We start from the raw sequence: 144,179 nt of genomic DNA, 5'->3' as shown, positions 1-144,179 counted from the left end.
CTATGATTACCTAGTTTTATTTAACAAATAAATATTGAACATCAATTTTGGTTAGTGCATACAACTGTATCTTACCATTACTTTTTGTTGTTTGTTTTCTAACATTGTGGCTGGTGATTTAGTTAACCATCCTCTTTTTCCCCCTTATGATATGTATTTTAGGCTCTCTCTGCCTCTCTCAGTCTGTCTCTGCTATTAAGGTCTTAATAAAGATGTTTTAAAATTTTAAATGGAAATATAATACACAGAGAAGTACACAAATCATAAGCATATTACACAATGAACATACCTGTATAACCACTCCTTAGACCTCAGAAAGATGAAGCTCATGCTGAAAACAAGTAAACAAAAATCAAATCCCCATGAAACATGGGGCTAAATTTGGAGGCATAAAATGGAGTAGAACAGAAATATCTTCCTAGAACTCCAGAACCTTCAGGAGGGCTGAAGGTGTTATGTGTTAGATGGCTGTATAGAAAAGATCATGTAAAGAAAAGCTGCAAATGATAAAATCAAGGCTTTCAAGGCATCCAGGGCAAGTACCCAGGAGCAGTTCCCAATGAACACCAACACATGGCCATGGACACCCCCTCTTGCATTGGTCTCAGGAGACTAGAGACCAGAATTTGAGTAGCTCTCATGAACCTGGCCAGTCTGGAAGGTCTAGAAATGACTTTTACATCTGATTTTCATTCACCATCTCATAAATAGTTATTGGACATCAGTTTTGTTTCAGGCACCATCTCTACTATGTAGAGGTTTGCAACAGAGAGAAAGAATAAGCAATCAAAAATCCAATAAATAAATGAAAAGATGCACAGCTGTGAAGAAGGAGGGCCAGGGGTCCTGTCAGCACATATAATATGCAGATTTTACTTGGTCAGGGTGATCAGAAAAGATTTCTCTAAGAAAGTCAGCTTGATCTCAAGGTTGAGTAGAGTTAATTATAGAGCAGTGAGGGAAGACTCCGCAGATGGTGACTGCAGCCATGAAATTAAAAGACGCTTACTCCTTGGAAGAAAAGTTATGACCAACCTAGATAGCATATTCAAAAGCAGAGACATTACTTTGCCAACAAAGGTCTGTCTAATCAAGGCTATGGTTTTTCCTGTGGTCATGTATGGATGTGAGAGTTGGACTGTGAAGAAAGCTGAGCGCTGAAGAATTGATGCTTTTGAACTGTGGTGTTGGAGAAGCCTCTTGAGAGTCCCTTGGACTGCAAGGAGATCCAACCAGTCCATTCTGAAGGAGATCGGCCCTGGGATTTCTTTGGAAGGAATGATGCTAAAGCTGAAACTCCAGTACTTTGGCCACCTCATGCGAAGAGTTGACTCATTGGAAAAGACTGATGCTGGGAGGGATTGGGGGCAGGAGGAGAAGGGGACGACAGAGGATGAGATGGCTGGATGGCATCACCGACTCGATGGACGTGAGTCTGAGTGAACTCCGGGAGCTGGTGATGGACAGGGAGGCCTAGCGTGCTGCGATTCATGGGGTCGCAAAGAGTCGAACACGACTGAGAGACCGAACTGAACTGAGCTAACTGAGGGAAGACTTCACCAGGAAGAGGTAAAAGCCTGAACAAGGCTTCTGCAGGAGGAAGAAGAGTAACCAGAGTAAGGAGCTAATGGGAGAGGGTGAAAAATGAGGCAGAAGGGGCTGGAGGGCCTGGTGAGTCCTGCCATGTATGGTGTCAGTGGAGCAATCAAAAGGAGCTATTGGGAGATTTTAAGTGGTATGATTTGGTTCTATTAAAGTTTATTTCTTTCTGCAGAAGGAAATTCATATTTTTAAAGCATACAAAAGATAATCTCTAACAATTGCCTAGTAGCATCAATTGACCTGGATGTGGCCAAACTCTGCCCTGTGTAGCTACCCATCTCCAGGTCTAGTTTGCACAGCTATCAGACAACAACTTGAGCGGTACCTTGAGTGAGATGCCTTCAAGTGTCAACATCAGGTGGCCTTCGCTTCCCAGCACAGGGACTTTCTCACTGCATGATTCTCACACTCTCATCTCTAAAACTGATGGGTTAGAAAGGTTCAGACTAGGGACTTCCTTGGTGGTCTAGTAGTTACGACTCAGCACTTCCAATGCAAAGGGCATGGGTTTAATTCCTGGTTGGGGAACTAGGATCCCACATGCACCAGGGCACAGCCAAAAAATAAAATAAAAAGTTCAGAATATTCAGTTTCAGGATATTTTCAGGTTAATCTAAAATTTTGCCATGACCTACTTTTTATAACTTAAAAAGTCTTGATGTGCCATGACTCCTGGTCCCTTAAATATATTTACAAAGGACTCATTGTGAGTGATTTAAAGAGAACAGCAAGTTCAGAACATGGAATCAAACCCCTGGAAAAACTGGGAAGAGGTCCTCTCCTGTACTCAGTGTTTGACAAGAAGGGAGAACATTGGCCAGGTCTTCAGTTGGAAGCTGGATGGCAAAAATGTCACAATCAGATGTCATTCCTCATCAATGGTATAAGCATCTCCACCCAGCTAATGGTTGCTGGTGACCTGATTAGCAAGTAGACTGTGAGACGAGTAGGTGCTGGAGTGGGCTAGGCCAAAGAGGAAAAGAGAGGGGGCAGGAAAGTGTGTTTAGCTCCAAAGGGCTGAGAAAGGCAGGCAATAATTCATAATCTCAGAGACCCCAGTGGTCAAACCTTGTGTTCAAGCCACAGGGATTCTCTATTGGGAAGTCTGATTATCTTAACTTCCTAGACTGGGGACTGTACAGGACCTGGGAACTAACCCCTATTTGACTTGATCTCCCCAGAGCCTAGCATAGGGTGGGACTAAATATATTCTTGTCAATGAATTAATGAACCTTCTTCATGCATGCATCTGTCCTATGGGAATGTCTTTTATTATTTGAATCTATTCTGATTACCCAGGGAATGGGAGAGAAGACTCAGAGGCATAGCATCTATGGATTTCAGACGGAAAAATGTCAAGCTCAATGTGGGCTAGTGTCCAATGAACCTGTCTCAGTGCTAAGTACTCCATACACCACGTATCTGATCACCAGACTCAGGGAGCATCCTGCCCCATCTCTTCATTCCTACTCTGCTTCATTTTTCCTCCTACACCATTTTACTATTACTACTGTATCACATTAAAAGAAACCAACCCTGAATACTCTTTGGAAGGACTCATGCTGAAGCTGAAGCCCCAATACTTTGGCCACTTGATGAGAAGAGCTGACTCATTGGAAAAGACCCTGGTGCTGGGAAAGATTGAAGGCAGAAGGAGAAAAGGGTGACAGAAGGTGAGAAGTTTGGATGGCATCACCAATTCAATGGAAAGAACTTGGGCAAACTCTGGAAGTTGGTGAGAGACAGGGAAACCTGGTGTGCTACATACAGTCCATGGGGTCGTGAAGAGTCGGACACCACTTGGTGACTGAACAACAAACTGTATCACATATTTATTTGTTTATCATGCTGCCTTCCTGATGGATTGGAGGCAACCTGAAGGCAGAATATATCTTAGTCACCATTGTATCACCAGTGCCAGGGACAATGTCTGGCATGTGACAAATAGTTAATACATATTTATTGGAAGAATGATTGAAGCTCATTTAATCCTCATTATTACCTAAGAGGTAGATACAGTCTTTATCTTCATTTTCTAGCAGAGCGGTAGAGAGCCTCCTAGGGTGAAATAACTTGCCAAAGTCACACTAACAGTAACTCAGATTTTAACCCCGCCTGACTTCACAGTCCTTGTTCTCAACCAGTGGGGGCTTCTGCTCTCTACTCTAGAACTATATTGAAAATCTACTTCCTATCAAAGAGCATCTTTAATCTTCAACCTCTATTCTCTCTGTACTTCCTTTACCCTCTGGGTTGCCTTTAAATATTACTTGTAATGATAAAACTGCAACACGAAATCTAGTGTACTGGCTCTTTTTAAATTACAAAACAACTTCAAACTCATTTAAAAACACCGTTTTAAAAATAGTAGTGATGTCTGATCTCAGGTGGGCTCTGCCTGCTGTGGCTTGAAGCAGGATCTCAGTTTTTCAACCAGAGTGTGAAGTCAGGCTATGAGAGAGAGTCATTTCCTAGGCAGGTTGATAAGAAGTCTAGGGGTCCCCAAGGAGAGAGGGGTCTGGAATTCTCAAGGAGGAGGAAAGGACAAACTTTTTTGTCTCTCTACATTCCTTAGGATTATATAACAATCATGTTTCTGCTTGAGGATAGCCTCTGGAAAAAACCTTCTGGCTAATCCTGTTATCTTAAGGTGTAAATTATGGGAGTAGGTCTAGTGAGGTCTTTACAACCTCCAGACATTCTTTTGATTCACTGTAATAACTAATTAGAGAGTATATAACACCATGACTAACACTAGCAAGGGGGTGCTCTTTCTATCCGCTTCTGATGCCTATGTCAGAAGCTTTCTCTATCTCCTTTATACTTTAATAAAATTTTATTACACAAAAGCTCTGAGCGATCAAGGCTCGTCTCTGGCCCCAGATTGAATTCTTCTCCTCCAGAGACCAAGAATCCTGGCATCTTTGTTTCATTCAGCAGCAACGTTTCAGCTATGGCAGTATGAGTATGGAATCCTCACCACTAAACCACTAGGGACCAGTGGCCAATGACAAGACCTTGGCCCATCAGCTTTGTAGAAATGAATTTCCACATAAAGAAAAATAGTGAAACAAACCAGTGTTTAATAGGAGGAAAAAGGGTAGACACACGTGTGGGCTCAGAGAGAGTTGCCCACTTGTGGTCATTTGAATTTCTTATGGGGCATTTCTTCTGGGTTCCCTTTGGCCAATCATGCTGCTTTGTGTGGTTCTGAATCCATATTTGGTATATCTCAGGGTCCTCCCCTGTGTGCACACACATCTCTTAGCCAAGATGGATTCTAGTGAAGAAGTCTATGGGTAGGTTGGCATCACTTACTATGGGGTGGTGTCCCTTCTCTTTTTGACCTCAAAGGTACCTTCTGCACATACATAGTTGGGAAGGTCTCCTTGACTTCAAGAATGAGGACTATGTGGGCTTTTATCTCTTATCTAGGCAGGGTTCAGCTTCTCCCTCCTGCTATTTTAGAGTATCTGTCGGAAAGGGATGGACTCCAGCTCCTCAGCCTGGGGCCTATCTATTATCTATCTCCTGCCTCAATATCATTACTGGTCAGATGAAGTAGGTGAGGTTAAGGGAGGTTAAGGGACTTAATCAAGATGACTAGTATGTGGTAAGGCAGACTTCCAAACAGGTATTTTGCACAGAGATCTCATTCTTGTCTTCATGACAGCTGTTGTCCCCTTGAAAGCAAAGTGTTAGTCACTCGGTCATGTCCAACTCTTTGCCACTCCATGGACTGCAGTCCACCAGGCTCCTCTGTCCATGGAATCCTCCGGGCAAGAATACTTTTTGCAAGGAATAATTTCCTTCTCCAGTAGATCTTCCCAACCTAGGGATCAAACCTGGGTCTCTTGCATTACAGGCAGACTCTTTACCATCTGAGTCACCAGGGAAGCCTGTTGTCTTCTTGGGTCCCTCCATTTTCTGTGTCATTCTCTTTCCTCATCCTTCTGTTCCTTGATCCCCTTGATTCTCATGTTCTGTTCATATTGCAGAAGACATTTGGAATAAACCTCCCTCCCAACATGACTCTTCTAAAGGTCTGCGTTTGCATCATCCCCACAACTGGGGACTTATAGCCCAGGAGGAAACCAAGGTAGTTCTGAAAAGCCAAGGCAGAGGTGGTGGCCTTATATGTCAGGAGTTACTTAACTTACTCACACAATGGAACTCTTCTCTTCAGTTTCCATACCCTCAGGAAGGGTTTATTCACTCCATGAATAAACACTGTTGGATACAGTCTCTGTTGTTGGTGCTGGGTACAGGGAACGTGCTAAGTGCTGGGACACTGAGATGGAGAAGGCACGGTCTCTGCCTTTGAGAGGTTTACAGACTTTCGACTGAGCTAGCATTTTAAACAACCAAAGTAAAATGATAAATGTGGCAAAGGAGGTACAAGACAAAGGAAAAATGCTTAAATTACCTTGGAGAAGGAGGTTAAGGTCAAAACAAACTATGAAATCTTATTATGAAAACTAGGCCAGAGATTGACAACACTTTGGCCAAGGAAGGTATAGTATAGCATCACTTATCTGTAAATGTAGTTGTTGGAACAACTGAAAACTTACTATGTAAGTGTCTCCCTCCAGAGATGATTTGCGTTTGCTTTTTCCAGGGCTCCAGAGAAGTCCTGTTTTAGGACCATCCTTAACAAAGTTCCTGAGGGGAGGTGCCTGGAGCACAGCAGCAAGTCCTTGCAGCTGGTTTTCTTCTTGCTCAGCCTTACCCTGAGGGAGCCCAGCAACTCCAGGAGGGTCCTCTGTGAGACCTCCCACCCTGGCAGGAGAGGTTCTGGGCTCTAATTTTTCTCACAAAGCTGGGTCACCAAAAGAAAATGTTGAATATGTTAATTTTATCCTTAGGGTGAAAGTAGCTTTATTACTCTGCTAATCTCTTTGGTTCCTATTTTCTTTCACTTTCTCTTTAGTTTTTCTGGTAATTCATATTCCTAAATCGTGTGTGTGTGCATGCACTCATATACACAAATGTGATTAAGGAATATAGAGTAAGTCCCCTACATACAATTGAGTTCCCTTTGAAGAGCATGTTCGTAAGTTCAATTTGTTCATAAATCTTACAAAGTTAGCCTAGGTACCTAACTAACACAATCAGCTATGTAGTACTGAACTGTAATAAGTTTATAATACTTTTCCCACAAATAATATGTACATAGAAAACAAACACAAAAAGTAAAACATTTTTAATCTTACAGTACAGTATCTTGAAAAGTACTGTAAGTAAAGTAGTAAAGTACAGCTGACATGCAGGGGCTGACACAAATATTGGCATCTTTGAAAGTTTGCAAATTGAAGGTTCATACGTAGGGGACTGGCGCTTCCCTGGTGGCTCAGATGGTAAAGAATCCACCTGCAATACAGGAGACCTGGGTTTGATCCCTTGGTCAGGATCCCTTGGAGAAGGGAATGGTTACTCACTCCAGTATTCTTGCCTGGAGAATTCCATGGACAGAGGAGCCTGGCAGGCTACAGCCCATGCAGTTACAGAGAGTCAGACAGGACTGAGTGACTACGCATGCACATGTAGGGGACTTACTGTATATGTACATATGTATATATTATATTATATATATATACATATGTGAACATAAGTATATAGATTGTGTTACATCATTTTTGTTGTTTGTTTTTGAGTAATATAGCTCACCATTATTGAAACTCAAAGGTTAGATCCAGGTCTTTTATTAATGAATTCTGTTCCTCAGAACACAATTACCATAAAATTCAATGTAAATAAAGATTTCCAGAACTTAAATATACCAGGAAACAGCATTTTATGAAATATAGCATTGTAATGGTCCTCATGACCATTGTGTTTACATAAAGTATCTGAAAAGTCTTGCTACAGAAGCAGTTTTACTTTATAAAACTTCATTATTCTAAACTAATTTGATTATAAAATTTCACCCAATGAGTATGTGTATATCATTTTTAACTGTTTGATGTGCATGAAATTAAAAGATGCTTGCTCCTTGGAAACAAAGTTATGACCAACCTAGACAGCATATTAAAAAGCAGAGACATTACTTTGCCAACAAAGGTCCGTCTAGTCAAAGGTATGGTTTTTCCAGTGGTCATATATGGATGTGAAAGTTGGACTATAAAGAAAGCTGAGCATCAAAGAATTAATGCTTTTGAACTGTGGTGTTGGAGAAGACTCTTGAGAGTCCCTTGGACTGCAAGGAGGTCCAACCAGCCCTTCCTAAAGGAAATGAATCCTGAATATTCATTGGAAGGACTGATGCTGAAGCTGAAAACCCAATCCTTTGGCCACCTGATGTGAAGAACTGACTCATTGGAAAAGACCCTGATGCTGGGAAAGATTGAAGGCAGAAGGAGAACGGGACGACAGAGGATGAGGTGGCTGGATGGCATCACCGACTCAATGGACATGAGTTTGAGTAAACTCCAGGAGTTGGTGAAGGACAGGGAAGCCTGGAGTACTGCAGTCCATGGGGTCACAAATAGTTGGACATGACTGAAAGACTGAACTAAACTGATGTGCATTTACAGAAATGCTGCATTAAACACGTGGATTATCACGTAGTTTCCCAAAGAGGATATTTGTTTCCACAAGTTCCATCCTTCACATCATTAAGTGATATGGAATCAGAAATCACTGTATCTTTAAAGATCTGAGCTACTTTCCCAGTTGAGGTAAGACAAAGGATCCACATTTATTTCCAACCCTTTTAACCTTCAAATGATCACAAAGTTTCACACACTTGGGTTATTTTTATATGCTTGGGCCACCTTATGACACAGCTATGAAAATATTTGTTGATGTTAATCACAGATGCAGGAAAAAAAAAAACATTGAGTATCTACTGTGTGCTGGGCATTGATGAGATATTTTTCCATTATTTAATTCAATAATCAGTAATAAAAAATCCCTACAATAGTCAAGTGATGACTATCCTCCCAATTCCAACAATCTGAATACAAAGCCCTTTATAGGATAAAGTATATCAGATAAAGCTTACACAGAAGATTCCTCTAGTGTGGTAGAGTAGAAAGAACACAAATGCTCCTAGAGTACAACGTTTTCTTTACTCTATGCTGTTAAGTGAACATCAACAAGATATTGAACTTTTTAAAGTCTTAATTTTCTTTGCTTGTGAAATAGAAAGAATATTACCAATCTTGTAGTGTTATTGTGAGAATTAAATTAAATAGTACATATAAACTATCTGAGCCACTGTGGACATTCAACAGTTGGGTTCCCTCCCTCTCTATCTGCTCTCTTCGATGGTTATTTTGTGTCTTTCATCTAATTCATGACATCTTCTTTCCCTTTCCTATCATATCTCCCATGTGGCAAAGAGTGTCCTGAATTCCGGTCAAGAGGGTTTCTTTAAGACCAAAGGCACTTATAGCCAAGCTCTGTAATAAAATGAGTCCCCTGCCTCTGTAATGGCAATGGGAAATGGCAGATTGAGCTGTACTGATGTGGCTGTCTGATGGCGGGAGGGGTATGGGGGGGGGGGAGTGAGGGGGAAGGAGGTTGTCCTACAAAGGGCTAAAAAATTAGGCATATAAGGAAGGTATTAGAAAACCAAGCTGAACTTCAGTTCTAATTCAGAAAAGGCCAGGAAAAAGAATTCTTCTTGGTGATCTCTGAAGATTCCAGAAATATAGTAAATTGCACAATGTGTATAACTCATGCTTCATTATCAGCCTCAGAGTGGTGTAGGAGAATGTCATAAGTCATTTCAGTCATAATCACTGAAAAATGAAAATGGGTCATGAGTCAGAAAAGAAGTATAGGATTCTCCTAAGATTCAGGGTAAGAGACCCGTCAAGACCTTCACCATGTCATCCCAGGTTCTCAGCATAACAGGACAGCTGGAGAGGAGCACTCCAGAAGTGGTTAGTGTCTGAGGCAGCCTTCCTGTCCTGTGGGGAGGAGGGTGATGTCCCCTGATCTCATACTTATGCTTCACCTGTCATCCTCTATGACCATTACAAGTCAGGACATCTGCTCAGCACATAGGGACTCAGTTGTGGCATTTCTACTGGTGTGTATGTGTGTATGCCTCTGTGCATGCATACTTTGTGTATGGGGCATACTTCACTCTATAGCCTGAATCACTGTGTTGTGCTTCAGATATATATCTATATCTATATCTATCTATCTATATATACATACATACATACATACATACATACACATCCCCATGACATATTTGTTTTACAAATGGAAGTTTGTATCTTTTGAACCCCTTCAGCCATTTTGCCCACTTCCAAACCCAATGCTTCTGGCAATCATGTTAAATGCAAAGAGTTGTTCATCTCTTACCCCAAATCACTTCATATTGCCACCTCTTCTCCATTGTTTTCATAATACTATTACTCTAATTCTATAGAAGATTTTCACTCCCAGATACACCCTATTTGCAAATCTTTGTGTCTCACTTACACACTGTACTTATCAATAGAGATCTCTACATTTTTATACCTACCTTTTCTGTCTCCACCTCTGTTCATTTGCATTGCTTGGACTCTGCCTCCAGATAGTCACACCTTAGTTTCAGAGAGAATATAGCCTTGCCTATAATCATCTCTGTTTGCCTCACATTAAAGTTTGTGGAGTGCTTGTCTGTTGGGCCTTCTAGATAAAGTCCAGCTCTGAAGATAAGGGTGGTTTCCAAATCTCACTGAATCCTCCCTGTTACCTAGTACACCACTTTGCACAGAGAATGGGTTTCCTGAATGGTGTAGAATGAGACACACCTAATCCTCATTCTTCTTCCTTCTTTGTCTTCAGACATCTCCAGCTACTGCCTTTGTTGAGTCCAACAAGGAAAATAGGACAATAAGCCAAGGAAATCATGTTAGGAAGACTAATACCTATTTTTAAAAATACCAAAATATTGAACTAATCATATTAGCTAGAATAGTAGTAGTAGTTATTATAGGCTTCCCAAGTGGCAAGAATCCTCTTGCCAGGGCGCGACTGAGTTGGACACGACTGAGCAACTGAGCACACAGTAGTTGTAGAAGTTGTTGTTGTTGTTTAGTTACAAAGTCATATCCCACCCTTTTGCAACCCCATGGACTATAGCCCACCGGGCTCCTCTGTCCATGGGATTTCCCAGGCAAGAATACTGGAGTGAGTTGCATTTCCTTCTCCAGGGGATCTTCCTGACCCAGAGATTGAACCTGCATCTCCCGCACCGGCAGGCATATTCTCTACCCCCGAGCCACTATGTACGCCGAGTTATAGCAGTAGCTACCACTTTTTGAGCTCCCACCGTGTGTGGTACTATGCTCCGTGCTTCGCAGGCAAGATTTCACTTTATTTATACAGATGAGCAGAACTATGATGCTCTTTTGTGGACAACACAACTGTAGCTTAAAAAGTATAACTCATTTAAGATGGCACGGAGAAGTATGGATTCCAGCTTAAGCCTGACTCTAAGACTGTCTTTTTAAACTAATATTCTGAAACACCTCCAAGTTGTCTTAATCAGGACACTCATTTTTGTCAATCCTCTGTTCTTGCAGTGTCAGCTCTAGCGTCCTGTGACCGGAGGTATGCTTCGAGTCAGTATTACCATCACTTTTACTAATTAACATTAGCTTTTCAACAACTCTTTCTTAAAAATCCCAGTGTGAATTAAGGCCACCTCCTTTTGAATAGCTATAGTTCTTTGAATCAGCACCACATATCTCATAGCCCATTTGGCTTCATGACCTTATCTCAACTGCTATGTATAAAATTAAAATAGTCGCTTCTTCACTCTATTTTTTCTACTTCATTACTCATTTGTCTTTTTAAGTTTCTTGACATAATGACCTCTGCTTTTTCTATGGTGTTTCTTTCCAAAACTTCTATAAAATCATTCCAATCCTCACCATTAAACTGTTCCAAAGCACCGTTACCTTTGTTGTTGTTTAGTCATAGTGGCCTCTCCTGTTGCTGAGCATGGTCTCTAGGCATTTGGGCTGAGTAGTTGTGGCTCTCAAGCTTTAGAGCTCGGATTCAGTAGTTGTGGTGCATGGGTTTAGTTGCTGTCTGGCATGTGGGATATTCCTGCACCAGGGATCAAATCTGTGCCCCCTGCATTGGCAGGTGGACTCCCAACCACTGGACCACCAGGGAAGTCCCTGGTATATCTATTTTAAATATTGTAGTGTGTACATGTCAGTCTCAAACACCCAATCTATTCCAGGACTCGATTTCTTAATTAGTTTCATGACCCACTATTACCTATTGAGCTGGTGAGAGACAAAGGGATGGAGTTATAGCCAGTCCTCTAGAAATAGTCCCAGCTTAGTTAAAGCAAGCCACACCTACTAAAACATCTGGGCCCAGGCAGTAGAGTGGGTCTCACATGCACGCGTGCCTGCTCAGTCGCTCAGTTGTGTCCAACTCTTTGCAACCCCATGGACTGTAGCCTGCCAGGTTCCTCTGTCCATGGGATTTCCCAAGCAAGAATATTGGAGTGAGTTGCCATTTCCTTCTCTAGGGGAACTTACTGACCCAGGGATTGAACCCATGTCACCTGCATTGCAGGCAGATTCTTTACCACTGAGCCACCAGGGAAGACCTATATTCCACCAATACCCTTAAACTTGCCAATCTCAGGATTCTGTCTATAGCAGTTCACAAAGTGGGCAGCATCTTCTGTTTCAAAAATTCTTTCCCTGTTTTTTCCAAAGTGCCATGACTTTCTCGTGATTCTTCCAACTAGATACCTCAATTTTCTTTCTCAGACTCCTAAATGTTTACATTTTCTTTGCCTATCAAAAGTTGGAATACTCCCGAAGTTCTGTGCCTAGCCTTTTTTGTGCACGTGTGCTTTCCTGTAATGACCTTATCTCCTTGCCCATCTTCATGTGGTCTAATTATCCAGGAACCAGTCCAGTTTGTATTAGGCCGTGCTCCTTTACATATGCCTATTAAACCTGGCAAACTCATATCACAGGATTTCTTCTGTTTTCTTAAACTGCCCTGACTACAGTGTGGGCTCATCAAAGTTTAGATAGAGATGTTTCCCTATCCACAGCAGTTTTCTAGATAGTAGATGCTCACATAATGTCAACTTAAAGGAATCTACATATGTCTTATTTTATTTGTCTTCCTTATAAGTATCACATAAAGAATGCAATGCTTCAATGGTAAAATGAGCTATTCTAGTTCCCAAGCACGTTCAGGCCTCACCTTCAACCCTGAAGCAAAAAACCTATTCGAAATCCCAGGCTCCTTCACATCTCAAGTCTCCTCTCCCCTGAGATGGCATCACTATCCCCTCTGTGCGTCCACTTCCTTCCAGGAGACATCAGACTCTTCAAGGACAATATTTTCATGCTTACTCTAGATTCCCCCTGGTCCTCATTCTTCCTACTTGATTTTATTGTCACAGATACTTCTTCCCATTATACTCTCAAATAATATATTTCTCAGGAACTAATATCCAGGATTAGTGGAAATAATGCTACATCTCCCTGGGAATCTATCTTGCTACAAGGAATCCTGGAAGCCAACAGGCTGCCATGCTGACTGCTTGAGTCTGCCTCAGGGTCTCATAAACATCTACCTTCTTTTTTCCTGATGTTTAATTTTCATCCAAAGTTTATTGTTCCAGATACTGTACCACACACATACTACAGAGACGGATGGCTTTTAAAGGGTTCTGAGTTTAGATAGACGTGTAGAAAGACTGCAGGCTAACACTGAGCCCAGAGCTATGAGGAACATGAACAAAAGATCAAGGTCGTATGACACACAACTCACAGTTCACTCCTTACAAACTCATCCTCCAAGACTACCAGCTCCTGAAGGCAATCTGCATCATCACCGTGTCATTGATATCTTGCAAAATTCTGGACCCAAGATAGACAATGCATGATTATTGGCCTAATTATGAATGAATGCATGGAGGGGGAATGGCTGGCTGGGAGCAGACCTGGGAAGCACATGGCTAGCAGTCTCTGGCTTCTGGGATTCCTCTAAGTCCTATGTGAGGAGATTCTGTATCTCAGGCACTGGGAATGTGAGGAGTCACTCACCCCAGGTTGTGAAAGTGACTGCTCTGCATCCCTAGGCTGGGTCTCACCCTTGGTAAGCCACCAGGCCCAGGATAAAAGGGCTCCAGTGTTGGGCTCTTCAGTGCTCAGCTCTGTTGGTGACAGTTCCCACCCCTCCACTGACCAGGTGAGTGCTTTGAAAAGGAGACTCTGGGGACAGGACTGCAAAGGAGTGAGCAGAAAAAGGAGGGGGAGGGGAAGGGTCTCTGGGGAGTGGGAACAAAGTGAGGGATTCAGCAACCTGCAGAGATGCTGTGGTCCAGGCCTCTTTAAAGAGCCTGTCAAGCCATCCTCAAGTAAATATCTGGTGACAAGCAGACTGTAGAGCTGAGAATATTCAAGGTTGGTGGGGAGGGCAACAAAAAGCCCACCACTGTGGGCTGCCAGGCAGAAGAAGAGAAGAAGGAAGGAGAAGAAGCAGGAACATGGGGTTAAACTGCCAAGACTTGAACTGTAAATATCTTTTTTCCTCCTTGTTCTCATCCAATAAGGGTTTTCAGAGATGACAAGCATCCACTGGAAATGCTTAGGAATGATGGATCCATTGTGGGAAGGATTCTGAACTATGGCCAGCAGTGCTTCCAAGGGGCTGGGAAGCCTAATATGGGGTTGACTTTGGGCCCCATGTAGGGAGATGGTTCCGAGTCTTTCGGAAAGAACAGAAAGAAAGAGAGAGAGAGCTTTACTGCTGTTGTTTCACTTCCTGTCAGTTTTCAGATTCTGTTTGTAGCTCCTGCTCACAAAGTAGCTTGTCTTGGCTGAGGAGTCAATGAACTCCAGGGTATAGGGTGTATCTGCTTGTCACTTGTGTGCTGATGGCTTTTTGCATTTCTCCCTAGGTTTACTGACTTCCTCTGCAAGATGTCCTGCCAGCAAAGCCAGCAGCAGTGCCAGCCCCCTCCCAAGTGCCCCACCCCTAAGTTTCCTCTTCCCAAATGTCCTGCCAAGTGTCCCCCCAAGTGCCCACCCCCATGTCTGACCCCATGTCCTCCCCCAGTCTCCTCCTGCTGCGGCCCCAGCTCCGGGGACTGCTGCAGCTCAGGGTGTGGGGGCTGCTGCCTGAGCCACCACAGGCGCCGCAGGTCCCATCGCCACAGACCCCAAAGCTCCAGCTTCTGTGGTGGTGGCGGTGGCCAGCACTCTGGGGGCTCCAGCTGCTGCCACGAGTCTGAGGGCTCTGGCTGCTGCTCTGGGGGTTGCTGCTGATCTCGCCCATAAGGACTTGTGACAAGCAGAGTTGGAACCAAAGTGCTGAATGCCCGCTCCAGTCTGCTGCTCACTATCCTCTCCCTCTGTGCCCTGCAGACTGAGCTGCTGAGATCTTCCCATGGAAACATCTGCATTTTCCCTAAATATTTCTGGCCTCCTCATCTGAGTTACAAAATAAAAAAAACCTTCCCCACTGAGCCCACCTGACCTCTTATTTATTTTTGTCAGCAGCACTCAACAGGTCAGAGTTAGCAACATGTGGCTCAGTCCTGCCCTGCCTGGGGAAAGCCTGGTTCAGGAGTTGTGGGAGGTCACCTGGTCTACACTCACAGGGTGTCCCTGGAAGGACCTCTGTTGACCTTTCCTGTACAGAGAGGCCCACTCTAACCTTACAGATGCCATTTGAGGATATCCACCTTCTGTGGGTATGCTTTGTGCATTCATGGGTGCTAAGTGACTTCAGTTGTGTCTGACCCTTTGCAAACTTTTGGACTGTAGCCCACCAGGTTCCTCTGTCTGTGGGATTCTCCAGGCAAGAATACTGGAGTGGGTTTCCATTCCCTTCTCCAGGGGATCTTCCCAACCCAGGGACCAAACCCAGGTCTCTTACATCTCCTGCATTGGCAGGCAGGTTCTTTTTTTTTTTTTTTTTTTTTTTTTTTTTTTTTAATTTTATTTTATTTTTAAACTTTACATAACTGTATTAGATTTGCCAAATATCAAAATGAATCCGCCACAGGTATACATGTGTTCCCCATCCTGAACCCTCCTCCCTCCTCCCTCCCCATTCCATCCCTCTGGGTCGTCCCAGTGCACCAGCCCCAAGCATCCAGTATCGTGCATCGAACCTGGACTGGCAACTCATTTCATACATGATATTTACATGTTTCAATGCCATTCTCCCAAATCTTCCCACCCTCTCCCTCTCCCACAGAGTCCATAAGACTGTTCTATACATCAGTGTCTCTTTTGCTGTCTCGTACACAGGGTTATTGTTACCATCTTTCTAAATTCCATATATATGTGTTAGTATACTGTATTGGTGTTTTTCTTTCTGGCTTACTTCACTCTGTATAATAGGCTCCAGTTTCATCCACCTCATTAGAACTGATTCAAATGTATTCTTTTTAATGGCTGAATAATACTCCATTGTGTATATGTACCACAGCTTTCTTATCCATTCATCTGCTGATGGACATCTAGGTTGCTTCCATGTCCTGGCTATTATAAACAGTGCTGCGATGAACATTGGGGTACTCGTGTCTCTTTCCCTTCTGGTTTTCTCAGTGTGTATGCCCAGCAGTGGGATTGCTGGATCATAAGGCATGTCTATTTCCAGTTTTTTAAGGAATCTCCACACTGTTCTCCATAGTGGCTGCACTAGTTTGCATTCCCACCAACAGTGTAAGAGGGTTCCCTTTTCTCCACACCCTCTCCAGCATTTATTACTTGTAGACTTTTGGATTGCAGCCATTCTGACTGGCGTGAAATGGTACCTCATAGTGGTTTTGATTTGCATTTCTCTGATAATGAGTGATGTTGAGCATCTTTTCATGTGTTTGTTAGCCATCTTTATGTCTTCTTTGGAGAAATGTCTATTTAGTTCTTTGGCCCATTTTTTGATTGGGTCATTTATTTTTCTGGAGTTGAGCTGTAGGAGTTGCTTGTATATTCTCGAGATTAGTTGTTTGTCAGTTGCTTCATTTGCTATTATCTTCTCCCATTCTGAAGGCTGTCTTTTCACCTTGCTAATAGTTTCCTTTGATGTGCAGAAGCTCTTAAGTTTAATTAGGTCCCATTTGTTTATTTTTGCTTTTATTTCCAATATTCTGGGAGGTGGGTCATAGAGGATCCTGCTGTGATGTATGTCAGAGAGTGTTTTGCCTATGTTCTCCTCTAGGAGTTTTATAGTTTCTGGTCTTACGTTTAGATCTTTAATCCATTTTGAGTTTATTTTTGTGTATGGTGTTAGAAAGTGTTCTAGTTTCATTCTTTTACAAGTGGTTGACCAGAGTTCCCAGCACCACTTGTTAAAGAGATTGTCTTTAATCCATTGTATATTCTTGCCTCCTTTGTCGAAGATAAGGTGTCCATATGTGCGTGGATTTATCTCTGGGCTTTCTATTTTGTTCCATTGATCTATATTTCTGTCTTTGTGCCAGTACCATACTGTCTTGATAACTGTGGCTTTGTAGTAGAGCCTGAAGTCAGGTAGGTTGATTCCTCCAGTTCCATTCTTCTTTCTCAAGATCGCTTTGGCTATTCGAGGTTTTTTGTTTTTCCATACAAATTGTGAAATTATTTGTTCTAGCTCTGTGAAGAATGCTGTTGGTAGCTTGATAGGGATTGCATTGAATCTATAGATTGCTTTGGGTAGTATACTCATTTTCACTACATTGATTCTTCCAATCCATGAACATGGTATATTTCTCCATCTGTTAGTGTCCTCTTTGATTTCTTTCACCAGTGTTTTATAGTTTTCTATATATAGGTCTTTAGATTCTTTAGGTAGATATATTCCTAAGTATTTTATTCTTTCCATTGCAATGGTGAATGGAATTGTTTCCTTAATTTCTCTTTCTGTTTTCTCATTATTAGTGTATAGGAATGCAAGGGATTTCTGGGTGTTGATTTTATATCCTGCAACTTTACTATAGTCATTGATTAGTTCTAGTAATTTTCTGGTGGAGTCTTTAGGGTTTTCTATGTAGAGGATCATGTCATCTGCAAACAGTGAGAGCTTTACTTCTTCTTTTCCAATTTGGATTCCTTTTATTTCTTTTTCTGCTCTGATTGCTGTGGCCAAAACTTCCAAAACTATGTTGAATAGTAATGGTGAAAGTGGGCACCCTTGTCTTGTTCCTGACTTTAGAGGAAATGCTTTCAATTTTTCACCATTGAGGATAATGTTTGCTGTGGGTTTGTCATATATAGCTTTGATTATGTTGAGGTAGGTTCCTTCTATTCCTGCTTTCTGGAGAGTTTTGATCATAAATGGATGTTGAATTTTGTCAAAGGCTTTCTCTGCATCTATTGAGATAATCATATGGTTTTTATTTTTCAATTTGTTAATGTGGTGTATTACATTGATTGATTTGCGGATATTGAAGAATCCTTGCATCCCTGGGATAAAGCCCACTTGGTCAAGGTGTATGATCTTTTTAATGTGTTGTTGGATTCTGATTGCTAGAATTTTGTTAAGGATTTTTGCATCTATGTTCATCAGTGATATTGGCCTGTAGTTTTCTTTTTTTGTGGGATCTTTGTCAGGTTTTGGTATTAGGGTGATGGTGGCCTCATAGAATGAGTTTGGAAGTTTACCATCCTCTGCAATTTTCTGGAAGAGTTTGAGCAGGATAGGTGTTAGCTCTTCTCTAAATTTTTGGTAGAATTCAGCTGTGAAGCCGTCTGGACCTGGGCTTTTGTTTGCTGGAAGATTTTTGATTACAGTTTCAATTTCCGTGCTTGTGATGGGTCTGTTAAGATTTTGTATTTCTTCCTGATCGAGTTTTGGAAAGTTGTACTTTTCTAAGAATTTGTCCATTTCTTCCATGTTGTCCATTTTATTGGCATATAATTGTTGATAGTAGTCTCTTATGATCCTTTGTATTTCTGTGTTGTCTGTTGTGATCTCTCCATTTTCATTTCTAATTTTATTGATTTGATTTTTCTCCCTTTGTTTCTTGATGAGTCTGGCTAATGGTTTGTCAATTTTATTTATCCTTTCAAAGAACCAGCTTTTGGTTTTGTTGATTTTTGCTATGGTCTCTTTTGTTTCTTTTGCATTTATTTCTGCTCTAATTTTTAAGATTTCTTTCCTTCTACTAACCCTGGGGTTCTTCATTTCTTCCTTTTCTAGTTGCTTTAGGTGTAGAGTTAGGTTGTTTATTTGACTTTTTTCTTGTTTCTTGAGGTGTGCCTGTATTGCTATGAACTTTCCCCTTAGGACTGCTTTTACCGTGTCCCACAGGTTTTGGGTTGTTGTGTTTTCATTTTCATTCGTTTCTATGCAAATTTTGATTTCTTTTTTGATTTCTTCTGTGATTTGTTGGTTATTCAGCAGCGTGTTGTTCAGCCTCCATATGTTGGATTTTTTAATAGTTTTTCTCCTGTAATTGAGATCTAATCTTACTGCATTGTGGTCAGAAAAGATGCTTGGAATGATTTCTATTTTTTTGAATTTACCAAGGCTAGCTTTATGGCCCAGGATGTGATCTATCCTGGAGAAGGTTCCATGTGCACTTGAGAAGAAGGTGAAATTCATTGTTTTGGGATGAAATGTCCTATAGATATCAATTAGGTCTAACTGGTCTATTGTATCGTTTAAAGTTTGTGTTTCCTTGTTAATTTTCTGTTTAGTTGATCTATCCATAGGTGTGAGTGGGGTATTAAAGTCTCCCACTATTATTGTGTTATTGTTAATTTCTTCTTTCATACTTGTTAGCATTTGTCTTACATAGCAGGTTCTTTATGACTACTGCCACCTGGAAGTCCCCTGAGTACACTTAAACTTTCTCCAATGTTATTTCTATTACTCCATTAAGTTTTAAATTAATAGATACAATGATTATGTCTCTAACTGTTCATATTAAGTGATTAAACTGCTAGTAATACACCCAACTGTAAAAACCTGGAAGCAAGCCAAATGCTCATCAAACGGAAGGTAGATGAGTCATTGTGAGATATCCATACATGAATGAGCTGAAGCAACACACAATGAAGTGACAAAAGCGATTCCTAAAAGATTACATGCAGCATGATACCCTATTTTAAAATTTAAATACATCCTTTTAGGTTGTTGTACATATATGGCTGAAAATTATACAAAAAGGAAAATGAGGTTTGGATGAAAACTTTTTTCTTTTGGACTAATATGTACTTTGGGTGGGGAGGAGCATGGTGAGGAGTGCTGGGAAGAAATGTGTGGTCAGAGGTAACATAACTGTCAACATCTTAGCTCTCTTTTTGGTGGGCTCCCCATTTCTTATATTATTAAAATGAATGAATGATTGAACAGACAGACAGATCAGTGAACTAAATAAAGTGAGCATGTGCAGAGCAATGATGATAGTAAGCCTTGGTTCAAGGATTCTGATTTCTCTAATTCTATACATTTAAGGTCCTGTTTTTCCAAAAATGTATTATATTCATTAACTTATATACTGTTATCATTTGATTCTCATGACTCTTTAAAATATATTGATTCTCTGTTAATTTTATAAGTAAGGAAATTGAAGTTCAGAAATGTTAAATAATTTGCCCTAGTTCACGCAGTAAGAATACAGCCAGATCCCTCTCAATCTGTGAGCCTTCCCTTCCTGCTCTCTCCTATCTCCCTACCTCTCCTGAGCAACATTATCTACTCCTGTAACATCAGTTAACATTATCACAGTGATAGCAAAGAAGCCACTTCTCAGAGAGCCCTTCATTGACCCCTGAACCTAAAATAGCTGCCTTGTCACTCAAGCACATTACTCGGCTTGATTTTCTTCATATCACTTATCACCAATCCATAGTTTCTTATTTATTTACTTTTTTTATGCCTCTCTCTTCTCACCTTAATGTAAACTTCACCAAGGTACAAACCTTGTTATCTTGCCCAATGGCATCTTTCCAGTATCAAAAGTGGAATATTGTGGAAGTGTCAAAAATATTTTTTGGTTATGTAGCTCCTAGGCTCAGTGGTAAAGAATCTGCCTGCAGTGCAGAAGTTGCAAGAAATGAGGGTTTGATTTCTGGATCAGGAAGATCCCCTGGAGGAGGGCCTGGCAACCTGCTTCAGTATTCTTGCCTAGAGAATCCCATGGACAGAGGAGCCTGGCGGGTTATAGTCCAGAGGGTCACAAAGAGCCAGACACGACTCAGGTGACCTAGCACACAGCACGCAGCTCCTAGGTCAATGTATAAGGTCCATGCCTGTTTCCTGGGGGTTTCCCAGGTGGCCCTAGAGGTAAAGAACCCATCTATTAACACAGGAGACTGAAGCGACAGAGCATGCACATACTTGTTTCCTGAGCTATAGATTTGTTCATTTGGCAACCTTTTAGATTTCACCAATGAAGCGTTTCATTGTCATCCCAAATTCAAAGTTTACAGTAGAAAATCCATTCCTAGCCCTCCATTCATCAGACTTGTTCTACATGGACTTTAACTCAATGAATAGTATCATTATCTGCCCAGTTCAGAACCTGAAGACATCCTGGATTTTTGTATTTCTTATGACCCAGTGTCTCTTAGGTGGTCACTGGCAAATGAATGGTAGAAATATTATTAAATTAAATGACACCCATCAAAAGTCAAAGAATGGTTTTTATAAAATGATTATTTCCATTTAAGTAGATAATACCACTAAGTAGAAATACTTAAGTAAAACATTAAAAATACATTAGGTAGAAATACCATTAAGTAGAAAATACCACCATTTAGGTATTTTATTACATTATTGGAACCCATGGACTGTATCCTCACCAGCCTCCTCTGTCCATGGAATTCTCCAGGCAAGAATGCTGGAGTGGGTAGCCATTCCCTTCTCTAGGGGATCTTCCCAACTTGGGGATTGATCCTTAGTCTCTGGCATTGCAGGCAGACTGTTTACTGTCTGAGCCACCAGGGATACCCTTCATGGGTAACACTGATGAATTAAAGAGTATGTATTATCTCAATAAAATTTGGGTTGTATGATCTTGAAGTTAGTCATTGACTTCTCTGTGTTTAATGTACTCTTCTGTCAAAGAGGCTAACATAGTTAGGGTTAAAGGAGGGCTGTAAGGGTTAAGTGAGTTAATACATGTAAATAAACGGCATAGGGTAGGACAGTAACTTTTGCTCTCCTGTGACACAAAACCCTCAGAAACACATTTATTTCATGGAGTGCAGTTCTTTTGTCAGAACCATCATGATCAAGCTCATCTATATCACTAATGTCAGCCTCATCATCATGAAATGGCCACTCCCATCAATGACGCTGGTCCTCTGACCCAACGTTCACAACTAAGCCTACATTATTCACTTCCTTTCTGAATATCTAAAGCTCCTGTAATCAGTTCCACACTCAACTGGATACTGTCTTAATACAATTTGAAGGTATTTTTAGCTTTTGGTTTTGGGGGGCAAGCCCCAAGAAACGGTCATTTTCTTGCCTTTATCCTTCCTATTTTCTTATAAAGTTGTTCTTCACTTTTCAATTATTAGCAACTTTAAGCTGATTCACCAATAGAAAGATTAAATAATGACTTCTGTCCTCACATATCCAGTGAAATCAGCTACTCTGAAGTCACTGTTGATGTTCTAACAGAACATCTAACAGACAGACAGAACATCTAACAGAACATCAAATGGAGCAGACACTCACTGGGGCAATTATCACGTTTTCCTTAGAATTCTCTTTCTTTGAATAATGATTGACAATGTTTATGCTGGGTCCATTCTCTTTCCTTATCTGCCATCCATCAGTGAAGTCTTGGATCCTAGTTCTGATGACCACCAAGACCTCATCCTTATCATATAATCCACTAGGTATCAAGGCAAACCATTCAATATCACAGTAATCCAAGTCTATCCCCAAACCAGTAATGGTGAAGAAGCTGAAGTTGAACGGTTCTATGAAGACCTACAAGACCTTTTAGAAATAACACCCCCAAAAGATGTCCTTTTAATTATAGGGGACTGGAATGCAAAAGTAGGAAGTCAAGAAACACTTGGGGTAACAGGCAAATTTTGCCCTGGAACACAGAATGAAGCAGGGCAAAGGCTAATAGAGTTTTGCAAAGAGAACGCACTGGTCATAGCAAACACCCTCTTCCAACAACACAAGAGAAGACTCTACACATGGACATCACCAGATGGCCAACACAGAAATCAGATTGATTATATTCTTTGCAGCCAAAGATGGAGAAGCTCTATACAGTCAGCAAAAACAAGATCAGGAGCTGACTGTGGCTCAGATCATGAACTCCTTATTGCCAAATTCAGACTGAAATTGAAGAAAGTAGGGAAAACCACTAGACCATTCAGGTATGACCTAAATCAAAGTCCTTATGATTATACAGTGGAAGTGAGAAATACATTTAAGGGATTAGATCTGATAGATAGAGTGCCTGATGAACTATGGATGGAGGTTCGAAGACATTGTACAGGAGACAGGGATCAAGACCATCCCCATGGAAAAGAAATGCAAGAAAAACAAAATGGCTGTCTGGGGAGGCCTTACAAATAGCTGTGAAAGGAAGAGAAGAGAAAAGCAAAGGAGAAAAGAAAAGATATAAGCATCTGAATGCAGAGTTCCAAAGAATAGCAAGGAGAGATAAGAAATCCTTCCTCAGCAATCAATGGAAAGAGAGGAGAACAATAGAATGGGAAAGACTAGATATCTCCTAAAGAAAATTAGAGATACCAAGGGAACATTTCATGCAAAGATGGGCTCAATAAAGGACAGAAATGGTATGGACCTAACAGAAGCAGAAGATATCAAGAAGAGGTGGCAAGAATACACAGAAGAACTGTTCAAAAAAGATTTTCACCACCAAGATAATCATGATGGTGTGATCACTCACCTAGAGCCAGACATCCTGGAATGTGAAGTCAAGTGGGCCTTAGAAAGCAACACTACAAACAAAGCTAGTGGAGGTGATGGAATTCCAGTGGAGCTATTTCAAATCCTGAAAGATGATGCTGTGAAAGTGCTGCACTCAATATGACAGCAAATTTGGAAAACTCAGCAGTGGCCACAGGACTGGAAAAGGTCAGTTTTCATTCCAATCCCAAAGAAAGGCAATGCCAAAGAATGCTCAAACTACTGCACAATTGCACTCATCTCACATGCTGGTAAAGTAATGCTCAAAATTCTCCAAGCCAGGCTTCAGCAATATGTGAACCGTGAACTTCCTGATGTTTGAGCTGGTTTTATAAAAGGCAGAGGAACCAGAAATCAAATTGCCAACATCTGCTGGATCATGTAAAAAGCAAGAGAGTTCCAGAAAAACATCTATTTCTGCTTTATTGACTATGCCAAAGCCTTTGACTGTGTGGATCACAATAAACTGTGGAAAATTCTTCAAGAGATGGGAATACCAGACCACCTGATCTGCCTCTTGAGAAACCTGTATGCAGGTCAGGAAGTAACAGTTAGAACTGGACATGGAACAACAGACTGGTTCCAAATAGGAAAAGGAGTATGTCAAGGCTGTATATTGTCACCCTGCTTATTTAACTTATATGCAGAGTACATCATGAGAAACACTGGACTGGAAGAAACACAAGATGGAATCAAGATTGCTGGAAGAAATATCAATAACATCAGATATGCAGATGACACCACCCTTATGGCAGAAAGTGAAGAGGAACTAAAAAGCCTCTTGATGAAAGTGAAAGTGGAGAGTGAAAAAGTTGGCTTAAAGCTCAACATTCAGAAAACGAAGATCATGGCACCTGGTCCCATCACTTCATGGGAAGTAGGTGGGGAAACAGTGGAAACAGTGTCAGACTTTATTTTTCTGGGCTCAAAAATCACTGCAGATGGTGATTTCAGCCATGAAATTAAAAGACAGTTACTCCTTGAAAGGCAAGTTATGACCAACTTAGATAGCATATTCAAAAGCAGAGATATTACTTTGCCAACAAAGGTCCGTCTAGTCAAGGGTATGCTTTTTCCAGTGGTCATGTATGGATGTGAGAGTTGGACTGTGAAGAAAGCTAAGGGCTGAAGAATTGATGGTTTTGAACTGTGGTATTGGAGAAGACTCTTGAGAGTCCCTTGGTCTGCAAGGAGATCCAACCAGTCCATTCTAAAGAGATCAGTCCTGAGTGTTCTTTGGAAGGGATGATGCTAAAGCTGAAACTCCAATACACTGGCCAACTCATGCGAAGAGCTGACTCATTGGAAAAGACTCTGATGCTTGGAGGGATTGGGGGCAGGAGGAGAAGGGGATGACAGAGGATGAGATGGTTGGATGGCATCACCAACTCGATGGACGTGAGTTTGGGTGAATTACAGGAGTTGGTGATGGACAGGGAGGCCTGGCATGCTGCAATTCATGGGGTCGCAAAGAGTCGGACACAAATGAGGGACTGAACTGAACTGAGGTATCAAGTTCCTCTCCAGTCTGAGTTGCATACCCTCCCCTAAGCCCCAGTCGCATCCAGGGCTTGTCTAACAGAGGAGTCGTGTTTTACTTATCTGTCTTCAAATTGGCTTGTGATAGCCTTCAAGGCAGGGATGATTATCTTTCATTTTGAGTAGTAGAATGCTTGTTTCAATGTAGAACACATCACATTTCATTAATTAGGTCTACTTGTATCTCATTTCAGATTTGTCAATGGCAAAATATGGATTTTCACACTTGAGTATTGCCTATCTTCAAATATGGTCTTAAACCAAAGCCCAGTGGAATAACCCATGACTGAGTGGCAGAGCTTGTCACTTGCCTGTCACCAACCCCTTCTGATCTCCGATGGCCTCTCATATCACTGTCTCTATCCTATTCCTCAATCCCTCATGCTGTTTCCTGACCATTGATTAGCTGCTCTTTGAATCCTCTTCTCTGGCTAGTGACCTGAGCTTTATTCCCTTGGCTGGCTTGCTGACACATACTCAAGTCTCATCTGATTGTTATTCCCTTAGGCATATGTACCCAGGCCTAATAAATGTACTATTTCTGAAACATTGATAGGTGATGACATCCATGGTCATGTACATTTGACTCAGTGTGTGTCCTGCTTTAAAGGACTTCTCCAGCCCAACAAATGGATCCCGAGACCCAAGCCTCTTCACATGTGTGTCGAAAGACAGACATCATTCATCCTTTCAGACAGTAATCAGTAACTTACTGCTTTGCCTCTACCCATCCTGTGAGCATTCAGTGGGGCTTCTGGGCATATGCAGATGAATAAAAACCAGTACAGTTTCTGCCCTAAATGTGATGTCCCTCTGGAAGAGCACAGACAGATGCAAGGACTCGGCACTGTAGGAGCCTACCCATGAGTTATGGGGCCACCGCTGTAGCACGCCACAAATTGGTTTACGGGGCACTGTTTACTCGTATGTCCTCCAGGCACCTGTCTCATCTTTGTGGAAACAGAGTTTTGTAAAATTCCTGTCTCAAGACAGAAAATACACGAGTATTCAATTAATGAATGAGCTATTATTAGATGATGACAAGTAAAACATTTCACATGTGACCAGCGCGTGGTTTCCTTCAGGGGATGTCTGAAGCCTGAAGAATGGTACCCTGAGCCACAAGTCTCTGCCCACTGGTACTAAAACACAGTTCTTCATTCCTCTCTTAATCAACTAAGCATCGAAATTCATCTTTTCATCACATCTACCCATTCTGTCTGTGAAACTACAGAGGGAATGGAACTGAATAAAGTCCAGATTTATTCATAAATAAAGATTCTGTCCTCAACAGATTCTCCATCTGGAAGAGCAGGAAGACAAGCAAATGTACATGATACTGTTCTGAGTTAAGAGCTGTTAGAGGCTGTAGTAAATTAATACAAAGTGTGTCCTCAAGGAAACTCAGTGGCTCTTGAAGACAGCAGCATCTCATAAAATTCTGGGCCCAAGATAGACAGTGTATGATTATAGACCAAATGAATGAATGCATGGGTGAGCTAGTGGGAATGGGGAAAGGCTTGCTGGTGGCAGGCCTGGGGAGAGGATGTCTGACAGGCTCTGGCTTTCTGATCCCTCTAGTTCATATGCAAGGATATCCTGGTGCAAAAAGAATCTTATCATCCCAGGTTGTGAAAATGACCACTCTGCATACATGGGCAGTGCTTCATCCCTGGGAAAATATCAGGGCCTGGATAAAGGGGCTCCAGGGAGAGAGGAAGGAGTCACTTTACAGGAGTGGTGGTGGGAGTTGGGGTGGGCTTAAGGATCCTGCAACTTGCAGAAGTCTTTGTTCCCAGTATCATAATTTTCTAGTTTATTCATTTAAAAAAATACCATTTTGGGGGGGATACATCCTACTCCCATTTGATATCTTTGAGATTAAGGATCAGAAAATGAGTGCACTACTTTGTGTCCTTTGGGGATAAGAAGGCTTATGTCAGTGGGTTTGGAGGCCATATGGGGAGTTGGCCATCATACCTCAGGGGAAGCAAAACAGGCTGAGGAGACAGAGTATTCATTAAGGTTTGCTTACCTTCACATCAGTTTCCATGCGCCATTGTGGTACTTGATTCATGAACCTGCTATTTGTAGGGGAGAGATTTCTATGAAATCCAGGGGAAAGAAAACAATGAGAATGAATCTTTGAAATGGTGCATTGATTTCTTTTTTGTGTCTCTCAGGTTGGCTGAACTCCTGAAATATATTCCAGTAAAATAAGCAGCAGTGCCAGCCCCTCCTGAGTGTTCCCCAAAATGTCCCACCCAACTTCCTGCCCCATGTCCCTCTTCAGTCTCTTCCTGCTGTGGCCCCAGCTCTGGGGCTGGGGGCTGGGGGTGGGGGCTGCTGCCTGAGCCACCACAGGTTCCATCCCTTTTGCTGGGGCTGTAGTATGACTGCTGTGAGTGTGAGCTCTCTGGGGGCTTTGGGGGCTCCAGGTTCTATGATGGGTGACTACTGTTAACCTGGATCTTGCCCACAGGAGAGCAGCAATGGGAGGATCCAAGTAACACAGATCCACCAACCTCCTCCTTCCCCTCACCATCTTTCTTTCATTCTGGAGTTTGAGTTAAAATGCAGTCTTTGCACAGGGCTCATCCTTGTGCTCCCCACAAATTCCCTCTCTCCTCACCCTACACACCCTACCATCAAGCCCCAAGTCCCACTAAGAGAAAAATTAAGTTTCTTCTTCTGCACCCTACTCCTTGTCCTTGATGTCTCACACAAAACCTCCCCTCCCTGCAGCTCTGCCTCACCAATGTGGGTCAGTGTTTCTCCAGATGACTTTGCCCAATTTAGGTACCAGCCATCCTAAGGAACAGCCAGCTTTGTCCAGACCACCTCCCAAAACAAAGACCCCAGTGACTTTGTCTTTTAATGTGGAAAAAGGACCTTCTTCCCTTCTGTCAGTCCTGGTCTTGGGAATTAGAAATGCCATGTGTCTACAGGGGCAGTGACTCTTATGCTTACTGTGATTTATATTAATTTAAAGAATGTTCATGACACGGGGTATATTTTATTTTTATGACATTCTTTGAAAAATAAGTGATAAAAACACAACCAACAGAATGAAGATATGAAGATATAAAGATTCAGAGAGGCCAAACACAATATATTGAGAACTGAGACCAAATCAGGAAGCCCCTATCTCTTACATTTTAAATTATTTCTACAGTCCCATGATATGTCCTATATGATTTTATATTTAAAATAATTTTGTCTCATTGCAAACTGTTTCAGAAATGATTATTTTTCCATTAGGTAAGCATACTAAGGTAAAAAACAAACAAACAAAAACAGCTGTGATGTTAAGTAATAGTAATCATAAAATGATGATAATAACAATAATAACCTTTATTGAGGGCCCTTTCATGGCTTAACTCTTCACATACTTTTTATTTAGCCTTTCCAACAATGTATGAGGCAAATATTGTTTTCATTTTATGTATGATGAAACTAACCAAGGCTGAGCAAGAGTAAATGACTTGCTCTTCCAAGCTCTTGCTTGGAGGGAGAACCATAGGATAAGCCCAGGCCTCTCTGCCTGCAATGATCTTGCTATTTTCCTGGGGCACTCAGCCTCCTAAGTGGGGTTTACTTCTTGAGATCAAAGTAGGCAAAGTTCTAGTGGTGTAAGATGGTGCCTAATAGCAGTATAGGGTCAACAATCCATTTCCTGGGTTAAGACACACAGTCTCCACACCTGTGTCCCTGTTTTAGCTCAGTTCCTCCCACATTATACCTCACAGGGCAGCTAGAGTCTGATCCTGTCACATCTCTGCTTAAAATAGTTGCCAGTGATCTGGACGCAGACCTGAGGGACCCCCTTCTCCTGCTTCACAGGCTGCTTTCAATTCTGTGAACGTGCCATAATCGCTCGTATCTCCTATACTGTCCCTTTGCACATGCTGTTCCTTCATTCTAGCATATTCTTCATCCTCCTTTGATCCTACTTATCCGTTAGGTCTCAGCCCATATTCATGTATTCAGGAAAGTCTTTTCTGGTCTCCCTGGCCAGGTTAGCTTTCTCCCATTCCCTGCATTCTCAGCCCTAAGCAGCTCTCATTGCTCTGTAGACCTCTCCTGCCAAATACTAATCAGGGGCATCATTTGCTATTTATCTGTGTGGTCTTTCGATTGATGATTATCTTCTTCATTCAACTAACAGCTTTCTAAGAACAGGGGCTACATTTGATGGCTCCTTTATCTTAGCACTGTAACTCCAGGATGTAGCATGATGTTTTATACACAGTTAAACCGAGTAGCTGAATGAATAAATGCATGCACTGAAGAATTAATGAGTCAGCATTACTGATATTACCACCATCATTCCTTCAATCTATATTACTATAGAAATATTTTTTTAATTGCTCCAGCCCCAGGGGACATACATATCTAAAATATATGTATAGTCTACCCGAAGTTGAAATTCACTTGGGGACCTTGTATTTCTATTTGCTAAATCAGACAACTCTACCATAGACACTTGCCTTTTTGTGTTGTAAGTTATGCAATTTCATGTTTGGAAGCTCATAGTCTCATTTTCCCCAAAGATTTCACTTATTTTTAATTTTAATTTTTAATTGGAGGATAATTTCTTTACAATGTTGGTTTCTGCCATACAATGTGAATCAACCATAATTATACATATATCCTCTTCCTCTTGAACCTTGCTCCCACCTCCCTCATCCCACCCCTTTAGGTTGTCACAGAACACTGGGTTCAGTTCCTGGTGTTATACAGCAACTTGTACTAGAGATCTATTTTATATATGGCAATGTATATGTTTCAATGCTACCCTCTCAATTCTTCTCATCCTCTCTTTCCCTCACTATTTCCACAAATCTGTTCTCTATGTCTGTGTCTCTATTCCTGCCCTGGAAATAGGTTCATTAGTAGTATTTTTTCTAGATTCCATATGTATGTGTTAATACATGATATTGGTTTTTCTCTTTCTGATTTACTTCACTCTAACAGTTTCTAGGTTCATTCACTTCAGTTCAGTGGACTCAAATTCATTCCTTTTCACAGCTGAATAATATTCCATTGTGTATATGAATATGTACCACAATTTCTCCCTTTGTATTTATATTTTATTATTTTATTTATTTATCTTTTGACTGTGCTGGGTCTTTGCTGATGCATGGACTGCTTTCTAGCTGCAATGCACAGGCCTCTCATTGTGATGGCTTCTCTTGTTGTAGAGCACAGGCTCTATGGCCCAAGGGTTCAGTAGTTGTGGTTTCTGGGCTCTACAGCACAGACTCAATAGTTGTAGTGCACGGGCTTAGCTGCTCTGCTGTGTGTGGGGTCTTCCAGGACCAGGGATCGAACCCATGTCTCCTGCATTGGCAGGTAGATTCTTGACCACTGAGCCATGAGGGAAACCCTGTACCACAACTTCTTTATCCATTCACCAGCTGATGGATATCAAGGTTGCTTCTATGTCCTGGCTATTATAAATAGAGCTGCAATGAACACTGTCTCCCATTGGTTTCTATGTGCAGCTTTTTCTGTGGAGTGAGAAGGTAAAAACTTTGAAAAGTGGTACCCCCTAACTTTTCTTTAAGTGCCTCCTTTCTATGCTCTTATCCTGTGCTTACATCAAAGCCCTTATCACACTGTATTACAGATGTCTGTTCATTTATGTATTTTCCTTATTAGACAGTAAGCTCCTTGAGGACAGAAGCTATGAGTAGCTGTTCACAGAATGTTTGTTGCATGGATGGATGATGACTGATCTTAATTCAATTCTAGGAATCTGACAGGTAATCTGTAAATACTTGGGAGTGACCTGGATTTAATAAGCTCCACTTGATGAACTAAGATCGTATCCATTTAGCATAGGACATTTGAGATAATTACTACTAGCAGGGAAGATTTGAAAGAAGTAGTCATCACCAAGAAGAATATAATATTTCCTTGGATTACAGGTCAGCCTCCAGTGAACATGTCAGCCTGAATGACTGTGTTTCCAAGATGCTTGGGGAAAATGCCTGACTCAGGTTCAAGGAAAGGTTGTCCCTAAAGAAATTATAGAGGGTATCCTGTATGGCAGGGAGGTTGGATCTCAAGGAGCTTGTGAATCCATGCTCCGTGAATGTGATTTATTTGTCACCAAGGCTTAAGGATATATCTCTACTTATGTATGCATGTGTATGTATGTGATATCTATCTTGATTGATAGACATCTTACAATATATATGCAAATGTACATACAGAAGCAAATATATATATATACATATATAATTTTCATTGAAATATAATTCACATACCATACAGTTCATCCACAGAAAGTGTACAATTCAATGTTTTTTTGTATGTTCACAGAGCTATGTAGTTATCTAATTTTAGAATGTTTTCACTATCCCAAAACAAAATTCTGTAGCTATTAGCTGTCACATCTCAGCCCCTTGAGCCCCACTTTCTGTCTGCACAGATTTTCCTCATCTGAAAGTTTCATATAAATGGAATTTTATGGTATGTGATCTTTTGTGACTGGCTTCATTCACTCAGCAGAATGTTTTCAAGGTTTATTTATGTTGTAGCATGTATCAAATTTCAACACCTTGATATGGCCAATTAATACCCCATTGTATCTGTACACCACAAGTGTTTATCCATTCATCAGTTGGACACTTGAGCTGTTTATGCCTTGTGGCTATTGTGAACAATTCTATTATGAAACATTTATGTATACATTTTTTGAGTGGATGATTTCATTTTGTTCTGAGGGATTTTCATTTTGCTAGGAGCGAGGGGGTTGGTGGATCATGTAGTAAGTAACTCTAAGTTTAAGTTTTGAAGCACTGCCAAATTGCTTTTCACAGTAACTGTACCATATACATTCCCTCCAGCAATGTGTTGAGGATTCCAATTTCTATGTATCCTCCTCAACACTTGTTACTGCCTATCCTTTTTTTTATTACAGTCATGCTAGTGGGTGTGAAGTGGTATGTCATTATGGTTTTGATTTGCATTTCCTTAATGACTAATGATGTTGAGCATTTTTTCATGTGCTTAACTGGCCATTACTATATTTTCTTTGGAGAAATATCTTTTTAGATCCATTATTTATTTTTAAATTGCCATATCTTTTTATCTTTTATCTTTCAGTTATAAATGTTCCTTACACATTCTAGATAAAAGTCCCTTTTCAGATATATAATTTACAAATACTTTTCTTCCTTTGGTGGGTCAGCTTTTCACATTTGCAACATAAAAGGTTTTAAAATTTTTAGGAAGCTCAATTTATCTATTTTAAAAATTTTGTCTAAATTTTGCTTTTTGATGTTGTATCTAAGAAACCACTTAAAAAAAGTAAAGTCAAGAAGATTTACTCCTATGTTCACTTCTAGGAGTTTTATCATTTAAGCTCTTACACTTAGGTTTTGATCTATTTTGAATTAAACTCTCCATATGATATGAAAAATTATATATCCCTTGATATCAGAAGGGGACTGATTCTAAGACTCCCTCTGAAACCACAGGATGCTCAGGTCCCTTATCTTTTAATCGAATGTGCATTATTTGTACATAATCTACACACATCCTCCTGTATACTTTAAATCATCTCCAGATTACTTATGATAATTAATGAAACATAAACATCATGTAAATAATTGTCAGCACACAGTAAATTTGTGTTGATTTTTGAAATTTGCTGATCATTTAAAAGTATTCTTGATCTGGGATTGGTTGACTCCACGAATGAGTAATCTGTGGATATGAAAAGCCAACCATATTTTAATCTTAATTTCACCTATAAATTCTTATGAGCAATCCATAAGACTTTATTATATAATTTTTTCATCTTTCTATGAACTGACACTATCTTCAAAGCTTTATATTTATTTGTCTCTTTCTATGGAAGAAGCACAAGCTGGAATCAAGATTGCTGGGAGAAATATCAATAACCTCAGATATGCAGATGACACCACCCTTATGGCAGAAAGCAAAGAGGAACTAAAATGCCTCTTGATGAAAGTGAAAGTGGAGAGTAAAAAAGTTGGCTTAAATCTCAACATTCAGAAAACTAAGATCATGGCATCTGGTCCCATCACTTCATGGGAAATAGATGGGGAAACAGTGGAAACAGTGTCAGACTTTATTTTTGGGGGCTTCAAAATCACTGCAGATGGTGACTGCAGCCATGAAATAAAAGATGCTTACTCCTTGGAAGGAAAGTTATGACCAGCCTAGATATTAAAAAGCAGAGACATTACTTTGCCAACAAAGGTCTGTCTAGTCAAGGGTATGGTTTTTCCAATGGTCATGTATGGATGTGAGAGTTGGACTGTGAAGAAAGCTGAGGGCTGAAGAATTGATGCTTTTGAACTGTGGTGTTGGAGAAGACTCTTGAGAGTCCCTTGGACTGCAAGGAGATCCAACTAGTCCATTCTGAAGGAGATCAGCCCTGGGAGTACATTGGAAGGACTGATGTTGAAGCTGAAACTCCAATACTTTGGCCACCTCATGCGAAGAGTTGACTCATTGGAAAAGACTCTGATGCTGGGAGGGACTGGGGCAAGAGGACAAGGGGACGACAGAGGATGAGATGGCTGGATGGCATCACTGACTCGATGGACATGAGTTTGGGTAAACTCTGGGAGTTGGTTGATGGACAGGGAGGCCTGGCATGCCGTGATTCATGAGATCACAGCGTCAGACACGACTGAGTGACTGAAATGAACTGATTGTTGTTCTAGGACAATCAGTTTTATCTTAGCTTCTCTCACTCTCTTTTTCTAACTCTTATCAATTCAGTTCAGTTGCTTAGTCATGTCAACTCTTTGTGACCCCATGGACCACAGCACGCCAGGCTTCCCTGTCCTTCACCAACTCCCGGAGCTTACTCAAACTCATGTCCATTGAAGTTTTACAGTAATAAAGTAACTTCAAGTTTAAATTTAAGCAAAGAAAAAAGTACATACATATAAATACAGTATCAAGACTAAACTGGAAGGTAATTTATCTTTAAAACCTGCAGCACATAAATAATTCAAACATAAAAAGTTAAATATCTTCATATTAATCAGTGAAATTTCATCTTAAATCTAGTCATGATATTCCTACAGAATCCTTTTCTGGTATTATTAGAAAACTAACTCTTTTAATTGGCTTCTGGTGCTTATTACTAGACTGATTTTCATCAGTTCAGTTCAGTTCAGTCACTCAGTCATGTCTGACTCTTTGCGACCCCATGAACCGCAGCATGCCAGGGCTCCCTGTCCATCACCAACTCCTGGAGTTCAGCCAAACCCATGTCCATCGAGTCAATGATGCCACCCAACCATCTCATCCTGTCATCGCCTTCTCCTCTTGCCCTCAATCTTTCCCACCATCAGGGTCTTTTCCAATGAGTCAGCTCTTCACATCAGATGGCCAAAGTATTGGAGTTTCAACTTTAATATCAGTCCTTCCAATGAACACTGATCTTCTTTAGGATGGACTAGTTGGATCTCCTTGCAGTCCAAGGGAATCTCAAGAGTCTTCTCCAACACCACAGTTGAAAACCATCAATTCTTTGGTGCTCAGCTTTCTTCATAGTCCAACTCTCACACCCATACATGACCACTGGAAAAACCATAGACTTGACTAGACAGGCCTTTGTTGACAAAGTAATGTCTCCACTTTTTAATATGCTATCTAGGTTGGTCATAACTTTCCTTCCAAGGAGTAAGCGTCTTTTAATTTCATTGCTACAATCACCATCTTCAGTGATTTTGGAGCCCAGAAAAATAAAGTCTGACACTGTTTCCACTACTTCCCCATCTATCTGCCATGAAGGGATGGGACTGGATGCTATGATCTTAGTTTTCTGAATATTGAGCTTTAACCCAACTTTTTCACTCTTCTCTTTCACTTTCATCAAGAGGCTCTTTAGTTCTTCATCACTTTCTGTCATAAGGGTGGTGTCATCTGCATATCTGAGGTTATTGATATTTGTCCCAGCAATCTTGATTCCAGTTTGTGCTTCCTCCAGCCCAGTGTTTCTCATGATGTACTCTGCATATAAGTTCAATAAGCAGGGTGACAATATACAGCCTTGACGTACTCCTTTTCCTATTTGGAACCAGTCTGTTGTTCCATGTCCAGTTCTAACTGTTGCTTCCTGACCTGCATATAGGTTTCTCAAGAGGTAGGTCAGGTGGTTGGGTATTCACATCTCTTGAAGAATTTTCCACAGTTTATTGTGATCCACACAGTCAAAGGCTTTGGCATAGTCAATAAAGCAGGAATAAATGTTTTTCTGGAACTCCCTTGCATTTTCAACGATCCAGCAGATGTTGGCAATTTGATCTCTGGTTCCTCTGCCTTTTATAAAACCAGCTTGAACATCTGGAAGTTCACATATTGCTGAAGCCTGGCTTGGAGAATTTTGAGCATTACTTTACTAGCATGTGAGATGAGTGCAATTGTGCAGTAATTTGAGCATTCTTTGGCATTGCCTTTCTTTGGGATTGGAATGAAAACTGACCTTTCCAGCCCTGTGGCCACTGCTGAGTTTTCCAAATTTGCTGGCATATTGAGTGCACCACTTTCACAGTGTCATCTTTCAGGATTTGAAATAGCCCAACTGGAATTCCACTACCTCCACTAGCTTTGTTTGTAGTGATGTTTTCTAAGGCCCACTTGACTTCACATTCCAGGATGTCTAGCTCTAGGTGAGTGATCACACCATCATGATTATCTGAGTTGTGAAGATCTTTTTTGTACAGTTCTTCTGTGTATTCTTGCCACCTCTTCTTAATATCTTCTGCTTTTGTTAGGTCCATACCATTTCTATCCTTTATAAAGCCCATTTTTGCATGAATGTTCCCTTGGTATCTCTAATTTTCTTGAAGAGATCACTAGTCTTTCCCATTCTATTGTTTTCCTCCATTTCTTTGCATTGATCCCTGAGAAAGGCTTTCTTATCTCTCCTTGCTATTCTTTGGAACTCTGCATTCAAATGGGCATATCTTTCCTTTTTTCCATGCCTTTTTGCTTCCTGTCTTTTCACAGCTATTTGTAAGGCCTCCCCAGACAGCCATTTTGCTTTTTTTGCATTTCTTTTTCTTGTGGATGGTCTTGATCCCTGTCTCCTGTACAATATCATGAACCTCCGTCCATTGTTCTTCAGGCACTCTATCAGATCTAGTTCCTTAAATCTATTTCTCACTTCCACTGTATAGTCATAAGGGATTTGATTTAGGTCATAACTGAATGGTCTAGTGGTTTTCTCCCCTTTCTTCAATTTCAGTCTGAATTTGGCAATAAGGAATTCATGATCTGAGCCACAGTCAGCTCCCGGTCTTTGCTGACTGTATAGAGCTTGTCCATCTTTGGCTGCAGATAATATAATCAGTCTGATTTCGGTGTCGACCATCTGATGATGTCCATGTGTAGAGTCTTCTCTTGTGTTGTTGGAAGAGGGTATTTGCTATGACCAGTGCATTCTCTTGGCAGAACTCTATTTGCCTTTGCCCTGCTTCTTTCTGTACTCCAAAGCCAAATTTGTCCGTTACTCCAGGTGTTTCTTGACTTCCTACTTTTGTATTCCAGTCCCCAATAATGAAAAGGACATTTTGGGGGGTTGTTAGTTCCAGAAGGTCTTGTAGGTCTTCATAGAACTGTTCAACTTCAGCTTCTTCAGTGTTACTGGTCAGGGCATAGACTTGAATTACTGTGATATTGAATGGTTTGCCTTGGAAACAGAGATCATTCTGTCGTTTTTGAGATTGCATCCAAGTACTGCCTTTCTGACTCTTTTGTTGACTATGATGGCTACTCCATTTCTTCTAACGGATTCCTGCCCACAGTAGTAGATATAATGGTCATCTGAGTTAAATTCACCCATTCCAGTCCACCTTAGTTAACTGATTCCTAGAATGTTGATGTTCACTCTTGTCATCTCCTGTTTGACCACTTCCAATTTGCCTTGATTCATGGACTTAACATTCCAGGTTCTTATGCAATATTGCTCTTTACAGCATCAAATCTTGCTTCTATCACCAGTCCCATCCACAAATGGGTATTGTTTTTGCTTTGGCTCCATCCCTTCATTCTTTCTGGAGTTATTTCTCCACTGATCTCCAGGAGCATATTGGGCACCTACTGACCTGGGGAATTCATCTTTCAGTGTCCTATCTTTTTGCCTTTTCATACTGTTCATGGGGTTCTCAAGGAAAGAACTGATTTTCATAATGTCATTCAAAACATTTGGTGGCCACCTTCTAGGAGCATGGCTTTCTGCTAGGCGCAGTCTTCTGCTACCAGGATGTTCATCATTTAATGAAGATATGAGACATATCAGCAAAGAAGTGCAATGCTTGTAGAGTCTATAAAAGAAGGCAATTCAGGGCCCCCAAATGGCTCATTTTACCTGGGTTGGTGGTGAGAATACAGCCAAGTAAAATGGATAGAGACATTGGTATTTGAGCTAAATGTGATGAAGATATTAGTAGACATTTGACATACAAGGCAAAGAGGAGTGGGTGGAGAGAGAGAGAGGGCAGAAGAGAGTGCTCTGAGCAGAGGAAAGAATTTGGATAAAAGGCAGTGAAATGAGGCACCAGACTATATTGGGAGCGCTTGTGAGGAACTGACTATAGCTGAAGGCTTCTCAATAACCAAAGACAGATTGGCATTTGATATATCCTTGCCACTTAGCTGGCAAGGATATACTGATAACCCAATGATGCTATATTGGTAACATTCTGTGAGGCTGAGGGTCTGCTTAAAAATGACTCTCAATTCAACAGTATAATGACTGTCTGAGAGATTATTACCATTTAAAGTAGTTGGTTTAGTTCTGCCCTAGACTCTGAATATCATTTTGTGATGGTAACAGTGTTGCAAGATAATAAGTAGACTTCCAGAAGCCCCAAATTCTCTGCACAAGCAGATGCATAACTTACTTAGCATAGATTCTGCCAATGAAACATACATAGATTACTATTCACTGAGCAACCTTATTAAATTTGCAAAATGTGAAAAAAAAAAACAAACTTAGAGCAGAGATATAGCTCCACGTTGGGTCCTACTCCCTTGTTTCTATGCATCCCTCATCTGAATATTTCCAACAGAAAAAGCAAGAAAGTTCCAGAAAAACATCTATTTCTGCTTTATCAACTATGCCAAAGTCTTTGACTGTGTGGACCACCACAAACTCTGGAAAATTCTTAAAAGAGATGAGAATATCAAGCCACCTGACTTGCCTCCTGAGAAATCTGTATGCAGGTCAAGAAGCAACATTTAGAACTGCACATGGAGCAACAGACTGATTCCAAATTGGGAAAGGAGTATGTCAAGTCTGTATATTGTCACCCTGCTTATTTAACATATATGCAGAATACATCATGAGAAATGCTGGGCTGGAAGAAGCACAAGCTGGAATCAAGATTGCTGGGAGAAGTATTAATACCCTTTGATACGCAGATGACACCACCCTTATGCAGAAAGTGAAGAACAACTAAAGAGCCTCCTGATGAAAGTGAAAGAAGAGAGTGAAAAAGTTGGCTTAAAACTCAACATTCAGAAAACTAAGATCATGGCATCTGGTTCCATCACTTCATGGCAAATAGATGGGGAAACAGTGGAAACAGTGACAGACTTTATTTTGGGGGGCTCCAAAATTACTGCAGATGGGATATGCAGCCATGAAATTAAAAGATGCTTGCTCCTTGGAAGAAAAGTTATGACAAACCTAGACAAAATTTTAAAAAGCAGAAACATTACTTTTCCAACAAAGATCCATCTAGTCAAAGCTCTGGTTTCTCCAGTAGTCATATATTGATGTGAGAGTTGAACTATAAAGAAAGCTGAGTGCCAAAGAATTGATGCCTTTGAACTGTGGTGTTGGAGAAGACTCTTGAGAGCCCCTTGGACTGCAAGGAGATCAAACCAGTCCATCCCAAGGAAATCAGTCCTGAATATTCACTGGAAGGACTGATGCTAAAGCTGAAACTTTGGCCACCTGATACAAAGAACTGACTAATTGGAAGAGATCCTGATGCTGTGAAAGACTGAAGACAGGAGGAGAAGGGGCTTACAGAGGATCAGATGGCTGGATGGCATCACCAACTCCATGGACATGAGTTTGAATAAACTCCAGGAGTTGGCGATGGACAGGGAGGCCTGGCTTATTGCAGTCCACGGGGTCACAAAGAGTCGGACACGACTGAGTGACTGAACTGAACTGAACTGAACTCCAGTCTCTTTCCCTTTATCTCTCCTCAGTATATTCACATTTCCTTATATATCCATGCATTACCTCTATCACTATCCTTATTGTGCTTGCTTTCTCTTTTAACTTTCAATGTCTCTCTTAAGAGTGGTTGCAAACAATTGGGCAGCTGTCCTGTTCTGTTGAGTATTAGCTTTTCTTTGTTCTCCTGATGTGTGCTTGTTTCATCATCTATTAACAGCCATATGGTGACAATCTGTGATACTATTTTTTTTGTCTTTACCTTTACCCTGGTTGACACATAGGTACTCTGTTGCTTAAATAGGCATGTGACCTGTTGAAGATGGTCTTAGGGAGAAAAACTCAGTGGTACCCTGGTGCCAAGGTAAAACCCTGACTACTTTAATTCTTGAGGGTAGAAGATATAAGGCACTAAGAATTTGTATGGAAAGATTGGAAGATATCTAAATGACAAATATCATCACCATTTCAGGGATGAGTTCCAGAACCTCCGCTATTAGAATGATGGGAGGGGAAAAGAAGTGAAAAGAAGATTGTGAATGATACAAAGGAAGAAGTCGTATTGAATCTGTTAAAATATACATCTTTGCACACAAAAGACAAGTATTTATGGACTAGCTCTCAGGATTAAGGAATCATTAAGACTCCAGTAAATTCTTTTAAGGTTCAGAGCCAGTATCCTAAAGGATAAGATAATAACTCCTGAAAAGGGTCTTATAGTATAATAAAGTATAGAATGCCTCTCTGTGTATCTGTAACTCAAGGCAATTTCATTTCATTATGTGTATATATACATACACATACATATACATGTATATATGATGTATTTACACATATGATATATGTGTGTGTGTGTGTGTATTTCCTAAAGCCTCTATCTCTAGATAACTTGACTATAATCCTGATCCTGCCATTTTCAAGCTTGTGACCTATAACAAACTACTACTTCTTTGAACTTTTGTTTTCCCAGTTATGAAATTATGAGAATAACATGTGTCCTTCATGGCTATTTTAAAGATTGAGAGACTTAATGTATGTCAAATTTCTTACCCAAGAGACCATTTTATAACAAGTGCTCAATGAATTATCTCTAGATTTATTGTGCTTTTCAAGTTGCCTCCATCTTTTTAAAAATCAATGCAGGATTCAATAATTCCTTTCTGGTGGTCACACAGCTGGACTGTGTTTTCAGGTTTACTTTTTCACTGATTCCCTGACTACCTTCAATACCAACACTACCCAAGTTTAGAGCACCTTGGCCAAATTGTGTGATGAGAAAAATAACTTCTCTGTTGTAGTGAAAGAGGCCTAGCCTGAGGTTAGGTGTCGTTCCTTACCTGCAGAACGACAGGTAGGATCAGATAATTTCTGGGTCCTTGTTGCTCTGACCCTCTGAAAGTCTATGACCCCGCCTGAGTTTAGAATAATGGCATCTGGAGACCCCTTTGGAATGAATGATGGCATCCAGAACTCTGATTCTAAAGTCAGGCTGATCTGGACAGAAATTCCTCCATGGGAAGGATTTCACAGCCATGACTGGAATGTGCACTGTAGGTCACAAAGCACTTTCATACCCATTATCTGATTTTATCTTCATGAGAACCGGGTGAAGTAAGTATTTTCACTCCCATCTTCATATGTGGAAACTAAAGCTCAGAGTAATAAACAGCTAATAAAGTGCTAAGTACTTTACACCAATTATCTCACTTAATTCATACAATACTCCTATGAGTTTTCTAACTCTTCCTTTTCTTCTTTCTTCTTCCTCTTCCTCCTCCTCTTCCTCACTCTCCTCCTTCTTATTTTTCTTCTTTCCATTTTATAGATCTGAGGCTTATGCAGGTTAAGGAGCTTTAACCCCATTAGCAAATAGTAGAGTTAAGATTCAACCCCAAATCTATCTAACTTCTATCTTAAATGCTTACCGGTTTATAAACAAGTGAAATGACCCAGGGTTATTTCACTTTCCTTCAATTTTGCCAAAGAAACATAAGAGGAAAAATAAAATAATAAAAGGAAACTTACACTCGGAGTGACATTGTGGCTATAAGGAATGATGGAAAACTGTAGAAAATAAAAGTACATGCCCTATTTTGCACGGGGGAGGGGAGTTGTTAATCGGGTTGATGGAAGGTAGGCTTATCTGTGCTGGATCTTTTGACTTTAGAAGAAAAGCTGAATGTCTGCAATCTTAAGTAAAATCTATTTCTAAATGCTAATGATTACTAATCATCTAAGTGAAAACTATGGTTGCACAAAATGAAATGTTACCCCATCTTGACTGCATCTGGCTCGCAGCATTATTCCTGTTCTGCACTGTGCTGTTTTCAATGACCACTCCAAATAGCATTAGCTGCACACCTGCTGTGAAACCATCAGGTTGCCAGCTCAAGACTGGGACACAGCAGGCAACTATCAGTCCAGATATGCCTGTTGCTTATGATCAGCATGTACTCTTAGTAGATGTTCAATGCTTTGAATATCATTCTTGTCTGGATGCTTCTGTATAAAATAACTGCCTCAATGCTCACCATCACTCAGGAAAATTGATTTAATTATCTTCATTTTGCAGATGAGTAAATTAATATTCAGGTTGGTTATAAAGGTCACAGTTGCACGTAGCCAACCTGGGATATAAGACTTAGCTCTAACACAATATTCTCTTCATCCTGTAAAGTTTCCTCTATCTTGTAGGTGATTTTAATGATCTCTTAAAGAAAGGCATTGCCAAAGAATGTTCAAACTACCACACAATTGCACTCATCTCACATGCTAGCAAAGTAATGCTCAAAATTCTCCAAGCCAGGCTTCAACAGTACATGAACTGTGAACTTCCAGATGTTCAAGCTGGATTTAGAAAAGGCAGAGGAACCAGAGATCAAATTGCCAACATCCGCTGGATCATCGAAAAAGCAAGAGAGTTCCAGACAAACATCTATTTCTGCTTTATTGACTATGCCAAAGCCTGTGTCAAATTCCACCACAAATTCTGGAAAATTCTTAAAGAGATGGGAATATCAGACCACCTGACCTGCCTCCTGAGAAATCTGTATGCAGGTCAAGAAGCCACAGTTAGAACTGGACATGGAGCAACAGACTGGTTCCAAATTGGGAGAGGAGTACGTCAAGGCTGTATATTGTCACCCTGCTTATTTAACTTATACGCAGAGTACATCATGTGAAATGTGGGGCTGCATGAAGCACAAGCTGGAATCAAGATTGCTGGGAGAAATATCAATAACCTCAGATATGCAGATGACACCACCCTTATGACAGAAAGCAAAGAACTAAAGAGCCTCTTGATGAAAGTGAAAGTGGAGAGTGAAAAAGTTGGCTTAAAGCTCAACATTCAGAAAACTAAGATCATGGCATCTGGTCCCATCACTTCATGGCAAATAGATGGGGAAACAGTGGAAACAGTGGCTGAGTTTATTTTTCTGGGCTCCAAAATCACTGCAGATGGGGACTGCAGCCATGAAATTCAAAAACACTTGCTCCTTGGAAGAAAAGTTATGACCAACCTAGACAAAATATTAAAAAGCAGAGACATTACTTTTCCAACAAAGGTCCGTCTAGTCAAAGCTCTGGTTTTTCCAGTAGTCATGTATGGATGTGAGAGTTGGACCATAAAGAAAGCCTAGTGCCAAAGAATTGATGCTTTTGAACTGTGGTGTTGGAGAAGACTCTTGAGAGTCCCTTGGACTGCAAGGAGAGAAATCAGTCCTGAATATTCACTGGAAGGACTGATGCTGAAGCTGAAACTCCAAAACTTTGGCCACCTGACACAAAGAACTGACTCATTGGAAAAGACCCTGAAGCTGGGAAAGACTGAGGGCAGGAGGAGAAGCGGACGACAGAGGATGAGACGGTTGGATGGCATCACTGACTCAATGCACGTGAGTTTGAGTAAGCTCTGGGAATTAGTGATGGACAGGGAAGCCTGGTATGCTGCAGTCCACAGGGTCAAAAAGAGTTGGACACAACTGAATGACTGAACTGAAGTGAATTATCTGTAATTTAATTTAGAGAGGGATTTTTCCTCTGTTTTCTCTACCTGGTTAGAATCTGAGACAAGAAGGAATGTAGGGGCCTGGAATCATCTTTCAAGAGAAAAGATATCTTTGCCACACCTCAACATCCCCTTAACCAGGTCTTCTAGGGATGGAGAAAAAACTGACAGTGTGAAGAAGGAGTAAGAAAACAAGGACCTGCTCCTTCATAGTTCAGAGGCTTCGACACTAAGGTGAGACACACCCACATTCTACAGGTGACTGCAAGGACAAGCCTACAGGGAGGTGACTGGCTGCTGGAATTGGGTGATGCCCGGCAGATGCCAACCAGTTGTCTCATGGTCTAAGCCAGGCCCAGAAGCCTTTATATACAGTCCTGTTTCCATATTCCTCACCCTGAATGACTGCTTGCCTGTGAGGACGGTGAGTCTAGGGGTTGGGTCTTGGGATTGGGGTCTGGATGATGCCCACAGGGTTCCCAGATTCACAGGGATGAGGCACAGTGAGGGCAGACCCTGGGACCAGAAAAAGAGAGGCACTCCTTCAGAGGGGAACAATCTGAAGGGCTTTTAGAGGATGGAGGAAGAATATCTACGGAGTTGGGGTGAAAAGCTGGGACACTGAAGTCAGTGTATTTGCCTTGGATAACCATGGACTTATCCATAGGTACCATTTTCTTGCATCAGGACTTCTTTCTCTGGAAAAGATGCATTATTAATTTACATCTCGTGAGCAGACATGTGTGTAAGAGGGTTACCTTCCTCAAGGACATGCATACTTAAGACAGGCTGTATGAATAGACAATGGAAGGCTTTGCTCTTCATTAGAAGTATTTCAGTATCTCAGGAGCTTATGGAGATGTGTTTTGATGGATGGACTAACTGTCAAAACAGTCTCCGTGCTGTGCTGGTCACTGGGCTGATGCCCATGAATAGGCAGATTTGAGGAGGACAGAGGAGTGGGGATGGGGCCTCAGTTTCTCTCTGGCTAAGTGTGCTGTTGGGGAGCATCAGCACCCCACCCATCGTGTTTGTAACACTCTGCTATTTAGAGCTTTATGTGTGCCTGAATGTCAGTCTTGTGATTTAGGAAACTTGCACTTTCTGGGTTACCCCATTTTAGGTAACTGTGCCTTGCCTCTCAGAAGGGCTGGGGAGAAAACATTTCTGAAACTAGCAGACTGTCCCACTTGAAGTGACTGACATCAGGAAATCTGCCTAGGCAAGTTTCCAAGACGGTCCTGAGCCTTTCCAAGGTTGGTGTATTTGGTATGTGCATGTTTTGCATACATCCATGAGGGCTTGTTTAAGTAAATTCACCTAAAAAGATTGAATAGAGAGAAACAAACATTTTATGTTGGGTTTGAGCTGTCTGGTGAGTGGCTGGATCCTTTAATCTACAGTGGATACTTTCTTTGCGCGCAGATGGTGCCTGAGTGCATAGTCACACACTTGTGTCTCACTTTTTGCAACCCTATAGACTGTAGCCTGCCAGGCTTCTTTGTCCATGGGAGTTTCCAGGAAAGAAGAATACTGGAGTGGGTTCAAACCCGGGTCCCCTGCACTGAAGGCAGTTTCTTTACCGCTGAGCTACCTGGGAAGTCCTGAGGGCTTGCTCCCATATATGCCCTTTTGCATGTTTGCACATATGTGAAAGTTGCCGGTGTGAGTGCTTGAGGGCATCCAAGCTTCTGTGGGTGTGGAGTTCCCACTTTGGGCCTTGGGAGGAAGGTTTCTCTCTACTTCATATAAAGCTCCCTACTATCTCTTGGGACTTGATGAAGTGAGGGAATTCTCTTGTCGTCAGCGCCCTCTTGTGCTGGACACTGGAATGCCCATTTGCTGTTCTTTGAAGCTCCCTCAGATTAGGTCTTTTGGCAGATTCAAGGCAAGTCTTGTGGGCAATGGTTACTAATCTGGGGTCCAGCTCACTCTGTAAGGACTCTTGGGTACAAGTTGAAGGTATGGGAGGAAAGGCCAGGAAAGAAGCAGGGTGTCTTCCCCTTGGTGCTGGTCACCACTCCCCAACAACTCTCACTCTCCTGATCTTGGTCTTTCTACCCTCAGGTTCTGCTTACCTGCCTGCATCAGAACCATGTGTGACCAGCAGCAGATTCAGTGTTACCAGCCACACCCCCAGTATTGTGTGACATGTTCCCCCTGCTACATCTCCCAAACCCCTTGTGCCAACAGCCAGGTGGTGGTTCAAGCCCCCTGTGAGATGCAAATTGTGGAGTGCCCTGCACCATGCCCAGTTCAAGTTTCCCAGGTAAAATGCCAGGCTCCATGTCAGTCTAAAACTACAGAGGTGAAGGGCCAAGCTCCATGCGAGTCTAAGACCATCCAGGTGAAGGGCAAAGCTCCATGCGAGTCTAAGACCACCCAGGTGAAGGGCAAAGCTTCATGTGAGTCTAAGACCATACAGGTGAAAGGTCAGGCTCCAAGCCAGCCTCAGTTTACATGTGTTCAATGCCAGGTTCCATGCCAGTCTGAGGTTTCCTATGTGCAGTGTGAAGGCCCATGCCCTGTGCAGACCTGCTATGTAGAATGTCCTCCAGTTTGTTATACAGAAACTTGTTATGTGGAATGCCCAGGCCAGAGCTATGTACCCTGCCCGGCACCTCAGCCTGTCCAGACCTATGTAACAGGTCCCCTGGTGTGCCAGCCTCAGGGAAGATTCTCCACCCAGTGCCAGTATCAGGGCTCCTACAGCGGCTGCGACCCCCAACGCCAGTCCCGGGCTTCATTTAGCACCTGGGCGCCCCAGTGCCAGACCCGGGGCTCTTATGGGAGCTTTCCTGCACAGAGTCGCTCTCGGAGCACCAGCAGGTGCCTCCCTCCTCGCCAGCTGCAGCCTTCTTACCGCAGCTGCTCCCCACCACGACGTTCCGAGCCCTACTACAGCAGTAGCTGCCTGCCGTCAAGATGTTCTCCGGGCTCCTATAACTATTGTACCCCACCCCGCCGCTCTGAGCCCATCTATAACAGTGACTGTTCTCGGCGTCCCACTTTGGGCTGCTCTCAGAGATGTGGACCCAAGTGCCGAATAGAGATTTCCTCCCCTCGCTGCCCCAGGCAGGTTCCCCCGCAGAAGTGTCCTGTTCAGATTCCTCCCATCAGACGCTGCTCTGAGAGTTGTGCCCCACGACCCTCCTGGGGTACCTCCTGCCCGGATCTGAGATCACGTGCAGAGCCATGTCCACTCCCAAGCTTCCATCCTCCACGGCGTTTGGACCAATGTCCAGAGCCATCACTGCGGCGAAGTCCACCTCCTGCTCCATGCCCACGTCCACTTCCGGCTCCACGTACGTGTTCACGTCCAGAGCGGTGTGTAAGTCCAGAGTTCCGTCCCTGCTCTCCACCACGGCGACTTTCGGAACCCTGTTTGTATCCAGAACCACGTCCAGTTCCATATCCAGCCCCGCGTCATCCTCGCCCAGTGCAGTGCGATCTTCCAGCACCGCGTCCATGTCCACTGCCCTATGAGCGCCAAGAATCTTTTCCACTTCCGGAGCCAATTCCACTTCCGGAGCCAATTCCGCTTCCATCGCCCTGCCCAAGCCCAGAGCCATGTGTGGAGCCCCGACCAAATCCATGCACAGGAGACCTAGGCTGTCATGAGTCCAGTCCACACCGCCTGGACACTGAGGCCCCCATCTGTGGCCCAGCTGGTTATAACTGGTGGCAAGACAGTGAGCCTAGATGTAGACCTTGAGATGTAGGCCTTCCAGAATCACAGGGTCTTGGTGGTTGTGGAGACCAAGGAGGCGTCAGTGTTGGAGTGAAAGGTGGAACTCGTGGTGGAGTAAAGGGTGCCTATTTTTAAAGAAAGCACGGCTGAGATGGCCTTACCTCTTGCCCTGAAAATGTTGATCCTCCATTCCCAGCAGCCGCAATTTCCAACATTTTCTGGTTTGTATCACTTTCAAGACTTTCAGAGGCTCCCTGCTGCAGAAATGATGTCCAAACTCCTTTGCATGCCATGTCAGGATCCAGATCTGGGTCTCAGACACCTCTTTGGCCTCACATCTGACTCCTCCCCAAACACATCCTCCCGTTCTAGCCAGACCAGTCTGGCCACCATGGCACATCTTGGGTGTTTCCCAAGACATCCCCTTGGGGTCCCTGCCCCCAAGCGTCTGCTCACTCTTTCCCTACTACCTGGACCACTTCTCTGCTACTCCCAGTATCTAAAAATCCAACCTGTATTTCAAGACCTATTCCTTGGAGCCTTTTGTATTTCTTCCTCTCTGCAGGACCCTGGACTGATTTCCTAGAACTCATTGAATCATCCACACCATCCATTTGGCAACTGCCTTGCAACATCTCTTGAATTGTTATTTCACTTTTCAGGTGTGTCTGTCTCTACCTGCCCAGCTAGGTTGTAAATTCCCATTGGAGTGGAGTCAAAGTATCCCCAAAGTCCTGTGCTTCTCCTGGGGCAGGCAGCTCCTCAGCAAGGCTTCTGGGTTTGCAGCTTGAGCTATGGTCTGTCCTGATGTGCAACCACAGGACTGGAGACAAGAGTAACAATAAAGATGATGATACCCTCACAGCCTAAGTCCTGCATAATGCCTGTGTTCTTACTCCTTCCTGACTCTCTGGGATGAGTTTTTGTTTTTTCTTCTTTTTCTTGGATTTATTTTACTCATGGTCTGAGCTTTCTTTAGCCTAGACTGAGTGGGCTGCCTTGTCAGTTTTCTGTCTACCACCAGTGTCCCTGGCCCCTGCTGGGAACGGGTGGATGAAGGGGATGAGGAATAAGGGAACAAGGAGGATAACTCTTGCTCCTCTATTTAGAGGTAAAGGTCTCAGGCCAGGGTTGGGTAGGTCACTCAACTCTGGGGCCTTAGTCATAGCCATGTGACCTCTGTGGAGTCAGGGAGGGGAGGAGGGAGTCTGGGATAAGCTCTCTGGGGTCCTTTGCACAGGATACACTCTTGTTTGGTTCAGAATAAATGATTAGCTTTTTTTTTTTGATACAGTAGAAAAGGATACATCTGAGGCTGAGTTTGCACTCCTTGATTGCTCTCAAATCCCATTAGGCATGGGTGGTTTTGGGTATATGAAGGTAGGGCTTAGAGAGGCAGAAAAAGGGGCGATGCTTCTGCCTCCCTGCAGATGAGATGGATACCACAGAGGATGCTGGGAAATGATGCTGGGATGGGCTTCCCTAGAGAAGAGAGTGCCCTGAGGCCACCTTGGTCTTAGAAGATGAAGAAGTCTCCTCTTAGGAGGTCAGCAGGGGTGGCTTTGGCTTAGGCAATAGTGCCCTCCTCCATACAAGCCACACCAAAAGACCCCATAGCTCTAGCTCAATAGTCTGAAACCACAGATCCAGGGCCTGGCTCTTCAGATGTCTTCCCCTCACCCAAGGGATCCAGTCCTTCAGTGTTAATGATGAATACCCAAGAGACCATGTAGTGAAACCCTGTGTTGTACAAAAGAAAACCAAGGCTTTTATATGAAATCCACTCATTCATTTTTTAATTGACAAATATTCATTGCTTATCTGCTAGGAAGGTACTCATAAATGGGAGAGACATAATGCTTATTTGCTGTCACAGCTTAGCACACTGATTCTCAGGGTGGTGCCCAGAACAGTAGCATCAGCCTCACCCAGGACCTTGTTAGAAATGCATATGTATCACTCCAGACCGATTGAAGCAGAAAATCTGAGAGTGAGGCCAAGAAAACTGTTTTAACCAAGCCTCCAGGTATTTATTTTACTTTCTTTCCCAGATATTTCTGATACCCAATAATGTTTGGTCATTATTGATTTAGTGAAATGCCTCATGCAGGTAGAAAATTAATATGTATATGAATGTGCATGTGTATGTGTATATATTCTCTAATTTCTACAACAGTCCATCACAAAGACATTATCAACTTGCTGTTGGACAGAGGTGGAAACCTAATCCCACAGGATTTATGTGACTTGCCTAGTTGTGCAGCCAGATGTCATTTACAATCTATACTCTTTCCTGTTACACATGGTCCCATCCATCTTGGTCACAACCTCTTGCATAGATCTTTCCTGTATCACCTAAGTCATTTTTCCAACAACATTTTGGAGTTGTCTCACAGGTTTTTGTCCACTTTAGCCTTGCTTCTTCTCTGAAAATCCAGGCTCCTTTGGAACTGCGCTTGCTCTGCGGCCTAGGCCCCAGAGGTCTGGCTGGGCCCAAATGGCTCCCATGGGCATCTGAAGGTTTCCATCACCCAGGCCCTTGAGTTGGAGTGAAGAGAGCAGGACAGGGAGAGGCTGGGAAGCCCCAGATGGCAATTTTCATTGGATCTTGCCCCTGTTTTCACAAACACACTACTGACAGGAACCCCCTTGACTGGGGGGAGGTGGGGAATAGACCCCCACCCCCCAACCCAGGTACGGAAGAAACTCAGACTGGCTAAGAGGGAAGGGCTTTCACTTCTAAGAAACAGCTCCCTCTGCAGGTGCAGAAGAAGGTCATGATGCAGGCTCTTGATTACAGTGTCCCACTACCTGTCCTATCCTCAGGGGACACACTCTGGTCCCCAGGATAACTAGGCCTGGATATGCAAAGGGACTGGAAGATGGTAGAATATAGGGGTCTCTGGGTGAGTCAGTCTGGGGTTGAGCCAGGGGACCCCTGACAGCCTGGTGCCCCCTGGCAGACCGAGGCTGTGATGCCATCTCCCAGTAGCCAGAGGGGCTCAAGGTCCAACACTCCTCTCTCCCAACACTGGTATGAACTGGCCTCAGTGGTCCTCCACTTCCTCTGACAGAATGCCCTGCCTTGAGCACCCAGGCAGGCCCATGGTGAAGAGTCACAGCCCATCTATAGCACTCAGAGAAAAGGGATATTCAGGAGGATGTGTGTTTACATGTCCTTTTGGGGGCTTTACATGTTTCTCAGTATGTCCGTTTGACTGTTGTTTCTGTCTGTGTGCTTTAGAAGCTCAGGGCTTTTATTTTTATTTTTTAAAATATAAACTTATTTATTTTAATTGGAGGCTAATCACTTTACAATATTGTATTGGTTTTGCCATACATCAACATGAATCCACCACAGGTGTACGTGTGTTCCCCATCCTGAGCCCCCCTCCCACCTCCCTCCCCATACCATCCCTCTGGGTCATCCCAGTGCACCAGCCCCAAGCATCCTGTATCCTTCATTGAACCTGGACTGGCGATTCATTTCATATATGATATTATACATGTTTCAATGCCATTCTCCCAAATCACCCCACCCTCTCCCTCTCCCACAGAGTCCAAAAGACTGTTCTATACATCTGTGTCTCTTTTGCTGTCTCACATACAGGGTTATTGTTACCATCTTTCTAAATTCCATATATATGCATTAATATACTGTATTGGTGTTTTTCTTTCTGGCTTATTTCACTCCGTATAATAGGCTCCAGTTTCATCCAACTCATTAGAACTGATTCAAATGTATTCTTTTTAATGGCTGAGTAATACTCCATTGTGTATATGTACCACAGCTTTCTTATCCATTCATCTGCTGATAAAACTCCTAGAGGAGAATATAGGAAAAACACTCTCCAACATAAATCACAGCAGGATCCTCTATGACCCACCTCCCAGAATATTGGAAATAAAAGCAAAAATAAACAAATGGGACCTAATTAAACTTAAAAGCTTCTGCACAACAAAGGAAACCATAAGCAAGGTGAAAAGACAGCCTTCAGAATGGCAGAAAATAATAGCAAATGAAGCAACTGACAAAGAACTAATCTCAAAAATATACAAGCAACTCCTGCAGCTCAATTCCAGAAAAATAAACAACCCAATCAAAAAATGGGCCAAAGAAGCTCAGGGCTTTTAAAATGCATTTGGCAGTGGGGACTGGGAACTCAGAAGCAAGGTTTGGAATACCCTGCAGTCCTTCAACAGTGGCTTTGGATGGTCTTGCATGGTCATCTCCTCACTCCCCACCCTCCATTTCTTTGCTGACGACCTGCTTCCCAGATCTCGCTCTCTTCTCCTTCTACGTCAACCATTTGAACAAAACTTAAAGTGTCCCCTGGACCAGGGCTGAACATTCCAGAGGGAAAAAAAATCATTCATAAAACACTTTAAAGGTGTTCAAAGACCTGTGAAAGACTCCGCTTGAATTCCACGCTAACCTGAGGCAACCCACTTGTTGGGCAGTATCATTTCCATTTAGCAGTTTGATGGACTATTGCTAGAAATGCCACTGCTCTAGCCAAGTCACAAGCAATGTGAGGCAAGGGTCAGCCAAACCTCTGTGCCTGGAATCCAGTCATGCTGCATCAGAATGAGGGCCCAGTTTCCAGAGATGAGGGCTAAGTAGTCCAGGGGAATGTAAGAAATTGGGTCTAAGGCTCAGGTCTCGTTCCTTGGAATCCTGCTTCTATCTCTCTGCAGTTCTCCTTTCTTTCCCTTCTTCTAAGCCTCCTTTCTTATTGCAAAATTCAGACTTAAATTGAAGAAAGTAGGGAAAACTACTAGACCATTCAGGTATGACCTAAATCAAATCCCTTATGATTGTACAGTGGAAGTGGCAGACAGATTCAAGGGATTAGATATGATAGACAGAGTCCCTGAAGAGCTATGGACAGATGTTTGTGACATTGTAGAGGAGGCAGTGCTCAAGATCATCCCCAAGAAAAAGAAATGCAAAAAGGCAAAATGGTTGTCTGAGGAAGCTTTACAAATAGCTGAGAAAAGAAGAGAAGCTAAAGGTAAAGGAGAAAAGGAAAGATATACCCATTTGAATGCAGAGTTCCAAAGAATAGCAAGGAGAGATGAGAAAGCCTTCCTCAGTGATCAATGCAAAGAAATAGAGGAAACAATAGAATGGGAAAGACTAGAGATCTCTTCAAGAAAATAAAAGATAACAAGGGAACATTTCATGCAAAGATGGGCACAATAAAGAACAGAAACTGTATGGACCTAGTAGAAGCAGAAGGTACTAAGAAGAGGTGGCAAGAATACACAGAACTGTACAAAAAAGATCTTCATGGCCCAGATCACCACGATGGTGTGATCACTCACCTAAAGCCAGACATCCTGGAATACGAAGTCAAGTGGGCCTTAAGAAGCATCAAAATGGACAAAACCAGTGGAGGTGATGGAATTCCAGCTGAGCTGTTTCAAATCCTAATAGATGATGCTGTGAAAGTGGTGTACTCAATATGCCAGCAAATTTGGACAACTCAGCAGTGGCCACAGGACTGGAAAAGGTCAGTTTTCATTCCAATCCCAAAGAAAGGCAATGCCAAAGAATGCTCAAACTACCACACAATTGAACTCATCTTACATGCTAGCAAAGTAATGCTCAAAACTCTGCAAGCCAGGCTTCAACAGTACATGAACCATGAAATTACAGGTGTTCAAGCTGGATTTAGAAAAGGCAGAGGAACCAGAGATCAAATTGCCACATCTGTTGGATCATGAAAAAAACAAGAGAGTTCCAGAAAAACATCTACTTCTGCCTTATTGACTACACCAAAGCCTTTGACTGTGTGATTCACAACAAACTGGAAAATTCTGAAAGAGATGGGAATACCAGACCACCTGACCTGCCTCCTGAGAAATCTGTATGCAGTTCAAGAAGCCACAGTTAGAACTGGACATGGAACAACAGACTGGTTCCAAATTGGGAAAGGAGTACATCAAGGCTGTGCATTGTCACCCTGCTTATTTAACTTATACGCAGAGTACATCATGTGAAATGTGGGGCTGCATGAAGCACAAGCTGGAATCAAGATTGCTGGGAGAAATAACAAAAACCTCAGATATGCAGATGACACCACCCTTATGGCAGAAAGTGAAGAAGAACTAAAGAGCCCCTTGATGAAAGAAGAGAGTGAAAAAGTTGGCTTAAATCTCAACATTCAGAAAATTAAGATCATGGCATCTGGTCCCATCACTTCATGGCAAATAGATGGGGAAACAATGTAAACAGTGAGAGACGTTATTTTGGGGGGCTCCAAAATCATTGCAGATGGTGACTGTGGCCATGAAATTAAAAGGTGCTTGCTCCTTGGAAGAAAAGTTGTGACCAACCTAGAAAGCATATTAAAAAGCAGATACATTATTTGGCCAGCAAAGGTCCATCTAGTCAACGCTATGGTTTTTCCAGTAGTCGTGTATGAATGTGAGAGTTGGACTATAAAGAAAGCTGAGCGCCAAAGAATTAATGCTTTTGAACTGTGGTGTTGATGAAGACTCTTGAGAGTCCCTTGGACTTCAATGAGATCAAACCAGTCTATCCGAAAGGAAATCAGTCTTGAATATTCATTGGAAGGACTGAGGCTGAAGCTGAAACTTCAATACTTTGGCTACCTGATGCAAAGATCTGACTCATTGGAAAAGACCCTGATTGAAGGCAGGAGGAGAAGGGGACAATAGAGGATGAAGTGGTTGGATGGCATCACCGACTCGATGGACATAAGTTAGAGCAAGCTTTGGGAGTTGGTGATGGACAGGGAAGCCTGGCGTGCTGCAGCCCATGGATTCACAAATAGTCGGACGTAACTGTGTGACTGAACTGAACTGAACTGAAATCTCCCTCCTTGAGATTAGCATCCTCACTGTCGAATGAGGAAATCACACTAGATGTCCTTAGAGGCTGTCTTCACACCAGATAAATTTCCATAATTCCTCTTTGTTACAGGCACAAGGCTAAGGTGCAGTAAGCTGGGAACGCACTTAAAGACATGGAATCCCAGGATCCAACCCAGAACTACTTAATTTGAATTTCCAGCAATAAAATCTTGGACTGTAGTTGAAAATTACTCTGATCAGCTGGGTGGGGAGGACATTGTTACAATGAACACCCAGGGGTATGAGCTTACTCTATACCTACAAGGAACGTTAAAGCTTGTACATATCTGGGTACAACATGAGTAGAATATGGACATGATGGCAATAGGGTGCTGACCATTAAGCTTTTTTTGTGTGTGGGAGGTTTTAGGTAATTATCCTCTGTGTGTAGTCAAATTTATACTCAGTCTAGAAACACCTTAAGATAAAGTACTTCTTCCTTTCTCTCAGTTAAAACCCCATCCCACTGCCACTAAAAATACTTAGAATGGAGCACTTGTAAGTGGCTGATGAGGGGGTGGGGTGGTGTCCAGTGTATGTAAGATATTTTTGCTGGGATAGGAGAAGCCAAGTTTTGGTGTATCTCTCCTTTACCCAGGAATTTCCCAAATAGTAAGAGGGAGAAATTCCACACTCCATAGTTTGTCCAACAGATTAGAATAGTCCAGGATGAATAAGCAAATAGAACTGTCATGCGTAAGGAAGTAGCTTGGCTGTTCATAATGGTTTAGCTAGGTGTATGGCAGTAATCAGAAGGCAGGCAGTGCTCTAGTAGACACCTTGTTGACAAATGGGAGAATGGCCAGATGGTGAGCAAGATTTGGTCCTTGGCCACAGCATACTCCTGATTTCTGACATGGTGGGACATCCCAGAGGATCCACATGCCTATGGCCTGAGACTAGGAAGGAAGAGAGGGTGATGGTGATGCATGATGACTCATGTTTTTCCCCATCATGTTTTTCCTCCAAAAGAGGAAGCTCCCTGACCTGGAAGGTTAAAGTAGAAGTACCTAGAAGCCTAGAAATAACTCAAGATGTGTCAAACCTGCCCACCACATTCCTCACTACATCTTATCATGGGAGCCCTGAGCTGGGTTAACACCTTCCCTCTGTTCTCCAGTACTAAGAGCTATCAGGGGAAAAAAAACCACGTATCAACTTGTATCAACATATCCATTCATTTGGCAAATCTTTATGGAGCCTCAGTGCTCTGCCAGGAACTGTGCTTATTCCAGGAGAGGCAATGGTGAGCCAGGCAGACACTGTTTGTCTCACCAAGAGGTTAAGAGACAATAGAGGTCGTAGGAGTTTCAGTGTGGGGGCACAGGGTACTGAGGAAGCTCACTGGAGGGGCACTTGCAGGGGTTAAGTGCCTGGAGGAGGCAGCTATGATCAGCACCGTGAAGGACAAGTGGGAGTTATCTATTGAATGGAGGGAAGAGGAACTGTGTTCCAGACAGAGATGATAATAGGCGTGCTGTCAGAGCAAATGGTATAATGAGAGAAGCCCTTGGAGGGGTATTTCTTCCTTCATTGATTATCTGTCTTGGTTCCTAACACTTTTATGATCCCCAGATTCAATTCTTATCCTGCTGTAATGAACTTCTTATCAGCCTCTTAGAGAAATACTTGAGAAGAAATTGAATGAAATTCCAGGTGTGGAATTCAAGGGATGGGGAAATCGAAGAGTAGGCAGTGATTCAACACAGGTTAGAATAATGGACTTAATCTGAAAAGATAAAATATAGTTAAGGTAAATGTGAAGTTATGAATTTAATTTAAATGTAAACCACACTTAAGATAGAAGATGAGTTGGTATTTGTAAACCTGCATGTATGGAGAAAGCATGGTTGATTACAACTTAATACAGGCCAAGAGTGAGATTATCTGGCAAATGGTGATGAACTCTTGTTCTTTTAGTTAGGCATGAGTGTGCTGCTCTGCTTGGCATACACAGTGCACACCTGGGTACCTAGTTTGTTCAGCTCAGATCAAATAGGAGTGAGGCTAGAAGATGATGACCTACTGTGTGCCAGCCACCGCCTGAAGAGGAAACCTACATTCTTACTCATATTCGCTCCTTGAAAAGATGCTATGATTTGCTCCAATTTATAGGCAGTCTCCCTATCTATCTCTCTCTCACACACATACAATCTAGCAAAGTTAACTAATTTATCTGGTCACACATCTAAGACCTGATAATGCTGGACTCCAAGTCCAGGCTTATCTTACTCCCAAACTTGGTCTGTCTCCCTATGAAAGGCAGAGTGATGTTATAAAAAGAGTAGCATGTTGCAGTCTTCCACAATTTGAAAGGCTTTTTTTTTCATAGAAAATATAACTCAAGAGCTTAAAGCAAATGAATGGAAAGCATAAAGAGAAGATTTTGGCTAAAAATAAAGAAGGTAGCAGAACTGTTTGGAAATGGAATATTTATCCACACATTCAACAAATATTTATTCAAATATTAATTGAGTTTTTACTATGTGCCAGATGTTTGGATGCTTGTGATATATCAGTGAACAAAACAGACAAAGATTATCATTCTCAAGGTGTTCAAGCCACCAGGGAAGCCTGTGTTGATATTCTAGCAAAAAAAAAAAAAAAAAAATATATATATATATATAAACAGTGGATGTGTTTTTAAATTATATAATAAAATACCCAAACTAGTTTGGAGGCAAAAACAAATAAAGCAATGATGAAGATGATCTGTGCATGCATCCCAGACAGCATAGGAAGGGGAGAGGGATTGAGAGGGGTGGGTGGCAAAAAGGGGCTCAGAGGGGTGTGGAACCGTGAACCAGCACACAGGAATAGAAAAGACATAGGATGGGCATCATGAAAAGTGAGCTTGATGCCGGCCCCACCTCTTACTAACTGGGAGGTTTAGCTTAGCTTAGGTCTCAAGCTAAGACTTAGCTTAACTAAGTCTCTCTGACACTTAGTTTTTTCATCTATAAAATTCAGCTAAAAAAATACATACACCTGTCTGGGTCACATTGAGAGTTAAATGAGATCCATTATTTAGAACATTTTGTATATTACAAAATACTACAAACACATTTGTTTTTGGCAGTAAGATGGTCAGCCTTAAGGAGAGTAGAGGAAAGATACAGCAATTGGCCCTGGGAACTGTCCACTTGATAAAGGAGGTAGACCACAAAAACAGGTAAGTCCGGGCCCAAGCAGAGGTCAAGTGAGTAGGAGAAGCACAAACAGGAATGAATGTGGTCAGCTTGATCTCCCGTGGCCTCAGCCTGCAGTGGCTTAAACCCAGGTTTTGGTTCCCAGACAGAGATTGAGTTTGGGCTGTGATAGTGAGAGCATTGAATCCTAGCCACTAGACCATGAGGGCCAGTGGCCAGTTACAGGCCCTGGACCATCAGCTATACAGAAACGAATTTCCACAAAGAGATGGAAAGTAGTGAAACCATCAACGTGTTTATTAGGAGGAAGAAAAGTACAGTATGTGTGGATAGACACATGGAGTCACGCCCCCTTGAATCACTTTTTGGGGGCATTTTTTCCAGGTTTCCTTTGGCCAATTATCTTGCTTTGACTAGTTTTGAGTCAGAATTTGTTATAACACAGGGTCCTCCTATGTGTGCACATGCGTCTTTTAGCTGAGATGGATTCTAACAAAGGGGCCGATGGGTAGTTGACATCACTTACTCTGAGGTGACACCTTCTCTCTTTTGACCTCCAAGGAGCCTTTCTGCGTATGTGTAGTTGGGGAGGTCTCCTGACTTTAAGAATGAGAAATATGTGGTCTCTTATTTTCTATCTGGGGGTTCCCAAATGGCACAGTGATTAAAAAACCTGCCTGCCAATGCAGGAGACTCAAGAGACGTGGGTTTAATCCCTGGGTTGAGAAGATCCTCTGGAGTAGGAAATGGCAACCCACTCCAGTTTTCTTGCCTGAGAAATTCCATGGACAGTGGAACCTGGTAGGCAGGCTACAATCCCTGGGGTCACAAAGAGTTAGACACAACTGAGCACTGACACACACGCATGCACACACACACACACACACACACGTCCTCTATCTGTGCAGAGCCCAGCCTCCTCCCTCGATTGTCCTGCTATTTTTATCTGGTTCACCGGAAACTAACTCTGACTCCCCAGGGGCCCATCTATCTCCTGCCTCAAGCTAGGTCAAGTAGGGGGGCTTGGAAGAAAAGCAATTGAAGAAGTAAAGGGACATGGAATGGCAGACAGAAGAGGGATAAAGCGATGGTGCTGGAAAATGGCTGATGCAAAACACTGAATCGAGAAAGAGTAGAAGTTTTGAGATCATAAAGTTCAAGTACCAGGGTGGATGTTGGGTTTAAGGATACTGAGATGAGCAGTTATCACAAATGACCATCAGCTTATTGATGCTGTGCAGCCAGTTTGTCACTGGTGTGTCTCCTTGGACCAGCCAGAGGGACAGGTGGTAGCAGGGAGAAGAGGCTCTCCATCAATCAGAGATACATTTTCAGCTTGAATGGAGATTGAGCCCTTAGTCACTCGAAGGCCTCCAGACTTGACCTTGCCTGGATAAAAAGGCTGGGCTGAGCAAGCAGTTCATTCATCATTTATTTCCACAGCATTTCATTTGCATTCTTCAGAAGTTTGTGTTATTCAGTCACAAATCCAGGAGCTCTTTCCAATGACTATAGTCTTAATCCTCCAGTAGCAAACTATATTGACATTTGTTACTGCTTAGTCGCTAAGTCATGTCCAGCTCTTTGCAACACTATGGCCTGTAGTCCACCAGGCTCCTCTGTCTATGGAATTTCCCAGACAAGAATACCAGAGTGGGTTGCCAGGATACAAATACCACAGACCTATTCCTTATCCGAACTCCTTGGCACCAAATAAAATTTAGGACATTTTTTAAAAGGAGGATAGTCAATAAATATAATTTATTTTTGATAATAATGCTGCAGGAATACTTCAGAGTTGGCCATGTACAACCCCAACACCATGGATTTTGTTGACCTAAAACAGACTGCCAGCTATTTCTCCAGCAAAGATGAGTTTATTTGGGATACTTGGTGAATTGCAACGTGGTGTCTGCAACCATGGGGAGTCATGTACAAGTCCGTACATGGTGAGGAAAGGAGAACACTTTTATGAAGGGGAAAAGGAAGTTGAGAAGGCTGTAGTTAACAAGAGTCCATGGTTTTTCATTGGCTGAGTCCTTGCCAGAAAAGAAGAGTCTTTCAGATTCTCTTCCGTTATAGGTTATTACAAGATACTGATTTTGCTTTACACTTGAAATAAACACAATATTGTAAATCAAAACAAACAAACAAACAAAAAAAGAAGAGTCTTTCTTCCTGTTGGGCTCCGTTATCCTTGCAGGGCAGGAGATCTCCCCCTGGTGGTGCCAGCCTCTATTTAATTGAAGTATTCACATAATTTTTTACAAACTCAAACCAAGGAGTCCACCACATCTTGGGGAGGCAAGGCGTAAAGTCCAGATCCTCCACACCCCATGGCTTCAGGGTTCCCTCAAAGAGGTCATTTGTATTTCTGCAACAGAACATAGGAACATTCACAGTAAGGTGAAGAGACCTCACTGTCAGCTCAGTTCAGTTTTTTTGCCACCAAGTGACTATCATAAACAATCAGACAAGAAACTCAGTTTTCTAAGGTTTTTGGATTTGGAATTCATGAGAAAGGGATTATCAATCTGTGACAACATCTAGGGGATTATCAGCAGTGGCATTTTCTCAGCTCTTCCTCTACTGCTGTTGTCCTCTGTCCCAAAGTCTCCTGCATGAATCCCCAGCATGAATGTGACTATCCTTACCCTGCTAAAATGTCAAACATACAAGTAACAATAATAAAATTGAACCAAGATCTTCAGTGGATTTTTGGTGAACATTGCATAAAACCTGGGGGACTGACCCTGGCTATAGTCTCCCCAAAATCTGGACCTAGTCTTCTTTTCTGCCTTATTCTGTGCCTCACTCTCCCTCCCTACTCCATCACACATGCCCTACATTCCAATCATGCTGGACCACTCTGCTCCCAAAAGACCACCTGTATCCTCCTGCATCATACATATTCTTACACTGCTCTTCTCCACTGAATGTCCTCCTGGTTCTACCCCAGGGATCAAGGCTTCACCACCCTTTAAAGCCTATATTCGTACCAGACCTCTTTGACAAATATGTCTGGTTACCTTCTTCAGAATTCCTTTCTCTTTTACCTATTTTCCAAGACTAATCTGTATCTTGGCCCTAGACACACTTTACTACTTACTGGATTTTTTTTGTTTGTTTATAACATTTTGGATTTATTAGTTAACAATTTTTATGAAATTTGGAAAATATTTGACTATTGTTTTAAAATATATTTCCTCCTCTATTCTATTTATTTTGTCTTCTGGACTCTAACATGTATGTAGACTGTTTGCTATTTTTAAACAGATTATCAATCATCTGTTCATTTTTCCCCAATATTTTTTCCTTTTTTCCATTCAGTTTGAATAATTTTTTTCAAATTCAGGTTCACCAGTCTGTTCTTCTGTGCTTTACAATCTGATAAGACCATCCAGTGAGTTTTCTGACATTATATTTAATTTTGAACCTATTTTTTTCAGATAATCTGTTTCTCATATTTAAAATTTCCATTTGGTTATTTTTAACTTTGGGGAACATAGGAAATCTATATTGCAATAATGAAGAATTTTTAATGAATATTGAACATGTCTGTTCTTAAGTATACCAGTCACACCACTTGAAGTCACACTTTAAGACCTCTTCTTTGGTCACTTTCTTTTTTCACTTATTCCATTTTTACTTTACTTCATTCCTTCAGATTTTCCCCAGGAAACTGTGAATTCTTTTCAGGCTATAATTTAGGGAAATATGCCTCTCTTCAGTCCTTGTCTCCAATTTTAATTCTAGAGGTCTCTTCATAAAGTCAGATTTGTTGAGGTATATTGGAAAAAAAATGGCATTTAGTTTTAATAAGATCCACCTATTTTTAAAAGATAGCTGTGGCTTAATAAAAGCCCACTGTCTGTTAAAAATTCATGTCTGAATCTATTTTTCTTTATGCCTGTCTATCAACCTGAACATCACTCAGTGCTGAATACCATCTGGTCTACTTCCTCTTTGCCATCTTAATTTGTAGATCCTGAAGAAGACATTTCTATCATAATCTCAATTTAAAATATTAGAAAACTAAGGTTATGATAGAATATTCCATTCCAATATGGTTCTAGTAATCAGAATATTCTATTCTGATTTGAAATATTGCCTGCCACATCAATAAACAAAGGATGTCACAGTCATCAGAGATTGCAGCCACCGCCAATGGTGAGCTGGTGAGCCCCGAGGAAAAGAGTACCTGCTATCTAGTAGTCATCAGATGCAGCCACTCCCTATGGTGAGCCCTCGGGAAATTTGGGATGTGTAAACAGAGGATACTGGTCCCAGATAGCTGAGGCACATATCCAAGGAATGATTTCAATGAGCCCAGACTCTTGCATCTTCCCAAACACAGAAAAGTGCTAAGTTCCTTAATTTAAGATATCTGGTTTTCTTTTACTGATGGTCATCTTTTGCACCTACTATTTGCCCTTTGTTGCAAAACTCCTAAATATCCTAGTTTCCCCCTCACCTCTTCTCAGTTTTCTCAGGGTTACTTGAGATGCTATTTCCAGGGCTCGAAGTCCTAAAAATTTTCACCAAATAAAACAAAACTCTAAACTCTTAGACTGTGAATATATTTTTTAGTTGACAGTCATACACACATACACACAGCCCCCCACAACTTAGACATGTAGATTTTCACTCCAAGCTATCTAGATCCAAAGGTCCAGATGAAAAATTAATATCTAGGATGGAAGGAAAGGCATCATGTGACCAGGTCCCTCAGTGTGAAGAGAAGGCTGTGAAGAGAGCCATCTTCCATGGAAAGGAAGGCAACAGAGGAGTCCATGAATGCTGGTGTCTGTTTCCACCCACTATAGCCCTCATTTTAGGCAGGTGCTTTCGTAGCCAGGAACAGCTGCCCTGAGCCACGTGGAGGGAGGCAGGGAAGAACTGCCATTCATCACCTGTCACAGGAACCATGTGGGTGGCAGGAGGAGGTCCTCTCATACCCAGATGCCCAGGCCCTGGCTCACACCTGAGGGCAGAGCCCAAGGCCAGGATAAAAGGGCCTTGGGACAGAGCACCTCCATCCACTCCTCTCCTGAGGTGCTGACGACTCTCTGTTGTGTGCGCACTGGTGAGTGTCCACTGGGAATGGGAGCAGGGCCTTCCAAAGAGGATGCTTAGACCAGAGGAGAGAGCAGGGCAGAAACTTGGGGGTGGAGTTGTGGCTGGCAAGGACAAAAGCTCAGGAAATCTGAAGGAGGAAAGGATAAGATGAGGGAGAGACCAAGAGCTACTGGGAAGATTCTTGTGGCTAGTGCTGGAGCTGTGGAGAAACCAAACGGTTTTCAGTTGCTGGGTGTGTTTTTCTGCTTTTAGGGAATAAAAATACTGACCTCTAGATGATGCTGGAGTGGGGTGTATAATGGAAACATCATTTTGGAAACACATCCCTACCCAGTTGTAGAAATAATGGACTGAGGATGTTAATACTTAGTGGAGAGAATCAGAAACAGTTGTGGATCTGTTTGGCTTCCAACAAGAAGATCCATAGTGAGGCTGAGAAGCCTGGTGACAGGTCTGGGGAGAAGGATATAAGAGAGTCTTTGGGTTGGGAGTCAGGGAACCTGGGGATGAAACTGTGATGTGTTTGTGAATAGCACCAGGCCAGTGAATTTGCCTCTGTTTGTTTCAGTTTCTTCTGAAATGAGCTGATTGGGACACATTGACTCAAAGGCCCTTTGTCATTGCAATTTTCTATGTTCTGCAAAACCAAAACATAGCAGAAATTCTTCATGGAGGGGAAGATTTTGCTTTTTCCTTAATGAGGCTTTCAGCTCTAAAATGGTCCCTACATTGGACATTTTCAAGGATCTTGGTGACATGGTGGAGAGAATGCTGACCTAGAGCCAATTTATTTCCTGGTCCTTTTTCTGACACTTAGGAAATGTTAGCACAAAAGAGATGATTTTCTTATGTCCGATCTGAAGGCTTTCAAAATAAACGGTCTAGAAAGATGCCAAAAGTTCAGGAAGGGGCAGGGAGGTCTCTGTGTGCTGGTCTGACCTGCTGTCTGTCTCTCCCTCAGCTCCTGAACCCGCCCACCAAGATGTCCTGCCAGCAGAACCAGCAGCAGTGCCAGCCCCCTCCCAAGTGCGTCCCCAAGTGCCCCACCCCTAAATGCCCCCCAAAGTGCCCCCCAGTCTCCTCCTGCTGTGATGTCAGCTCCGGAGGCTGCTGTGGCCCCAGCTCCGGGGACTGCTGCAGCTCTGGGTGTGGGGGCTGCTGCCTGAGCCACCACAGGCGCCGCAGGTCCCACCACCGCAGACCCCACAGGTCTGACTGCTGCAGCCAGCCCTCGGGGGGCTCCGGGTGCTGTGGAGGGGGCAGTGGTCAGTCCTATGGAGGCGGCTGCTGCTGAAGTGGACCTGAGCCAAGAAGAGCTGAATTAGAGGCATGAAAAGGACAAGACCATCTTCCTTTGGCCTGTCTGCTGAGACATTATCAGTGAAGATTTCAAATTTTGTCCTAGAAGTTTCTTCTGACTTGGAATCCAGAAATCTGTGTTCTTTCCTAAAAACTCATCTGCCAATCCCTGATCCCATCTCTTCAAGCTGCCTTGGGAACCCCAGAGAATAATTCTTATGCCACTGGCAGTTCCCTGCCCGAAATGAAACAATAAAACAAATCATCCATTCACCACCTTGTCCTAGACTGCCTTCCTCTTAATTGTCGATGTACCGGGAAAGACAAGCATGTCTGCCCTCTGCCCTTTCTCCACTTTCATCTGGACCCTAGAACAGTATCAGTTGCTTTCAAGACTCATTGAGTCCTTAAGATTAAATTCCTTCAACTCCTGTCCTCATTAAAGCTGAAACTAGTCACTCTCTTAGAAGAGGTCAGGGAACAGAAATTAAGATGTTTGCCTTACCAGGTAGAACTTTCTGTAAGGAACTTCTGACTTATTGAAGACCTGAAAGGCAAATAAAGGTTGATAAGTGGCAAGTTCAACTACCACTGCCTCTAGGCACAGGAAGAAATGCTGATATGGGTCCTGATAGATGCTTCAAGGCCTGAAGCTCCTCACAAACAAGGAGACAAACTCTCTTGGATCTTCCCTTCTCTTTACCTTTTGATCTCTGGTGAGTCCAGAAGTCAGTGTCCAGCAGTGGAGGTTGGACTTAATTTCTTCTCTGCCTCCTATGTGTGGGAGCCCTCCTGCCCACACATAGGAAATTTCTCCACAATTTCCATTGAGTTTGAGGTCAGGATGTCCACACAGCCCACGCAACACATTAGGATCCAGGATGCTCTCTGACCATCCTCTTCCCCACCTTAGACAGTCAAACCAGTGGGAGGAGAGCTTCATGGTCTTTCACCGTCATGGACCAGAGCAAGAAGGACAGGCTCTCCAGCAGACTTGTTGACCCTCATCTGCGCACTCTCTGAAAAACACCTGCTCCTCTGTTACTGCTCTGAGTCCTGAGGACAGGGTGATATAAGAACTGTCAATGATGGAGCAATTCCATTTGTCAGGCTGGTGGTCTAGTGGCTAGGATTAGGTCCTTTCACCACTATGAACTGGGTTCAATTCCCAGTCAGGGAAAATGTGTTTTGGGGGGCTTAACTGGTGGTGCTAGTAGTAAAGAACCTGCCTGCCAATGTAGGAGACATAAGAAATGCGGGTTCAATCCCTGGAGACTGAAATGCAGGAGAATCCCCTGGAGGAGGAACTGGCAACCCACTCTGGTACTCTTGCTTGGAGAATCCCATGGACAGAGGAGCCTGGCAGGGTTAGGATTACTGTGTTCCTACTACTGATAATTTGCTACAAGGAGCATCCTTATGCATATATTTTTTTCTTACCATTCCCTTATTTCTTTAGGCTAAGTTCCTATATATTCAAACACTGTAAAAAAAAAGTATGCTCATTTTACATTTTAATTCATTCACACGTCATAATGGCTGTATTAAATTAATGAATCATCATACTGTCATGCATGATAATTATACCAATTTATTTTCAAGCCAATGAAGTTTGAGTGCCCAATTCCATGCATCCCCTCCAACAATGAGGATCTGTCAGGCACTCAATCAATCTTTGCCAGTGAATGAATACACTGGATTGACACTGTTTTATAAGACATTTCCTTTTGTCGATCTTTTTTGATTGGTAACATTGAATATATTTTCAATTATTCTTTGGCCATTTGTATTTATTTTCTGATATGTGTGTCAACTGAAAAATATAGTCACAACCTGAAAGTAGAGAGTTGTTTTATTTGGTGGGAACTCTTGGGACTTCAAGCTCAGGAGGTAGTATCTCAAGTAGTCCTGAGAAACTGCTTTGAGGATGCAGGAGGAGTCAGGTTATACAGAAGTTTGCAACAAAAGGGGCAGGCAGCAGGCAGTCTGAACAGCAAAAATTATTGTCGATTAAGGAAAACCAGATACCTCAAGTTAAGGAATTTAACGTTCCTTTTTGTATGGGAAGATGCAAGCATCTGGGCTCACTGAAATTATTCCTTTCATATGTATCTCAGCTATCTGGGGCCAGCATCTTGCTTCCTGATTTTTAGTGGTGGCATCCAACAGCTGCTGGATCGCAGGCATTGTTCTCCCTTTCAGACACCCTCTGGGCTCAGAAATTTACATTTGGAGGCACAGAAATCACTGATGGCTAAGACATCCTTGTTTACTGATATGGCAGGAAATACTCCATATAAATACTCCAAATACAACGTGTGTTGCCTGTTCCATGTTCTTTGCTCATTTGTTTGTTGGTGTGCTTGCATATTTGGATGGCATCACCAAGTCAATGGACATGAGTTTGGGCAGGCTCCAGGAGTGGTGAAGCCTGACATGCTGCAATCTATGGGGTGCAAAGAGTCGGACAAAACTGAGCGACTGAACTGAACTTGCATATTTTCTGTTGACTTGTGAGAGCTGTCTTCTATGTTCCTCGTAAATGTGTTGCAATCTCCCCACTGATTGATTTTCTTTCTGTCTTATTTATGGGTGCTATTTGTTATATAGATTTTTAACTTGATATACCCATTTATCAACTTTTCTTTTATAATTCTTTTCCCTTCAAAATAAGTTTATTTCTCAATGAATTAGAAATAATAAATATTTTCCCTTAATACTTTTAAAATGTCCTTTTAAAAATATTTTATAACTTAAAGGTTTTGAGAGCTTCCTTGGTGGCTCAGAAGGTAAAGGATCTGTCTGCAATGCAGGAGATCCAGATTTGATCCCTGGATTGGGAAAACCCCCTGGAGAAGGGCATGGCAACCCACTCCAGTCTTCTTGCCTGGAGAATCCCATGGACATAGGGGCCTGGCAGCCTACTGTCCATGGGGTTGCAAAGAGTTGAACATGACTAAGCAACTAACACTTTCACACTTTCACTTTCAAATATTTTGAGGGGGAAGAGAAGGGAAGGGAAGGGAAGTAAAAACTGATGATGTACAAGATCCTGTCTCTGGAAGGGGCTGTAGGGTGCAGGGAATGAGAAAAATTCACCCAGTTTTAATAGCTTCCTGTGAATCTCAGCAGTGTTTCCTCCCATCCTGTGAAATTATCCAAGAACATGGGAGACAGATACCTTTGTGACAGGGCCTACATGGGGACTCATTGTTAACATAACTTATGCTGACCTCTCAAACAAAGGATAAAGTCAGTGACCCTTGAGACCGACCAAATTGCCCAAACGACATTCTGCTTTTCTGATGGCACCTACCTTCTGAAGGTTAGGAGACCACCAGATTCCAGACCTCTGGCTATGTGACGTCAGGACTCAGCTACAGGCTAAAATTTAACCATCCCTTCAGAGAATTTTTCACTGGAGGTGTATAAGAAAGATCCCATCAGAGTGGGAGGACACTGGTTCTTCTCAAGGGCCAGTCACCCTCTCGTTTTCCCTCTAGTATATTTCTTTTCCTTGCCTGACCACCTAGCTCACTCTCTTTTTCTCTGCACTCGCCTTACACTTTGATGAGTAAATAATCTCAGAAAACCAATCCCTTGTAAGTAAACATTTTTGTTTTCTTTTGAAATTTTACTGCATCAATTGAACTCTAAAAGCCAAGGCTTAGAAAGAAGTCCTCAAGATATTGCAACCACACTGCTGATTAATCACCTATACGCAGAGTCAGACTCATGAAAGGCTGGGTGTTGCCATGCCTAGAGGCAGAGGCATGACCCAGTGGGACATCAGCTCCATTAACCTAGGAATCCATGAGCTGGGCTTTGGAGTAGTTACTGACTGTGTGAGCCAGGGAATCAATATCCCAATCTCTCCTTCCATAGCTATGCCCTTTAGAACATATTAAGAACAAATATTTCACTTGAGTAATGTACAAGGAGATCTCTGTAGGATGATATGACCAGCACATATAACAGTACATGTCTTAATATCAAACTGTTACCTGATTGACTTAAATCCCATGGAAAAGCTATGTACAAACTCTTGGGTGCTAGGAAACCCTGGTGAAATGGCTATCTGCATCTCTCTGCTCTAGGAGCAGAGGGGGATATAAATGTTTTATATCCAGACCCTGTTCTCAATAAATACTTGATCAGAAATATGTCACATAAGCAAAACAAAGATAAGGCATGAAGTAACCTGGTGGTGCTAGTGGTAAAACCTACCTGCCAATGCAGGAGACATGAGAGGTGGGGGTTCGATCTGCTGGAGAAGAAACGGCAACCCACTCCAGTAGTCTCGCCTGGAGTCCATAGCGTCACAAACAGTCGGACATGACTGAAGGGCTTAGCATGCATGCAGGCAGCCTATTCAAAGTAGAGCTAATGAGCCAGTTCAGTTTAAGAGAAGGATTTCTTCTCTTAAGGGAACAAAGAAAAAACCTTTAGAAACAGAAAAGGGTCATACTGTATAGATATTTGAATCAAGGCCAAGTTGTTTAGGTTTTATCCTGATCAGTGAAGCCTCTTAAGAAGACATCATTGGATGGTAGTGTGACTATATTGTCATTATCTGAACTGGAATAGGGTTGAATTTGAAAAGAAGGTTTATGAAAATTTATGCTGGGATAAAAGACATAATCTAAAACTGTCTCTGGCAAACTATGATGTATAGCTTTGGTCACCTTATTTAACGGTCATGGGTAATTATTTCTAGAAGAGTTCTAATGAAGAAGATAGAGGGAAAAACCAGGAAGGCAGGATGCAAAATAAGAGCCAATAAAATACCTCTATATACACAACACACACAATACCACTATAAAAACATATGTGTGTGTATGTTTATATAAACACACATATTTAGTCTCTATATAATTTGTCCACCCAAATGTATATATTACTTATTAATATCTTGTAACTATATGTTAACTGACTTTATTCTTCCCCTTGTGATTTGTTAAGTCATTATAATGTTCCAAACTCTGGGAAACTTTTGATTCTCCCCAAATTTTTCTGCCACTGACAGGAAGGAGAAGGTTTTTCTTCACATGCTGCTTCTGACCTCAGTGTGCCTTTTTCTAATGAATTAATTAGTTTCCTTTCAGAAAATCTCACCGCAGTGCTATACACCAACTTGAACCAAATGTAAATTCTTGTCCTTGCCTTTCAACTACTCAACTTGCTGGGGTAGAAAAACTTTACTAGCAGAGAAATCTACAGTAAAAACCTAGGGTCAGAAGTTGCAAGGGGCTTAAAAAGGGCCTCTGGAGGTCACTCTACCACCTCACCTCCAGTTTCCCAGGCCCTGGTGCCTGGGTGCCCCACTCTGCGCTTCTCTGCTTCCCTACACATCATCTCTGACCGGCTGTTCTACATGGAGCAATGCAGAGCTCATCTCCTCCTCACCACAAACTCCTTTCCTGGCCATATTTCATAGTCAAACACATCAAGGTAGGGACTTCCTTGGCGGTTCAGTGATTGGGACTCCACAGTTCCACTGCTGGGACATGGGTTCCATCCCTGGTCAGAGAAATAAGGTCCCACAAGCTGAGGGACATGGCCAAAAAAAAAAAAAAAAAAAAAAAAAAAGTCAAGATATTTAAGCAGAACAAGTAATTTAAGCAGAACAAAAAATCCAGATTTACCCTTCTTTGAAGGAAGTTATAGTTTAGAATTATATAATTTATCTTTATTTACAAATACATAGGCATCTTATAACTTGAGGATCCACCACATTACCAGTCTTCCACCAGTCCTTTTCTTTATACTGTCTTATTGACTGAAACAATATCCTTGTGAAATATTTTTATCATTACCTGTACTTTATAACTGAGGAACAAACAACCAATCAAAACTAAAAATGACTCAAGCAACTTTTGCATGGACACACAGCTAGCAAGTGGCAGAATCAAGATTGCTTTCTGGATCTGTCTGATCTCTGGCTCATAAAAACCATGAGATACATCAGCAAATTTTGGTAAAGGCTAAAGAGTAAATACTTTGGGCTTTGGGAACCCTAGGGTCTCTCTCCCAACTACTTAATCCTGCCACCACAGTATGAAAATAGCCCTGGAGAATAAAGAAATGAGCAGGCTTGGTTTGAAGTAAAACTTTATGAACACTGAAATTTGAATTTATTGTAACTTTCATGTTTCATAAAAGAGTCTCCTTTCGATTTCTCTTCACAAACATTTAATATGTAAAGCTATTCTTAGTTTGCAGGCTATGGTGAAACAGGCCATGGGGCATATTTGGGTGAGAGATCAAATTTTGCTGACCTTTGATAGCCTGGCAGGGTTACCTAAGTGGAGAAATGTGAAAACATCTCCAAATTACAGTCTGAAACAGACTGCCATGAATAATGAATTTATATCAGAAGGAAGAAGAAAAGAAAGTGATTGGGCCCCAAGCAACAAAAACAGGAGCTAAGAGACCTTCCATGCTCGTATTTCTCAAGGAGAATGAAACAGAAGATCCAAAGTAAAGTGTCTCCAAACTTCTCCACTCCTTGTTTCTAAGTAGCTCTATTCCAAGCTACTTGGAGAGGTTGCCCTGAGTTCATAGAGTGAGACAGGGAGAAGCTGGCAGTCATCACTTGTCATAGGAGCCACGTGGATGGCAGGAGGCGGTCCTCTCATGCCCAGATGCCCAGGCCCTGTCTCACCCCTGAGGGCAGAGCCCAAGGCTGGGATAAAAGGACCTTGGGGCCAGAGGACCTCCATCCACTCCTCTCCTGTGCTGCGTGTGTGCCGGTAAGCGTCCTCTGAGAACTGGAGTGGGGCCTTCCACAGAGCATGCTCAGATATGAGCGAGAAGGCAGGACCTTAAGAGTAAGGTCATTGTGTCAGAGGAGGAGGGCACAGGAAGACTGAGGCAGGGATGCAAGGAGGGATCTGGTACCAACTGGGAACATAGGGAGAAGAGTCAGGCGGCTGTGCTCTAAAGGAAACAAGCTGACCTTGTGGAGAGGGCTTCTCAGGACAAGGACACTGATGACCTGACAGACACGATGCTCTGATAGGTGTCAGGAGGGAGCTCACACGTGAAAATATGGCCCTGCCCCCATCTGCAGTGAAGGAGCAGCCCAAGACAGAGACCTCAGGCTCCTCTGGGATTTTTAACCTTGCTTATTATTAAACTTCTCCATGCTTATTCATGGGTCTGGAAGTGCATTTATAAACTTCCATGTTGATTAAGAAACAGTAAGCCTGAGGATCACCATCGCAACCCATCAGCTTAAGGATATGGGACCTCTCTGGACTGAGGTCAGGGGGCAGAGGTTCAAGTCCCAGGGCTGTAGTGATTGAGAGGATTATTAATCTCTTCTTTAATAAAGGGCTTCCCAGGCAGCTCAGTGGTAAAAAAATCCCCCTGCCAATGCAGGAGATGAGGGTTTGATCCCTGGGTCAGGAAGATCCCCTGGAGAAGGAAATGGCAGCCCACTCCAGTATCCTTTCCTGGGAAGTTCCACAGACAGAGGAGCCTGGTGGGCCGGTCCTTGGGGTCACAAAAGAGTCAGACATGATGAGCGACTAAACAACAATGATCTTTAATATAACTGAGCTTAATGAGAGCTGTAACATGTAAGGTTTTTTTGCAATGCTGACCTTACAGAATAAATCAAATTACGATCAGGGGACTGGTTGCTGTATTTTTTCCTTAAGAAAGAATTTGTCCTTAAATGGCCTATAAACTGGACCATTTCAGATTTGGAAGACATAGATAGAATCAGTTCCAACTCCACTTATAAGATTTTAGACTCTTGGAGATGTTTTGTTAATTGTTTGGTCTTAGTTACTACTTTGTACAAATAGATGAAAGTTCTTGTCTGAATTACAAGGCTGTGCTAAAGTTTCAAATATAAAATTCAAGAGTATGGGAAAGCTACTAAGAGTAGTAAAACTACTGGATATTATGCTTTTAAGATTATAAGTGATGCTAAGAGGGCAAAAGAGGGTAGGGAGGTCTCTGTGTGCTGGTCTGACCTGCTGTCTGTCTCTCCCTCAGCTCCTGAACCCGCCCACCAAGATGTCCTGCCAGCAGAACCAGCAGCAGTGCCAGCCCCCTTTCAAGTGCGTCCCCAAATGCCCCACCCCTAAATGCCCCCCAAAGTGCCCCCCAGTCTCCCCCTGCTGCGGCCCCAGCTCCGGGGGCTGCTGTGGCCCCAGCTCCGGGGGCTGCTGCAGCTCTGGGTGTGGGGGCTGCTGCCTGAGCCACCACAGGCGCCGCAGGTCCCACCACTGCAGACCCCACAGGTCTGACTGCTGCAGCCAGCCCTCGGGGGGCTCCGGGTGCTGCGGAGGGGGGAGTGGTCAGTCCTATGGAGGCGGCTGCTGCTGAAGTGGACCCTGTGCCAAGAAGAGCTGACCTGGGGACAGCCAGTGGACAAACACTTCCTCCTCCTCCTTCACCTCCTGCTGGGCCTACCCCTCTTGCTGGGGAATCTGGGTGAGGCCTTTGAGCTCTGGTCCTAAAGATCCCTGTGCTCTAGGGTCCAGGAGCCCCAGATCTCTCCCTGAAACCCGTTTATTCACCTCCTTTGCCATACGTGTGATGGCCCTGGGAATCCCAAAGCATAGACCCCATGTCCCTCTGCAACTTCTGGCATCCTGCTGCCTGAGTTAAAATAATAAATACAGAGTCTGCTCACTGACTTGATGTAGACAGATTTCATTCATGTTTTGGTCACTGTTGTTCTATTCTTGTACCTTCTCTGCTGGTGGCTGCAGAGGCCTCAGTAGACAGATGACAGGGTCATGGGTCAGAAGGGAAAAGTTTGTATTTTTTATAGTTTTGCATTTTCTCCTAATTCTTTGTTTTCCCTTTTAACCAATATCCCGAAGCAGCATTAGTTGTGAACATAGCTTCTTCAACTTCTGGCTCCCTTCCTCCCTTCATGTACCTAACTGTGGCCTTCAGACATGACCAAGAGACAGACAGCTTCCTCTTCCTCTCTTTCCACTGTCATTCTTCACTCCTATGCTCTGCATCCCTCACCCTTCTCCTAACAATCTCTACTTGACTCCTCCATCAGTTTAAATGTACAAAAATATATACATACAAAAATATAGATGGAATAAATCTTTATTTTAAATTAAAAACTCACTTTTATTTCTGTATAATTTACATGCAATAAAATTTGCTAATTTTAACATACAATTCAATGTGTTGTCAAATATATGTAGTCATATAACTACAAATACAATCAACACCTTTAAAATGTAGTTGGTAGTTAATTATTTGGAGAAAATTATAAGAATAACATAAGATCCATAATATATAAAGGAAAATATAGATACATGTAATCGACATGGTTAAATATGGAAAAATTAAATTCTAAATGGTAGAAAATACTATTAAAAAGGCGGAGGAATACAAAATTGATGAGAAACTCAAAGTTTTCCCTCTGAGATCAGGTACAAGGCAAGAATGTCCCCTCTCACTATTCCTTTTCCACACGGTGGTACTGGATGTTCTAGCTAATGCAGTTAGACAAGAAAAATAAGTTAAAGATATACTGATTGGGAAGGAAGAAATAAACTGTTTGTTCACAACATTATTATCTTTGTAGAAAATTTAAAAGATAGCAATGAAGAGTTATATCAAGGTTAAGGTACAAAGTTAAGCAAGTGTCAACTGCATTTCTATATACCAGAAATGAGCAAATGAAATTTTAAATTTTAAAATGCAACACCATTTATAATAGCACCCCCAAGATTAAGTACTCAGGTATAAATCTAATAAAATATGTATAAAATCTATTTTATACATAATAAAATTGGTTTTGGCAAAACAATAGGTAATAGATCAGTGAAACAGAATAGAGAGCCCAGAAATAGACCCCCCCAAACCTATAGTCAACTGGTACTTGGGGGAAAAAAAGAAGCAACATAATGGAACAAAGATAGTCTTTTCATGTAATGGGGCTCAACATCAACATGCAAAAAAATGAATCTAGACACAGAACTTATATTCTTAACAAAAAAAACCTGAAAATGGATCACAGACTTAACTGTAAAATGAGAATTATAGCATTCCTAGAAGAACAGAGGCAAACCTAGTTGATCTTGGGTAGGGCAGTGACTTTTTAGATACAAAGCCAAAGTCATGATACATGAAATAAATAATTGATGAGCTAGGTTGTGTTGAATTAAAAACTTCTGCTTTGCAAAAGACAATGTTAAGACTGATAAAATAAGCCACAGACTGGAGAGAATATTTTCTACTATAAAGGAGTACTATCCAAAACATTCAAAGAGCTCTGAAAGCTCAGCAAAAAGAAAAAAAAAAAACCAACCCAATCAAAAAATAGACAAAGGGCCTGATACCTCACTAGTGAAGATATACAGATGGCAAATAAGCATATGAAAAGATGCTTCATGTCATATGCCATGGGGAATGCAAATTACAGCAATGAGATACCACTACACACCTGTCATAATGGCTAAAATCTTGAATTCTGACAACACCAAACACTGGTGAGGATGTGGAACAATAGGAATGTTAACTCATTGCTAATGGAAATGCAAAATTTTCCAACCACTTTGGAAGACAATTTCTTACAAAACCAAATGTTCTTTTACCATGTGATCTAATAATCACATTTCTTGGTATTCGCCCAAAATTGTTGAAAACTTACATCCATACAAAAATCTATAGACAAATGTTCAGAGCAGCTTTTTCCTAAATGTCAAATCTTGGAAACAATCAAGATATCCTTTAAGAGGTGAATAAATAAACTGTGGTAGATCCAGACAATGGGATATTATTAAACACTACAAAGAAATGATCTATCATGCCATGAAAAGACAGAGAGGAAGCTTAAATACATATTATTAAGTGAAAGAAGCCAATATAAAAAGGCTACATATTGTACGATTCCAACTATATGACATCATGAAAAGGCAAAATGGTGGCAAAAATAAAAAGATCAGTGACTGGGGCTTCCCCAGTGGTCCAGTGGTTAAGACTCCATCTTCCAATGCAGGGGCTGTAAGTTTGATCTCTGGTCAGGGGGACTATTAATAAGATCCCACATGCTCCAGGGTATGCCCAAAATTTAAAATAAATGAATAGATAAGACTTGTTAAACAAAAGATCAGTGATTGCCAAGAGTTGTTGGGGTGGGAGAGGGATGTATAGGCAGGGCATTTTTAGGATAGTGAAAATGCTCTGTATAATACCATACTGATGGATATATGTCATTACACATTTGTCCAAACTTACAAAATGTGGAACACTAAGAATACATGGTAATGTAAACTATAGACTTTGTATGATAATGATGTAGAAGTGGAAGCTTCATCAAGTGTAACAAATGTACATGTCTGGTGGGGGATGTTGACAACGGAGGAAGCTAGGCAGGTGTTGGGACAGGAAGTATATGGGAAATCTCAGTACCTTCTCCCCAATTTTTCTATGAACCTAAAATTGCTCTAAAAATTAATTTTAATAAAAATAATTAACTTGGGAAATAGATTACATATGATAGTTATAGTATCAATATCCCTAGAAAACATAGGTTTCATGTTAATTAAGAATAAACAAGTAAACATTTCTGTAAAAGATTTGGAAGAGTCATAAATGATCAATACAAAAAAAAGGAAAAAAGAAATGAAAAAAAATTCTAGTTTCCACTGAAATTAGATTAGAAAAAAAATTCCACCTCACTAATAAAGAATAGAACTTGTTTCTTCAGGAGGGAGCTCTTAGATTCATAATATATTGTCAGAGATTAAAAAGGCTCCTAAGGGACTTCCCTAGTAATCCAGGGGCTAAGAATTCATCTTGCAATGCAGCAGACCCGGGTTTGATCCCTGGTTAGGGAACTAAGATCCCACATGCCACAGGGCAACTAAGCCTAATTACCACAACTGCCTAGCCCGAGTTTTAGAACCTGGATGCTACAACTAGAGAGTCTGTACATTGCAAAGAAAGATCCTGCATGACACAATGAAGATCTCTCTTGTGTTGCAACAAAGACCCAACAAGACCAACCAAATAAATAAATAATATTTTTTAAAAATGAAAAAAATGTTCCTAAAACTATTGTTGGTGGGTTGTGGGCAAATGGTCCCTCAAAAAGCCTTGTTACTGGGAACGCAAATTAGCCTAATGATTCAGGGCATTCATTCAATGAATATTTATTGGGGTACATTAATTAATTCCAGTAGAACTATTTAAAATCCTAAATTATGATGTTATTAAAGTGCTGCACTCAATACATCAGCAAATTTGGAAAACTCAGCAGGGGCCACAGGACCAGGAAAGGTCAGTGCTCATTCCTGTTTCAAAGAAGGGCAGTGTTAAAGAACATTCAGATTACTGAACAATTGCACTCATTTTGAATGCTAATAAGGTAATGCTCCAAATTCTTCAAGCTTCAGCAGTACATAAGCCAAGAACTTCCAGATGAAAGGTTGTTGTTGAATCACGCGAATACACCGGGATTCTTGGCTCCCGGAGGAGAAGAATTCAATCCGGGGCCAGAGACGAGGCTTGATCGCTCAGAGCTTTTGTGTAATAAAGTTTTATTAAAGTATAAAGGAGACAGAGAAAGCTTCTGACATAGGCATCAGAAGGGGGCAGAAAGAGTACCCCCCTGCTAGTCTTCAGCTGGATGTTATATAGTCACTAGCAGTCTGTTAATGAAAGAAAGGAATGTCCTATAATTCAGAATAGCACCAGGCCCCTCGCCCATAAGATGCATTTTGGGATAATCTTGGGCCATAAAATAATTAACTTGAATCTTAAAGAAGGGCAGACCACCATACAAATAGTTTCATTTACATAGATTAGGGGAACAATATCTGAGTATAACATACTGGTTTGTCAAGTAGGTTTTGGGCCCAGAGGCGGAACCGACTTGGAGACCGAGTTTGGGGTAAAGGTGTAGTACATTAGCATAGCTTAAGACAAACATTTCCATAAGAAAAAGGCATTGGTTATCTCTAGGCTCAAGAATAGCTAACTTCAGGTGAAACCAGGTGTCATTATGGCAACACAGTATTTTAAGAGAAACCTCTCTTTAAATTTGTATAGAGAAGGAAAAAAATATTGCTAGTTTGTTTCCTCCTGCCGCTTAAGAGAGATAAAAATGTCTGACACTTGCAGGCTATTTTCTCCATTTGGAGACCCCTGGCCTTCCTGCCTATTACCCTCTCACAGATGTACAAGCTGGGTTTAGAAAAGGGAGAGGAACCAGAGATCAAATTGCCGACATTCGTTGGGTCATAGAAAAAACAAGGGAATTCCAAATTAAAAAAAAAAAAAATCTACTTCTGCTGCATAGACTATGCTAAAGCCTTTGACTGTGTGGATCACAACAGACTGGAAAATTCTTAGAGATGGGAATACCAGATCATCTTACTGTCTCCTGAGAAACCTGTATGTGGGTCAAGAAACAACAGTTAGAACCTTACATGGAACAATGGACTGGTTCAAAATTGGCAAAGGAGTACAAAAAGGCTGTATATTGTCTCCCTGTTTATTTAACTTATATGCAGAGTACATCATGCAAGATGCTGGGCTGGATGAATCACAAGCTGGAATCAAGATTTCTGGGAGAAATATCAATAACCTCAGATACGCAGATGATAACACTCTAACAGCAGAAAGAGAAGAAGAGCTAGAGCCTCTTGATGAGGGTAAAAGAGGAGAGTGAAAAAGCTGGCTTAAAACTCAACATTCAAAAAACTAAGATCATGGCATACAGCCCCATCACTTCACGGCAAATAGAAGGGGGAAAAATGGGAGCAGTGACAGATTTTATTTTCTTGGGCTCCAAAATCACTGTAGATGGTGACTGCAGCCATGAAATTAAAAGATGCTTGCTCCTTGGAAGGAAAGCTATGACAAACCTAGACAGCATATTAAAAAGCAAAGATATCACTTTGTCAACAAAGATCCAGATAGTCAAAGCTATGGTTTTTCCAGTAGTTTCATACAAATGTAAGAGTTGGGCCATAATGAAGGCTGAGTGCAAAAGAATTGATGCTTTTGAAGTGTGGTGCTGGGGAAGACTCTTGAGAGTCCCTTGCAAGGACATCAAACCAGTCAATCCTAAAAGAAATCATCCCTGAATATTCATTGAAAGGACTGATGCTGAAGCTGAAGCTCTGACACTTTGGCCATCTGATGTGAAGAGCCGACTCATTGGAAAAGACCCTAATGCTGGGAATGACTGAAGGCAGGAGGAGAAGGGGACAACAGAGGATGAAATGGTTGGATGGCATCACCGACTCAATGGACATGAGTTTCAGCAAGCTCTAGGAGTTGGTGATGGACAAGGAAGCCTGGCATGCTGCAGTCCATGGGGTTGCAAAGAGTCGGACACGACTGAGCAATTAAACTGAACTCAACTGAACTGGGAGATAGTGGAGGACAGGGGGGCCTGACCTGCTGCAGTCAATGGGGTTGCAAAGAGTTGGAGAAGACTTAGCAACTAAACAACACACAGCAAAGCACGGATTCTGCAGTTTATAAACAGCTCTTCCCTGTGACTTAGATCATCCTTCTAGGAGACCTCACTCTGAGATAGGCACCGTGAGCTGTGATGACCATGTCATCCTGCAGAGTTCTGCCCCTGTCTCACCTGGTTATGACACTGGCCCAGTTTGTTCCAATGATCTTAGTTATGGGGAGTGGTCAGGATATCCATGCCTTGGCTCACACAGGAGAGCCTGGCTCCTGATTCCTAGAATGATAGTGTTAAGAGGTCATATTGTCCACACTTCTGCCTCAAGGCAGGGCAGCCTTAAACATTAATCTGTTTGGACTTAAATGATGAGTCAGAGTTATGATTACACCCATATCACTTGGACTGACTCTTTGGTTTGGATATTAGCTGTCAGTGGCTCTGGTACCATTTTCATGACAAAAGGCTTTCTGAGGTCACTGATTCATCTAAGGATTCTATCTCTACATCATTCCCTCAAGTTAACAAGAAATTGGAGATCTAATGGGAAGTAAATCATTAATTTTCCTCTGTACCCTCCCACTCTCATTCAATCTGAACTACAAAGGAAAACATTAACACATGTTCCCTTCATGTAAATCTTCTTTTAAGTTATAAACAATGAAACAACACTCAAAAGAAATAGAAAATATAAATGATTGTGGCTTAAATAATAAGGAGGAGAAGATATTTTAAAAGTGGCACAAACCCATAATTTATAAAGGAAAAAATTAATGAACTAAATTTTAAAATACCATTAACATTTATTTTATTTTTAATCGGAGGATAATTACTTTAAAATATTGTAATGGTTTCTGCCATACATCAACATGAATCAACCGTAGGTATACATCCATCCTTCTTTAACCTCCCTCTCATCTCCCATCCCAACCCACTGCTCTTTGTTGGCACAGAGCACCAGTTTTGGTTCCCTGTGTCATACAGCAAATCCCCACTGGCTATCTATTTTACATATGCTAATGTATATGTTTCAATGCTACTCTCTCAAATCATTCTACTTCTGTCTCCCCAACTGTGTCCAAAACTCTTTTCTCTGTGTCTGCAATCTCCACTGCTGCCCTGTAGATATGTTCATCAGTACCATCATTCTAAACTCCATATGTATGCATTAATATACAATATTTGTCTTTCTCTTTCTGACTTACTTCACTCAGTATAATAAGCTCTAAGTTTGTCCACCTCACTAAAACTAACTCAAATGCATTCTTTTTTATAGCTCAGTAATATTCCACTGTGTGTATGTACCATGATTTCTTTATCCACTCATCTGTCAATAGACATCTAGGTTGCTTCCATGTCCTAGCTATTGTAAATAGTGCTGCAATGAACATTGGGGAACATGTGTCTTTTAAAATTCTGGTTTCCTCAGGGTATATGCCCAGTAGTAGGATTGCTGGGTCATATGGTAGTTTTATTCCTAATTTTTTAAAGGAATCTCCATACTGTTCTACATAGTGGCTGTATCAATTTGCATTTACACCAACCGTTTAAGAGTGTTTCCTTTTTTCCACATCCTCTCCAGCACTTATTGTTTGTAGACTTTTTGATGATGGCCATTCTAACGGATGTTACTTTCACCACTGGACACATCTACAATTGGGTGTTGTTTCCACTTTGGCTCAGCCTCTTCATTCCTTCTGAATATAGTTCTCCACTTTTCTCCAGTAGGATGCTGGGCACCTACAGACCTGGGGAGTTCATTTTTCAATGTCATATCTTTTTGCCTTTTCATACTGTTCATGGGGTTCTCAAGGCAAGAGTGCTGAAGTAGTTTGCTGTTCCCTTCTCCAGTGAACTATGTTTTGTCAGAACTCTCCACCATGACCTGTCCATCTTGGGTGCCCTTACATGGCAGAAAACAATGATAACCCAGACAACTATGATGATGTGATCACTCACACAGAGCCAGACATCCTGGAGTGTGAAGTCTAGTGGGCCTTAGGAAGCATCACTACAAACAAAGCAAGTAGAGGTGATGGAATTCCAGCTGAGCTATTTCAAATACTTAAAGATGATGTTGTGAAAGTGCTGCATTCTATATACCAGCAAATTTGGAAAACTCAGTAGTGGCTACAGGACTAGAAAAGTCAGTTTTCATTCCAACCTCAAAGAAGGGCAATGCCAAAGAATGTGCAAACTATCACACAATTGCACTCATCTCACATGCTAGCAAAATAATGCTCAAAATTATCCAAGCCAGGCTTCAACAGTACATAAACCATGAAATTCCAGATGTTCAAGCTGGATTTAGAAAAGGCAGAGGAACCAGAGATTAAATTGCCAACATATGTTGAATCATAGAAAAAGCAAGAGAGTTCCAGAAAAACATCTACTTCTGCTTCATTGACTACACTAAAGCCTTTGACTGTTTGGATCACAACAAAGGGTGGAAAATTCTTAAAGATATGGGAATACCAGGCCACTTTGCCTGTTTCCTGAGAAACCTGTATGTAGGTCAAGAAGCAACACTTAGAACTAGACATGGAAGAACAGACTAGTTCCAAACTGGGACACAAGTCCATCAAGGCTGTATACTATCACCTTGTTTATTTAAGTTATACGCAGAGTACATCATGCAAAATGTGGGCCTGGATGAAGCACAAGCTGGAATCAAGATTGCTGGGAGAAATATCAATAACCTCCAATACACAGATGACACCACCCTCTGGCAGAAAGTGAAGAGGAACTAAAGAACCTCTTGATGAAGGTGAAAGAGGAGGGTGAAAAAAATGGCTTAAAACTCAACATTCAAAAAACTAAGATCATGGCATCCGGTCCCATCACTTCATGGCAAATAGATGGGGAAACAATGGAAACAGTGACAGACTTAATTTTGGAGGGCTGCATAATCACTGCAGATGATGACTGCAGTGATTAAACAGTGATCAAATTAAACACACCTACTCCTTGGAAGAAAAGCTATGAGCAACCTAGACAGCATATTGAAAAGCAGAGACATTATTTTGCTGACAAAGATTGGTCTAGTCAAAGCTATGATTTTTCCAGAAGTCATGTATGGATGTAAGAGTTGGACTGTAAAGAAAACTTAGCACCGAAGAAATGATGCTTTTGAACTGTGGTGTTGGAGAAGATTCTTGAGAGTCCCTTGGATTTCAAGGAGATCAAACCAGTCCATTCTAAAGGAAATCAGTCCTGAATATTCATTGGAAGGACTGATGTTGAAGCTGAAACTCCAATACTTTGGCCACCTGATACAAAGAACTGACTCATTTGAAAAGACCCTGATGCTGGGAAAGATTGAAGACAGGAGGAGAAGGGGTGACAGAGGCCAGAATGGTTGGATGGCATCACCAACTCAATGGACATGAGTTTGAGCAAGCTCCAGGAGATGATGAAGGATAGGGAAGCCTGGCGTGCTGCAGTCCATGGGGTTGCAAAGAGTCAGACCTGACTGAGCAACTGAACAACAACAATTCTGATAGTGTGAGAGGATACTTTATTGTGGTTTTTTTTTTTTTTTTTGCATATCTCTAATAATCAATAATACTGAGCATCTTTTCATGTGCTTATTATCCATATGTATGTCTTCTTTGGAGAAGTGTCTGTTTAAGTCTTCTGCCCACTTTTTCATTGGGTTGTCTGTTTTTCTGCTTTTGAGCTTCATGAACTCATGCTTGGTATATTTGGAGATTAGTCTTTTGTCAGTTGTTTCATTTGCTATTATTTTCTCCCATTCTGAAAGTTGTGTTTTCACTTTGTTTATAGTTTACTCCATTGTGTAAAAGTTTTTAAGTTTAATTAGGTCCTGTGTGCAGAAAACTATAAGATACTGTTGAAAGGAATTAAAGGTGACACAAATTGATGGAGAGCTATACCACATTCTTGGATTGGAAAAATCAATATTGTGAAAATGACTGTACTACCCATAGCAATCTACAGATCCAATGCAATCCCTATCAAATTTTCACAATTTCTGTTGGCCAGGAGTATAGGATCAGCTTGGCTGGGTGGCTCTGTGCATGCATGCTCAGTCATGTCTGATTCTTTGTGGCCCCATGAGCTGTAGCTTGCCAGGCTCTTCTCTCCATGGAATTTTCCAGGCAAGAATACTGAAGTGGGTTGCTATTTCCTCCTGCAGGGCATCTTCCTGACCCAGGGATCAAGCTCACATCTCCTGAGTCTGCTGTATTGGTAGGCAGATTCTTTACCACTGAGCCACCTGGGATGCCCTATCAAATTACCAATGGTATTTTTCACAGAATGAGAACAAATAATTTCACAATTTGTATGGAAACACAAAAGATCCCGAAGAGCCAAAGTAACCTTGGGAAAGAAGAATGGAGCTGGAGGAATCAACTGCCCTAACTTCAGAATATACTACAAAACTACAGTCATCAACATGGTATGGTACTGGCACAAAAGCAGAAATATAGACCAATGGAACAAAAGAGAGAGCCCAGAAATAAATCTATGCACCTATGAGCACCTCAATTTTGACAAAGAAAGCAACAATATACAGTAGAGAAAAGACAGTCTCTTCCATAAGTGGTGCTGGGAAAACTGGGCAGCAATGTGTAAAAGAATGAAATTAGAACACTTCCTAACACCATACACAAAAATAAACTCAAAATTGATTAAGAACCTAAATGTAAGACCAGAAACTATAAAACTCTTAGAGGAAAACATAGGTAGAACACTCTGACATAAATCACAGCAAGATCCTTTATGACCCACCTTCTAGGATAACGGAAAAAATACAAAAATAAAATTTTATAGCATAAAATGCCATATATGAGATAAAAAGAGAAATTATCAACAAAATAAAAATATAATACATACCTGATAAAGAATTACTTTACCTAACATATATCTTATAAATCCAAAAATTAATAAACATACAAAAATGTAATGGACAAAAAACACAGAGAGCCCTTATTACTCATACAAACACATATTCATACATATTGTATTAGTCAGAATTCTTCAGAGAAACAGAATGAACAGGACATGTGCATATATCAAATGAAATTTATTTTAAAGAATTGGCTCCCATAGTTGTAGGGGCAGGTAAGCTTGATGTCAGTAGAGTAGGTTGGCAGGTTGAAGATTCATGGAAGAGTTGATGTTACAGCCTTCAGTCTGTAGGCAGAATTCCTTCTTCTTTTAGAGTGCTCAGTCTTTTAAGGCTTTCAGTTGATTGCATGAGGTCCACCCACAGTATGGAGGATGATTTGTTTACTCAAAGTCTACTGATTCAAATGTTAATAACATGCAAAAAAAATCTAAACAGCTACATCTAGACTGATGTTTAATTTACAATCTGGGTACCATGGTTTCACCAACTTAACACATAACGTTAACAATCACAGTTCACTACTTGTCAACTTGGCACTTATACACATCTCCTTACATGTGTGTGCACCCAGTCGCCTCAATTGTGTCTTTGTGATCCCATGGACTGTAGCCTGCCAGGCTCCTCTGTCCACAGAATTCTCCAGGCAAGAATATTGGAGTGGGTTGCCATGACTTCCTCCAGGGGAATCTTCCTGACCCTGGGATCAAATCTAGGTCTCCTGCATTGCAGGCAGATCCTTTACCACTGAGCCACCAGTGAAACCCTACACATCTCCTTACATCATATTTATTCCCTACATAAAGACAATGACAAGGCCACATTTCCAGCTAACATAATACAACCATGCTGTGTACATCAAAAAATGCACAAACCGTTTCCCCAGAAGAAGATGCAGCATCCTTGAGTAATGTTTACTTCTCCTTGATAGCCTTAACTTAAATATTGTGATACACAGTTGAACCATACTTAAATACAGTAGTCAATATTCCTTATGTGATAAGGAGATTAGAAATAAAATAAAATAAAGACTCTGTATTCACACATACACACAAGCATATTCATAGCAAAATATGGAGGAAATACTATAATAATAATTAAACTCTTACTTGTGGTTCTTCTTTACCTGGTAGAGTGACCCAACATTAATTCCTGGAGAGTCTGGACCATTAGTAGTCCTGTTTGAATTAGACTGTTGTAGTTTTTCCATTGCCTTTAATAAGAGTATGGTAGTACTAAGGTATGCCCTAAGTGATCTTTTGTATTCAAATACGTCCTTCTCTACCTCCATTCTGAAGTAATAGTCCAAATTCCTAGTGGTAATTGGACTTGATCACTCAACAAGCACAGTAACTCCCTTCTTTGCCTGTTGATTCAGAGGCATAAGGAGGCCAAAGTGGCTGAGTGACAGTCTTAACTTCCAGTTCAGTGGAGTCATTGTGTGTCCTGGTGGAAGCATTCCTCACTTAGGAACCTCTTGAACAGCCTAAGGTCATAGGGACAGGAAGCAAAAATTTTTCTAGGAGATCTTTAAAAGTAAAAGTGAGAGGTGCCACTCTATTTCTACCTTTTAACTCCTGGACCTATATCATCTGACTGTAAAAGAAACAGAACCATAATACTGATTGCTGACTTTGAGCCTGTAGCATGTAGCCTCCTAAAGAGCCTTGCCCCAGCTCTGCAAGGTATTCCCACTATGCTGGTTCAGTAACTAGGTCTTTAAAAGGCCATTCCACAGTCTGATCAAGCCAGCTGCTTGAGGATGATAGGGAACATGGTAAGAACAGAGAATTCTATAATCAGACCCGTTGCTATGCTTTATTTGCTGTATCTGTCAGCATTCTCCAGATAAACAAAAGTATGATTATATATATGTATGCATGAAGAGAGACCCACCTCAAAACAGGGGACACATACAGACTGAAAGTGAAGGGCTGGAAAAAGATTTTCCATGCAAATAGGGACCAAAAGAAAGCAGGAGTAGCAATACTCATATCAGATAAAATAGACTTTAAAACAAAGACTGTGAAAAGAGACAAAGATGGTCACTACATAATGATCAAAGGATCAATCCAAGAAGAAGATATAACAATTATAAATATATATGCACCCAACACGGGAGCACCGCAGTATGTAAGACAAATGCTAACAAGTATGAAAGGAGAAATTAACAATAACACAATAATAGTGGGAGACTTTAATACCCCACTCACACCTATGGATAGATCAACTAAACAGAAAATTAACAAGGAAACACAAACTTTAAACGATACAATAGACCAGTTAGACCTAATTGATATCTATAGGACATTTCATCCCAAAACAGTGAATTTCACCTTTTTCACAAGCACACATGGAACCTTCTCCAGGATAGATCACATCCTGGGCCATAAAGCTAGCCTTGGTAAATTCAAAAAAATAGAAATCATTCCAAGCATCTTTTCTGACCACAATGCAGTAAGATTAGATCTCAATTACAGGAGAAAAACTATTAAAAATGCCAACATATGGAGGCTGAACAACACGCTGCTGAATAACCAACAAATCACAGAAGAAATCAAAAAAGAAATCAAAATTTGCATAGAAACGAATGAAAATGAAAACACAACAACCCAAAACCTGTGGGACACGGTAAAAGCAGTCCTAAGAGGAAAGTTCATAGCAATACAGGCACACCTCAAGAAACAAGAAAAAAGTCAAATAAATAACCTAACTCTACACCTAAAGCAACTAGAAAAGGAAGAAATGAAGAACCCCAGGGTTAGTAGAAGGAAAGAAATCTTAAAACTTAGAGCAGAAATAAATGCAAAAGAAACAAAAGAGATCATAGCAAAAATCAACAAAACCAAAAGCTGATTTTTTGAAAGGAGAAATAAAATTGACAAACCATTAGCCAGACTCATCAAGAAACAAAGGGAGAAAAATCAAATCAATAAAATTAGAAATGAAAATGGAGAGATCACAACAGACAACACAGAAATACAAAGGATCATAAGAGAGTACTATCAACAATTATATGCCAATAAAATGGACAACGTGGAAGAAATGGACAAATTCTTAGAAAAGTACAACTTTCCAAAACTCGATCAGGAAGAAATAGAAAATCTTAACAGACCCATCACAAGCACGGAAATTGAAACTGTAATCAAAAATCTTCCAGCAAACAAAAGCCCAGGTCCAGACGGCTTCATAGCTGAATTCTACCAAAAATTTAGAGAAGAGCTAACACCTATCCTGCTCAAGCTCTTCCAGAAAATTGCAGAGGATGGTAAACTTCCAAACTCATTCTATGAGGCCACCATCACCCTAATACCAAAACCTGACAAAGATCCCACAAAAAAAGAAAACTACAGGCCAATATCACTGATGAACATAGATGCAAAAATCCTTAACAAAATTCTAGCAATCAGAATCCAACAACACATTAAAAAGATCATACACCATGACCAAGTGGGCTTTATCCCAGGGATGCAAGGATTCTTCAATATCCACAAATCAATCAATGTAATACACCACATTAACAAGTTGAAAAATAAAAACCATATGATTATCTCAATAGATGCAGAGAAAGCCTTTGACAAAATTCAACATCCATTTATGATCAAAACTCTCCAGAAAGCAGGAATAGAAGGAATATACCTCAACATAATAAAAACTATATATGACAAACCCACAGCAAACATTATCCTCAATGGTGAAAAATTGAAAGCATTTCCTCCAAAGTCAGGAACAAGACAAGGGTGCCCACTTTCACCATTACTATTCAACATAGTTTTGGAAGTTTTGGCCACAGCAATCAGAGCAGAAAAAGAAATAAAAGGAATCCAAATTGGAAAAGAAGAAGTAAAGCTCTCACTGTTTGCAGATGACATGATCCTCTACATAGAAAACCCTAAAGACTCCACCAGAAAATTACTAGAACTAATCAATGACTGTAGTAAAGTTGCAGGATATAAAATCAACACCCAGAAATCCCTTGCATTCCTATACACTAATAATGAGAAAACAGAAAGAGAAATTAAGGAAACAATTCCATTCACCATTGCAACGGAAAGAATAAAATACTTAGGAATATATCTACCTAAAGAAACTAAAGACCTATATATAGAAAACTATAAAACACTGGTGAAAGAAATCAAAGAGGACACTAACAGATGGAGAAATATATTATGTTCATGGATTGGAAGAATCAATATAGTGAAAATGAGTATACTACCCAAAGCAATCTATAGATTCAATGCAATCCCCATCAAGCTACCAACAGCATTCTTCACAGAGCTAGAACAAATAATTTCACAATTTGTATGGAAATACAAAAAACCTCGAATAGCCAAAGCGATCTTGAGAAAGAAGAATGGAACTTGAGGAATCAACCTGCCTGACTTCAGGCTCTACTACAAAGCCACAGTTATCAAGACAGTATGGTACTGGCACAAAGACAGAAATATAGATCAATGGAACAAAATAGAAAGCCCAGAGATAAATCCACGCACATATGGACACCTTATCTTTGACAAAGGAGGCAAGAATATACAATGGATTAAAGACAATCTCTTTAACAAGTGGTGCTGGGAAATCTGGTCAACCACTTGTAGAAGAATGAAACTAGAACACTTTCTAACACCATACACAAAAATAAACTCAAAATGGATTAAAGATCTAAACGTAAGACCAGAAACTATAAAACTCCTAGAGGAGAACATAGGCAAAACACTCTCTGACATACATCCCAGCAGGATCCTCTATGACCCACCTCCCAGAATATTGGAAATAAAGGCAAAAATAAACAAATGGGACCTAATTAACCTTAAAAGCTTCTGCACATCAAAGGAAACTATTAGCAAGGTGAAAAGACAGCCTTCAGAATGGGAGAAGATAATAGCAAATGAAGCAACTGACAAACAACTAATCTCGAGAATATACAAGCAACTCCTACAGCTCAACTCCAGAAAAATAAATGACCCAATCAAAAAATGGGCCAAAGAACTAAATAGACATTTCTCCAAAGAAGACATACAGATGGCTAACAAACACATGAAAAGATGCTCAACATCACTCATTATCAGAGAAATGCAAATCAAAACCACTATGAGGTACCATTTCACACCAGTCAGAATGGCTGCGATCCAAAAGTCTACAAGTAATAAATGCTGGAGAGGGTGTGGAGAAAAGGGAACCCTCTTGCACTGTTGGTGGGAATGCAAACTAGTACAGCCACTATGGAGAACAGTGTGGAGATTCCTTAAAAAACTGGAAATAGACCTGCCTTATGATCCAGCAATCCCACTGCTGGGCATACACACTGAGGAAACCAGAAGGGAAAGAGACATGTGTACCCCAATGTTCATCACAGCACTGTTTATAATAGCCAGAACATGGAAGCAACCTAGATGTCCATCAGCAGATGAATGGATAAGAAAGCTGTGGTACATATACACAATGGAGTATTACTCAGCCATTAAAAAGAATACATTTGAATCAGTTCTAATGAGGTGGATGAAACTGGAGCCTATTATACAGAGTGAAGTAAGCCAGAAAGAAAAACACCAATACAGTATACTAATGCATATATATAGAATTTAGAAAGATGGTAACAATAACCTTGTGTACGAGACAGCAAAAGAGACACTGATGTATAGAACAGTCTTATGGACTCTGTGAGAGAGGGAGAGGGTGGGAAGATTTGGGAGAATGGCATTGAAACATGTAAAATATCATGTATGAAACGAGTTGCCAGTCCAGGTTCGATGCACGATACTGGATGCTTGGGGCTGGTGCACTGGGACGACCCAGAGGGATGGAATGGGGAGGGAGGAGGGAGGAGGGTTCAGGATGGGGAACACATGTATACCTGTGGTGGATTCATTTTGATATTTGGCAAAACTAATACAATTATGTAAATTTTAAAAATAAAATAAAAAAAAAGAGATTTATTTTTAAAATTGGGAAAATAGGAAAAGGAGTACATCAGGGCTGTATATTGGCACCCTGCTTATTTAACCTATAGGCAGAGTACATCATGAGAAATGCTGGGCTGGAAGAAGCACAAGCTGGAATCAAGATTGCCGGGAAAAATATCAATAACCTCAGATATGCAGATGACACCACCCTTATGGCAGAAAGTGAAGAGGAACTAAAAAGCCTCTTGATGAAAGTGAAAGAGGAGAGTGAAAAAGTTGGCTTAAAACTCAACATTCAGAAAATGAAGATCATGGCATCCGGTCCCATCACTTCATGGGAAATAGATGGGGAAACAGTGGAAACAGTGTCAGACTTTATTTTTTTGGGCTCCAAAATCACTGCAGATGGTGATTGCAGCCATGAAATTAGAAGACGTTTACTCCTCGGAAGAAAAGTTATGACCAACCTAGATAGCATATTCAAAAGCAGAGACATTACTTTGCCAACAAAGGTCCGTCTAGTTAAGGCTATGGTTTTTCCTGTGGTCATGTATGGATGTGAGAGTTGAACTGTGAAGAAAGCTGAGTGCCGAAGAATTGATGCTTTTGAACTGTGGTGCTGGAGAAGACTCTTGAGAGTCCCTTGGACTGCAAGGAGATCCAACCAGTCCATTCTGAAGGAGATCAGCCCTGGGATTTCTTTGGAAGGAATGATGCTAAAGCTGAAACTCCAGTACTTTGGACACCTCATGAGAAGAGCTGACTCATTGGAAAAAAACTCTGATGCTGGGAGGGATTGGAGGCAGGAGGAGAAGGGGACGCCAGAGGATGAGATGGCTGGATGGCATCACTGACTTGATGGACGTGAGTCTCAGTGAACTCCGGGAGTTGGTGATGGACAGGGAGGCCTGGCATGCTGCGATTTATGGGGTCGCAAAGAGTTGGACACGACTGAGCGACTGAACTGAACTGAACTGAACTGAATGCAATAAAAGATGCTGTAAAGTCCCACAGAAAGCTGGTGGTGTACTTCAGTCCAAGTCTAAATGTCTGAGAATCAGGGAATCTAATGGTGTAGATGCCAGTCTGGGCCAGAAAGCCAAGAACCAGCAGAGCCAAGAGCAGGAGAAGGTCAGTGTCCCAACTCACGAAATTAGGCAAAAATTTTAAAAGGGCAAAATCTTCTGTCCTCTGCTACTTGTTCTATTGAAGCTCTCAAAAAATTGTACTATGCCCAACCCACACTGGGAATAGTAATCACTGAATCGATGATTCAAATACTAATCTCATCCAGAAACACCCTCGCAGATGTATCGAGAAATATTGTTTAGCTTGGGCACCCCATGGCCACTCGGGCCAAAAGATAAAATTAACTGTCATAGAAACAGTGCTACATGGAATACCATGATGATGGATAAGGCATTCTTATCCATCTTATCCATTCTTATTAAGGCTCATTCGGATGAATGCTTTGGCAGAAAAACTGCATGCAAAGAAGGCAAGCCTGTATCCAGAGGGAAGTCCTTATTCCAGTAAGAGCAAAGCACTGCCCTTTCATGATGTGAGTGTCCTGATGCAGTCAACCTGCCGCCATGGATAAGATGGGCTGATCAACCCAAGTAATAGTGTCTTATTGTGAATTCAGTGTTGGTCTTTATAGACACATCAGCCCTTATGAGTAAAAATCCTGCTGAACCCATAAATAACCATAATCACCCTGGTAAAAGGTCCTAGGTCCCTTTGAGGAAGGTTGGGGGAAAGATTGACAGTATAACTTTTGGGCAGAGTACTGGGATCCTTCTTTAAGGGGATTTGGCCTCTCCTTAATTCAAAACGTTCTGGGTCTGTAAACTAGCTCAAGACTAGAAGCTGATAGGGGAGCATGTTCTTTCTTGTCAGAGTTTTGTTCACACAACTTAGAACCCTTTCACTTATATGGATCAACTGAGAATTTAGTAGACATCTACCTCCCTTCTAAGTACAGCATGATGAACTACCAGAGACATAGCTCTCTGGGAGTCAGAACATCCTGACTGCTACTTTGATGTTGAGGTCCATTACAGTCCCCACACCCACTTTGCCATTGGTGACTAAGTGCTGCCACTTGGCCCTACCATCCTGGATCCAATTATCGCTATTGCATTTAGGTTTCCCAATTTAGTGACATCAGATTCCACTGTAGTTTTTGACTTAGAGAGATGAGCAGTCGCAGATTTAGTCAAGGATGCCAGGGCTCTCCTTACAAATTGATTTCTCCTGTTTGTGGTAAAAGGCGAGTCCTCTGGACCTTTCTGGGACGGACTAGCAAATATAAATGATAACTTCACTCTAACATTCCAATCAACCCAAGCCTCTAGATCACTTCCTTTGCAGTATACCAAGGAAGTTCTTGCATTTTACCTTCATTTAGTGGAGACTGCCTTTTTCTTCATGGTAATCAATCAGTCAAACTGTTAAAGCCCTGTCTAACCCACAATGTTAGAACGTTAAGTCTAGGAACATGTGCTTGCCTGATCATATCAATAAATTTGGCCTGAACCAACTTTAAGTTCCTTCCACAATTATCCCATGCTCCTAATATACATTCTACACATACCCCTGGGTTTGTATCTGTATAAATCAGGGAAAAAATCATGTTGTTCTTTTAGACTATAATCCAACTGTTTGTTGGTCACAATTCATGCCTCACCTTTTCAGGCCTACTTGAACTTGAGTTCACTTATACATCTAAGAGCAAAGGGAGATGGTGAGAGTGGGTCCAGGTAAGAACCCCCAGTCTCCTGCAAGGCAACTACTTCAGGCAAAGTTGTTATAATTAGCTGGAACAATATAGGATTAATCTACTCAGGTGGGGTGGAAAGGCTGCTTCTACTTCCAAGAAAAAAAAAAAAAGCGATGGAAGAGAATTCAGAAATTTAATGTCTCACTTTTCCAGAATCTTCCCAAATACTTGCATTGCAATTTTCAGGATCCCAGGAATGAGTCAATTACATATCATGTGAGGCATAACTTCTGACTCTATGAAGGACATAGCATCACTCCTGGATGGGAACTATTACAAATATGCATAATCACATCTAGTCAAGAAGAAACCTCAGACAAACCCCACTGAGTGTTTGTCCACAAAACCAACAGTTCATTAAAAAATGTCCAGGTCATGAAAGACAAAAAGCCTGAAGGACTGTCACAAACAGGAGGGAACTGAAGAAACATGCTACTGAATGCAATGTTGGATCCTGAATTAGATTCTGAATCAACAAAATTTTGTTTTGCTGTAAAAGACATTAGTAGCACAAGAGGCGAATCTGAACAGGCCTATAGATACACATTAAGGGAACTAGGAGTTGAGGACAGAGTATGAGAAAGATGAGGTAGGAATAGAAAATCAATCCGACAAGAAATACAGATTTCTAGTTTTATTGTTTCACATCAACCTGATTTATGCAAAAAGAGAAGCTGCAGAGGGACACGCAGTCTGTACTTTGGGGTTCCCAAGGCTGCCACACATATGGGAAAGGAGGTGAATAAATGGGTATTGGGGAGAGGTTTGGGGCTCCTGGACCTCAAGGCACAGGGATCCCCTGGACCAGAGCTCAAAGGCTTCACCCAAACCCCCAGTGACAGGGGCAGGCCCAGCAGGAGGGGCAGGAGGAGGAGGAAGTGTTTGTCCATCTGTTGTCCCCAGGTCGGCTCTTCTTGGCTCAGCGTCCACTTCAGCAGCAGCCGTCTCCAAAGGACTGACCACTCCCCCCTCCACAGCACCCGGAGCCCCCCGAGGGCTGGCTGCAGCAGTCAGACCTGTGGGGTCTGCAGTGGTGGGACCTGCGGCGCCTGTGGTGGCTCAGGCAGCAGCCCCCACACCCAGAGCTGCAGCAGTCCCCGGAGCTGGGGCAACAGCAGGAGGAGACTGGGGGGCATTTTGGGGGGCATTTAGGGGTGGGGCACTTGGGGGCACACTTGGGAGGGGGCTGGCACTGCTGTTGGTTCTGCTGGCAGGACATCTTGGTGGGCAGGTTCAGGAGCTGAGGGAGAGACAGACGGCAGGTCAGACCAGCACACAGAGACCTCCCTGCCCCTTCCTGAACTTTTAGAATCATTTCTAATACATGCATTTAAATAACCTGACACTTTTATCATTTTAACGTCTTATCAACTACTCTTAAAACATCTCCTTTGAACCTCAGCTTATCATTTTAAAGTAAAATGAGGTCATCAATTGCTTCATCAATTTGAAGGTTGAGACCAAATGATATCAACTAAAACATAATTTTTTCACTTATGTCATCCAAATATTACCAAAATATTTTCTTTATCAAAAAAATATTTTGTTAACATTGCAAATAATTGAATATTTTAGACATTTACAACATTAGATTAGAAGGAGTCTTAGTAATTTCCTGGCTGGTTCACCTTGTTAGAGAGAAAGACAAGAGATCCCTTGACTCAGAGCCTGGCCTCTGATGGTCTCAGAGACGCCTCTTACACTATCCTTGACCTAGAGAGCATTAAACTTCTTGTGCTTTTTCCCCTCTAGAGCTTGCACAATGCATTCCCAGGCTCTACCCTGACCCACGTATGCAACAATCTCCCAGAGTGCCTCTGATCCTCGCCTAACTCTGAGAATTGCTGTCTCCAGATCGTACTTTGCAGGGAATACAGTATCTCTCAAAGGTAAACTCCCTTTCTGAGACCTGTCCCAGAATGTGAGAGCAGCCAACGGTTTCCTTTCATCCTGAGAGTCCCACACAGCATCTTTGGTTCCCTCATAGTGTCCTTCATCATCACTAAACTCCTATGATTTTCTCACTCTTCCTGCCAGTTCCTGGCTCCTTCTGTCCTTCCAGGCCCTGTCTCTCTGTCTAATAATATGGGCCACAGCCCCCAAGGCCCTATCTCCTTCCCGGTGGACACTCACCAGAGTACAAGCAGCACAGGGTCTGTCAGTACCTCAGGAGAGGAGTGGATGGAGGTGCTCTGGCCCCGAGGTCCTTTTATCCCAGCCTTGGCCTCTGCACTCAGGTGTGAGACAGGGCCTGGGCATGAGAGGACCGCCTCCTGCCACCCACGTGGCTCCTGTGACAGGTGATGACTGGCAGCTCCTCCCTGTCTCCCTCCACGGGGCTCAGGGCATCCCCAGCTCCAGTGCCACCTCATTCTCCTTACATTTGTCTGTCCCTCACACCTTCGTCTTAGAGTTTGGCCTCCTAAGCACTCCTGTCCTAATTCCTTGATGCTCTGCTTTGAACTGAGATTCATGAAGTGTCCAAGTGTCTCTGCTGTGTCCCAGCCCCCCAGGCCCATCATATGTGTGTGCCTGTGTGTGTTTGCACCAGTCCAGTTAAAAGCCCAGATTGGGTGTGAGACACACCAGGGACAGAATCCCAGTCCTGACCCTCAGCTGTGTGATCTTGTGAAAATCACCCAACTTTTCTCATTCTTAGTTTCCTCAGCTTTAAATTAGTTGCTAAGAATCATTCTCAATGGTATCCTGAGGGTCAACAGAATCATGGAAGAAAGATGTTTTTCTTCCTACAAAAGGCGCTGTAACACAATAGACCCTCACATATGAGCTATCTACTCACTGATAATTAAAAATGAGTAGTTTTTTTTTTTAAGGTAAGTTATTTTCTAAGATAAGTACATCTAACTTTTTAAATGAACATTTTTTTTCAACTGAGCTCTTTTGTACATTTTCACAAAATGATATCCATGCAGAGGAGCTAGAGAGTAAATCTGCATTGCCTTCTACAGTAGAATGAGAATTTGCCTTCCAAGGACCTTACATGAGGAAAGAGGCTGAGCCTGTGGACCAGAAAGGAGCAAGGAGAGACAATGACAGAGTTCAATCCTGAGGCATTTGTAGAGGAGGATACTGTGGAAATGAGCCTCCAGCTGGAAGAGGCAGGAGGGCCTGACAGAATAGGAAGACTTCCACACAGGAGTTCATTCAAGGACTTTGTTTTTAACCTTCAAACATTTTATGGAGATTAATGTATTGGCTGATGTTAATTTTGTATGTATCTTCCCATGCCTACAGAGCAGCAGTATTTTTAAAAATCATCAAATTAATTAGATGAAGGAAAATTAGACCTAGGAGTTAGCTATGAAAAGAAAGTGCTCCCTCCATAAGTGTCCAAAATAACTCTCTAAAGTTTGAGAGGAGGTAGACATAACTCAGTCTTCCTAGGTGGCACAGTGGTAAGGAATCTGCCTGCCAATGCAGGAGATGCAAGAGACATGAGTTTGATCCCTGACCTTCCCTGGGTCAGGAAGATTCCCTGGAGGAGGAAATGGCAACACAACTCCAGTATTCTTGCCTGGAAAATTCTATGGACAGAAAAGTCTGGCAGGCTATAGTCCATGGAGTCCCAAAGAGTCAGGCACAACTTAGCACACACAAAAAGACGTAACTCAGTAGTATCTATGCCTAAGTCTGTTGGGCAAGGAGAACCAATATCTGGTGAGCTGTATGTGTGGACATAATTGTATTCTAAATTGTTTAACAATATATATAATACAGACATAGATATGGATACAGAATCCACCTTGTCTATGTTCTCAGTACAAGATATCTCAAGATGCGCAGCCTCATCTGATGTTTCATTGCCTCCATGAGTTAGGATTTCTCCTTGATGCCAGTCTTGGGATACAAGCGTGTTCTCTCTCCACCATCCCACACTCTGGAATCATTACCCCCACATGTTAAGGAAGTCTCATCCAGGGCTCCAGAGCACGTTCAGGATCAAGGGCAGCACTTTGACATCCAAGGCGCTCTGCAATATGACTTAGCACAACTAATCCAACTTCTGATTTGCTTCCCTAAAAGAACTGACATACTGGATGTACTGAAAACATGTCTCTCCCTATCCTCGTTGTTCAGTTGCTCAGTCGTGTCTGACTCTTTGTGACCGCATGGACTGCAGCACGCCAGCCTTCCCCGTCCTTCACCATCTCCCTATCCTAGTCCTGTGCTTTATTCCATGATGTCTTCCTTTCTGAGTCAGGGAATTCAAGTCCTGCTTACTCCATGTCTTTTATGTGATATTTCTCACAAGTGAAATTTTAATAGATCCTCTGAAAATACAACTTGGGTCTTATATTTCTGATTCCCTTCAGCAACTGCACAGGGTTACACACACACGGGTGGTTCAGAGATTCTTAAAAATCCTTTCACTAGCATTAGCACTGATATTGCAGTTTACAAGTAGCTCTTCTCCATGACAGGTTATGCTCCTAGGAGACCACACACTGAGATAGGCACAGTGAGTTGTGATAGCCACATCACCCTGCAGCGATCTGCCTGTCTCACCTGGTTATGACATTGGCCCAGGTTGTTCCAATTAGCTTAGTTATGGGGGAGTGGACAGGATATCTGTGTACTGGCTCACACAGGATCCCAGCTCCTGATTCCTAGAATGATGGGGTAAAGAGGTCATCTGGTCCACACCTCTTCCTTGAGGTAGGGCAGAGCCCAAATATCAATCTAGATATTTGGACTTAGGTGATGAGTCAGAGACATGATTATAACCGTATCACTTGGACTGACCCTTTGGCCTTGGATATTAGCTGTCAATGGCTTTGGCTTCATTCAATAAACAGTTTGGTTACCAAAGGCTTTCTGAGGTCACATATTAAGGCAAGGGTTCTTTTTCTTACATTTTCATTCTTTCATCTTCCCAGTGAGCTGGAGGAGGCATTGCTGAGATTTAACATGAAGTACTTCAGACTGTATTTTTCTCTCTGTGCCTTCTTACTCTCCTCCCTTTCAAGCTACAAACTAGTACATTAACAAATTTTAGCTTTTTCCCCATTCTTGAAAAACTTTCTTTTAAATTTTAAATGATGAGACAATACTATAAAGGAAATAGATTATATAGGTGATTGTTACTTCATTATTATACTAATACTAACACTAAGTCACTTCAGTTGTGTCCAACTCTGTGCGACCCCATAGACGGCAGCCTACCAGGCTCCCCCGCCCCTGGGATTCTCCAGGCAAGAACACTGGAGTGGGTTGCCATTTCCTTCTCCAATGCAGGAAAGTGAAAAGTGAAAGTGAAGTCGCTCAGTCGTGTCCGACTTCTAGCGACCCCATGGACTGCAGCCTAAGAGGCTCCTCGGTCCATTATTAAGTGGCCAGAAAATACTTTAAGAATGGCACAAATCTCATAATATGTAAGAAGAAGGTGGATAAACAATATACAAATTTAATGGCATGTTGCAAAGTCAAAAGGACAAGTAATCAACTGCACAAAAATACAACACATGTGCCAGGTAAGGATTTAATATTCCTAATAGAAAAACATGTCTTAAAAAGGAAAAAGAAAATACAAAAAATCTAATAGACAAAGGAAAGAGGCAGCCCATTCTTATTCACACACACACACACACACACATGCGTGAGTGCATTTTCTCAAGCACAAAGGCACAAAATTTGAAAAGATGTTTTTCTGAGGACAAAGGGAATGAAAAGTGACGACCGAACTGAGAAGATATCTTGATACCAAAAACAAAACAGACAACTCCTTAAAATAGAAACATGAAGTTTATTGTGGTTAACATTCAAATGAGTAGGATTGGGCAATGACGATCCAAAAGCATGAGCTGCTGCACTCGGAACCACCAAGTGGCCAGTAGGTCAGTTTTATAGTTAATCTAGGGAATAGGGTAAGTGCTTGAAGACTGGGAGTGCATTCTTAAGTCAAGACCTTGTCTTATTTACTAGTCTCATGGGTACTAGGAATATAGCAGCAAAGGTCTTTTTCATTGTCTGAGACTAACAGAGCAGAAAGGCTACCTGAATCTAATAAGCATTAGACAGTATCTATTAACTACACAGCCCTTGACTATAGAGAAACGAGTTACTAGACAGTACAGTCCTGGTAGGGTCAATGGAATTACAGGAATAGCTGGGTATGCTCAAGATGCCATCTGTTATACTAAAAGTCATACCATGTTCAGCATAACTAATATTTGAAACATTACAAAAAAAGGAACAAATATCTTATCTTTGGGGATGTGGTTTATCAGATTAATTTATTTGTTTCAAAATAACAATAATTGTAATGGCTAATAAAATATTGGATGTGAGAATTTGTGGTAATATACATTCAAATTTGATGGTGGCAATATAAATTGGCATAATTATTCTGGATGACAATTTAGTATATACTACTGTGTCCTGGTAGGCTGCAGTCCATGGGGTCGCTAAGAGTCGGACACGACTGAGCGACTTCACTTTCACTTTCCACTTTCAAGCATTGGAGAAGGAAATGGCAACCCACTCCAGTGTTCTTGCCTGGAGAATCCCAGGGATGGAGAAGCCTGGTAGGCTGCAGTCCACGGGGTTGCACAGAGTCGGACACAACTGAAGTGACTTAGCAGCAGCAGCAACTGTATAATCAACTTAAAATGAACATAGCCTTTCATTCAATAACTTTATATATGAACTTAGCCTAAGAAAATAAAGATATGGTATAGAAAAAATTCATTTACAAGAAAGTTCATTGCACTAAACTGAATAAAAGAACTCAGCAAAGTAGCAGGATACAAGATCAATATATAAAACACAAATTATAATCAATTATATCAGTGACACCAGAGTAATAATTGTTTCATATAGAATGAACAGATTCCAAAAATGTTTGGGATAAATATTTGATAAAATATAGATATTTAAATACTATCAAAATATCTCTCACCAGTTATTTTATTTTTTTAATTTATTTATTTTTAATTTAAGGATAATTGCTATACAGTATTGAGTTGGTTTCTGCCCAACATCAACATGAATCAGCCATAGGTATACATATGTTGGGAGGGATTGGGGGCAGAAGGAGAAGGAGACAACAGAGGATGAGATGGCTGGATGGCATCACCGACTCAAAGGACTTGAGTCTGAGTGAACTCCGGGAGTTGGTGATGGACAGGGAGGCCTGGCGTGCTGCGATTCATGGGGTCGCAAAGAGTCGGACACGACTGAGCGACTGAACTGAACTGAACTGAACTGAACTGAATACATAATGTCGCTTCCGTCTTGAACCTCCCTGCTTCTTCCCTCCCCATCACACTCCCTCTAGGTTATTACAGAGCCCAGATTTGAGTTCCCCCAGTCGAAGAAGGCAACGGCACCCACTCCAGTACTCTTGCCTGGAAAATCCCATGGGCAGAGGAGCCTGGTAGGCTGCAGTCCATGGGATCGCTAGAAGTCGGACACGACTGAGCGACTTCACTTTCACTTTTCACTTTCATGCACTGGAGAAGGAAATGGCAACCCACTCCAGTGTTCTTGCCTGGAGAATCCCAGGGACGGGGGAGCCTGGTGGGCTGCCGTCTATGGGGTCGCATAGAGTCGGACACGACTAAGCAACTTAGCAGCAGCAGCAGCAGCAGCAAATAGAAAATTCCTATTGGCTATCTGTTTTACATATGATAATATATGTTTCCATGTTAAAAAAAAAAACAAAACAGTAAACAGGCGATGAAGAACCCTGGCAGGCATCACCTAAACCAGGCAGTCAAAGTTGTATCACCAGGAATAGGACAAGTAATTATATACACTATGAAACTGAATATCAAATTCTAAGAAGGATATAGTACCACCTTCCCTCCTGGCTCAGATGGTTAAAAAAAAAAATCTGCCTCTAATGCTGAAGACCCAGGTTTGATCTCTGGGTAAGGAAGATCCCCTGGAGAAGGGAATGGTTACCCACTGCAATATTCTTGCCTGGAGAATTCCATGGACAGAGAAGCCTGGCGAGCTACAGTCTGTGGGTTCACAAAGAATTGGACATGACTGAGTGACTAACACTTTCACTTCATTTTCTATGGGATCCCTACAAAAATGCTAAATCACATCTAGTCAAGAAGAAACATTAGAAAAATCTGAATTGAGGGACACTGTACAAAAACCAATGGCTCTTAAACAACCTCAGTCATGAAAGACAAAGAAACCTGAAGAACTGTCATAGATAGGAGACAAAAAAAACATGGCAACTAAATGCGGTGTTGCATTCTGAATTAGATACTAAATCAATAAAATTTTGTTTTGCTATAAAGGACATTAGCAGCACAAGAGATAAATCTGGACAAGACCTGTAGATACTGATGCATTAAGGGAACTGGGAGATGAGGACATAGTATGAGAAAAGTAATGTAGGAATAAAAAATCAGTCAGTGCAAGAAGGAATACAGATTTCTAGCTTTATTGTTTCACATCAGCCTGGTTTATGCAAAAGGAGACGCTGCAGAGGGACACGGGGTCTGTGCTTTTGGATTCCCAGGACTGTCACATTTACTGGAAAGGAGGTCAATAAATTGGTTTGGAGAACAGGTTTCGGTTCCTGGATCCCAGGGCACAGGGATCCTCAGGACCAGAGCTCAAAGGCCCTGCCCAGACCCCCAGCAAGAAGGGGAGGCCCAGTTGGAAGAGCAGGAGGAGGAGGAAGTGTTGCTGTCCCCAGGTCAGCTCTTCTTGGCTCAGCGTCCACTTCAGTGGGAGCCGCCTTCAGAGGACTGACTGCTCCCCCCTCCGCAGCACCTGGAGCCCCCCAAGGGCTGGCTGCAACAGTCAGAGCTCCGGGGTCTGCGGCAGTGGGACCTGCGGCGCCTGTGGTGGCTCAGGCAGCAGCCCCCACACCCAGAGCTGCAGCAGCCCCCAGAGCTGGGGCCACAGCAGCCCCCGGAGCTGACACTGCAGCAGGAGGAGACTGAGGGGCACTTCAGGGGACACTTTGGGGGACATTTCAGGGTGGGGCACTTGGGAGGGGGCTGGCATTGCTGTTGGCTCTGCTGACAGGACATCCTGGTGGGCGTGTTCAGGAGCAGAGGGAGAGTCAGAGAACAGGTCAGACCAGCACAGAGACCTCCTTTATGGACTTTTGCCATCTTGTATTTCTCTGATATTCTAAAAGCCTGGCAAAGTCAGTCATGGAGAAATTATATCTAGAATATAGTTTTTCAAATGCGTTCCTACTATCTCATTTGAAATTTGAGAGCTTTTTGTAAAACAGACATAGGTTGTCTTCTTTCAACAAAGCAAGACATAGAGGACAACCGAATTGACACGCCCAAAGTCAGGATATTTTCACTAGAGAAGGCAGAATTAGCATTCACAAAATCTGACTCGTGTTCACTCTACACCACTCAGAATTCTGAAAATGTCCACTTTAGGAGCCAGTTGACATCACCAACTCGATGGACCTGAGTTTGAGCAAGGTCCGAGAGTTGGTGATGGACAGGGAAGACTGGCATGCAGCAGTCCATGGGGTCGCAAAGAGTCAGACACGACTGAGCGACTGATCTGACTGACTGAGAAACCAGTTTGGAGCAGCAGTGTTCTCTGCTAAGGAAGAACTAAGAATTCCCTTCTGGAGGAATTTCCCAGATAGCTTTCCAGAGACACATATTGTTATTGAAAGGTTGTTGTTGAATTACGCAAAGACACCGGGATTCTTGGCCCCCGGAGGAGAAGAATTCAATCTGGGGCCAGAGACAAGGCTTGATCGCTCAGAGCTTTTGTGTAATAAAGTTTTATTAAAGTATAAAGGAGATAGAGAAAGCTTCTGACATAGGCATCAGAAGGGGGCAGAAAGAGTACCCCCCTGCTAGTCTTCAGCTGGATGTTATATAGTCACTAGCAGTGACTATAAGTGAAAGTGACTATAAGTGAAAGAAAGGAATGTCTTAAAACTCAGAATGGCACCATGCCCCTCACCCATAAGATGCATTTTGGAATAATCTTGGCACCAAATGGTTCATCCTGGGCCATAAAATGATTAACTTGAATCTTGAAGAAGGGCATATCACCATACAAATAGTTTCATTTACATAGATTAGAGGACCAATATCTGAGTATAACATACTGGTTTGTCAAGTAGGTTCTGAGCCAAGAGGCGGAACTGACTTGAAGACAGAGTTTGGGGATAAATGCATAGTACATTAACATAGCTTAAGACAAACTTTGCCTTAAGAAAAAGGCATTGGTTATCTCTGGGTTTGAGAATAGTTAACTTCAGGTGAAACCAGGTGTCATTATGGCAACACAGTATTTTAAGAGAAACCTTTCAAATTTGTATAGAGAAGGAAAAAATATCACTAGTTTGTTTCCTCCTTCTGCTTAAGAGAGATAAAAATGTCTGACACTTGCAGGCTATTTCCTCTGTTTGGAGACCTCTGGCCTTCCTGCCTGTTACCCTCTCATTATCATATGTATCTTATATAATTTCATAATTATACATATGTATTTGGTTAACCAGCCCATATGTTGACCCTTTGCAATTCTGTTTATATATTATCTATCTGTATCTGTATTTATCTGTGTTCATGCTTGTATATATCTATACCTATGTGTACAGGTATACATCTATTTCTATGTGTATATAAAATAGAGTTACCAAATCATTTTAGAAATAGAGAAGAGAGTTCCAAATCAATCAAGGCAAGCTGAATGTGAACCTAGGTTTTCTGGACTAGTGAATCTAGTCTTGGTTATACACCCTTTATAACACAAAACCATTTTTTCACACTTTAGCAGGTGAATTTCAACGTGTTACTCATTCACCTTATGAGTTTCTGATACAGATGACCAGGCACCACTCCTGACCGACTAAATGACACTTCATGAGGGTGAGGCCCATGGCTATCTGTGTTTATCAAACCCCAAATATGTTGCCTCTGGTCTCCACTGTTTGAAAATCACTATGACCCTAGTAGAGGCTTTGTAGAAGAAACACAGCCGATTTCTCCAGGGTAAGATTTTCATTCTGAAAGTTTTGTCTTATCTAAGTCTGAGAAACTCAAAAAGATATAGAACTAACTTAGAGCACAGAGCGTAGACACACAAATGCCACATCCTGCCTCACAGCTCATCCTTCATCAGATTTCTAGATTTCCTCTCTAGCTCCCCTCATTCTTGCCATCCCCAAGGCCATGCCTCCCCACCCTCCCTTCTGCTCTGAGCATCCTCTGTGGAAGGTCCTGCTCCCACTCCCAGGGGACTCTCACTAGGGTACACACAGCACAGGGTTGTCAGCACCTCAGGAGAGGAGTGGATGGAGGTGCTCTGGGCCCAAGACTCTTTTATCTTGGTCTTAGGCTCTGCCCTCAGGTGTGAGACATGACCTGGGCATGAGAAGACCACCTCCTGCCACCCATGTGGCTCCTGTGACTGGTGACATGTGATGACGGGCAGCTCCTGTCTGGCTTCCTCCATGGAGTTCCTGGCAGCTGCTCGCAACCAGGAAGAGGACTGCTTAGAAAAGGTGACAAGGAAGAAAATCCCTACCTATAATTCTTCCCCACTCTCTCTCCCTGGAAGATACCCACCTTGATTAATTTTAAACCTTGAATTCCCAACTCTTTTTTATCTTGTCTCCCAAATCTTAATTCAAAGGTTCTGAGCAATCTGGTTTAAATCAAGTTTCACAGAATCTTCCAACTCTATTATTTTTTGTGAGAGAGAGAGAGAGAGTGTGTGTACCCTCAGGGGCATGAGTTTGGGTTTGTTTGCATATGTATATGTATTACAACTAAGAACCTCATTTAAAGAGTCATACAGACCTGAGAGAATCATTCTGCCACCTATTGGCTGCATGACTCTGAAAACTGTTACATCCTTCTTGTTCTCAGTTTTGTCAGTCTACAAAGGAGATAATATCAAAATAACTGTCCAGGAATTTGTGAGAGTCAGTGAAATAAAGCAACATTACATTTCTGGTAGAGAGTTTAAGTGTATGCTGTGTGCGTGCTAAGTCGCTTCAGTCATGTCCGACTCTGTGCGACCCTATGGACTGTAGCCTGCCAGGCTTCTCTGTATATATTGTTACAAATGCCAACATATTCATATTTTATAAATTACAGCTGCTTTCTAAAGAGAGTTGATATGGTTAGAAAATAAAGGACTCTTTCGTTATGTTGAGATTTTTGCTAGGTTTTAACAAGAAAATATGAGCCAGGAATGAAGTTTTCTGGAGAAGGAAGAGAGAGATGACTTAATTTGCTAATTAGAATGAGAATTCAGATTTCCCATGGTTGTATGGGAGGCTTGAATGAAGTCTACAGCCAAGAAGGAGGAAAAGTAGTGAAGAGATGGTGAAACTGTAATGTTGGGCACGGCCTGATGTAAATCAGTCAAGAAACAGACATTCGTAGTGAAGTGGAGGCCAGAGAATATTTGAGTGAGTGAAAATCACTCAGTCATGTCTGACTCTTTGCGACACCACGGACTATATGGTCCATGGAATTCTCCAGGCCTAAATACTGGAGTGGGTAGCTGTTTCCTTCTCCAGGGGATCTTCCCAACCCAGGGATCAAACCCACATCTCCCTCATTGCAGGCGAATTCTTTACCAGCTGAGCCACCAGGGAAGCCTAAGACAAGCATATCTAATCCTTCATAGAATTTTTTTTTTTTTTTTGTATCTTTCTGTTTTATGAGTGTCTTCCAACTTCTACTCTTTTAGGACTTCAATTCAGTTATCTATATGAACACAGGCTTTTCTTCATAGGAATATTGGTATTTTCACATTTGTAGGAGAATAAGGGAAAGGGCCAGAGCTTGCATTTGGGTTGATAGTAAGCTAGACAACAGGAGCCTTATCTATGATATTACAAGATTATTAAGCAACTAGACTAATTTATCAGATGAAGAAGAACTGGAGTTAAAGATAATTATAGAAAGAAAGTCTACTTTCCTCAGACTTGGGGAAGAACTCTGGAATTCCCTAGACCCAGAATAGATATTGATTTGATAATATCTAGGTCACTTTGTGCAGTATGAACCCTATGTGTTGAGATATATGGTCTGTATGTACTTGAATACACTGCTACTTAGAAATATTACAGAGATTATGAGAGAGACTAAATATGTGAAGATATGTATGTGTATGGATATATACGCACCTACACCCACACACACATATATATATATCTCACCATGCTTCTCTCTGCATCTGGAATTTCCTGGTGCTCAGCCTTCTCTAAATTGTCCTGCCTCTTAAATGCCTTATCTCTCCTTTGCCCCATCCCTCATTGGGTTTCAATTCCCTCACTGAATTCTATTCTTCATTGGGTTCCATCCTTCACCTTCAGAAGTAAGTTTCCTGGATCACTAAGGAGGTTTCACCTTGAGGTCTACAATGAGCCAGTCTCTACTGATGGATTGTTGAGGGCTTTGTAGACCCTGGCTACATCCCCAGTATAGGCTTTGCTACTTCCATTTAGAAATGTTCTTCTTAAGCTGAAATGGCTCACTTTTTTTCTACTGTAATTTGTTTCTGCTTGTCAAACTCCTATGCTTTATTCCATGTTTTATGTTCAACTGAAACTGTTTTGTTCAACTATAACTTGCTGTGATATTCTTTTTGTGTCTTTTCTCTGAAATACATTTAAAACAAGCTCTCCTTGAATCCTCAGCTTGGGTCTTATATTTCTATCTCCCTCATCAGCTCCTAATATAGGACTGTGCATTCAATGGGTAATGAGTTTTAAAATTTATTCATTAATATTAGTGTTAATTTTATTTTGATGATGACTTAAGCCATCATCAACAGAATTCTTACTCTGAAATGTTCACATTACAGTGTACAAACCCTATCATCTTGCATAAATCCTTTCCTTGAATACCTGGGTATGGTTCATGCTGTTTCAAAGAGTATATTTAATTAGTAATTTTGATTACTTTGCTCATGCAGGTAGCTTTGATTCAGGAATCCAGTCTATTCATTCCAAAGATGATGATGTGGAAATTATTCTATCCATGCCTCTGCCACAAAGGGCAGTGCCATAAAATACCAGTTAACTTGACTTGGGTTAGGCAACATGATGTAACATCTTTACAACTGGGTTTAGATCTCAGTGGCTTGGGTACCATTTTAACATAAATGATATGCACTAGTAAAGGACTGATTTTTTGAGACAACATGTTTCTTTGGTGGTCAGGCCTTCATAATCTCAGGAGATAGGAGAGAAGAATGCTGACCCCTAGTGAGAATTAATGCAGACAGTGAATTTTGCTGTTTTCCAGATCCCACACTATACATATGAGTGATTCTTATTAATTTCCTTCTACTCCAAACTTGTACTTATAGTAACAACAATAAATCAATACTCAAAAATTACTAGAATATGTACCTAGTGGTTTTTTATAAGTAAAATAGTTTAAGCATGACAAACAATATCACCACATTAATTGAGAGAGACACATGTATCCCAATGCTGATTGCAGCACTGTTTACAATAGCTAGGACATGGAAGCAACCTAGATGTCCATTGGCAGATGAATGGATAAGGAAGTAGTGGTACCTATTGACACAATGGAATATTACTCTGCTATAGAAAGGAATACATTTGAGTCAGTTCTAATGAGGTGGATGAAACGGGAGCTTATTCTACAGAGTGAAGTAAGTCAGAAAGAGAAACACAAATACTGTATATTAATGCATATATATGGAATTTAGAAAGATGGCAACTAAGATCCTGTATGCAAGGCAGCAAAAAATACACAGATGTAAAGAACAGACTTTTGGAATCTGTGGGAGAAGGTGAGGGTAGGGTGATTTGAGAGAACAGCATTGAAACATGAGTATTACCATATGTAAAATAGCTGACCAGGGGAAGCTTGATGCATGAAGCAGGGCACTGAAAGCTGGTGCTTTGGGACAACCCAGAGAGTCGGGGTGGGGGAGGGAAGCGGGAGGGGGTCAGGTCTGGGGGACACATGTGCACCCGTGGCTGATTCATGTCAATGTATGGCAAAAACCACCACAATATTGTAAAGCAATTCTCCTCCAATTAAAATAAAGTAATTAATTAAGGAAATATCACCACATTAAAAACCTATATGGGGCAATGCATCATTTTAAAAACAAAATGTACAAATCAGTAATAGGTCAAAATTCAAAATAAACAGTAATTTATTATAATTTTATAGAAAATAAATAAATAAACCTACCTACAAACTAATAGACAAAATGCAAGAACAAATAGCTTAGGAAGAAATTCACATGAGTAATACATTTTGAAATTTATTGTTTCATGTTTGTACGTACAAGTAACCACAAAGTACAAATAAATAAGAATGACTTCTCAGGAATGAGGCCTATCAGATTTATTCCTTTATACAGAACTGGAACAAATATAAAAGGGGTAACAAAACTCAGTATTGCTGAAGATGATCAGAAGTGGATCTTAAGTTGTTAGAAATATAAATTGGCCTAGCCATCTGAGTGGAAGTTTGGTGATTCATTATTCAACACATAATTACTCTTTGTATACAAATTAGCTTTAAGATGAACATACTCTTTAAAACAGGCATTGAACTTCTAAGAATGTAACCTAAGGAAAAATGCTATGCTATGCTAAGTCACTTCAGTCGTGTCCGACTCTGTGCGACCCCATAGATGGCAGCCCACCAGGCTCCCCCATCCCTGAGATTCTCCAGGCAAGAACACTGGAGTGGGTTGCCATTTCCTTCTCCAATGCATGAAAGTGAAAAGTGAAAGTGAAGTCGCTCAGTCATGTCCGACTCTCAGCGACCCCATGGACTGCAGCCCACCAGGCTCCTCCATCCATGGGACTCTCCAGGCAAGAGTACTGGAGTGGGGTGCCATTGCCTTCTCCGAAGGAAAAAAGGTTTTATAAAAATTGTATGTGTAAGAATAATTGCTACAGGAGATTAAAATAATAACAAAAGTTAAAAAAAGTTGCAGATATATCAGAATATATAATAAATTATGTTTTTACTGACCAGCAAAAAGTAATTCAAAAATATAATTTTAGAATTTGCTAAACTATAAAAATATATAAAGTCTAAAATATGATCCTTATGTAAAATTTTTTGGTAAAAGAGAAGACTTTATTGAAATACATTATAAAGTACCAAAATAAGTAGAGTTATACTGTATTTATGGATGAATAAAAAAAAGAAAAATTATCATAAAATTTGTCACTCCTTCACAAATTAATGAAAATATCTTTGAAATTTTCATCACAATTCTGAAGATGTTTTGTCTTTCTTCATTTTCATTTGTGGGACATGACAAGCTGACTCTAAAATTTATAAAAAAAAAAAAAGCAGAGGTCTAGTAATTGTTAAAACAATCTTAGGGAGCAGAACAAAATCATGGAACCTGTATGATTAGATAGTGCAACTGATTTTACACCTACAGTAATGAAGGCAGCAGGATATTCTCACAGGGACAAATTGACAATGAAAATAATCATCAGTCCAACTACAGAAGTACATATGTGGAAATTCAGTTATGATTGAGTGGGTATTTTAGATTAGTGGTGAAAGTGAAATATTTGATTATGATAAGGAGACAACTGTTATCCACTTGGAAAAAATGTTAAATATGAAATTGTACAAAAATTCTTCCTAGGTTGAATCAAGGCCTTAACTTTTAAAAAACTTCTTACTTTATATTGGTGTATAGCCAACTAACAATGTGATATTTTCAGGCACACAGCAAAGCCATTGGGCCATGCATATATATGTATCCATTCTGCCCCAAACTCCCTTAACTTCTGAAGGAAAGCAAAATTTTACAACTTTCTAAATAAAACTGAAAAGAACAGATTTCTGAATTTATAAATGGTTGAGAAGTCATAAAATCATGAAAAGTGCAAACAATACAATGTTGCAGAAATGCAGTTATATTAAAAATAAAACACTTTCTAATTAAATGATAGTATTAAAAGGTAAACAGGAAAACAACTTCTTTGGGAAAGATACGGCTCATTTAATAACAGTGCATTAATAACCAGGATATGTGAAGAACACTTACAGATCTTAATAAAAAGAAATTAAAAATAGAAAAATAGTTTTAAAATAAAACCAAAATTCATAGAAGAGGAAATCCAAATAACCAACATAAAAAGATGCTCATGATCATTACTAAGCAAGAAAGACACATTAAAACTGCAATAGTATACCAATTCATATGCATCAAATGGCAATTATTTTAAGTCCAGTAACAACATGTAGAAAGGGTGATTCTTATATTGATATATCATAAGTAGAACTAGAAATTGATAAGAGGAGCTTAGAGTGACGGACATGATCTAAAACACAACAGCTCCACTTGTAGGGGCTTAACTTAGAGAATCTCTCCAACATATATGAAAGCAAACAAAAATCTCCATAGCTGCAATATTTATACAGCAAAGAGAGCAAACAATCTAAGTGCTCATCTAAAAACAGAGGAAGGATAAAATCAAGCTCTCATACTGTACTCATAGATGGATACTATACATTGTAGAAAGAAAGTATAGCTACACAAATCAGCTTGAATAACTGACAAAGTCATGTTTAAAGAAGAAAGAAAGTTACAGATGAGTCACTCAAGTCTGATGCCATTAAGATGGTAGGTGTGCAAGAGGGCATCAGAGGGCAGACACACTGAAACCATACTCACAGAGAACTAGTCAATCTAATCACATTAGGACCACAGCCTTGTCTAACTCAATGAAACTAAGCCATGCCCGTGGGGCAACACAAGACGGGCGGGTCATGGTGGAGAGATCTGACAGAATGTGGTCCACTGGAGAAGGGAATGGCAAACCACTTCAGTATTCTTGCCTTGAGAACCCCATGAACAGTATGAGAAGGCAAAATGATAGGATACTGAAAGAGGAACTCCCCAGGTCAGTAGGTGCCCAATATGCTACTGGAGATCAGTGGAGACATAACTCCAGAAAGAATGAAGGGATGGAGCCAAGGCAAAAAGAATACCCAGCTGTGGATGTGACTGGTGACAGAAGCAAGGTCTGATGCTGTAAAGAGCAATATTGCATAGGAACCTGGAATGTCAGGTCCATGAATCAAGGCAAATTGGAAGTGGTCAAACAAAAGATGGCAAGAGTGAATGTTGATATTCTAGGAATTAGCTAACTCAAATGGACTGGAATGGGTGAATTTAACTCAGATGACCATTATATCTACTACTGTGGGCAGGAATCCCTCAGAAGAAATGGAGTAGCCATCACGGTCAACAAAAGAGTCCGAAATGCACTACTTGGATGCAATCTCAAAAACGACAGAATGGCAAACCATTCAATATCACAGTAATCCAAGTCTATGCCCCAACCAGTAATGCTGAAGAGGCTGAAGTTGAACAGTTCTATGAAGACCTACAAGACCTTCTATAACTAACACCCCCCAAAAATGTCCTTTTCATTATAGGGGACTGGAATGCAAAAATACGAAGTCAAGAAACACCTGGAGTAACAGGCAAATTTGGCCTTGGAGTACAGAATGAAGCAGGGCAAAGACTAATAGAGTTTTGCCAAGAAAATGCACTGGTCATAGCAAATACCCTCTTCCAACAACACAAGAGAAGACTCTATACATGGACATCACCAGATGGTCAACACCAAAATCAGATTGATTATATTCCTGCAGCCAAAGATGGAGAAGCTCTATACAGTCAACAAAAACAAGACCGGGAGCTGACTGTGGCTCAGATCATGAGCTCCTTATTGCCAAATTCAGACTGAAACTGAAGAAAGTAGGGAAAACCACTAGACCATTCAGGTATGACCTAAATCAAATCCCTTATGATTATACAGTGGAAGTCAGAAATAGATTTAAGGGCTTAGATCTGAGAGAGAGTGCCTAATGAACTATGGAATGAGGTTCGTGACGCTGTACAGGAGACAGGGATCAAGACCATCCCCGTGGAAAAGAAATGCAAAAAAGCAAAATGGCTGTCTGGGGAGGCCTTACAAATAGCTGTGAAAAGAAGAGAAGTGAAAAGCAAAGGAGAAAAGGAAAGATATAAGCATCTGAATGCAGAGTTCCAAAGAATAGCAAGGAGAGATAAGAAAGCCTTCCTCAGTGATCAGTGCAAAGAAATACAGGAAAACAATAGAATGGGAAAGACTAGAGATCGCTTCAAGAAAATAAGAGATACCAAGGGAACATTTCATGCAAAGATGGGCTCAATAAAGGACAGAAATGGTATGGACCTAACAGAAGCAGAAGATATTAAGAAGAGGTGGCAAGAATACGCAGAAGAACTGTACAAAAAAGATCTTTACGACCCAGATAATCACGATGGTGTGATCACTCACCTAGAGCCAGACATCCTGGAATGTGAAGTCAAGTGGGCCTTAGAAAGCATCACTATGAACAAGGCTAGTGGAGGTGATGGAATTCCAGTTGAGCTATTCCAAATCCTGAAAGAGGATGCTGTGAAAGTGCTGCACTCAATATGCCAGCAAATTTGGAAAACTCAGCAGTGGCCACAGGACTGGAAAAGGTCAGTTTTCATTCCAATCCCAAAGAAAGGCAATGCCAAAGAATGCTCAAACTACTGCACAATTGCACTCATCTCACACACTAGTAAAGTAATGCTCAGAATTCTCCAAGCCAGGCTTCAGCAATACGTGAAACGTGAACTTCCAGATGTTCAAGCTGGTTTTATAAAAGGCAGAGGAACCAGAGATCAAATTGCCAACATCCGCTGGATCGTGGAAAAAGCAAGAGAGTTCCAGAAAAATATCTATTTCTGCTATAATTGACTATGCCAAAGCCTTTGACTGTGTGGATCACAATCAACTGTGGAAAATTCTGAAAGAGATGGGAATACCAGACCACCTGACCTGCCTCTTGAGAAATCTGTATGCAGGTCAGGAAGCAACAGGTAGAACTGGACATGGAACAAGAGACTGGTTCCAAATAGGAAGAGGAGTATGTCAAAGTTGAATATTGGCACCCTGCTTATTTAACTTCTATGCAGAGTACATCATGAGAAACGCTGGACTGGAAGAAACACAAGCTGGAATCAAGACTGCTGGGAGAAATATCAATAACCTCATATATGCAGATGACACCACCATTATGGCAGAAAGTGAAGAGGAACTCAAAAGCCTCTTGATGAAAGTGAAAGCGGAGAGTGAAAAAGTTGGCTTAAAGCTCAACATTCAGAAAACGAAAATCATGGCATCTGGTCCCATCCCTTCATGGGAAATAGATGGGGAAACAGTGGAAACAGTGTCAGACTTTATTTTGGGGGGCTCCAAAATCACTGCAGATGGTGACCGCAGCCATGAAATTAAAAGATGCTTGCTCCTTGGAAGGAAAGTTATGACCAACCTAGATAGCATATTCAAAAGCAGAGACATTACTTTGCCAACAAAGGTCCGTCTAGTCAAGGCTATGGTTTTTCTGTGGTCATGTATGGATGTGAGAGTTGGACTGTGAAGAAGGCTGAGAACCGAAGAATTGATGCTTTTGAACTGTGGTGTTGGAGAAGACTCTTGAGAGTCCCTTGGACTGCAAGGAGATCCAACCAGTCCATTCTGAAGGAGATCAGCCCTGGGATTTCTTTGGAAGGAATGATGCTGAAGCTAAAACTCCAGTATTTTGGCCGCCTCATGCGAAGAGCTGACTCATTGGAAAAGACTCTGATGCTGGGAGGGACTGGGGGCAGGAGGAGAAGGGGACGACAGAGGATGAGATGGCTGGATGGCATCACTGACTCGACGGACATGAGTCTGAGTGAAGTCTGGGAGTTGGTGATGGACAGGGAGGCCTGGCGTGCTGCGATTCATGGGGTCACAATGAGTCGGACATGACTGAGGAACTGAACTGAACTGAACTGATATATATATAGTTTCGGGTTATGAAGATGGAATAAAACATGAAGGAATAGCTTAAACACTTGCTTTAAACCAGATTGAATGTAGTCATTAATAACATTTGGGAAGAAAAAGATAGTGTTGGGCAGAGCAAGGGGTAGGGATGGAGGCAGGATGGTTCCAAGAAGGAAAGGCAGGAGTCCTCAAGAAAGGCACCCTTCAGAAAGAACAAGTGGGGGAGGACAAGAGGATTTTCTCTCCCTGCCTTCATTTCTGAGCAGCCATATTCCTTGGTGGTCACAGATGTCCTGAGCCACATGGAGGAAACTGCGAGTCATCACCTGTCACAGGAACCACATGGGTGGAAGGAAGCAGTCTTCTCATGCCCAGGTACTGTCTCACATCTGAGGGCAGAGCACAAGGCTGGGATAAAAGGGCACTGGGGCCGGAGTACCTCCATCCACTCCTGTCCTGGGCTGCTGACAACGCTGTGCTGCCTATGCACTGGTGAGTGTCCACTGGGCTTTCTACAGAAGATGCTCAGACCAGAGGGGAGGACATGTGGAGGCTTTGCAATGTGTCTGCATGCCTATGTGTGTGTATGTTGAGATGGGGAGGGTGAGAAGAGGATGAGACTGGTCTTTTTTTAGCAAAAGAACAAGTCTTGGGAAGGCTGAGGGAAGGGACAATGAAGAGGCTGGGAACCTGGGTAGGAGGAGTTGTGGAGTTGTGACTGAGTGCTCTAGAGAAACCCAATTGATGTGTTTTTTGGCCAGTGATCTGAAGGATTTACAACATTGATCATCATGCTAACCTACAGCTGCGTTCAAAAAGGGACTCTTACCTCTGAAAACATAACTGTCCTCCTGGAAAAGCAGAGATGGTGACGGTAGTGCTCAGCCAGGAGAGAGGAAATCAGAACTGACCGACCTTTTTTAAACTGTCAGAGTAGTGGGTCTGCAGAAGTGAAGACGCAAACCCGAAAGCCAGGTGCTGAGGTATTAGTTTGTGGTGAGTGTCTGTGGAGAATGCAGAGCACTGGACTAGCTCAAGGGCCTGCGTGAAAATCCCAGCTTATATTAATTAAAAAGCTACTTCTCCTGGGTAATCTCCAACATCCTTTGAGATTGTGAACATCTATGTCCCTATAGGACAAGAATACCTAGGAAATTTTCCAAGAGGGAATGACTATTTTCCCTAAAGATATGACTTCATTTCTAAACTGCTTCTTGGATTTTTTTCATGGTTCTTACAGTATAATTATAGTAGATCTCCTACATACTGGATGTTTGGGTTTGAGAACATTTTCTTATTATTTGGTCTAAGTTTTTCTAATTATAAAGGAGAACATTTGGCATTAAAAATAAGAAGCTATGAGAGCATTTGAGCAACTACTGAAAACAATGAAACTTTCAGTGTTTATTTATCTAGGACTGCATTAAATAGTTTGTCAAACTAAAGGGGATAGAAAGACAGTGAAAGGTCAGGAAGGGGCAGGGAGGTCTCTGTGTGCTGGTCTGACCTGCTGTCTGTCTCTCCCTCAGATCCTGAGCCTGCCACCAAGATGTCCTGCCAGCAGAACCAGCAGCAGTGCCAGCCCCCTCCCAAGTGCCCCCCCAAGTGCCCCACCCCTAAATGCCCCCCAAAATGTCCCCCGAAGTGCCCTCCAGTCTCCTCCTGCTGTGGCTCCAGCTCCGGGGACTGCTGCAGCTCTGGGTGTGGGGGCTGCTGCCTGAGCCACCACAGGCGCCGCAGGTCCCACCACTGCAGACCCCACAGGTCTGACTGCTGCAGCCAGCCCTCGGGGGGCTCCGGGTGCTGCGGAGGGGGCAGTGGTCAGTCCTATGGAGGCGGCTGCTGCTGAAGTGGACCCTGTGCCAAGAAGAGCCGACCTGGGGACAACAGATGGACAAGCACTTCCTCCTCCTCCTGCCCCTCCTGCTGGGCCTTCCCTTGTCGCTGGGGGTCTGGGTGAGGCCTTTGAGCTCTGGTCCAGGGGTACCTATTCCTTGGGTCCAGGAGCCCCAAACTCCCTCCCAAATCCATTTATTCACCTCCTTTTCATATGTGGGGAATCTCTGAGAACCCCAAAGCACAGACCCCGTGTCCCTCTGCAGCTTCTCTTTTTGCATAAACTAGCCTGATGTGAAACAATAAAGCTAGAAATCTATATTCCTTCTTGTCTGAAATGATATTTTTATCCCTACATCATCTTTCTCATACTCTGTACTCAACTTCTGGTTCCCCTAATGCCTCAGTATGTACAGACCTGGTTCAAATTTGCCACTTGTGCCGCTAATGCCCTTTGTAGCAAAACAAAAATTTACTGATTCAGAGTCTAATCCAGGATCCAACACTGCATTTAGTTGCCATGATTCTTCAGTCTCCTCCTACCTGTGACAGCCCTTAGATTTTTTTATCCTTCATGTGCTGGGCATATTTAAGGAGCTCTTGGTTTAGAGGACAAACCCTCAGTTGGGGTTTGTCTGGGGGTCTTCTTAACTGGATGTGATTATGCAATTATGTAAGGGATCCCACAGAAGTGATGCTATGTCTGTAGCATGTGAGAGCCTGATATCATGCCTTGCATGATGTGTAACTGACTCATTCCTGGGATTCTGAAAATTGGAATCCAAATATTTGGAAAGATTCTGAAAAGGCAAAACATTGAATTTCTAGGTTCAGATCTATTACTATCATTGTTGTTGTTTTTATTTGTAGTAGAAGCAGACTTTTCTACCCCATCTGAGTAAATTAAACCTGTATTGTTCCAGGAAATGGTAATGACCTCGCCATAAGAGGTAGCCTTGCGAGAGACTGCTGGTTCTCACCTGTACCACCACATTATCTCCTTTTACTCCTAGATAAGTGGACTGAAGTCCCAGTAGACCTCAAAAGGCGAAACATAGTGTGACCCACAAGCAAGTATACCACACTCCACAAGAACTACTTGATGTTTTCTGATTTATATACATACAAACCCAGGGCATATGTGTGGAATGGATATTAGGGGCAGGGTAATTGTGGAAAGAACTTAAAGTTGTATCAGGCCAAATTTATGGACTTAGATCAGTCAAGTAGATATTCTAGATTTAACATTGTAACTTTGGGGGTTAGAAAGGGCTCTAACAAATCATTGATTGGCTATAACATGAAGCAAAGGCAGTCTCCACTAAATGAAGGTGAAACACCAGAACTGCCTTAGTTTACTGCAGAGGAAGGGATCTGGAGGCTTGGTGTTATTGGAATCTAGGGTGAAGTTGTCATTTAAGATCTGCTTGTCCACCCCAGAAGGGTTCAGAGGACTCTCCTTTTACAATGACCAGGAGAAATCAATTGTAAGGGGCGCCCTGGCATCCTTGAAGAGTTCTGTGATGGTTCTTCTCTATAAGCCAAAAACTACAATGGAATCTAATGTCACCAAAATGAGAAACCTAAACACAATAGGGGTAATTGGATCCCAGGACAGCAGGAGCGTCAGCACTCAGTCACCAATAGCAAAGTGGGTGTGGTTACTGTAATGGATGACAGGGTCCGTGCAGCGGTCAGCGTGTTCTGACCACCAGAGAGCTCTGTCTCTGCTAGTTAATCTCCGTGTACTTACAAGTGAAGCAAATGTCAAGTCTACTAAATTTTCACTTGATATATGTAAATTTAAGAGTTCTACGTCAAATGAACAAAACTGAATCATAAAAAGAGAGAATCATGTTCCCCCAATCCCCAATCCCCCAATTTCTAGTCTTGAGCTAGTTTATAAAACCTAGAACTCTTTGAATGAAGGAGAGGCCAGTTCCCTTTGAAGAAAAACCCTGGTACCCTGCTCAAGAGTTAAATACTGTCAGTCTTTCCCCCAGTCTTCCTCAAAGGGACCTACAATCTTTAACCAGGGTAACTGTGGATATACATGGGTTCAGCAGCGTGAATTTTCACTCACCATGACTGACATGTATATAAAGACCAACACTGAGTTCGAGTAAGACACTATTACTGGGGTTGATGAGCCAGCTACCTGGAAGCAGGTTGACTATATCAGGACATACGAAATGGCAGTGTTTTGTTCTTAGTGGTTCAAAGACTTTCTCTGAATCAAGGCAAATTAGAAGTTGTCGAACAGGAGATGACAAGAGTGAACATTGACATTCTAGGAATCAGTGAACTAAGATGGACTGGAATGGGTGATTTTAACTCAGATGACCATTATACCTACTACTGTGGGCAGGAATCCCTCAGAAGAAATGGAGTAGCCATCATAGTCAACAAAAGAGTCCAAAATGCAATACTTCGATGCGATCTCAAAAACGACAGAATGATCTCTGTTCATTTCCAAGGCAAAGCATTCAATATCATGGTAATCCAAGTCTATGCCCCGACAAGTAACACTGAATAAGCTGAAGTTGAACAGTTCTATGAAGACCTACAAGACCTTCTAGAACTAATACCCAAAAAAGATGTCCTTTTCATTATAGGGGACTGGAATGCAAAAGTAGGAAGTCAAGAAACACCTGGAGTAACAGGCAAATTTGGCCTTGGAGTACAGAATGAAGCAGGACAAAGGCTAATAGAGTTCTGCCAAGAGAACGCACTGGTCATAGCAAATACCCTCTTCCAACAACACAAGAGAAGACTCTACACATGGACATCACCAGATGGTCGACAGCGAAACCAGATTGATTATATTCTTTGCATCCAAAGATGGAGAAGCTCTATACAGTCAGCAAAAACAAGACCGCGAGCTGACTGTGGCTCAGATCATGAACTCCTTATTGCCAAATTCAGACTGAAATTGAAGAAAGTGGAGAAAACCACTAGACCATTCAGATATGACCTAAATCATAGAGGATGAGGTGGTTGGATGGCATCACTGACTCAATGGACATGGGTTTGGGTGGACTCCAGGAGTTGGTGATGGACAGGGAGGCCTAGCGTGCTGCGGTTCATGGGGTTGCAAAGAGTGGGACATGACTGAGCCACTGAACTGAACTGGATATGGATTTGTCTTCCTTGCATGCAATTCTTCTGTCAAAATTGTCATCTGAGGGCTTATAGAATGTCTTATTTATCATTATGGTGCTTCACAAGACACTGTTTCTCTGACACTTAATTTTATGTATTGGTCTGAATGGCCATGGGATGCCCAGGCTAAGTGATATTTCTAGATATGTCTGTGATGGTGTTTCTGAATGAGGCTAGTATTTGAATCAGTGGATTCATTAAAATAGACTACTCTTCCCATTGTAGGTTTGGAATTATGCAGTCTATTGAGAACCTGAAAAGAACAAAATGCAGAGGATGGAAAAATTGGCCCTTTTTAAATTCTTGGCTGATTTCTTGAGTTGAAGCACTGAACTTTTCCTTGGTTTTTCTGATTCTCAGGCTTTCAGACCCAGACTGGAATCTACACCATTGGCTCCCCTGGTTCTTGGGCCTTCAGACGTGGACTGAATTATACCACCAGCTTTCCTGGGTTTTCAACTTGCAGATAGCAGATCATGTATTTCTTAGCATCCTTAATTACATGAACCCATTTAAAAATATATATATATCTTCATATATATTATATACATATACATATACATGTGTATACTTATATACACACATATATATGTATATACATTATATATACATTATATATATACACACACACACACACACACACACAAAGTGCTAGTGTTAAGTCACTCAGTCCTGTCTGACTCTTTGTGATCCCATGAATTGTAGCCTGGCAGACTTCTCTGTCCATGGGATTTTCCAGACAAGAATACTGGAGCAGGTTGCCATTTCCTCCTCCAGGGGATCTTCTCAACCTAGGGATTGAACCTGAATCTCTTGCATCTCCTGTATTGGAAGGAAGATTCTTTACCAGTGCATCAATATGCATATATATGTATATATACATATGTATGTATATATATGTATGTATAATATCATATTTTTTCTGTTTCTCTGGAGAACACTGACAAATACAGCAAGTAAAACAAAGCAATGGGTCTGCTTATGGAATTCACTCTTCTTACCATGCTCCACTTCATCCTCAAGCAGCTGGCTTGATCAAACTGTGGAATGGCCTTTTGAAGACCTATTTACAGAACCAGGATAGTGGCAATACCTTTCAGGGTTGGGGCAAGGCTCTTTAGGAGGCTGCATATGCTCAAAATCAGCAATCAATATTATAATTCTGTTTCTCCTATAATCAGACTATATAGGTCCAGGAATCAAAGTTGGAAATAGAGTGATACCATACACACTATTACCCTTAGAGATTTACTAGCAAAATTTTTGCTTCCTGTCCCTGTGATCTTATGCTGGTCAAGAAGTCTTAGTTCCTGAGAGAGGAATGCTTCCACCAGGACTCACAGTAATTCCATTGAACTGGAAGTTAAGACTGCCACCTAGCCACTTTGGCATACTTATGCCTCTGAATCAAATGACAAAGAAGGGTGTTAATGCACTTGATGGAGTGATTAAGACTGATTACCATTAGGAAGTTGGAATATTACTTCAGAATGGATGTAGTGAAGAATATATATGGAATATGCAGATGACTTAGGGCATATCTTATTACTACCATACCCTTTGATGACAGATAATGGAAAACTATAACAGTCTACTTCAGACAGGAAAACTAATGGTCCAGACTCTTCAGGAATTAATGTTGGGTCACCACATTAGGTAAAAAAGAACCACAATCAGGACTTTAATTATTACTAGTCTATCTTCCATATTTTGTTATGAATATGTTTGTATATATGTGTATCTATAATGTCTTTGTTTTATTCCCTTTCTAATCTTGCTCACATAACATAAGATGTATTGAGTAATGCATTGAAGCATTATCTAACTTTATATCATAATATTAATGTTAAGGCTATCAGGGAGAAGAGTAAACATCACTCAGAGAACTTGTATCCTCTTTTAGGGAAAGGGTTAGTGCATTTTCTGTTGTGCACAGCATAGTTGTGCATAGTGTTATCTGGAAATGTGACTTTGTCATTGTCTTTATTTGGAGAATGAATATGGTGTAAGAAGATGTGTACAGGTGCCAAGCTGACAAGGGGTGAACTGTGATGGTTACCTTTATGTGTTAACTTGGTGAGGCCATGGTACCCAGACTATAAGTCAAAAACCAGTCTAGATGTTGCTGCGAAGGTGTTTCTTTGCATGTGATTAACATGTAAATCATAAAAGGTTCATATAGTTAAAGCTATAGTTTTTCTAGTAGTCAGGTATGGATGTGAGAATTGGACCATAATGAAGTCTGAGCCCCGAAGAATTGATGCCTTTGAACTGTGGTATTGGAGAAGACTCTTGAGAGTCCCCTGGACTTCAAGAAGATGAAACCAGTCAATCCTAAAGGAAATCAACCCTGAATATTCATTGGAAGCTCCAATCCTTTGGCCACCTGATGCAAAGAACTGACTCACTGTAAAAGACCCTGATGCTGGGAAAGATTGAAGGCAGGAGGAGAAGGGGACAACAGAGGATGAGATGGTTGGATGACATCATCGACTCAGGGGGCATGAATTTGAGCAAGCTCCAGGAGATGGTGAAGTACAGGGAAGCTTGGCGTGCTGCACTCCATGGGGTGCAAAGAGTTGGATATGACTGAGTGACTGAGCAACAACGTGTAAACCAGTAGATTTTGAGCAAATAGATAACCCTCTAGAGTGTGAGTGACTTCATCCTATCAATTGAAAGCTTTAAAAGAAAAGACTAGCACTCTAAAAGAAGAGGGAATTCTGTCTACAGACAGCCCTCAGAATGCAGGCTCTAACATCAGCTCTTTCATGAATCTTCAACCTGTGTTTACTCTACAGATACCAAACTTACAAGCCCCTACAACTGTGGGAGCCAGTACCTTGGAATAAATCTCATTACGTGCATGTTCATGCCCTATGGGTTCTCTTTCTCTGAAGATTCCTGACTAACACAATATGTGTGAATATGCATGTATATGAGAAATGAGGGCGCTCTGTGTCCTTTGTCCATTGTGGTTTTATATGTTTTTAGATTTATGAGATAAGTTTATATATTAAATAAAGAAATTCTTTATCAGGTATGTATTGTAATTTTTTTGGAGTGGGAAGTCAAGTGGGCCTTAAGAAGCATTACTACAAACAAAGCTAGTGGAGTTGGTGGAATTCCAGCTGAGCTATTTAAAATCCTAAAAGATGATGCTATTAAAGTGCTGCACTCAATATGCCAGCTAATTTGGAAAACTCAGCAATGGACATAGGCCTTGAAAAGAATTTCATTCCAATCTCAAAGAAGGGCAATGCCAAAGAATGTTCAAACTACTGTACAATTGTGCTCATTTCATATGCTAGCAAGGTCATGCTCAAAATCCTTCAAGCTAGGCTTTAGCAGTATATCAACTGAGAGATTTCAGATGTTCAAGCTAGATTTAGAAAAGGCAGAGGAACCAGAGATCAAACTAACAACATCCACTGGATCATAGAAAAAGCAAGACAATTCCAGAAAAACATCTACTTCTGCTCCCTTGACTATGCTAAGGCCTGACTGTGTGGGTCACAGCAAACAGTGGAAAATTCTTAAAGATATGGGAATACCAGACCACCGGACCTGTATCATGAGAAACTTGTATGCAGGTCAAGAAGCAATGGAACTGGACTGGAGCCCTTGTCATGGAACAGTGGACTGGTTCAAAATTGGGAAGGAGTACGTCAAGGCTGTGTATCATCACCCTGCTGATTTAACTTACATGCAGGGTACATCATGCAAAATGCCAGGCTGGTTGAATCACAAGCTGGCATCAAGATTGCAGAGAGAAATAGCAACAACCTCAGATATGCAAATGACACAATCCTAATGGCAGAAAGCGAGGAGGAACTAAATAGTCTTTTGATGAATGTGAAAAAGGAAAGAAAAAAGCTGACTTTAAAAATTAAGATCATGGCATCTGGTCCTATCATTTCATGGCAAATAGAGAGGGAAAAAATGGAAACTGTGACAGACTTACTTTATTTTCCTGGGCTCCAGAATCACTGTGGATGGTGACTACAGCCATAAAATTAAAAGACGTTTCCTTCTTGGAAGAAAAGCTATGATGAACATAGATAGCATATTAAAAAGCAGAGACATCACTTTGCCCACAAATTCTGTAGAGTCAAAGGTATGGTTTTTTCAGTAGTCATGTACAGATATGAAAGCTGGACCATAAAGAAGGCAGGGAGCTGAAGAATTGACACTTTCGAATTGTGGTGCTGGAGAAGACACTTGACAGTCCCTTGGACAGTAAGGAGATCAAACCTGTCAATCCTAAAGGAAATCAACCCTGAATGTTCATTGGAAGGACTGATGCTGAAGCTGAAACTCCAATACTTTGGCCACCTGATGTAAAAAGCCAACTCATTGGAAAAGACCCTGATGCTGGGAAAGATTGAAGGTAGGAGGAAAACGGGATGACAGAGGAAGAGATGGTTGGATGGCATAACTGGCTCAATGGACATGAGTTTGAGCAAGCTCTGGGAGATGGTTAAGGACAGGGAAGCCTGGCATGCTGTAGCCCATGGGGTTACAGAGTCGGACACAACTTAGTGACTGAACAACAAAAAATCTTACCTGTGGTACTTTATGCTATATAAAAATTATTTTATGTAATTTATCAATTATTTCCTTTATATATTATGGATTTTGTGCTACTCTTACAATACCTTCACTCCCTTAATAATTAAGCAATAATCATTTAGAAATTCTATTTCTTTAGATTATTGATTACCATTTATAACTTCAAAGAAATATTTGCATGAAGGGAAAATATGTTAATGTTCTGCTTTGTAGCTCACATAGAGGAGAGTGGGAGGGCAGAGAGGAAAATTAACTCAGCTTGAATTACTTCCCATTAGATCTCCTGCTCCTTGAGAAGATGCAAGAATGATTGTAAGAGTTATAGAACCCTTGGATGAATAGGTGACCTCAGAAAGTCTTTGGTAGTCAAAATGCTTATTGAATGAGGCCAAAGCCATTGACAGCTAAAATCCAGGGCCAAAAAGTCAGTCCAAGTGATACGATTGCAATCATGACTCTGACTCATCACCCAAGTCCAAGCAGATTGATATTTCAGATGCTGCCCTGCCTCGAGGCAGAGGTGTGGACCATATGACCTCTTCACCCCATCATTCTAGGTATCAGGAGCTGGATTCATATCTGTGAGCCAATGCACAGATATTCCTGTCCACTCCCCCATAACTAAGCTCATTGGAACAACCTGGGGAAATGTCATAGCCAGGTGAGACAGGGGCAAATCTCTGCAGGGTGACGTGGCCATCACAGCTCACTGTGCCTATCTCGGTGTGTGGTCTTCTAGGAGGAGGACCTGCCATAGGGAAGAGCTACTTGTAAACTACACAGTGCTAATACTAATGAAAGAATTCTTAAAAATCTATTAACTACATATGTGTGCATAACCTTGTCCCGGTTGCTGAAGGAGAATCAGAAATATAAGGCACAGGTTGTCAGATGGTCTGTTAAAATCTCACTTGTAAGATATGTCACATAAAGCATATGGAGTAAGTGAGGCTTGAGCTCCTCATCTCAGAAAGGCAAATATCATAGAACAAAGCAGATAAGCAGAGTAAGGAAAGATATGCTTACCGTACAGCCAATACAGTAAATCTTGGGAAGAAAAACAGAAATTGGAGTAGTTGTACAAAGTCATATTACAGACAGCCTTGCATATCAGTCAAAAATAACTTCAATCCTGAACACAGTGTGGAGCCCTGAATGAGGCTTCCTTAAAGGGCAGACGTAATGATTCCTAGAGTGTGGGATGGTGGAAGGAGAACATGCTTGTATCCCAGTGAAGACTGGAGTCAAGGAGAAATCCTAGCAGATGGGAGGCAGTGATTCATCAGTGGAGGCCATCCACCTTTTCATATCTGGTGCTGAGAATGATAAGGAGGGTAGATTCTGCACCTATATCTGTATCTGAGGCTGTATCTGCATCTCTATCTCTGTCTATAAGGTTTTATACCACAATTTTAAAAATATAGTCAATCAAAGTCAATCTAAACCCCCTGTGCCTGTGTACATGCATACATTTCACCAGATATTGGTCATCCTTTTCCCTTATGACCTTGATAAAATTGACTCAATTCATATCTTATTCTACTCCAAAAAATTATTTTGGACGCTTCTGGAAAGAAGGTTTTCTTCCCATAATTAATCCTAGCTCTGATTTCCTTTCATCTGATTAATTTGTTTAGTTTTTTTGTGATGTTGCCTTCTACACATGGAAGGCTCATCTGCTACCTACCAAACTGACATTAGTCCTTATCTTAATCTTGTAAAAATGTTCATGTACAAACACCCTTGAAGGAACCCTTGGGTTCTTGCAGCAACAGAGGTAACGCTGGAGATTCCTACTGAACCCCAAGACCTCCTGTTCTGTTAGGTCCTCCTGCTTCCTCCACCTGGGCACACGTTTCAATGGGTCCCAGGCCCTCTGCCTGCTCCCCAGGGCTGAGCCCTCTCACTGTCTCTTCTTGCTGCTTTCTGGTCCACCAGCTCACAGCTTTCGCTGTGTAAGATTCTTGGAAAGCAAATTCTCATTCTACTATGTAAGGCAATGCAGATTTACTCCCTAGTCACTCAACAGGGATATTGTTTTATGAAAATGCACAAAAAAGCTCAGGTGAAAAAACTGGTCATTTAAAAAGTCAGATGTATGTATCCTAGACAAGAGCTGTCTTTTAAAATCAACTTTCTCATTTTTAAATATCAATGGATAATTTGATATTTGCTCATTTGTGAGGATCTGATGTGTGCAGGAGCCACAGGAGTCACAGGTTTGATCCCTGGATCTGGAAAATCTGCTGGAGGAGAAAATGGCAACCTACTGCAGTATTCTTGCTGAGATAATCCCATGGACAAAGGAGTCTGGTGGCCTACAGTCCACGGGATTGCAAAGAGTTAGACAGGACAGCACGCACACACAATGCGCTATCAGACCTTTTGCAGACATTTTACTTCTGTGATTCTGTTGACTCTCATGACTCCATCGAGAATAGTTTTTCTCAACCATTTTAAAGTTGAGGAAACAGAATGAGAAAGGTTAGGTGATTTTCATAAGATCACATAGCTGAGTGTCAGGACCAGGGGTTCTCTCCCAGATGGGTCTCACTCCCAATCCAGGCTTTTAACAGGAACAGCACAGACACGAACACCCACACACACGGGATGGGCCTAGGGGGCTGGGACATAAGCAGAGACCCTTGGAGGCTCCATGAGTCTTAGTTCAAGGCAGACCATTAGAGAACTAGGACAGGAGGGCTTGGGAGGCTAATTCCCAGAGGAAGGTGTGAGGGACAGGAAGGCGTAAGGAGAAGGAGGGAGCACTGGTGCTGGGGATGCCCTGAGCCCCATGGAGGGAGACAGGGAGGAGCTGCCAGTCATCACCTGTCACAGAAGCCATGTGGGTGGCAGGAGGCGGTCCTCTCATGCCCAGGCCCTGTCTCACATCTGAGGGCAGAGCCCAAGGCCGGGATAAAAGGGCCTTGGGGCAGAGCACCTCCATCCACTCCTCTCCTGAGGTGCTGACGACTCTGTGCTGTGTGTGCACCGGTGAGTGTCCACTGGGAGTGGGACCAGGGCCTTCCACAGAGGATGCTCAGACCAGAGGGGAGGGCAGGGAGCAGGGCCTTGGGGGATGTGGCCCATATTATTAGAGAGAGAGAGAGAAACCCTGGAAGGACAGAAGGAACCAGGAGCAGGCAGGAAGACAGGGAGAATGATAGGAGTTTAGTGATGGCTAAGGACACTGGGAGGGACCCAAAGATCTGCAGCTTTGTGGAGGGGGGACTCCCAGGATGAAAGAAGGAAATCACTGGTTGCTCTGATATTCTGGAACAGGTCTCAGAAAGGGAGTTTACCTTCTAGAGATACTGTATCCTCTGCCTGGTATGATTTGAGCAATTGTCAGAGTGAGGAGAGGATTAGAGGCACTCTGGGAGATTATTATACACGTGGGTAAGGATAGAGCATGGGAATGCATTGTACACTTCTAGAGGTGGAAAAGCACAAGATGTTTAATAATTTCTAGGCTAAGGATGGTGTAAGAGGTGTTTCTGAAGCCATTATAGGTCAGGATCTGAGTCAAGGGAACTCTCATTATTCTCTCTAACAAGGTGAGCCAGCCAGGAAATTCCTCAGATCCCTTTCTAATCTGAAGTTGTAAATTTCAAAACATGAAATTATTTAGGGTGCTAACAGGACTTTTTCCCATAAAGAAAATGTTTCCGTTATAAATTCATCTCTATAGAACAATTTCAGTATTTGAATAAGATAAGTGAAAAGAATTTTTAAAAAAAATATCATTTAATGTCAATTTTCAAATTGGTAAAATAGATTATGACCCCTTTTTACTTTAAAAAGGATAAGATGAGGTTCAAAGGAGATGCTAAGAGAGTAGTTGATAAGACATTAAAATAATAACAGAGGCAAGTTATTTAAGCATACATGTTAGAAATGATGTTGAAAAGTCAGGAATGGGCAGGGAGGTCTCTCTGTGCTGGTTTGACCTGCCGTCTGTCTCTCCCTCAGCTCCTGAACCCACCCACCAAGATGTCCTGCCAGCAGAACCAGCAGCAGTGCCAGCCCCCTCCCAAGTGCGTCCCCAAATGCCCCACCCCTAAATGCCCCCCAAAGTGCCCCCCAGTCTCCTCCTGCTGTGGCTCCAGCTCCGAGGGCTGCTGTGGCCCCAGCTCCGGGGACTGCTGCAGCTCTGGGTGTGGGGGCTGCTGCCTGAGCCACCACAGGCGCCGCAGGTCCCACCACTGCAGACCCCACAGGTCTGACTGCTGCAGCCAGCCCTCGGGGGGCTTCGGGTGCTGCGGAGGGGGCAGTGGTCAGTCCTATGGAGGCGGCTGCTGCTGAAGATGTCCCTGAGTCTACAGGATCCAACCTGGGGACAGCACACTGCTGAGGATACCATCTTTATCCTCCTTCATTGGCTGCCGGGCCTGAGAGGTCCTGTAGAAGACTCTGAACTTGCAAAGACAATGAGCCCTCCCTGGGGCTCAGAAACTCAAATTTTCTTCTGAATCCCCTTCCATGGCCTTGGATTCTATGTCCACCCTCACTTCCCTAGGAAAACTTCCCTAAGTTACTCCTCCTGGTATTTTCTTAAAGGGTGCTCTCTGACTTTATTGTAAAACAATAAAATGGATCTGCTCAGCATCCTGGTCTTGAGTTGCCTTTTTTCTCCTCCACTCTGTCCTTGCCCGCCGGTGGTCTTGAACCCCATGCGCCAGAGAGGCACTCTGATGCAAAGGAGACAAATGCTCCTAACTCTTGTTTTTTCTTGTGTCATCAGGGCCCTGAAGCATCACTGATGGACTGAGTTTCAAGTGCTTTTTTTGTAAACATAATTTCCTGGGTTCTTGGCCACCTTTGGGGCCCTAACCCAGCCATTTCATGCTCTTCCATGTTCTTCTTCTCCTGTGTCCTCGTGCTGCTACTCTTGACCCACCCCACCAAAGCATCCTTCCCCCACACATGCACATACTTGCATCAAAGAAAAAGAAAAGATAAATGAATGAAGAAAAGAAAAGAGACAAACTCAACACATTTTGAAAACCCATGGTTTTTATCCACCCCTTCTTCAATCAGTTTGGTTCCAGGTGTGTGAATGCTGCATGCTCAGTCACTTCAGTCACGTCCACCTCTTTGTGACTCCATGGGCTGCAGTCTCCCAGATTCCTCTGTCCATGGAATGCTTCCCAATTTAGGGATTGAACCCGGGTCTCCTGCATTGCAGGCAGATTCTTTACCATCTGCGCCTACTTTTATACTAACCTCTCTGCATATCCTGCTTCTTTCTTCCTCCTTCAGATTCATTAAATTCTCTACACCTTTTTTCCAAACATACTCTCTATGTGGCGTTTATGAACTTGTCAGTGTACTCTGAAAAACAGTGGCTTTCTACAGAATAATGCACACTCTTCTTAAGTACTGTGTTTAAAGCACGACAGAAAAGATTTACAACTAATTACTAAGGTTCACCATTCATACTGCCTCATGGAACCTTGTATTCCTGCCATACTGAACAACTCACCCTTACCAGATATAACTTAAACGTGTATATGTTCATGCCTATTAATCTGGGGAGCAGTAGAGGCTACTACCTTTAGTTCAGTGATGACCAGAATGTTTTAGTTCTCATAAAGAGTAGTTTCTACTGTTATTGTATAAGTGCTTCCACTGCTACTACTGTTACTACTACTGCCGTTACTATGACTACTACTGTTACTAGCAGCATTACCTGCTCTTTCCTCTATCTGAAGTACTCTTCAATTTCTTTTCCACCATCTGGACCCTTTTGCAGTTCTGTCCCTCCTTAAAGGCCCACCCAAAATATCATCCTTCTAGGAAGACTCATCTAGTCATCTAAGAGTTTCCTCAAGCAGGTGTGATATTAAACAATCTATCTCTATGCTCCTATTAAGCAAGCTGAGATTATAGAATATAGTATAATTTTTATTATATACTACTGTCCTTAAAATTTTACTCAATGAGGTGGTCTTCTGATGCGTGATGAAGACTTGGGAAGACTTAGTGACTTTACACCTCTTCCCAAGGAATATCATTTTTAAATCACAAACCTGGTTTCAGTTTGGAAATTAGAATGTCCAGTCTGAGAAGTCAAAACACCAAACTTGATTTAATGGCTTCTGTGGCTGCAGATCACGGAGGGAAAGGGAGCCCAGTCCTTCTACACGTGTGTCACACTTGATATTTGTCCTTTTCTCCCAGTTCTCCAAATGCATTTACTGATCCCTGAATGAAGATGAGGGGAAAGGGATACAGTCTCACATAGGGGTTCAATTTTCTTCCAATATTGAATGCAACTAGATAGAAGAATCTAATTTTCTCCACTTGTACAACTTTGAAATATTTATCATTAGATATCTCATATTTTTGCTGCTATTAAACATGCTTCTTTTTAAACTCCATTTTCTGATTCTTGTACAACATTTGTGCTTTATAATATATCAGATAAGATCAGATCAGTCGCTCAGTCGTATCCGACTTTTGCGACCCCATGAATCGCAGCACGCCAGGCCTCCCTGTCCATCACCAACTCCCAGAGTTCACTGAGACTCACGTCCATCGAGTCAGTGATGCCATGCAGCCATCTCATCCTCTGTCATCCTCTTCTCCTCCTGCCCCCAATCCCTCCCAGCATCAGAGTCTTTTCCAATGAGTCAACTCTTTGCATGAGGTGGCCAAGTACTGGAGTTTCAGCTTTAGTATCATTCTTTCCAAAGAAATCCCAGGGCTGATCTCTTTCAGAATGGACTGGTTGGATCTCCTTGTGGTCCAAGGGACTCTCAAGAGTCTTCTCCAACATCACAGTTCAAAAGCATCAATTCTTCGGTGCTCAGCCTTCTTCACAGTTCAACTCTCACATCCATACATGACCACAGGAAAAACCAGAGCTTTGACTAGACGGACCTTTGCTGGCTAAGTAATGTCTCTGCTTTTGAATATACTATCTAGGTTGGTCATAACTTTCCATCCAAGAAGTAAGCGTCTTTCAATTTCATGGCTGCAGTCACCATCTGTAGTTATTTTGAAGACCAGAAAAATAAAGTCTGACACTGTTTCCCCATCTATTTCCCATGAAGTGGTGGGACCGGATGCCATATGTTCGTTTTCTGAATGTTGAGCTTTAAGCCAACTTTTACACTCTCCTCTTTCACTTTCATCAAGTGGCTTTTTAGTTCCTCTTCACTTTCTGCCCTAAGGGTGGTGTCATCTGCATATCTGAGGTTATTGATATTTCTCCCAGCAATCTTGATTCCAGCTTGTGTTTCTTCCAGTCCAGTGTTTCTCATGATGTACTCTGTATAGAAGTTAAATAAGCAGGGTGACAATATACAGCCTTGATGAACTCCTTTTCCTATTTGGAACCAGTCTGTTTTTCCATGTCCAGTTCTAACTGTTGCTTCCTGACCTGCATACAAATTTCTCAAGAGGCAGATCAGGTGTTCTGGTATTCCCATCTCTTTCAGAATTTTCCACAGTTTATTGTGATGCACACAGTCAAAGGCTTTGGCATTAGCACCAGTCAATAAATAGTATGACAGCTTCAGTCAAAAAATATCTGTTCATGCCTAAACAAAGAACCATAAATAATTTTAATCACTGTTTATGTATTTACATGTATGTGTCAAAATTTATTACAGGTATTAATATATTCCCAATTTCTCTTATAAATATCACTTTATATCATTGAATATTCAGATTTTCACATTTGTGTGGTAATATCCATAGAATAAAACTCCCAAATTGGAATTGTTGAATCAAAATATATGTACATTCTAAATTATTTTACTTATCAACAAATTAATCTGAATGAACTGACCACCAATTTGCCTTTCAGAAAGGTAACACTTATGTTCCCTTTACAGTGGCTTTTTCCCTCCACATTTACACTTAGTTTATAAAATTTTTGAATCTTTGCCAATTTGATATGAAGAAATGCACTTGATAGGAGAAGATAAAAGATGTCTTTTTCTAGGTTTTCATTCATCTGTGCATGCTAAGTCACTTCAGTTGTGTCTGCATCTTTGCAACCCTGTGGTCTGTAGCCCGCCAGGCTTCTCTTTCCATGGGATTCTCCAGGCAAGAAGACTGGAGTGGGTTTCCATTTCCTCCTGCAGGGGATCTTCCCAACCCAGGGATTGAACCTGTATCTCTTACATCTCCTGCATTGTCAGGCGGGTTCTTCCATTAGCACCACCTGGGAAGCCCTTATTCATTTACTAGGCATATATAAATCTAACATTTTGTATTGCCTGTTTATCTCTTTTTACTATTATTTTCACTGGAATTTTTTCCTTATTAATTTGTAAAATGTAGTTGCATACCAACTGTTTTAGTCTTATTCCTGAAATATATATTGTAATTTTCTTCTCAGTTGGTCATATATTTTTCAAATTTACTTAAATGTTGCTCTTTTTCACATAAATAGTTTTCTCTAGAAGTGGGTAAACATCATAGTTCCTTTTATATCATGGCTTTGGGGACTACCACGCATAAAAAAACCATCAACTATATTTTTCTTTATTATTTTGATTATGTATGTTACAAGAAAAAATTGTGGGGTGGAAAAATAATCCATAAACATTCTTGACACTGGTTTGAGTGCATAAAAGTATAATAACCCTCAGTTTGAATTTCAGGGTGGTTCTAGAAATTGAACACTTTCAAGAATTTGTTAATTACTAGATTATAGTTGTACGTAGTCAAAATAAATTGGAAAGGAAGTTATTAGAGTTGTTTCTGTAATTTTTCAACGTGAAACATATTGCATTACTTTTGATCTGCCTTTTATTTGCATCTAAAGGTCAGTCATGTTTCCTCCAAGCCCTTGATAACAGAAGCCTGAGAAAGTCCATGATTTGCTTGATAAAACATTCTTATTGAATTGCACTCCATCAGCATCACACAGTCAAGTCAAGCAAACCAATCCTTATGAGGTTTCAAACCTGCTTATCACCCAGATCTAAACCAGATTGATTGATGGCTTGGCTACCGCATCTTTAGAGGCAGGGACCATACGAATCCTCAGGCCAATTACTTTAAGTATCAGTGCTCTGCTCCTGAGTAAGACTTCTGTGTGAGAGCCAAGGAATTGATACTATAGTCATTCCCTTATGAGTCACAACCTGAGCAGGAAGATAAGAGTCATACTCAAGCAGCATAGGGCCAGACTTTTACAGAGTGATGTATCCTATGTCTGCATAGGATACATATGTCTGCATGCTCCAGCCTTATGCTGATGGACATATGAGAAAACTATTTGGAAATTCTAAAGTCCTATGCAAACGTTGGCTTCATACTTGAAAAGAGTATCTATTGACTGCCACAGCGTGCATCTAAGAAGGTAATTAAGGAAAATGATGTTGCTGATAGCTATGATGATAGCTTTTGGTGTGTATGAAATATGTACAGCAAAGTTCTGTGAGCTTGACTTATGCTATCTTCATTCTCCTAAGAAACTCATGAAGTAGAAGTTATTTAAAATCACTATGTTGATAAGGAAGCAAAGGCAGAAAAGCTAAACAATTTGCCCTAAGTTATTATATCTAAGTCACTTCAACCGTGTTTAACTCTGTGTGACACCATAGATGGCAGCCCACCAGGTTCCTCTGTCCCTGGGATTCTCCAGGCAAGAACACTGGATTGGGTTGCCATTTCCTTCTCCAATGCTTCTCTTTTTTAAGCATGAAAGTGAAAAGTGGATAGTAAATGGTGGAGCTAGAATTCATGCTCAGGAAGTCTGGTTCCAGAGACATAAACCTAACTTCTGAGTACTTTTTCCAAGGTTGACTTGATTTTAAGACATAAATCTATTTTGGAATGTGAGCTCCACAAAACATACACCAAACACACACACCGCACTTAGAAAACAAGTGCAGACATAGACACACAGGTGTACACAGGTACATTCACTCCCAACGGCAAAGTGAAAACCTTGGAGACGTCAGCATTTTTCTGAGCAAATGAGAAGGTCTGGAGCTAATGAATTACGGTCACAGGAGGAAAAACAGGAAGGTTTGGAGGACCAAGCTCCAAGAAAGAGACTGAAAGGCAGGTACCACGAAGGATAATAAGGTGGCAGACGATGGGAGGAATCCAATCCCATTTCTACTGACCATATTTTTAGCTGGGAGAAACTTTTCTGATCCCCATTGATGAGAGAGGCAGGAAGGAGCTACCAGTCATCACTTGTCACAGGAGCCATGTGGCTGGCAGGAGGTGGTCCTCTCATGCCCAGGCCATGTCTCACACGTGAGGGAAGAGCCCAAGACCAGGATAAAAGGCCTTAGGAATAGGGCATCTCCATCCTCTTCTCTCCTGAGGTGCTGACAGACCCTGTGCTGCTTGGACACTGTAAGTGCCCATTGGGGGCCGGAGCAGGGCCTTCCACAGAGGGTGCTCAGACCAGAGGGGCGGGCAGGGGGCAGGGCCTTGGGGATGGCAAGGATGAGGGTGCATCCTGAGAGGGAGCAAAAATCTAGAAACCTGATGAAGGATGAGCTGTGAGGCAGGAGGTGCCATTTGTGTGTCTATGCTCTGAGCTCTAAGTTAGTTCTGTATTTTTTTGAGTTTCTCAGGTTTTAGATAAGTCAGTACTTTCATAAGGAAGCTCTTACCTTGGAGAAGCCAGCTGTGTTTCTGCTCCAAAGCCTCTACTAGGGTCAGAGTGATTTTTCAAACAATGGAGACCAGGGGAAGCGTATTTGGGGTTAGATAAAAACAGAGATCCAAGGGCCTCACCCTCACCAAGTGTCACTTACGTGGTCAGGAGTGCTGCCTGGCATCCGTACCAGAAGCTCCTGAGTTGAATAATGATTAACAAGTTGAAATTCACCTGCTAAGATGTAACAAATGGAAGAGGTTTTGTGTTGTAAAGGGTGCCTAACCAAGCCTAGTTTCACTAGACCAGAAAACCTAGTTTCACACCCAACTTGCTTTGATTAGGTTTGGGGCTCACTTCTCTCTAAAATGATTTAGTAACTCCAATTTACATATGTATATATAGAGATATACATATATACTTGCATATATAAGTAGATGTGTATATATATACACATATATATTTATATGTGTGTGTGAGTGTGTGTGTGTGTACAAGCATGCATGCTATGTGTGCTAAGTAACTTTAGTCATGTCTGACTCTGTGACCCTATAGACTTGAGCCCACCAGGCTCCTCTGTCCAGGGCATTTTCCAGGCAAGAATACTGGAGTGGTTTACCATTTCCTCTTCCAAGGGATCTTCCCTGCCCAGGGATCAAACCTGCTTCTCTTAATGTCTCCTGAATCGGTTGGGGGTTTCTTTACCATGAGGGCCACCTGAGAAGCCAAGCATATATATAGATAAATACAGGTATAGATAGATAATATATAAACAGAATTGCAAAGGGCCAACATATGGACTGGTTAACCCAAATACATAGGCATAATTGTGAAATTACATATGATATATGATCCGATAATAACATGTGTCTCTGGAAAGCTATCTGGGAAGTTCCTCCAGAAGGGAATCTCTATTCTTCCTTAGCACAGAGCACTGCTGCTCTAAACAGTTTCTTAGACTGGACATTAGCAGAGTTCTAAGTGGTGTAGAGTGAGCTTAAGTCAGACTTTGTGAAGGTGAATTTTGCCTTCTCTTAAGAAAGGACCTTGACTTTGGGCAAGTTTGTCAATTTAGTTAGTTGACGTCTATGTCTTGCTTTGTTGAAAGAAGACAACCTATGTCTGTTTTATGAAAAGCTCTCAAATTTCAAATGAGATAGTGAAAAACTTGAAAAATTATATTTTAGAGATAATTTCTGCACAAGATACTTGAACAGGCTTTTAGAATGTGGGGGAAAGACAAGGTAGGGGAAGTCCATAAAGGAGGTCTCTGTGTGCTGGTCTGACCCGCTGTCTGTCTCTCCCTCAGCTCCTGAACCTGCCCGCCAAGATGTCCTGCCAGCAGAACCAGCAGCAGTGCCAGCCTCCTCCCAAATGCGTCCCCAAATGCCCCACCCCTAAATGCCCCCCAAAGTGCCCCCCAGTCTCCTCCTGCTGTGGCTCCAGCTCCGAGGGCTGCTGTGGCCCCAGCTCCGGGGACTGCTGCAGCTCTGGGTGTGGGGGCTGCTGCCTGAGCCACCACAGGCGCCGCAGGTCCCACCACTGCAGACCCCACAGGTCTGACTGCTGCAGCCAGCCCTCAGGGGGCTCCGGGTGCTGCGGAGGGGGCAGTGGTCAGTCCTATGGAGGCGGCTGCTGCTGAAGATGTCCCTGAGTCTACAGGATCCAACCTGGGGACAGCACACTGCTGAGGACATCATCTTTATCCTCCTTCATTGGCTGCCGGGCCTGAGAGCTCCTGTAGAAGACTCTGAACTTGCAAAGACAATGAGCCCTCCCTGGGGCTCAGAAACTCAAATTTTCTTCTGAATCCCCTTCCATGGCCTTGGATTCTATGTCTACCCTCACTTCCCTAGGAAAACTTCCCTAAGTTACTCCTCCTGGTATTTTCTTAAAGGGTGCTCTCTGACTGATGTAAAACAATAAAATGGATCTGCTCAGCATCTTGGTCTTGAGTTGCTCTTGTTCTCCTCCACTCTGTCTTTGCCCGCCGGTGGTCTTGAACCCCATGCGCCAGAGAGGCACTCTGATGCAAAGGAGACAAATGCTCCTAACTCTTGTTTTTTCTTATGTCATCAGGGCCCTGAAGCATCACTGGTGGACCGAGTTTCCAGTGCTTTTTTTGTAAACATAATTTCCTGGGTTCTTGGCCGCCTTTGGGGTCCTAACCTAGCCGTTTCATGCTTGTCCATGTTCTTCTTCTCCTGTGTCCTTGTTCTGCTACTCTTGACCCACCCCAGCAAAGCATCCTTCCCCCACACATGCACATACTTGCATCAAAGAAAAAGAGGAGAAAAGATAAATGAATGATGAAAGGAAAAGAGACAAACTCAACACATTTTGAAAACCCATGGTTTTTATCCACCCCTTCTTCAATCAGTTTGGTTCCAGGCGTGTGCATGCTGCATGCTCAGTCGCTTCAGTCACGTCCACCTCTTTGTGACTCCGTGGGCTGCAGTCTGCCAGGTTCTTCTGTCCATGGAATTCTTCCCAATTCAGGGATTGAACCCGGGTCTCCTGCATTGCAGGCAGATTCTTTAGCATCTGCGCCTGCTTTTATACTAACCTCTCTGCAAATCCTGCTTCTTTCTTCATCTTTCAGCTTCATTAAATTCTCTACACCTCTTTTCCAAACATGCTCTCTATGTGGTATTTATGCACTTGTCACTCTACTTCTGAAAAAAAGTGGCTTTCTACAGAATAATGCACACTCTTCTTAAGCACTGTGTTTAAAGCATGACAGAAAATGTTTCAACTTAATTTCTAAGGCTCACCATTCATACTGCCTCATGGAACCTTGTGTTCCAGCCATACTGAGCAACTCACCCTTACCAGACATAACATAAACTGTACATCTTGATGCCTATTAATCTGGGAAACAATAGAGGCTACTATGTTTAGTTCAGTGACCAGAATGTTTTAATTCTCAATGAAGAGAAGTTTCTCCTGTTGTTTTATAAGTACTTCCACTGCTACTACTGTAACTAGTACCACTACCATTACTATGACTATTACTAGTACTAGCAGCATTGCCTGCTGGTTCCTCTACCTGAAGTACTCTTCGATTTCTTTTCCACCATCTGGACCCTTTTGGAGTTCTGTCCCTCCTTAAAGGTCCACCCAAAATGTCATCCTTCTAGGAGGTCATCTAAGAGTTTGCTCAAGCAGGTGTGATATTAAACAATCTATCTCTATGCTCCTATTAAGCACGCTGAGATTATAGAATATAACATAATTTTTATTATATACTACTGACCTTAAAATTTTACTCAATGAGGTGGTCTTCTGGTGCCAGATGAAGACTTGGGAAGACTTGATGACTTTTTAGCTCTTCCCAAGTAATATCATTTTTAAATCACAAACCTGGTTTCAGTTTGGAAATTAGAATGTCCAGTCTGAGAAAATCAAAATACCAAACTTGATTTAATGGCTTCTGTGTGCTGCAGATCACAGAAGGAAAGGGAGCCCAGTCCTTCTACATGTGTGTCACACTTGATATTTGTCCTTTTCTCCCAGTTCTCCAAATGCATTTACTGATCCCTGAATGAAGATTAGGGGAAAGGGATACAGTCTCACATAGGGGTTCAATTTTCTTCCAATACTGAATGCAACTAGATAGAAGAATCTAATTTTCCCCATTTGTGCAAATTTGAAATATTTATCATTAGATATCTCATATTTTTGCTGCTATTAAACTTGCTTCAATTTTTAAATTCCATTTTCTGATTCTTGTACAATACTTGTGCTTTATAATATACAGCACCAGTCAATAAATATTATGACAGCTTCAGTCAAAAAATATCTGTTCATGCCTAAACATAGAACCATAAACTTTTAAATCACTGTTTATATATTTACATGTATGTGTCAAAATTTATTACAGGTATTAATATATTCCCAATTTCTCTTATAAATATCACTTTATATCATTGAATACTCAGATTTTCACATTTGTGTGGTAATATCCATAGAATAAAACTCCCAAATTGGAATTGTTGAATCAAAATATATGTACATTCTAAGTCATTTAACTTATCAACAAATTAATCTGAATGAACTGACCACCAATTTGCCTTTCAGAAAGGTAACACTTATGTTCCATTTACAGTGGCTTTTTCCCTCCACATTTACATTTAGTTTATAAAATTTTTGAATCTTTGCCTATTCGACATGAAGAAATGCACTTGATAGGAGAAAATAAAAGATGTCTTTTTTTCTAGCTTTTCATTCATCTGTGCGTGCTAAGTCACTTCAGTTGTGTCTTACTCTTTGCAACTCTGTGGTCTGTAGCCCTCCAGGCTTCTCTTTCCATGGGATTCTCCAGGCAAGAAGACTGGAGTGGGTTTCCATATCCTTCTCCAGGGGGATCTTCCCAGCTCAGGGATCGAACCTATATCTCTTACATCTCCTGCATTGGCAATCAGGTTCTTCCACTAGCACCACCTGGGAAGCCCTCATTCATTTACTAGTCATATATAAATCTAACATTTTGTATTGTCTGTTTATCTCTTTTCACTATTTTTTTCACTGGAATTTTTTCCGTATTAATTTGTAAATTATAGTTGCATTCCAACTGTTTTAGTCTTATTCCTGGAATATATATTGTAATTTTTTTCTCAGTTGGTCATATCTTTATACAAATATGCTTAAATGTTACTCTTTTTAACATAAATAGTTTTCTTTAGAAGTGGGTAAACATCATAGTTCCTTTTATATCATGGCCTTGGGGACTACTAGGCATAAAAAAAAAATCAACTATATTTTTCTTTGTTATTTTGACTATGATTTAACTATAAATGTTACATGAAAGATTGTTGGGTGAAAAAATAATCCAGAAACATACTTGACACTGGTTCTAGCGCATAAAAATAAAATAACCCTCAGTGTGAATTTCAGGGTGATTCTAGAAAAATTGAACACTTTCAAGAATTTGTTAATTACTAGATTACCACAGCAGCAGCATAGTTGTAGGTAGTCAAAATAAATTGGAAAAGAAATTATTAGAGTTATTCTTGTAATTTTTCAATGTGAAACATATTAAATTACTTTTGATCTGCCTTTTATTTGCATCTAAAACTCAGTCATGTTTACTCCCAAATCCTTGACAAAGGAAGGCTGAGAAAGTCAATCATTTGCTTAATAAAAACATTCTTATTGAATTGCACTCCATCAGCATCCCACAGTCAAGGCAAGCAAACCAATCTTTAAGAGGTTTCAAACCTGCTTATCACCCAGATCTAAACCAGATTGATTGATGACTTGAGTACAACATCTTTAGAGGCAGGGACCATACGAATCCTCAGACCAAATACTTTAAGTATCAGTGCTCTGCTCCTGAGTAAGACTTCTGTGTGAGAGCCAAGGAATTGATACTACAATCACTCCCTTATGAGTCACAACCTGAGCAGGAAGATAAGAGTCATACTCAGGCAGCATAGGGCCAGACTTTTACAGAGTGATGTATCCTATGTCTGCATAGGATACATATGTCTGCATGCTCCAGGCCTTATGCTGATGGACATATGAGAAAACTATTTGGAAACTCTAAAGTCCTATGCAAATGTTGGCTTCATACATGACAAGAGTATCTATTGATTGCCACAGCATGCATCTAAGAAGATAATTAAGGAAAATGATGTTGCTGATAACTATGATGATAGGTTTTGGTGTGTATGAAATATGCAAGGCAAAGTTCTGTGAGCTTTATATATGTTATCCTATTAGATTCTCCTAAGAAACTCATGAAGTAGAAGTTATTAACATCACTATATTGATAAGGAAACAAAGGCAGAGAAGTGAAACAATTTGCCCTAAGTTATCATATCTAAATAGTGAGTGTTGGAGCTAGAATTCATGTTCAGGAAGTCTGGTTCCAGAGACATAAACCTAACTTCTGAGTAATTTTTCCAAGCTCGAGTTGACTTTAAGAGGTAAATCTATTTTGGAATGTGAGCTCTACAAAACATACACCGAACACAGACACTGCACCTAGAAAACAAGTGCAGACATAGACACACAGGTGTACACAGGTACATTCACTCCCAACGGCAAAGTGAAAACCTTGGAGACGTCAGCATTTTTCTGTGCAAATGAGAAGGTCTGGAGCTAATGAATTACGGTCAAAGGAGGAAAAACAGGAAGGTTTGGAGGACCAAGCTCCAAGAAAGAGACTGAAAGGCAGGTACCACGAAGGATAATAAGGTGGCAGATGATGGGAGGAATCCAATCCCATTTCTATTGACCATATTTTTAGCTGGGAGCAACTTTTCTGAGCCCGACTGAAAGAGGCAGGAAGGAGCTACCAGTCATCACTTGTCACAGGAGCCATGTGGCTGGCAGGAGGCGGTCCTCTCATGCCCAGGCCATGTCTCACACGTGAGGGAAGAGCCCAAGACCAGGATAAAAGGCCTTAGGAATAGGGCATCTCCATCCTCTTCTCTCCTGAGGTGCTGACAGACCCTGTGCTGCTTGGACACTGGTAAGTGCCCACTGGGAGCTGGAGCAGGGCCTTCCACCAGGGTGCTCAGACCAGAGGGGCGGGCAGGGGGCAGGGCCTTGGGGATGGCAAGGATGAGGGTGGATCCCGAGAGGGAGCAAAAATCTAGAAACCTGATGAAGGATGAGCTGTGAGGCAGGAGGTGGCATTTGTTGTCTATGCTCTGAGCTCTAAGTTAGTTCTGTATCTTTCTGAGTTTCTCAGGTTTTAGATAAGTCAATACTTTCATAAGGAAGCTATTACCTTGGAGAAGCCAGCTGTGTTTCTGCTCCAAAGCCTCTACTAGGGTCAGAGTGATTTTTTAAACAATGGAGACCAGGGGAAGCATATTTGGGGTTAGATAAAAACAGAGATCCAAGGGCCTCACCCTCACCAAGTGTCACTTACGTGGTCAGGAGTGCTGCCTGGCATCCGTACCAGAAGCTCCTGAGTTGAATAATGATGAACAAGTTGAAATTCACCTGCTAAGATGTAACAAATGGAAGAGGTTGTGTGTTTTAAAGGGTGCCTAAACAAGCCTAGTTTCACTAGACCAGAAAACCTAGTTTCACATCCAACTTACCTTGATTAGATTTCGGGCTCACTTCTCTCTAAAATGATTTAGTAACTCCATTTTATATATGTATATAAAGTGATATACATCTATACTTGTATATATAGATAGGTGTATATATATATATTCATGCATTTATATATATATATACACGCACACATCTATATGTATAAATACATGAATTTATATATGTGAGTGTGTGTGTGTGTACAAGCATGCGTGCTATGTGTGCGAAGTCACTTTAGTCATGTCTGACTCTTTGCAACCCTATAGACTTGACCCCACCAGGCTCCTCTATCTATGGGATTTTCCAGGCAAGAATACTGGAGTGGTTTACCATTTCCTCTTCCAAGGGATCTTCCCTGCCCAGGGATCAAACCTGCTTCTCTTAGTGTCTCCTGAATCAGTCGGGGGGTTCTTTACCACTAGGGCCACCTGGGAAGTCAAGCATATACATAGATAAATACAGATATAGATAGATAAAATATAAACAGAATTGCAAAGGGCCAACATATGGACTGGTTAACCCAAATACATAGGCATAATTATGAAATTACATATGATATATGATCCGATATAACATGTGTCTCTGGAAAGCTATCTGGGAAGTTCCTCCAGAAGGGAATCCCTAGTTCTTCCTTAGCAGAGATCACTGCTGCTCTAAACAGTTTCTTAGACTGGGCATTAGCAGAATTCTAAGTGGTGTAGAGTGAGGTTAAGTGAGACTTTGTGAAGGTGAATTTTGCCTTCTCCTAAGAGAGGACCTTGACTTTGGGCAAGTTTGTCAATTTAGTTAGTTGACTTCTATGTCTTGCTTTGTTGAAAGAAGACAACCTATGTCTGTTTTATGAAAAGCTCCCGAATTTCAAATGAGATAGTGAAAAAAACACTTGAAAAACTATATTTTAGAGATAATTTCTCCACGAGATACTTGACCAGGCTTTTAGAATGTGGGGGAAAGACAGGTAGTGGAATTCCATAAAGGAGGTCTCTGTGTGCTGGTCTGACCCACTGTCTGTCTCTCCCTCAGCTCCTGAACCTGCCCACCAAGATGTCCTGCCAGCAGAACCAGCAGCAGTGCCAGCCTCCTCCCAAGTGCGTCCCCAAATGCCCCACCCCTAAATGCCCCCCAAAGTGCCCCCCAGTCTCCTCCTGCTGCAGCCCCAGCTCCGGGGGCTGCTGTGGCCCCAGCTCCGGGGACTGCTGCAGCTCTGGGTGTGGGGGCTGCTGCCTGAGCCACCACAGGCGCCGCAGGTCCCACCACTGCAGACCCCACAGGTCTGACTGCTGCAGCCAGCCCTCAGGGGGCTCCGGGTGCTGTGGAGGGGGCAGTGGTCAGTCCTATGGAGGCGGCTGCTGCTGAAGATGTCCCTGAGTCTACAGGATCCAACCTGGGGACAGCACGCTGCTGAGGACATCATCTTTATCCTCCTTCATTGGCTGCTGGGCCTGAGAGGTCCTGTAGAAGACTCTGAACTTGCAAAGACAATGAGCCCTCCCTGGGGCTCAGAAACTCAAATTTTCTTCTGAATCCCCTTCCATGGCCTTGGATTCTATGTCTACCCTCACTTCCCTAGGAAAACATCCCTAAGTTACTCCTCCTGGTATTTTCTTAAAGGGTGCTCTGTGACTGATGTCAAACAATAAAATGGATCTGCTCAGCATCTTGGTCTTGAGTTGCCTTTATTCCCCTCCATTCTGTCCTTGCCCGTTGGTTGTCTTGAACCCCATGCACCAGAAAGGCACTCTGATGCAAAGGAGACAAATGCTCCTAACTCTTGTTTTTTCTTATATCATCAGGGCCCTGAAGCATCACAGATGGACCGAGTTTCCAGTGCTTTTTTTGTAAACATAATTTCCTGGGTTCTTGGCCACCTTTGGGGCCCTAACCCAGACATTTCATGCTCTTCCATGTTCTTCTTCTCCTGTGTCCTCGTTCTGCTACTCTTGACCCTCCCCGCCAAAGCATCCTTCCCCTACACTTGCACATACTTGCATCAAAGAAAAAGAGGAGAAAAGATAAATGAATGAAGAAAAGAAAAGAGACAAATCCAACACATTTTGAAAACCCATGGTTTTTATCCACCCCTTCTTCCATCAGTTTGGTTCCAGGCGTGTGCATGCTGCATGCTCAGTCACTTAGGTCACGTCCACCTCGTTGTGACTCCACGGGCTGCAGTCTGCCAGGTTCCTCTGTCCATGGAATTCTTCCCAATTCAGGGATTGAACCCGGGTCTCCTGCATTGCAGGCAGATTCCTTACCATCTGAGCCTGCTTTTATACTAACCTCTCTGCAAATCCTGCTTCTTTCTTCCTCCTTCAGCTTCATTAAATTCTCTATACCTTTTTTCCAAACATGCTCTCTATGTGGCGTTTATGAACTTGTCACCCTACTTCCGAAAAACAGTGGCTTTCTACAGAATAATGCACACTGTTCTTAAGTACTGTGTTTAAAGCATGAGAGAAAAGATTTCCAACTTAATTTCTAAGGTTCACCACTCATACTGCCTCATAGAACCTTGTGTTCCCGCCATACTGAACAACTCACCCTTATCAGATATAACTTAAACGTGTACATCTTGATGCCTATTAATCTGGGAAGCAGTAGAGGCTACTATTTTTATTTCAGTGTCCAGAATGTTTTAGTTCTCAATGAAGAGTAGTTTGTGCTGTTATTTTATAACTACTTCCACTGCACTGTTACTACTACTATTACCATTACTATGACAATACTATTACTAGCAGCATTATCTGTGGTTCCTCTACCTGAAGTACTCTTCAATTTCTTTTCCACCATCTGGACCCTTTTGGAGTTTTGTCCCTTCTTAAAGGTCCACCCAAAATGTCATCCTTCTAGGAAGTCATCTAAGAGTTTCCTCAAGCAGGTGTGATATTAAACAATCTATCTCTATGCTCCTATTAAGCAGGCTGAGATTATAGAATATAACATAATTTTTATTATATACTACTGACCTGAAAATTTTACTCAATGAGGTGGTCTTCTGGTGCCAGATGAAGACGTGGGAAGAATTGATGACTTTTGTTTTTTTTAAACTTTACATAATTGTATAGTTTTGCCATATATCAAAATGAATCCGCCACAGACATACCAAACTTGATTTAATGGCTTCTGTGTGCTGCAGATCACAGAAGGAAAGGGAGCCCCGTCCTTCTACACGTGTGTCACACTTGATATTTGTCCTTTTCTCCCAGTTCTCCAAATGCATTTACTGATCCCTGAATGAAGATTAAGGGAAAGGGATACAGTCTCACATAGGGGTTCAATTTTCTTCCAATACTGAATGCAACTAGATAGAAGAATCTAATTTTCTCCATTTGTGCAAATTTGAAATATTTATCATTAGATATCTTATATTTTTGCTGCTATTAAACATGCTTCTATTTTTAAATTCCATTTTCTGATTCTTGTACAATATTTGTGCTGTATACTATACAGCACCAGTCAATAAATATTATGACAGCTTCAGTCAAAAAATATCTGTTCATGCCTAAACATAAAACCATAAATTTTTAAATTACTGTTTATATATTTACATGTATGTGTCAAAATTTATTACAGATATTAATATATTCCCAATTTCTCTTATAAATATCACTTTATATCATTGAATATTCAGATGTTCACATTTGTGTGGTAATATCCTTAGAATAAAATTCCCAAAGTGGAATTCTTTCATCAAAATATATGTACATTCTAAATTATTTTACTTATGAATAAATTAATCTGATTGAACTGACCACCAATTTGCATTCAGAAAGGTAATACTTATGTTCCATTTACAGTGACTTTTTCCCTCCACATTTACACTTAGTTTATAAAAGTTTTGAATCTTTGCCTATTCGACATGAAGAAATGCACTTGATAGGAGAAGATAAAAGATGTCTTTTTTTCTAGCTTTTCATTCATCTGTGCGTGCTAAGTCACTTCAGTTGTGTCTGACTCTTTGCAACCCTGTGGTCTGTAGCCCGCCAGGCTTCTCTTTCCATAGGATTCTCCAGGCAAGAAGACTGGAGTGGGTTTCCATTTCCTTCTCCATGCGATCTTTCCAACTCAGGGATCGAACCTGTATCTCTTACATCTCCTGCATTGGCAAGCGGGTTCTTCCACTAGCACCACCTGGGAAGCCCTCATTCATTTACTAGTCATATAGAAATCTAACATTTTGTATTGTCTATTTATCTCTTTTCACTATTTTTTTCACTGGAATTTTTTCCTTATTAATTTGTAAAATATATTTGCATACCAACTGTTTTATCTTATTCCTGGAATATATATTGTAATTTTCTTCTCAGTTGGTCATATCTTTTTACAAATATGCTTAAATGTTGCTCTTTTTCACATAAATAGTTTTCTATAGAAGTGGGTAAACATCATAGTTCCTTTTATATCATGGCTTTGGGGACTACTAGGCATAGAAAAATATCAACTATATTTTTCTTTGTTATTTTGACTATGATTTAACTTTATATGTTACAAGAAAAGATTGTTGGGTGAAAAAATAATCCATTCACATTCTTGACACTGGTTCTAGTGCATAAAAGTAAAATAACCCTCAGTGTGAAGTTAAGGGTGATTCTAGAAAAATTGAACACTTTCAAGAATTTGTTAATTACTAGATTACCACAGCAGCAGCATGGCTGTACATAGTCAAAAGAAATTATTAGAGTTATTTCTGTAATTTTCAACGTGAAACATATTGCATTACTTTTGATCTGCCTTTTATTTGCATCTAAAGCTCAGTCATGTTTACTCCTAGTCCCTTGATAACAGAAGGCTGAGAAAGTCCATGATTTGCTTAATAAAGACATTCTTATCGAATTGCACTCCATCAGTATCACACAGTCAAGGCAAGCAAACCAATCCTTAAGAGGTTTCAAACCTTTTATCACTCAGATCTAAAC

The 144,179-nt window shown here is 41.6% G+C and overlaps 1 protein-coding gene across 1 annotated transcript; it reads left to right on the top strand.

Moving 5' to 3' along the window:
* The first annotated feature begins 45,270 nt into the window (after positions 1-45,270).
* LOC129656389 (keratinocyte proline-rich protein-like) lies at positions 45,271-125,933 on the top strand. Its single transcript, XM_055587074.1, has 9 exons — positions 45,271-45,561; positions 45,601-46,867; positions 48,221-48,246; positions 62,938-63,122; positions 66,522-66,600; positions 71,283-71,347; positions 71,398-71,530; positions 100,001-100,213; positions 125,601-125,933. Exons 1-9 carry the CDS (start codon positions 45,271-45,273, stop codon positions 125,931-125,933), a joined length of 2,592 nt encoding a protein of 863 aa, XP_055443049.1.
* The last annotated feature ends 18,246 nt before the right edge of the window (positions 125,934-144,179 follow it).

This window comes from Bubalus kerabau, chromosome 6 (genome assembly GCF_029407905.1).
Source record: "Bubalus kerabau isolate K-KA32 ecotype Philippines breed swamp buffalo chromosome 6, PCC_UOA_SB_1v2, whole genome shotgun sequence".
Taxonomy (NCBI): Eukaryota; Metazoa; Chordata; class Mammalia; order Artiodactyla; family Bovidae; genus Bubalus; species Bubalus kerabau.
This window is presented reverse-complemented; position numbering and strand designations above follow the sequence as displayed.

Bases quoted from the DNA above. Each gene is read 5' to 3' on its own strand.
- LOC129656389 (XM_055587074.1), top strand. From the start codon at position 45,271: ATGTGTGACCAGCAGCAGATTCAGTGTTACCAGCCACACCCCCAGTAT. The intron at 45,562-45,600 runs GTGAAGGGCAAA...AAGACCATACAG, and splicing joins GCGAGTCTAAGACCACCCAG to GTGAAAGGTCAGGCTCCAAG. The intron at 100,214-125,600 runs GTGGGGCACTTG...TCTCTCCCTCAG, and splicing joins ACTTTGGGGGACATTTCAGG to CTCCTGAACCCACCCACCAA.